The sequence below is a fragment of the Anolis carolinensis genome, chromosome 1 (genome assembly GCF_035594765.1).
Source record: "Anolis carolinensis isolate JA03-04 chromosome 1, rAnoCar3.1.pri, whole genome shotgun sequence".
Lineage (NCBI taxonomy): Eukaryota > Metazoa > Chordata > Lepidosauria > Squamata > Dactyloidae > Anolis > Anolis carolinensis.
The window spans coordinates 210023467-210145362 of NC_085841.1; the positions used below are offsets into that span (position 1 = coordinate 210023467).

At 39.4% G+C, this 121896-nt stretch overlaps 2 protein-coding genes across 5 annotated transcripts; one reads left to right on the top strand and one right to left on the bottom strand.

The window, feature by feature from the left end:
• The first annotated feature begins 33467 nt into the window (after positions 1-33467).
• Positions 33468-90609, top strand: LOC100555294 (neurabin-1). Of its 2 annotated transcripts, XM_062969179.1 has the most exons (19): positions 33468-33626; positions 37083-38980; positions 48050-48182; positions 49514-49634; positions 54007-54111; positions 54245-54365; positions 55064-55207; positions 56394-56447; positions 58100-58329; positions 60426-60522; positions 60608-60779; positions 61271-61422; positions 66349-66670; positions 67858-67939; positions 69028-69099; positions 70293-70488; positions 82251-82370; positions 84816-85004; positions 89364-90609. In XM_062969179.1, exons 2-19 carry the CDS (start codon positions 37352-37354, stop codon positions 89529-89531), a joined length of 4107 nt encoding a protein of 1368 aa, XP_062825249.1. In that variant the 5' UTR covers positions 33468-33626; positions 37083-37351; the 3' UTR covers positions 89532-90609. The 2 variants fall into 2 exon arrangements, with proteins under 2 accessions (XP_062825249.1, XP_062825250.1); XM_062969180.1 differs by lacking the exon at positions 82251-82370 and having other exon boundaries at positions 33471-33626.
• Positions 90610-94223: 3614 nt separating this feature from the next.
• On the bottom strand, positions 94224-117634 carry pdk1 (pyruvate dehydrogenase kinase 1). Of its 3 annotated transcripts, none has more exons than XM_016996674.2 (11): positions 117307-117623; positions 111012-111153; positions 110210-110281; positions 108354-108538; positions 106939-107034; positions 105888-105974; positions 103948-104024; positions 102407-102505; positions 100439-100549; positions 97962-98075; positions 94224-97867 (listed from the first exon to the last, which is right to left on the bottom strand). In XM_016996674.2, the coding sequence occupies exons 1-11, from the start codon at positions 117422-117424 to the stop codon at positions 97727-97729; spliced, it is 1242 nt and encodes a 413-aa protein (XP_016852163.1). In that variant the 5' UTR covers positions 117425-117623; the 3' UTR covers positions 94224-97726. The 3 variants fall into 3 exon arrangements, with proteins under 3 accessions (XP_016852163.1, XP_003226208.1, XP_016852164.1); XM_003226160.4 differs by having other exon boundaries at positions 105897-105974; positions 117307-117616; XM_016996675.2 differs by lacking the exon at positions 100439-100549 and having other exon boundaries at positions 117307-117634.
• Between the last annotated feature and the right edge of the window lie 4262 nt (positions 117635-121896).

The window sequence follows — 121896 nt, forward strand, 5'->3', positions numbered from 1 at the left end:
ATTAGCCCTCTAAACTGGCAGCAATTGGATAAAAAAATTATTGCTCTCCCTCTAATTAGGACTTTATTTTTCTTTTCTTTTTGTTGTATCAACCTTGAGGCGTGGATGATGGGTTGTGTTGTCAAATTTTGAGGTTGGGGGGCCTGTACTTTTGTTGTTTTGTGAATTGCCGTGATGCCATCACTCTTTTATATATATAGATAGACTAGCTCTGCCCGGCCACGCGTTGCTGTGGTTTAGTCTGGTGGTGTTGGTCAGTCTACATTAGGTTGTATTTATGCTGTGACCTCCACCCTTCTTTATACTCACATTAGTAGTAGTATTTGAAGTCTGTTACCTTCTTCAATTTTTGTGTTGATTGATAATTGCTTGAGATGCCTGTTGTCTTTGGTTTGTTGTTAATCGTGATGTCTGATTCTGCTGAGTGCGGTTTATATTTTTATTGTGGTACAATAGTCTTTTTTTTTTTTTGCCTGTGTAGGTGTTTATTATTATTGTTGTTGTTGTAGTGGTCATGAAGGTTGGATAAGTTAGATGCTACTGTATTGTTTTTTGGAGGCCCAGTGTAGCACTGACTGGCCTCTCAGCCTCAGTGCCTGGCTGCTTCTTGCCTGTGATGGTGTTGATTCTTATTGTTGTTGTTGTCATTGTTATTATTGTAATTGGGGTTTTTTTTTTTTGGAGGCCAAGTGTGAATGTAGGGATTGGGGAGGTGGATGAGCACTGAATGGCCTTGTAGCCTCAGTGCATGGCTGATTCTTGCCTGTGTAGGTGCTTATTATTAATGGGTGAGTGGATGGATAGATGAGTGGATTGATAGATAGAGTGGGTGCTCTCCTTGTTTTCTTTATTCCTATGCTGTTCCCTTTCTCTGTTCCAATCCTGAGCTCGCTGATAAGAACACACTGATCAGAAAGGAGGGTAAATATAACCGGATCAATGGTCTTTCTCTCCCTTTTGCTCTTGGCCTTCCGGGCAGAGAGGGAGGGCTCTTGTCCTTGGTGTTCCTTCACTTCCCTCCCTCCTTCTCTTCGTCCCAGCCTTTCCTGCCTGCGGAGCCATGGAACTGGGTCAGTGGGTTGGATGGCAGGGAAAGGGAGAAGGAAGAGGCCTCTAATTGAAATGCATGGACTCATGTCATGGGGTGCTGGAATTTGTAGTTTGCATCCAGTCCAACCCCTTTCTTTCTTTTTGTCATGGAGGAAGAACCCACCCAAACATCTCAGACAGATGGCCATCTGGTTTAGTTGTGTTATTATAGTCACAATGCGTTGATGTGAGTTTTATGGGTCCGGATTGTGGTTTTGTGGTGTGGTTGTGTTGTTACAACCGGGAGGGAAGGCTTTTGTGTTGTGTTGCAAAGTTTCGTATTTCTGGGGCGTTTAGTTGTGTTGTTATAGTCACGATGCGTTGTGAGTTTTGTGGTACAGTGTTACAACTGAAATAAATTAATAATATAATAATAAATTTTATTGGGTGACTTTTCCTCCTATACCATACATCTGGGTTTGTGTTTCTATGTGCAACAGTGATGTAAAAGAAAACTGGTGAGACTTCTGACAACTGCACTAAAATCAGTGAGTGAACTGGCTAGTTCCTACGGAAACCATGAAACCACAACTATGGAAACCACAAACCACATGTGTAACGTAGGCATAAAAAGCTGTTAGTACATTTGTTTTCTTCTGAGTGGAATTGTGTAATATAAAGATGTGGTTCTGACTTACATATTAGTCTAGAAACACTATTTGTATAGTGGTGTGTATAAAATGTAGAACAGAGGCACTTCCTACCTGTGGCTGAGCTTTTAAAACAGGCCAGAACTGCAAAATGATGACATGCACAAATGGGAAGGAAAAGCTGCACGTCTGAAGATTCAGGTGCTAGAAAGCAACTGCCATCAGGACTGCTTTCTGGAAGAAAGCAAGAGATTTCTGAGTTTAAAAAAGAGGTATCTGTATTTTTCTGTATAGAAGGCAGGCCCAGCAACATCACTGGCCTCTTGAGGTTGATATGACCTATCGCGGATGTCTTTGTTTTTATTCATTTTTTTCACACCAGGGCTCCCTATTCACTGGAAAACTACTGTAGAGGAGCATCTATACTATAGAATTAATGCAGCTTGACACCATTTTAACTGCCATTGCTCAATGCTATGTTATCCTGAGAATTGTAGTTTGTTTGTTTTTTAAATAGTGTCAGAAGTGAATTGAGGCATGTTGCTTCTGGTGTGAGAGAATCAATCGTCTTCAAAGTCGTTGCCCAGGGGATGCCTGGATATGTTACCATCCTGTTATCATGTCCCCGCATGAGCTAGCGCTGACAGATGGGAGCTCACCCCATCTTGCGGATTTGAACCGCCAGCCTTCAAGTCAGCAGTTCAGCAGGCACAAGGGTTTAACCCATTGTGTCACCGTATTCAAAGAGGCAACAGCACTCTTTGGCAGAGAAGGCTCAAAGCCTTGTAAAAACTACAACTCCTATCAGTCCATAGCATTGAGCCATGGCCATCAAAGTGGTCCAAACTGCATTAATTTTGCTCTATAGATGCACCTTGAGTTTAGCTGGTCTTTAAAGAGAAGTTTGTGAGAAATGTAAATGGCAAGTATGTCCAGGGTTTGCTCCAAGTCTAGACTTCACCTAGACATATGTTGATCATGGTGACAGGTGAGTGAGAAAGAGATCCTCCTAGCCTTAGATTATCATGTTCTCTTCCAGATGGCCTACCAATTACTTTCATATGGCAAGGCTGATCAGTTTGAGAGACAGCCACATTTTGTTACTGCACGCTTTACATTTTTTTATTCAGCATGAATATTGATAAAATGCTGGAAAAAGGTATAGTTCATTTCAGATTCAATACTTTCAGAACACATTAGCTACAAGTTGAACCATCTATAATGGTTATGGTTATCCTACTCTCTCTCTTCCTAACTTTGTGTGTCATCAAGGAGCTCCATAAACAGAGAAATAAATCACTGTTCCTTACTGTTACTTTGTCAAGAGTGCTCTGCTGCTCTCTCTGTACTTAAGCAACCAAGTATGACCTAACCGATGAATAATCTTTCCTGTTATAGGCTGAAACAATACTGACTGCTAGATCCATTCATTATAGGCTTCCAGTACTGTAATGGTTCTTGGTTATTTTCAGTAGAGCCTGGGAAATATATAGCTGAAAGGAACTTTAAAAGCAGCAGAAAATGTTGCACTGTTTACAACTTGCAGCTGTTTCCCTGCAGCCTGTCTTTTTAAGTATTAGTTCTAGCCTTGCTATTTTCAGCATACAGTAGGCGTCCTGGCCATTGCGGGGGGGGGGGGGGGTGTCTCCCTCAGGGATATTCCCCGAGATTAAAATCTTGAGGTTATTCCACAGCATAGTGTCTATATAGGCCTGGTATAGGTACTGGGGATTTTTTGGCATGAATAGCAGTTTTGCCTCACCAAATAAAAAAGGATCTCAGAGGATGATATTGTGTAGAAAGGATTTCATTCACCCAGCCTTCATGACACCTATCCAAGCAGCTGTCCCCCCCCCCCCCCCCCAATGCATTCACACATTTAGTGCACTCAGTTAGATGCAGACAGATGTCAAGCTTCCTGGATCTACTTTGCTGTTTTTTAATTAGACCACTGAGTTCCACCAACAAGAGCCAGATGCAGAGAACCCACAGTTAACTAGAGGCTAGAAATTTGTTTCAGTGCCCTTCTATACATGGCTAAAAATCTGGAAGTAACCGGGTAGTAGACTGCTCCAGCGAACATGCACATTTTAAAAGCCCAAAACAGCTGATCAGCTAATTGAGCTGTCAAGATGTGGAATCACAGACACACAGCTGGCTCAAGGGAAGCAAAATGGGAAAGCAATTAGAACTCTCTGAAACTATTTTACACTTTAGAATATTAAAGAGAGCTTGAATAAACTATTGGATAAAGAGAGAGATCTGACTAAAGTTTTTTTAAAAAATTTACTCCATTATGCTCTGGACCTCATATGTACACATGCAAATCCGCTTGTGTTTACATTAAGATATTTGCATGTCAGCATATGAGGTCCAGAGCATAACGGAGTGATTTTTTTTTTAAAAAAAAAAACCTCCACCGGATGTCCCTCATGCACCCTCCATCTTGATTCACTACAAAGGAAGACTGTGAGGACAACAAGGGACTACAGTAGAGTCTCGCTTATCCAATGTAAATGGGCCAGCAGAACGTTGGATAAGCGAATATGTTGGATAATAAGGAGAGATTATGGAAAAGCCTATTAAACATCAAATGAGGTTATGATTTTACAAATTAAGCACCAAAACATCATGTTATAAAACATATTTGACAGAAAAAGTAGTTCAATACACAGTAATGCTATGTAGTAATTACTGTATTTATAAATTTAGCACCAAAATATCACGATGTATTGAAAACATTGACTACAAGAATGCATTGGATAATCCAGAACATTGGATAAGCGGGTGTTGGAAAAGTGAGACTCTACTGTATTTCCCAGGACTGACAGATCTGTGTGTGGACCTACTGTCAGGTCCCAAGATTTTTACCTCAGTTATAAAACACGGATTTTGGCACTGTCTGGAAGCATCCTTTGTCTCAAGACTGAACTAAGCCTACAGTCCTTTAATACAGCCCTTTAATATCCTCAGGGAGTTTTCTGTTGGTGTGGCAGCATTCACCAGTATGTGGCAACTTCTCTCCAAAAGCAAAGTAGAAAATGGGAAAGAGGAACATTTGAGTGACATGGCATGAAAGGAAAGTGTTAATAGCTTATACACCAAGCTATACATCACTCAGCCTAACCAAAAAAAGTTATTGGTGTCCTGGTTTTTAGGCTTGTTCCTGGGGTTACCTGGGAAGCTGATTCAGAAAATTGCATTGGATAGATCACATCAGCTCTAGTTTCTTAGGTAAGGTTATCATGGTTTTCTATGGGTGAGCAGATGGGGACTGCTAGATGGCATATGTTCTGTATTTCAAAAACTAGAGCTGAGAGGGGAAAACTGGTGTCGCTTTTGAAATCAGTAGGTCAAATATACCCAGAAACAGGGCTAACATTTGAAGCATCAAAATGTATCTTGGTCAGCGTTACCATCTGCTTTTTTGTATCAGTGAATCATGCAATGTGTAGTTGAGCGTTAACCCAGATGCCAGCTATCACTACATTACTTATCAATTTACCTATAACTTGTCATATTCATACACTGCCAAGATTGAACTCTTTTGTAAAAAGAAAAATAAATCAAGCAGACAAGCAATCACACAAAGTAATATTCCTTTTTGAGAAAAGATGTCACGTTTCCCATTTTAATCTGCTCAATATACATTCTGATAAGATTTGTTGTGATTTCCATATATATGTACGAAAATATCAGTGTAGTACATAGTCATATGCATTGTAGTACATACTCATATACAATCCCAACATTAAAGGATGAACAAACCTTCTTCCCTAGCATGTAGAAACCTATTCAATGTCATCCTCGAGTTTTCCATATAGATGAGGAACTGTTCAGTGAGCAGTTCCTCATCTATTTGCTTGTAAGTAAATTCCATGGATTTCAGTGGCATTTGCTTTCAGATAAGTAGTCTTAGTTTGAGAGCAGTAATCTCACTTCTCTGCATCATAATTGGCGGGGTGAAGTTATTGAAACTGTCATATAACATCAACATTGTCACCACAGAACATTTTGCAATGGGCAAAACTAATTCTCATCCTTCACACTCTTACCTTTTGAAAAAGACATGCTTCTTTCAAGCATTCACTCTTCTTTGCTGGTAATTAATATTTGCATAATTTTAACTACTGAGTACATTCAGTGCCTATATTTAATAAATACGATTATTATTATTATTATTATTATTATTATTATTTATATCCCACTTTTTCATCTTCATAAGGAGACTCAAAGCAGCTAACATTAAAAGCATTGCAATACAATTAAAAATATACAAATATTTAAACACTATTAACCATCATTAGTATTAAAAACTATTCAGATTAAATCTATTAAAACATATAATAGCTGTTAAAGGTGTGGGGAAATGTTTGCCTTTTCAATTGAATTTAGAATGGAAACTGAAACAATATATGAGATTGCTTTCACAGAGAGAAGATAGAAGGTAAACATTATGCATTGCTAGATTGGTGATGCAATTATCACCTCCTAAGCTAATAAATGCCACATCTGTAAAGTAGCAATGATACTAGTTAACAAAAATCCTTTGTAATATTTTAGGAATACCAGACATAAAGATTTGGTTAAATGTGCCATTATTTTTTCAAGCAGTAATGTTTCTTATATATTATAGTACGAAAGATTATTTAATGTTCTTTTAAAATACCAATCCATTTCACCATCAAAAGAGCACACTTAAATGTGAGTGCTTGCTTTTAAGGCTCCACATTGGTGAAAACTTCAAAGAATACGTTGTGTACAGAAGAGAGACCAAGATTTTCTGAAGCTATCCTCCAGGTGCTTCCAATAATTTCAGGTGAGCCACATGAAAGAGAAGGCATGCTTCTTTCAGGTGACAAACAGATATGGCTCCTGCATACTTCTGGTTTTGGGTGTCACAAAAGGCAAGCAACCTGATATCTATTATTGACACATTTTGTTGCCACAGAGGGAGATAAATATTATGAATGAGCAGGAAGAATGTACTCGTATCAAGATATCTGGGACATTGCCTGCTATTATGGCATGCACTTTACTATTTATTTCAGCTGTTACCTTGTTTTACACTACTTTGGACTTTTAATGCTGCACGATATTTGGGACTTTAGTTGTTTTATTATTTCATTGAAAAAGGCTTCATTTTGGAAATATGTTGTTTTAGTTTATTCTTGTTCTATGAAAATTGTTTGTAAACTCCCCTTGAAAAACACTGAAGGACAAGATATAAATGTATGTATGAATGAAAGTACAGTAGCATACAGACATTAAAAAGTCCAAAGTAGTGTAAAACAAGTAGTGTAAAAAAATCCCTCTGCTATGTGTTGAACCTCATATGCGCCCATGCAAATCTGCTTGTGTTTATATTAAAATATTCTGATGTGCATATATACGGTCCAGTACATTTTTTTTTTTCAAAACAAAATTCCGCTAGATGTCCTTTGTCTGGCCGCTATCTTGATCCACTATAGAGGAAGTCTGTGAGGACAGTGGGACCCCAATCCTGAGACTTACAGGTCTGTGGGTGGACCTACTGTCAGGTCCTGGGATTATTATTTTTTTACACAGTTCTAAAATGCGGATTTTGGCACTATCTGGAAGTATCCTAGGAATCCCTACATCTTCCAGTGCAATCTACAAATGGCTAGCAAAGTGTTAGGAATCTTTAGGTCTTCTAGTGCAACTGTATGGTAAACGTCAGGTCACAAAATCACATCAAAAGACCTAGAGATTCCTAGACAGATCATATTGATCAAATCCACAAATCATCAAATCCACAGAAGTGAAACCCTATAAAATATATCCCTACTCTGTTTTTCCACTGGAGGTTGGAAGAGGTGCTTGAAAGGTGTTCTTTGTGTGTCAAAAGCTCTTTGCTAGGTTTGAATATTGTCCCTTGTTGTAGTCTTCACAACAGGGCATCATGGAACAGCACAAGGCACTACTATAAGCTACAACTTGAGCTACCTACACCACAAACAAATAAATAAGCCATTCCTTATCAAATTACAATCATAATATAATGTCTTGGAGTTGTGGATAACTAGTTGTTTGTAACTAGTTGCTTCCAGGTGCTGGCTGAAGCACATCCCAAATGCCTTACTTAAAAAAGGATACTGCTGCACTTAAATGGAAGGTCCTTCTTTCATCTATCCCTTTCCCTCAACCCCACAACACTTTACTCGGCTGAATGTCAGGACTGTCACAATAAGCCTAATTTGTTACTACAAACCGGGGACATATCAAAATATTGTATTTCATCATTTATATATAACCTAGATTTGGCATACATTGACTGCAATCCAGCCCACAGTTATGCACTCCAAGATCCTGCTGATTTTAATTGGCCTTAAGCATCCATTTACTGTGGACTGAATTACAATCGTGTGGGGAAATCAGTTATAATTTAAACAGAAAGTGATTATAACTTTAAATAAAATTTAAATTAGATTGCCATCTGAATCTATTAAGATCTCATAAGCATGACTGAGAACATTTTCAGAGTACAGAGTATTAATTTGTAAGAAAACTATAAAATTAAAACTTATTTTCTTCAAGACAGGGAAGATTTTAAGAAGAAACTTTATTGAAAAATTACACAGTATCACTGCTCATATACTTTGCAACTTTGGTGCTTTTAAAATCAAAACTACATTAGTGAAAAAATCCTTAACTGTTCTTCTAGTATTGTAGAATTCTAAAACATATTCCTTGTTGAAGTCATCATAAGTCAATATATTTTACCACATGTTGGAAAAGTGGCCTTCCCAGTCAATTTTAAACTTTAATTTTTAAACTGACATTTTAATACTTTGGTTTTAAAGTGTGTTTTAATCTATGTGTTTTAAATGGTTTTATGTTTTTAGCTATATTAGAACCCATCTTGGGGCTCAGGAGAATGTGGTAAGAAATAAAATTTATTATTATTTTATTATATTATTATAGCATAGTTTTTCAGCTGAACTGGACACACCAAAATAAATGAAACAGTTAACACATGGCATTGTGATTATTTAATATTATTGTCCGGACATATTAATGAAAAAATATGTATGATAAAAATAAAGTCTAAGCATTTTTTAAAATAATGGAATGAGATAGAATAAGAAAAGGTATGGGGAAAGGTTATACTGTAAGACAATTTATCTCAAAAGGGAGTTCTGGCACAGGAGGCAATGAGACAGAAAATCCAGTCTCATGAGAGTACAAAAGCAAAGTTTATTTTCACATAGCTATGAGAAGGCAAAACAGCCGTACACACCCCAAAAGGTTTGTACTTGCAAATGACTGCCGTGAAGCGTGGTGTAGTAAACAAAGAATATATATCTTGGCTTATCTAAACTTGACCAATTACTGAGGGTCTTCTTCACCTCCACACCTCTTTGGCACGAAGTGGTGTCTGTGATCTCACTTGTTTACTCGAACTAGCTTCTGTTCTTGGAATTTTCTGGAGAAAGGTACCAGCTCAAGAGAAAGGGAGGGGCACAGGTTCTTTCTTACTTTGGCTCATACAAAGAGCTTATTGTCTATATAAAAGCTAGTACGATATAAGCAGAGGCAAAGCTATATATGCAAACGTCTATTAATTTCTGGCCCATGGTCCCTTCAATACTAAATACCATGTTAAAGGGTGCTTGTGAAAATATTAATAGACACTATTTTGTCATCTCTTAGATATATGATGTAACAAATATAATTTCTTGCCAGATAAAAATGTAATTAATCAGTCTTGAAAAAATACTGTAAGTTTGGACTTTTTTAACCACAGCTTGAAAACATGGGCTACAACTGCCATATTGGCTAAAGGATTCTGAGAGCTGTAATCTATAACAACTTTTTTCAAATTAAATTTAACCTCACAGTGGTAGTTCAATCAGAACATTTGAAATTACTTAGCAGCACAGATGCCACTTGTTTCATATGTGCATTTTAATACACATATAAACAAAGAAGTTTGATGCTAAATCTGTTTTTTCTGCATGAACATTTAGTTTGCACACAGAATATCTCAGGTTCTGTGCCTGATGCCTTCCAATTTGTCTGTGAAAGATGGTTGGGAAGCTGCCTACAGACATAGAGAGGGACCAGTCTGACCTTGCATAAAGTATCTTACTCTGGTTTCTGGCTTACGTCTCCCCAGAATCTAAAGCTCAGACGTATCATATCTTTGAATTTCAACTCCCAAGCCCCTCGGCCAACTTGATGCTACCTGAAGAATTTGAGAGTTCTAGTCTAAAATAGGCACCTTTTCTTAGCTTTACTTTGATCCACACAAGTAGTTCATCTGTCCAACTCACTCGCTGTTGCATCTGTTTCCCTTTTTCAGGATATGTTGTGGACAAATGTTGGTAACTTTGTTTAAACAAAAACAAACTCTATTGCTGATAGGATTTCTCCTGGTTGTCCCCTGATTTTTTCCTTGCAATAGTCTGTTGTTATGCATTTCATTCTATATTATTCTATTAAAAATCCATGTGACTACATTTTTAGGTTTTATTTCCATGCTGACATTAAACCACCATGACAGGATTTGGTGTAACTTGAACTATATAGTTTTAAATTATAACCTTCAGACTTCAGTAGAGTGTAGTCTATAATTAGTGATCCAGTTTAAGCAGAGGAAATCTGTGGTCTAATTCAACAGTGAAGAGAAGCTCTTTTGCCTTTCAGTTTACTAAGCCCATCTACAATAAAACATGGTAGTACTTCAAGCAGTACACTTTTCCGAAACTGAAAACACCTTCTTTAGTTATGTATGACTAAATAGTACATGAATTATGCCTTATACATGTTTGTACACATTTGAAAAAGTTCAACACTTGAGGAAAATCTATTTCCTATGCCTACCCCTTCGCCATTTCTGGCTCTTTCTCTTATGCTTCCAGATTTTTTTCAATACTTAATTCAAAAGTTTGTATGAACAACAGAACTAATATAGAAGTCTTTAAGTGCACCGAATATCAAGAAAACAGTTTTCTATAACTCCTCACTATGTTTCACAAGGGTTTCAGATCTGCTCCTTGATGACCAGTGCTACCCCATCCAGGATAGGCCCTTTACCCAGTTCCAGACCTGAGAACCAGCATTCAACAGGGCCTCCATCTTATGCAGGATTCAGCTTCAATTTATTTCACCCCATCCAGGTTACTGCAGCATATGGGCACTGATTTAGTCCCTGCTGGCATTAATGATGAGAAATAGAAATGAGCAGCAACTGAGTATTAGTGGGACCCAGTGCCAGAACTCTTGTCTCACCCAGTGGCTTCTCTATACATATTGAAAAGCTTACCCCCAATGCTATTAAGCAGTCCTCTAGATAAGAACAGAACTATTATAAGACAGTGCCCCCTACTCCGATTTCATGCTGGTCCAGTAAGATACCGTGATCAATGGTATTTATTACATTTATTTATTACAATATTTATATCCTGCCCTTCTTCAGGGCAGCTCAAGGTATCAAAAGCCCTTGAAGAGATCCAGAAAGATCAGCAGAGTAGCACTCCCTTTCTTTTTTCTAAAGCAGGCCCATGTGTCAAAGTAACTGTTTCGGTGTCATACCTTGGCCTGAAACCAGACCAAAATGGGTCCAAATAACCTTTTTCCTCCAAGACTTACTTAAATTTTGCCATTACATGACTGTTCCCTTTCTGATTAGCATAGTCTCAGTGATCTGTGATACAATTACATTATTACTGTAGGTTATCAAGATCAATGTGTCTAGTGCACAACCTCTGGAGCTGAGCACTCCCAGATATTATCTGGGATTTCAACATTCACTAAGTTATAGTTCAGCTGTGTGTTGCCAACTTAAACAGAGTCAAAACTTAAGGCTTCAAGACATTGACTACATGTCATTTATTTGGATCTGATTGATGCCAGTATGCCAGTATGGATGACATGCTTGGCAGTGTAACCTATAAGCTGGATCCATTTCTACTCCTGCTAGCAAAAAACAATTGAAAAATCGGATAGGATATTTATAAATTCATTTAAGAGGGCAGGGTGCCAGATGGCTTCAGCACTGTGGCTGTTCAGCCTCTGTTCAAAACAAAATAAAATATGCTGCTTGCTATTTAATTTCCCAGCCAAGTATTGCTCTGTTTGGAGAACATTGTTGAATAAGTGTTGGTTGTCTATCAGCTTCAGGGAGACTTGTAAACTGTAATCTCCTTGGAACACTGCCAGCTTGGCGCCCACCCGAATACAGCTTTAAGAGTGTTCATGTGTACTCAGACGATTTCTGTCCAGATATCAATATGGATAATATCACTGAGTTGATTGTGTTAAACCTTTTGAAGTAATCAAAAATCAAAAATGTGTAGTCCACGCACTGCCTTCCCAGAGAAAGAAGCTATGTGCCACTAGGTGAACAATAAAGCATAAGTAATTTATTCGCCTTAAATCCAAAACACCATATATACAATGCTTTTTTAATATATATATATATATTTATATTTTTAACGTGTACATATAAAAAAAGAAAGAGCATATTTGGGGAAATAGATAGGAAAAGAAAAAAAAAGAAAATTACAATGAAGATATATATATATAATAAAGAAGAAAAAACAAAAAAAAACCCCTATATCCACTTCCAGCTCCTCTGCATTACTTTATAAATCATCCTTTAAACATTTGATATTTTTCAGCAAGCCACCATATATAACCTGAAGTCTAAGAATTCCTGTAAGTGAAAATCATAAAAGTTCTATATTGCTTCTTAACAAATATTGTCTCAGTTTGTTCCAATCGGTCCATTGTCTTGGCGAAATACTCTGTGATACTTTTTGTGTTAATAAATCCATGTTTTTGATATCGATTAGCTTCAGCATCCATTTTCTGTTGTGGGAATTTCTTGTGTTTTCCATACTTTGGCAATACATATCCTGGCCGCTGTTACCATGTATATAAAGAGTTTTTCCATGTTGGAGTCCATTTGAAAGTCAACCATACCTAATAAGAAGTATTCTGGTTTTGTATTAAATTTGATTTGCAGTATTTTCTGCATTTCTCTGTTTATTTCCTGCCAAAACGTTTTTATTTTTCTGCATCCCCACCACATATGCATGAAGTCTCCATTATGTTTCTGGCATTTCCAACATTTCCCATCTCCTTTACCTTTGCTAAACTTCGCAAGCCTTTCCGGAGTAAGGTACCATCTGTAAAAGACATTAAACCAGTTCTCCCTTAATTCTATATACAATGTGATCAGTTGCATCAACTCACATAATGTCCTTTCATGAGAGAATTAAAGTGTTCTTTCCTTTGTCCATGTGGATAAATTCCTTCAGCAGTCCATGAAGCAAGACCACACTTCAAACTCTGTGTATCTCTCTCTCTCTGTTTCTCTCTTCAAACTCTCTCTGTGCACCTGCTTAGCTCAAGCCTGAACAAAAATGCAACAATATCAAAACTCCCAGGTTTAACCAGCTCTCCAGACATGGCTCAACCAATCAGCTTCATGCATCTGATTTTGCAGTTGACACACAGACAAATTTACTGATTTCTTACATATCATAACAAACCCTGCTGTACCTTTTGATACTGTTGATCGTGAAGCAGTTGTGATCAAAGACAACAAATGGTTGCTTATTCATTTGTTATGTGTAACCAAACTGGTAGTGTCCTGGTTTCTTCCCTTTTCAATCTTTACAAGACTATTTGGAGATATGTTGCTAGCAATTGACAGATTAGCATAGGTAACTTCTTTCAGCCTGAGGGTCAAATTCAGTTTCGGTTCTGAAAATTCCAGGGGAGGGTGGGGCAACAGGACAGGATTTAAACTATCAAAACACATTTTACATACAACTCTTACCTGCCAATATCTTAGGAGAAGCATTTCAATCATTTAGAATTATGGGGTGGGTCATACAAAACCTGGGAATTTTAAAATGATAACATCATGCAGAAAGAAGTATATCCCATATGGGGACCCCTATAAAGGTTGGATTGGGACCCTGGAATTGCCACGTTATGCCTTACCTCAATGAATAACATTCTTGTAACCAACTCAAGTCTCAACCAACCAGATTAAGACATTACATTAATTTCCACCAAAACCTTTTTATGAGCTACTAAAATAACAATGCCTCATTAGCAGTAATTATGTGATGGTGGCAAGGCAATTTTGCAGAGCTGCTTTAATTTATAAGACATATTTTCCTGCTAATTTCCTAAAGGTTAAAAGTTATTTTAATGACATGTGGTTCTTTGATCAGTACCTGGGAAGATCTAAAACTAAATCCCATCAGTCCAAGTATCCCTACTGGAATAGATGTTTACAAGGATGCAAATAACACCTATTTTTAAAAAGTATATTACACTAGCTGTGCCTGGCCACGCGTTGCTATGGCGAAGTATGGTGGTATGGGAGGAATTGGTGGTAGTTAAGGTAAAGGGTAAAGGTTTTCCCCTGACATTAAGTTGAGTCGTGTCTGACTTTGGGGGTTGGTGGTCATCTCCATTTCTAAGCCGAAGAGGTGGCGTTGTCCGTAGACTCCTCCAAGGTCATGTGGCATGGCTGCATGGAGCGCCATTACCTTCCCGCCGAAGGAGTACCTATTCATCTACTCTCATTTGCATGTTTTTGAACTGTAGGGTTGGCAGAAGCTGGGGCTAACAGTGGGGGCTCTGTCCGCTCCCCCAATTCAAACCTGAATGAATGTTGTAATTAGGGAAAATGATTACCATGTAATGGCCTTGCAGCTTTAAAGCCTGGCTGTTTCCTCCCTGAGTTAATTTTTTGTTGGGAGGTGTTAGCTGGCCCTGATTGTTTCATGTCTGGAATTCCCTTGTTTTCAGAGTGGTGGTGTTTGCAATATTTTATGTGTTTCTACTGTCTGTGGCCCTCAGAAAACAGAGGATTTGCCAGACTTTGGTGATGGGAAGACTTTGTTGGGAGGTGTTAGCTAGCCCTGATTGTTTCCTGTGTGAAATTCCCCTGCTTTCAGAGTGTTGTTCTTTATTTAGTGTTCTGATTTTAGAGATTGTATTGTTCTGTTTTATTATACCACAGTAATTTTTATATATTCTGATTTTAGTGTTTTTGAATACTTGGAGGCAGATTGTATTCATTTTCACGGTTCACAGCAACACAATAATAATAATAATAATAATAATAATAATAATGACTTTGGTAATTCACACTGCTTCACTCCATTGTCAGCTTCCTTTCTGGAAGAATCCTTCCTTGGGAGATGTTAGCTGGCCCTGATTGTTTCCTTTGTGGAATTTCCAATTTTCCTGCTTTCAGAGTGTTGCTCTTTATTTACTGTCCTGGTTTTAGAGATTATATTGTTCTGTATTATTCTATCACAGTAATTATTTCATATTACAGTAGAATCTCACTTATCCAACATTCACTTATCCAATGTTCTGGATTATCCAACGCAGTCTGCCTTTTAATAGTCAATGTTTTTGTAGTCAGTGTTTTAAATTCATTGTGAAATTTGTAAATACAGTAATTTCTACATAGCATTACTGCACATGGAACTACTTTTTCTGTCAAATTTGTTGTAAAACATGTTTTGCTGCTTAATTTGTATGATTACCTAATTTGATGTTTAATAGGCTTTTCCTGAATCCCTTCTTATTATCCAACGTATTCACTTATACAACGTTCTGCCAGCCTGTTTATGTTGGATAAGTGAGACTGTACTGTATATTTATAATCTTATATTATCTGCTTAGAACTGGATTATATGAGGCCCCTTCTACCCAGCTGGATAAAATGCAAACTGAAGTGGATTATATGGCAGTGTGGAGTCAATATAATCCCGTTCAAAGTAGATAATATAAGATTATAAATGGGTTATATAGCTCTGTGGAAGGGCTTTGAGTCTACACTGCCATATAATAAAATCTGATAATCTGTATTTTATAGGCAGTGTGGAAGAGGCCTAACTCTGCCTGTCCCCTGGGCTGAGTAGGTTGCTAGGAGACCAAGTGAGCAGAGCTTAGCCTTTTAAATGGCAGCAATTGGATAAAAACAATTATTCCTATCCCTCTAATTAGGACTTTATTTTTCTTTTTTGTTGTATCAACGTAGAGGCGTGGATGATGGGTTGTGTTGTCAAATTTCGAGGTTGGGGGGCCTGTAGTTTTGTTGTTTTGTCGGTCGCCAGGATTCCATCACTCTTTTATATAGATAGATTTCTGCTGGTGGTCATATACTTTGACCCTTACTTTGTTTCTTTAATACATCTGCTTTACTATGGTAAATATTTCAAGATTTCTTATCTTCATGGGCTCTTTGAAAAGCCTACCTGCTTGCTTGTAGCAATACACTGAGTTAAAAAACAAACTATTGTTATGGAAGAAATAGCTTTTAGACAGAGAAAGTAATTCATAATGGTACATGGAGTTACACCTTTCATTCTGTCTCAAAGGTAGACTAGTCTTTAACTATGCTCCCCTTCTGCCTTCATTTTTGTACACTTATCAAGTATTGTGTTGCAACACAACAAAACTTGTACTATAGCAGTTACTCCTGTTCTTTCACATTGCTCAGTTTCATGAAATGGCTTCATCCACATCCAGATGCATGCCAGAGTTTTACTGCCTGCAAGTCACATCCAGATACTATGCAACAGCTTTCCTACCAGCAAAACACCACTGAATTTCATTATGATTATACTACTAATATTACTGGAAGGGGCAGTAGTATTTGTTGATTGGTTTTCAGCCTGACAGTGCTCCTGAGGCAATGCACAGCAACTAAACATGTTAAAGGAAATTAAAAAAAAAGTTTTGACAAGATCTAAACAGTTGCCATAGCCAGCCTTAGCTTTAAGGCTATATGAAACATTGCTGCCTTGACTATTTACCAGTACAACAGTAGAGATGGAACCAGTTTAACTTCTCTTGAAAAGAAGTCCTATAACTATGGTACTACTACAGAGAAAGTCATATCTTGCCTACTCACCTACCCAGTCACTTGGATGATGGGACATGAAACAGCCTTTTGCTGAGGACTGCATGTTCCTCCAGGCCTAGATGAAAGGAAGAGCTGGTATTTTAGGTATCCTAGCTTCAAGACTTTTGGGATTTCGTAGGTCAAAGTTAGCACCTTCAACTAGCGTCAAAAGCAAATTGGAAGCCTGCTAACTTTGTTCCATGGCTTCATGTAGATGTTTTTAAAAGGCCAGTACTAATTTTTGTAGAAAGTCACAGTCTAAAGATCATGAAACTGTTACCATCATCTGCTGGGAATGTCCACCCTCTGGAAAAGAACAGGAATCATCATACAAAGATGCCTCCCAGTCTCATACAGTTCACTATGATGTCAAACAGCACAAAATGATGTCATTTGTGGTATCAAATGCTGTCAAGGGATCCAGAAGAACCAACGGAGATGTACTCCCGCCATCTACTTGTTAGTGTAGGTCTTTCAGTAAGCAGCCAACATGGTTTCTGTCCCCAAACCAGACCTGAAAGAAAAATTGAATGGGTCAAAGAATCAGTTTACTTCAGGTACTGCTCAATCTAAGACTTCCTCTAAAAATGTAATATTAGAAACTGGTCAATTGAGTTATATGGGACCATAGATTTAAACAGGAATTATATAGGTGCTTCTTTTACAGGAACTAGAACACAACTCTATTTCAATAAAAAACTTTTACCACTCAATTAGCCAGCCATCCTCAGATGGCAGCTATCATCAGTTAGAATTGACAAGGGTCTGATGAACAGGTACTTCTCCAAGAAAAAGGTCCATATCATCAAGTTGAACAAATTCTGTATTCTTGTTCCGTCCCCCAGAAGTTTGGTTTGCATTTTTCATAGTTTTTTCATAGAAAATAGCACCTGTTTGCATTTGCTCCAGGGTTGCTGCAGATTCTGCAGCAGTCTTGATAGTTAGGATATTAGCAGAGTTTATAGCCAGTTTGCAAAGCCTTGCTGCTATAGGCTTGAAATGTATCATTTTGTTCTGGAGACCGCCCCTTTTCCTGGGGATAGAAGGCTCCATTTTGAGAAGCCTATTCTGCCTTCTAGACTGAAGGAGAAACATCATAGATGTGCTTGTGTGGCCAAGCCAGGCCAACTCTGAAAAGGCCATCGTAAGTACTAACAATTGACCTGCCTTTAAAACCAGTGCCAAGCATAGATAGGAGAAAGACCAGTTCTTTCTAATAGCTTTGGCACTGGGACAGAGAACATCTTCGGATTTCTTTGCCACTGGAGGAAGCTCTACCAACTTCGCCTCAAAAACTAGCTTTGAGCTAAGATAGTTATAGATCTTTTGATAGCAGCTCAGAGCTAGGATGAAGAGGATCTTAGGACCTCTTTGCCTTTGGTGGAAGTTAACCTAGCAACTGAAAGGGAGAAAGCAAGCAAGCAAGGAACATCTGCAAGGTTTTATAAATGGACTGTTTTTATTTGCAACTTTAATTACATGTGCCAAGTCTTTCAAGGACTTTGTAAAAATAAAATTTTGTTGGATTGTTCTACTTGAAGTGCCTTTGGTTACTGGGATTTCCAGAGCTTCTAAGTAAGGCCCCCGCAGTTCATCTGGGCAAAGGAAGAAGCACATCCTAAAGCTTAAAAAGGTGCCTGGATGTGACGGCATAATTCTATTTATTGGAGGTGCTCCCTCTCTGCATTACAGAAATTATCTTCCATACATAGCCTAGGAGAAGAAATGGAGAGAAACAGGGGGAAAAGGCGATTTAGGAAGCCATCATTGCTTTTATAAACAAAATGAACAAATCTGACTACCCTCTCTCTCCATTTTAGCAAATCGAACAAGAATTCAGAAGATTAAGTTTTCCTTTTTAATCTTAAAGAGTAGTTTGGAACCTGTACATACAGTATGGGCATTCTCATCTGATGATTTGCTTTAAGGTCCAATACAACACATTGCATTTTAATTACATTTTAGTAATTAAGTCATAATTTGTTTTTATATGTTGTCAATTTTTGTTATTATGGGTGTATTATTGTTGTATTTGGGTATGGAGGATGGGGGTTTTAAAAAATATAAAACGGAGAGGATTTTAAAAATTGCCAGAATTGCAAGGGCTTTTATTTCTGCTGCCACCAAAATGTAGAGGATTCAAACTCGTTATCTCTACGAATACTGCCACCAATGCTTTATTCAGGAGCCTCTTCTAGGTTAGGATATTGAGAGAGAGAGAGACATGATACTTTATGTGAAGAGAAACAAGAAATGGTTGTTTATTTGTAGTTTGAACATTAAATATACATGATTGTTTCATTAATATTGAACAGTAAAAATGCTTAACGGTTTCATTAAAGGCTTATGCTTTTCTCTTCAAAGGATGTTCATATAACTTGGTTTCTGTGTAAATATGTTTCTTCACCAAGGAAACACAAACAGGACAATTTACTTTTAAATCCACTTCTCCTGGGATTTAAATAGCAACTCTTTAGACTGTGTGAGTGTGTGTTCATTCACTCAGTCGTCTCTGGCTCTTCATGACCTCATGGACCAGTCCACGCCAGCAGAACCGGCCCGAGGTAATTTAAAGTGTTAAGCAAAAAAAAAAAATTGCACCTCCCAAGCACCGCGGGAGGCATGGCCATGCACCGCGAGAGGCGGGGCGTGGCCACACCTGGCCCCGCCTCCCGCGCCCTGGCCCCACCTCCGTGTCATGCGCCCTGCCCCTGCCTCCCGCGCAGTGTGGGAGCCGGGGCGTGGCCGTGCGACACAGGAGGTGGGGCCCTGCCCAGACGGGGCCCCGCCTCCCACCCCCGTGCCCTGGCCCAGCCACGGCCTGGAAGGACTCCCACTGCAGCCTGGTGGCTGGGCAAGGCCAGCCAGGCCAGGGCGAGCGGCGCAGGAGGCAGGGCCAACCCTGGCCCCGCCTCCCGTGCAGCGTGCCCTGACCCCGCCTCTTGCGCAGTGTGGGAGGCGGAGCCAGGGTGCGTGGCATGACCGTACGATGTGGGGCACCGCCCAGACGTGGCCCCGCCTCCCGCGCCGCTTGCCCTGGCCCGGCTGGCCTTGCCCAGCCGGCCAGGCTGCAGCGGGAGAGCTCGCTGGATACAGTGTTCTCTGAATATGGGAGAACTATAATTCTCTGGTGCCAAAGTAAATCACCACAAGTTGGCATTGTTGGGTCTGTGTTCCAAGTTTGGTCCAGATCAGTCATTGATGGGATTCAGAGGACTCATGGAATACTGGTGAAGTATAATTCCCAGAGATAAAGGTCAATCACCTCCAAAATCCATCAATAATCCCAGTTGACCATGTTAAATTTGTGTGCCAAGTTTGGTCCAGATCCGTCCTCAGATGAGTTCACTGTTCTCTGAATATATGTGAACTATAACTCCTGGATGTAAAGGTCAATCACCCCAAACCCATCCAATATGAAAATATGGCCATGTTGGGTCTGTGTGCCAAGTGAGTTCCAGGTCCATCGTTGATGGGGTTCAGAGTGCTCTTAGATTGCAGGTGAACCATACACCCAAGTCCCTACAACTCCTATAAATAATGGTGAATTCTCCCCGAACCTCTCCAGTATATTCAGTTGCTCATAAATTCCTCTGTTTCCTGTGTGCCATAGGAAAGGGTAGGAAAGGATAAAGGGAGAGGCAGTGGGTGGGGTCATGTAAATGGAGAGAGAAAGGAATACTGGGATGTGCTCATGCAACCTGCAATGTCCTGGGAGAGAGTGACTCGGTGGCTCCTTAGTACTGGGAACTATAGCCTGTTTGTGGAGGCCAAAGGCTGTCTATGTGAATAGACACCTATGCCACATACACACATACAGATTTGCACTTTGTATGTATAGATGATTTTATTATTATTATTATTGACACAACGACGTTGTATGACACAGCAAACAAGATAGTCATGCTGGATTTCGTTTCACAAAACCACAAGTCGAACACTTCCCAAGTGTCTAGGACTGTGTGATGTATTTTCGGATGATGCGTGCAGATCCCAGCAGGGTGGTCTTTTGCAGTTGGCAGATCGTAATTTTGTCAATGTCTATTGTTTCCAAATGCCAGCTGAGATCTTTTGGCACGGCACCCAGTGTGCCCATCACCACCGGGACCACCTGCACTGGTTTCTGCCAGAGTCTTTGAAGTTCAATCTTGAGGTCCTGATAGCGGCTGAGTTTTTCCTGTTGTTTTTCATCAATGCGACTGTCACCTGGGATGGCAACATCAATTATCCAAACCTTGTTCTTTTCCACAACTGTGATGTCTGGTGTGTTGTGTTCCAGAACTTTGTCAGTCTGGATTCGGAAGTCCCACAGTATCTTTGCGTGTTCATTTTCCACAACCTTTGCTGGTTTGTGATCCCACCAGTTCTTTGCTGCTGGCAGGTGGTACTTGAGGCATAAGTTCCAATGGATCATTTGGGCCACACAGTTGTGCCTCTGTTTGTAGTCTGTCTGTGCAATTTTCTTGCAGCAGCTGAGGATATGATCAATGGTTTCGTCAGCTTCCTTGCACAGTCTGCATTTTGGATCATCAGCTGATTTTTCGATCTTGGCCTTAATTGCATTTGTTCTGATGGCTTGCTCCTGGGCTGCAAGGATCAGGCCTTCTGTCTCCTTCTTCAGGGTCCCATTCGTGAGCCAGAGCCAGGTCTTCTCCTTATCAGCTTTTCCTTCAATTTTGTCAAGGAACTTTCCATGCAGTGTTTTGTTGTGCCAGCTGTCAGCTCTAGTTTGTAGTGTATCTTTCTTGTACTGGTTTTTTGTCAGCTGTGCTTTGAGGAGTTTCTGATTTTTGACTTCAATCAAAGCTGGTTCTTCACTTTGCTTGACATATTCTGCCAGGGCATGTTCTTCTTTGACTGCTTGTTTGACTTGCAAGAGTCCTCTGCCCCCTGATCTTCTAGGCAGATAGAGCCGGTCAACATCACTGCGAGGGTGCAGTGAATGATGAATGGTCATGAGTTTTCTTTTTTTCTGTCCAAGTTGTCCAGTTCCATCTGTGTCCAATTTATAATGCCAGCAGTATATCTTATGACAGGTATGGCCCAGGTGTTTATGGCCTTGATGGTGTTGCCTCCATTGAGCTTGCTTTTGAGAATTTTTCTGACCCTTTGTGTGTATTCTTTACTGACCAGTCTTCACATGTTCATGCTTGATGTTGTCCAGCTGTAATATGCCCAGATATTTATAGGCCTCTGGCTGGTGACACTTTATTGTTTGGCCATTGGGCATATTGATGCCCTCACTTTCAATGATTTTTCCCTTCTTCAATGCCACTGTCGAACATTTGTCCAAACCAAACTCCATGTTGATATCAGTGCTAAAAATTCGGACAGTGTTGGTCAGAGATTGGATTTCAGTTTCTGTTTTCCCATATAGCTTCAGGTCATCCATGTACATCAAATGTGAAATTTTGTGAGAATTCTTAGATGTTTGGTAGCTGAGATTTGTTTTTTGTAAGATTGTTGACAGATGGATCATGGCAATAATGAAAAGCAGAGGCGACAATGAAATATTATTATTATTATTATTATTATTATTATTATATTCTGTGTGTCAAGTTTTATGTCAGGTACATTCATGTCAGGAAATATTTTCTTTCTGCAGAGCTCAAGGCTTCTACCACTTTTACTCTAAGATGCTTTTCCCATTAAGCATATAACCTACTGTAAATGTTGCAAGGCATCCTAGTAGAACTTATACGTTTCAAGCTCTAAATGTTTCAATTCATTGTGCTATACTTTTTATATAATTTTATACTGCAGTATATTTTATTGTCTAATTTTCTGGGCTTCCTTGAGCCTTGAAAATACAGAACACAAATTTTAAAAAGTAAGTAGAAAATATTCTAGCAATTAATCCAATATAGAAGTGAAGGCTGAGTCTTGAGAAATCTCTGCTCATATCTTTAAACTAGACTGTTGTGTAACACAATCTCTAACTGTTGTTGCTACATCAGCAGACCACACAGAAACACACACATAACTATGTCTCTACAGTTGTTTATGTAGTGTTGCATGAGAAAACCACCCCCGGGTCCTTGGGATATGTAGTTTACCTGGGCCAGGTCCCCACTCACTGAAGTCTCCTTTTCTCTCTTTTTTTTCTTCCTCCTTCACCCTCCTTTCTTTCCTTCCTTTCTTCCTCCTTCCCTTCCTTTCTTTCTCTTTTCCTTCTTTTTTCCTTCCCTTTCCCTTTTTCTTCCTTCCTCACTTTTTTTGCCTTTCCTCCTTTTCTTCTACTCTGCCTGTCTTCCTTCCCCTTTTTCCTCTGGGAAGCCTGGCTTGTTAGAAGTACTTTGGAAAAATATATCTCAAGTGTATATAAATTGCCCTAAACGCACCATGTTTTTTTCCTATGTGTTCCTATTTTGCCTATATGTTGTGTTAACCTAATGTTTTATGCTCCTGAAATCCCCATTCCTTCCCTTTGGGGGAAACCTTGTTCCTGAACCCAAAGATGTCTTGCATCCCACACAATTACATAGCCTGGGGGAAAGAAACCAAGCTGGGAATTTCCTCATCAATTTCCAGCCTCATCCATCTCTTGGACTTTACCTAGACATTGCAACACAATACTTCTATTCAGGCAGGGGAGATCACCTCTCCCCTCTGGGGAAGAACCAATTTCACCACACTGCATCTTTGATGAACGGGACCTCTCACATCGGAAAGAAATCTGCATGTCTACAGCCAAACCCTCTGTCATTTTTGCATGATTGTATTAATATAGGATGTTTTGTTTCTCTGGGGTCTGGAACCACTAGGCCAGCCCATGTTCAACTCATAAGACAATAGCATTCCTGGGTAGGGCCAGAAAATGCCCTCAATCACTTTGTTATTTTTCCTGTTCAGTAAAAGAAACCCCATTCATCGACACGTAATCATCCTTTGTTCCCAGCCCACCCTGGCCAGTGGCTGTGACTGGTCAGAATTAGAGGCTTGGCTGCAGCCTATGTATAAAAAGGGCTATGAAACTGTATTCTGTATACTATCTACTTTGTGAATGTATCACTAGCTAGCATCTTATCTGCAGATAATAAAATCTTCCTTGGCTGAAAATCACCTTCTCTCCTTGCTTGCTGACTAATTTAAATTAGGCCTAATCTGAATGCTCACCATAGCAGGGACTCACATAAAATGGGCAGCTCAGGTAAATCACTTGCCTGGGTTTCTGCCAATAGGCATCGTCCTGATCTCACTGCCAGGGGTTGCCTCCTAAAATGGGGGCAACATTTCAATACAGAGTTTTAGAAAACAGAAAAATATGCAGAGGTCTAATTGTTTCTTTGAAATTCTTGCTCTTTTGACATAAATTTAAAACATTAACAAAAGCCAAGTTAAAATATAAATTTGAGCAGAACATTCTATATGTAGCCTTATAGAATAAAGGCTTCATTGATTGAATATGGACTTTCTTCTGAGCAAACATGCATTTGTTTGTGGATTGTATCAGATAAAATTAATGGCTTTATAGCAGTACATATTCAGTGAATTTATTGTCAGTACTGCTAAAATGATGATACATTAAACAAGTGTGGGCTCTTAATGAAAAACAATAGATTTTTGCACTGTATTATTGTTTCCTATTCTGCAGCTTTCTTTTATTTCATCTATACATGTATTTATTTATTTATTTATTACATTGATAACATGGCTTTCCTCTAATGAGGTACTGTATATGACTTCTTCTTCTAACTTGTAATTTTACTGTGAGACAAGTTACGCTGAGAGAGAGAAAAGCTCATCCAAAGAGGCTAAGGATCTCATCACATTGATGAGGGGCAGTGGTATAATCCACCAGCCTCCATGGCGAATCTGCAGGGCAATCCAGGCATCCCGCACCTCATCTCTCCCATCGCGATGCTTCCCCAACACATGTGGGGAAATGTCCCCACACAGCTTCCGTCTGCACTGGCCCCATTGTTCCTATGGAATACGGGGTGCCTTCCATGTTCTAGGCTAAGTATTATAGGACATTTGTGCCACAGTTAATCAACAGAGCCCTACCAGAAGTTAATGTGCATCATGTGATGGGCAGCATGGGGCTCCATCAATCAACTAAGCATCCTACAACGCTTGCAGAAACCTATGTAATGAAGTCGTAGGAGTTTCATAGCTCAGAATACACTAGAAGCTGGATCCCCCAAGTATTAAATCATCACTACTTTGTTTTGTTTTTTTACTAAATCATAAAACAATAAGAAATAAGGGATCTCTCTCCAAAATAATTGCTCCCTTTAGTTATTTCAACATACATTTAAAATATGGCTTTATTTATTTAATGACAGATTGCTCATCAAACAGAGGTCTCATTTGTATTCTTATAGTGAGTTCCCTCTCTTTTCTACACTGGTTGAATTTTTTCTAACATACTTTTTCATATTTATTGCCACAAATCCAGCAGCACAGTGATATAGAAAATTATGGAAGACATCATAATGTGCAGCCATCTTTTGAAAAATAAGCTTTAAAATTATAATTATTCAAAAACTCTTCTGCCCACCCCTTAAAAATAGATTTAGCATTATGTTCCTGGATTTAAGACTAAAACTAAAGTAAAAATCACATCTGTATTTGATAAATTTCTCAATTCAAAATGAGCCCCAACATGCAAAACTTTTGATTAAACTGTCTGAGTCTCATGTAACTTGAAGTCCAAAGCTTCTAGAAGATACTAAGTGCCATTTCACATCTAAAGATGAGTGGCAATCAGCACTGGGTCAATGATAGCCAATGCCAAATGGTATGAGTTTTATTGAAATATGATCACATATGGCCTTCAATACAGACCCCCTCCCCATTCTTTGCATTTGCATGTCCAATATGTGCTGAAAAAGACAGTAGTACTACTTTCATCTGCTATTCTGCTGGCTATTTAGTGGAAGGGAGACAGCTAACAAGACAGAGCTACATTGTGCTTTAAGTATTATATGCAGGTTGTAAGCCTGAGGGCAAATAACATTTTGTAAGCTACTCAGAGTGCCTTTGTAGCTGAAGAGTAGGGCAAAAACTCTCTAAATAAAATAAATAATACAGAAGACTAGCTAGATTGCCCCGCTCATCTCTACTTTTGTCTAGAGTGGAGAAAGCACAGACGAGTTTCATGCAGTGCTCCAGAGATGTTGTGGTTAATTGCCATCAAGTTGGCTTTGATTTATGAACATTTTCTGCTGCGATGTATGTGTAGTCTTTGTCTTCTTGTCAGAGAACCTTCCTGATGACATTTGGTGGCTGTCTTGGAAGACAAGGTCAATGCACTGCAACTAGCTGTTGAGTCTTTAAAACATCAGAGAACACAAGAACTTCTAAAACAGAACAAAGTGGGAATTGATCATACAGATCCATCAGAAAAAATCTGCTAATGATAATGAAGAGGAATGTCAAACTGAGGGATCACCCTGAAAGACAATCACTATCAATAACATACTATGCACAATGGATTCAGAGTCTTTTGTATAAAGAATGTAAAGAAGTACAAATCACCAAAGAAGAATACAGATATATGGCCCTAATTTGGAGGAGGAGGTGTGTAAAGGAAACTGAAGTTTAAAATTAGTTGAAATTGACAAGGCAAGCAAGGAGCAACATAAAGGGTCGCCCCCTCCTCCAATATGTTCAAAACAAGAGAATGACAAGAGAATCATGGGGACCACTATTCAGCAAGAATGGTAAAATGCTAACAGATCGTAATGAAAAGATTCACTTGCTGCCGCCCCCCACAAAGGTTCTTTGCTCCTGTGCATCAGCAGAGATCCTGATAAGAAAACTGGGTTGCAAATTGAGATTGATAAGGCGTTAGTCAGGAAATACCTAGTTAAAATAAATGAGTTCATATCTGCAAGGTGAGCTGAACTACATCCCAGAGTACTGAAAGAACTTGGTAACATACTCACAGAACCACTTGCTATCATTTTTTAGAAATGTGGGGAAATGGATGAATTGTCACTTACACTATCCTAACAACAGATAATTTTGATTGAACGTTAGAAAGAAAGACTTCAGGTGGCCCTAAGTCACAACAGCAAAGCACATAACCCCAGCAATCCTAATTAACTTGACTAACCCATCAGACAAAAGCCAACCCACACTTCCCACTGAAATACTGGTAAGTTTATGTTGGTTAAAACTGTTCTTCACTTTAAATATTGTATTGTTGTTCTGTGTTTTTTTGCACTACAAATAGGAATTCGTTTGTGTTTTTTTCAAACTATAATCCGGCCTCCCAACAGTTTGAGGGACCGCGAACTGGCCTTCTGTTTTAAAAGTTTGAGGACCCCTGCTCTAGTCGGAGATTGTGTACTGAGAAGAGCCATAGATCTTAGGGTTCCTTTCAATCTATGCTTCTATGAAAGACCTCCAAGATATCCTCCCACTAACAGGCCTGTCCAGTCTACTGAAAAAATAGGGCTGTGGCTTCCTTGATTGAGTCTATGCACTTGTAACACAGCCTTTCTCTTTCCTACTGCCTCCCAATTTATCAAGCATTTTTTATAGTGAGTCCTGTTATCTCATATGTTCAAAGTATGATAAACTTCAGTCTGGTAATTTTAGCTTCTAGGGAGAATTCTTGCTCTTGGGCACATGAGGCATTTTGACAATGTATGGCATCTGTACAACTTTTCTTCAGTACCACATTTCAAGGTTCTCTTTGTATCAGCTTTCTTCACTTCCCAGTTTTCACCAACATATAAAGAAACCAGAAATATAATGACATACTTAATACTGACTTTGGGATTCAATTGTTTAACTTTATATGTGAGGATCTCATCTAGCTCCTTCATAACTGCTCTTGCAAGTCCTGTTTTTGTTCCATTTTTATTTATGACTCAGCCAAGGTATATGGGAAGTCTTTGACTATTTTGATTCCTCAGTGTCTATTTTAAAACTTTGTGAATCATCTGTAATGATCACTTATTGCTTTCTTAATATTCTACAGTAACCCTGTTTTTGTACTTCCTTGACTTTCCTCAATAGTTGTTCCAACTCTCAGCTATTTTTGCTATTAATAGTGCATCATCTACATATCTTGTTGATGTTCCTTTCAGTCTTTCACACTTCACCGTATCTAATCAAGGTTCTCCAAGAATAGCAATTCACTTTTTATATACAGTTGCCCATCCATATCTGTAGATTCTGCATCCACAGATTCAACTGTCTAAGGCCTGAAAATATATTTTAATTTTATACAATTTTGCTGTGCCCCTGTATATAATGACACTTGAGCACTCACAGATTTGTGTGGGAGGGTGTCTTAGAATCAAACCCCTGGTGGTTACCAGGGGCCCACTATAGGTTACATGCACACAAACACATACATAGGAGCCAGTATGATGAAGTGACCAACTATGGAGACCAGCGTTCAAATCTCCGCTTGGCTATAGAAACCCACTGGAGCAGATACTTTGGGCACTGTAGCATTAACATAGTTTGAAATCACTTTAGCTGCCATGGCTCAATGTTATGAGATCATGAGATTTGTAATTTTACAAGGTTTTTAGCGTTCTCTGCCAAACCATAAACCCCAAGATTCTATAGCATTGAGCCATAGCACTTAAAGTGGGTCAAACTGCATTAATTCTGTAGAACAGATGCACCTACCATCTCAGAGAAAGGAAATAGGCAAACCTGCTCTGAACAAATCTTTCCAAAGAAACCTCATAATAGGTTCACTATGTGCTGGGCAGATGCAGACTGCAGCCAGGAAATCAGAAGACGTTTACTTCTTGGGAGGAGAGCAATGGCCAACCTTGATAAAATAGTGAAGAGCAAATACATCACACTAGCAACGAAGGTCCGCATAGTGAAAGCAATGGTATTCCCCATAGTAACCTATGGTTGCGAGAGCTGGACCATAAGGAAGGCTAAGCGAAGGAAGATAGATGCTTTTGAACTTTGGTGCTGGAGGAAAATCCTGAGAGTCCCTTGGACCGCAAGAAGATCCAACCAGCCCATCCTCCAGGAAATAATGCCCAACTGCTCACTGGATGGAAGGATAGAGGCAAAGATGAAGTATTATGGCCACATCATGAGAAGACAGGAAAGCTTGGATCACGATGCTGGGGAAAATGGAAGGGGAAGGAAGAGAGGCCGACCAAGGGCAAGATGGATGGACAGTATTCTTGAACTGGCTTGACTTTGAAAGAACTGGGGGCGGCAACGGCCGACAGGGAGCTCTGGCGTGGACTGGTCCATGAGGTCACGAAGAGTCGGAAACAACTATGTGATTGAGCAGCAGCATGTGCTGGGCATGATTTGAAGGCACACAATGACAACAAAACTATACAGGCAGTTCCCAAGTTACAAACAAGATAGGTTCTGTAGGTTTGTTCATAAGCTGAATTTGAATGTATGTCAGAACAGGTACATTTTCTAAGTGTTAACTCCACTTAGAAAAGGTGATATATATATATGTGTGTGTGTGTGTGTGAGATATAGATAGATAGATAGATAGATAGATAGATAGATAGATAGATAGATAGATAGATAGATAGACAGACAGACAGACAGACAGACAGATAGATAACACATTTGGATAGCATGGGGAAGGGTTAACATCCCTATGGTGCTTGTTTTGCTGTCTGTGCTCCTGTTCGGATTTCACCCTCACTTTCTGTTCCTGGGATCAATGGATTTTGAACATTTTGAGTCATTGTGGAAACAAGGATCAGTGACAAAGCTTCAGTGGAGACACATTTTCCCCATGATAACTCTTTCAGGGTGCGTTTCCCTTCCTAAGAGAAGGTTTCTCTTCTTGTTGTCTCACTCCCGTTCTTAACTATGGATGTTTGTAACTTGGGGACTGCCTGTATGCACAAACACAGGGCTTCTGTTTGTTTGGTTTTTGCATTTTGACAGTCCTTGTGTCCCCTGCAGTGTCCTGGGGCAGTCAATTGCCCCTTAGGCCTGATGACTACTATAATAAGGAACTTTAGGTGCTCATTTAGTGTCTAGCTGTAGGGACATTTGCCTGCCTTCTCCCTAGCCCAAACCTATAAAACACTTTTGCTATCACAACAACAGAGGATTTTGATAAGGAATAGGATACAAAAAAGTTTGCCCCAAGCCAAGCCATGATCTTACATATTTAAACACCTCACAAAACTAGTTCCCCAGGTTCATTGCAGCAGCAGTCAGTAATCGCCAATTTAGCAGCCATATTCTACAGGTCTAAAAGGAGTAAACTCCATTGTGTCTCAGCTGGCCTTTACAGTCATAGATGTCATGCACAATTTGGACTTCCACATTTGTTTTCCAATGTCAAGTACATAAAGGTATTCAGTTGAATCACTGTCACTGTTCTCTGAGACATCAGTAGCATAACCAATGATATTTTTGGCTGTGTATTATTGTTAAATATATATTAACTTGTCCATATAAAACCCTTTAAAAGGTGTACAGGTAGAGCATTCCTTATCCAGAATTTTGTAATCCAAAATCCTCCAAAATTGTCCACAGGGGTAGTTGAGATTGACGTCTTTGCTTTTCGTAATTCAATATATACAATCTTTGCTTCATGCACAAAAATATTGAAAACAATTGTGTATAAAATTACCTTCAAGTTGCTTCAAGTATTGTAGCGCAGCAGTAGTAGTATGAAAAGCAATGGAGCGCAGAATGAAGCGACACTTCAAGACATCAGTAAAAGCCATATACAAAGCTTTATTGAATGAAGCAGTAAACAGCACAAACAGACTCTTGCAGACAACAAACAAACACAGGACTGATCTGTTTTCCAACAGATCTCAAACTTGACTCGAACTCAAGACAGACTGAACTGATGCAATAGATATGCACATACTCTTGTGTCTGGATCCTCCCTAGGTCCAGCCACACACCAAGGTCATCATAGGTTATTAGTGATTAACTCTTTACACACTATTACACACTCTGGATGATGCAATCTGACTGCAATACAAGCATGGCAGAAATTACATTTAAACACTCTCATTACACAAATCTCACATTGACATATATGAAGCACTTTTGCTTTCAAAACAACAGAGGAGTGCCGTGGATATAGCTTACCTGGATTTCAGTAAGGCCTTCGACAAAGTCCCCCACGACCTTCTGGCAAACAAACTAGTAAAATGTGGGCTAGACAAAACTACAGTTAGGTGGATCTGTAATTGGCTAAGCGAACAACCCCAAAGGGTGTTCACTAATGTGTCGTCTTCATCTTGAAAAGAAGTGACGAGTGGAGTGCTGCAGGGTTCCGTCCTGGGCCCGGTTCTGTTCAACATCTTTATTAATGACTTAGATGAAGGGTTAGAAGGCACGATCATCAAGTCTGGAAGCAACACCAAACTGGGAAGGATAGCTAATACTCCAGAAAACAGGAGCAGAATTCAAAACAATCTTAACAGATTAGAGAGATGGGCCGAAACTAACAAAATGAAGTTCAACAGGGACAAATGCAAGATATTCCACCTAGGCAGAAAAAAATGAAATGCAAAGATACAGAATGGGGGACGCCTGGTTCGACAGCATTACGGGTGAAAAAGATATTGGAGTCCTCGCGGACAACAAGTTAAACATGAGCCAACAATGTGATGCGGCAGCTGAAAAAGCCAATGAGATTTTGGCCTGCATACCCCTCTATTCTGCCTTGGTCAAACCATACCTGGAATGTTGTGTCCAATTCTGGGCAATGCAATTTAAGGGAGATGTTGACAAGCTGCAATGTGTCCAGAGGACGGTGACTAAAAGGTTCAAGGGCCTGGAGAACAAGCCCTATGAGGAGTGGCTTAAAGAGCTGGGCATATTTAGCCTGCAGCAGAGAAGGCTGAGAGGAGACCTGATGAGAGCCGTGTATAAATATGTGAGGGGAAGTCATAGGGAGGAGGAAGCAAGCTTATTTTCTGCTGTCCTGGAGACTAGGACGCGGAACAACGGCTTTAAACTACAGGAAAGGAGATTCCACCTGAACATTAGGAAGAACTTCCTGTGAGAGCTGTTCAGCAGTGGAACTCTCTGCCTCAGAGTGTGGTGGAGGCTCCTTCTTTGGAGGCTTTTAAGCAGAGGCAGGACAACCATCTGTCGGGGGTGCTTTGACTGCAATTTTCCTGCTTCTTGGCAAGGGATTGGACTGGATGGCCCACAAGGTCCCTTCCAACTCTAGGGTTCTATGAAGCATTAAATGAATGTTGTGTTTAGACTCAGGTCCCATGGCCAAGGATGCATCTACATTGCAGAATCAATGCAGTTTGACACCACTTTGGCCCCTTCCACACAGCTGTATAAAATCCACATTGAACTGCATTATATGGCCATGTGGACTCAGATAACCCAGTTAAAAACAAATATTATAGACATCTGCCTTGATATACTGGGTTACATGGCTGTGTATAAGGGCCCTGAGTCAAGAGGAACCAACCTTCTTTATTACTTGAGTCTTAAGCCATTGGGCCATTGACGGGGAATGTTGAAACAGGGACCATGCTGGCAAAGTGCAATGCTATGGAATCCTGGAACGTATAGCTTGGTGAGACACCAGTCCTCCAAAGACCTTGTAAAATTCCATCTCCCATATATCCATAGCATTGAGTCATGCCAAAGTGGTATAGAACTGCATTAACTCTACAGTGTAGATCAGGCGTGGGCAAACTTCGGCCCTCAAGATGTTTTGGACTTCAGCTCCCACAATTCCTAACAGTTGGAACTTGGTAGGCTGTTAGGAATTGTGGGAATTGAAGTCCAAAACACCCGGAGGGCCAAAGTTTGCCTATGCCTGGTGTAGATACACCCTAAGAGCTCTCAATAAGTCTTCTTTACTTGTTGAGTTGTTTTCGACTCTTCGTGACCAGTCCACGCCAGAGCTCCCTGTGGGCTGTCGCTGCCCCTCTCAATAAGTACATACAGTAGAGTCTCACTTATCCAACATAAACAGGCCGGCAGAATGTTGGATAAGCAAATATGTTGGATAATAAGGAGGCATTAAGGAAAAGCCTATTAAACATCAAAGTAGGTTATGATTTTACAAATGAAGCACCAAAACATCATGTTAGACAACAAATTTGGCAGAAAAAGTAGTTCAATATGCAGTAATGCTATGTAGTAATTACTGTATTTATGAATTTAGCACCAAAATATCATGATATATTGAAAACATTGACTACAAAAATGCATTGGATAATCCAGAACGTTGGATAAGCGAGTGTTGGATAAGTGAGACTCTACTGTATATATAAATACAAGTCTGATAAGGGACACTCAATCTTGTATTTTATGTTGGGGAACATCAAGTAAATCAGTAGCACTCTCGCGGCTTATTTGAGGGTTGGAAGCCCTTTTCCCTCTGTTTGTGTGAGGCGCCTAGGACATGGAAATGTGGGGGCAAAGACAAGCCTCGGGGGCCTATTGGCTTTTGGGGAGAAGTAGAGGGACTTCCCGACGCCACCGCCGGCAGGGAGGCCACCACGAAAGAAAACTCGTTTTCCTGGAACTTTCTGCTCTATGGTATGGTCCGAAACCCCTCTTTGTGCCCACTCTATGGAAGATCCCAACGGATGCAGGCGTTTCCTTTCAGAAAGAACTTCGGCCGGCTGACTGGCTGGCTCGCGTTCACAATTGCCCCGCCCCTTTTGGGTCCCTCACCTCTGATCCCGCCCCCGCCTCCTCGCTCGGCGAAAAAAAAAAAAAAGAAGTGGGAAGCTCGCGCCTTAACGAGGAGTTGATTCCCTTTGTGTCAGGAAGGGGGCGGGGCCAGAGCGCGAGGATGCCTGGCCGCGCGGCCCCGGAGAGTAGAAGAGAGAGGTGGAGAAAAAAGAACTGTACAAAAGTGGCGGGCGCGCGCGCGGAACAAATAAGTAGTGCTGGATAGAGCGCGCGGGTGAGCGAATAGTTTGTGTGAGGGGGAGGAGCGAGTAAAGAAGAAAAGGAGGAAGGAGGAGGAGCTGACAGCGTCGTTGCCTGGGGGCAGCTGTCGAGGGGAGGGCGTGCTGGGGGAAATTGGACAACCCGTTGGGGAAGCGGGGGAGGAGGGGAAGAAGCAGAAGCAAAAGAAGCCGCCGCCTTATGTGTCTGCCTACTCCGTTCAGGTAGGGAATGTACGGTTCCTTCCAAGGGACCGGTTGGGAAAGTTTGCGTTTTAGTGAGGGGAGGGAGAAAGCGCAGAGTGAGTCAGGAGTGGGGAAGGAGAGAAGAAAGGCTGAGGAGGGAGCCAGTTGGCGGGTGGCCCCTTTGTGAACTGACGCCAGCGCTGGCTCTTATTACTTCGCCTTTGCATTCAGAGGGAGGGAGAGAGCGAGAGAGAGCGAGATTGGGCCCAAATCAGGACTTCTTGTGTGTGTGTGTGTGGGGGGGGGGGGGGGGATCCGCGCAAGTAGAGAGGAGTGTGGCCCTGAGGTTTTCGGGTGAAGGAAGAGGCGGCGGGGCAGTTGGTGAAGGAAGGGGGGCCCTCGCGACGGGAACGGTCCACGTATCCCATTCTTCTCTCTCCCTCCCTCCCTCCCTCCCTCAGGAATTAGAAGCGGAGAGGATAGGCCTGAAGTAGAAGGAAGCATAACAGAGTGGCCACACACACACACGTATATGTACCAGGCCTGGACAAACTTCAACCCTCCAGGTGTTTTGGACTTCCAACTCCGACAATTCCTAACAGCCGATAACTCAACTAGAGAAGTATGCCATAGCAGAGCACTTGATGAATCAACCTAGACACAGCATGTTATTTGAGAACACAGAAATGCTGGACCACTCTAACAACCACCATGTCAGACTACACAGAAAGAGAAGCCACTGAAATCCGCAAGCGTTTCAACAGAAAGGAGGAAACCAGAAAATGAACAAAATCTGACTACTAGTATTTTTTTTAAAAAATCCATAATCAGGATAGTAAATAAAGAACAGTACTCTAAAAACAGAGGAATTCCAGACATAAAATCAATAAGGGTCAGCTAACACCTCCCAACAAAGGATTCCCCCAGGCAGGAAGCTGCCAGACCTTGAAGCTGAATGGTTATTCAGTGCTAATCAAGGTGACCAATTGCAACATTTACACCTGCCTCAAACAGACAAGAGTTCTTTCTCCCACCCTGAACATTCCACAGATATATAAACCTTAATTGCCTAGTTTCCAACAGACCTCACAACCGCTAAGGATAATTGCCACAGATGCAGGCGAAACGCCAGGAAAGAATGCTTCTGGATCATGACCTTACAGCCCGAAAAACTCACAGCAACCCATTGTTAAGAATTGTGGGAGGTGAAGTCCTAAACACCTGGAGGGCTGAAGTTTGCCCAGGCCTGGTATATAGACACATATGCATATACACACACACACACACATATATCTATATATATAAAAGGGTAATGAAATTTCGGCCTAGGACAAAACAACAAAACTATACATCCCAGAAACACTAAACTTGGCAGCACAACCCCTCATCCATGCTTCTACGTTCATACAACAAAAAGAAAAAAAAGTAAAGTCCTAATTCGAGGGAGAGGAATAATTGTTTTTATCCCATTGCTGCCAGTTAGAAGGCTAAGCTCCACCCACTTGGTCTCCTAGAAAACCCACTCAGCCCAGGTTACAGGCAGAGTTTGGCCTCACTTAGGCCTCTTCCACACTGCCTATAAGATACAGATTATCTGATTTTAACTGGATTATATGGCAGTGTAGACTCAAGGCCCTTCCACACAGCTATATAACCCATTTATAATCATAGAATCATAGAATAGTAGAGTTGGAAGAGACCTCATGGGCCATCCAGTCCAACCCCCTGCTAAGAAGCAGGAAATCGCATTCAAAGCACCCCGACAGATGGCCATCCAGCCTCTGCTTAAAAGCCTCCAAAGAAGGAGCCTCCACCACGGCCCGGGGGAGAGAGTTCCACTGTCGAACAGCTCTCACAGTGAGGAAGTTCTTCCTGATGTTCAGGTGGAATCTCCTTTCCTGTAGTTTGAAGCCATTGTTCCGTGTCCTAGTCTGCAGGGCAGCAGAAAACTTAATGTCAGGGGGAAACCTTTACTCTTTACCTTAACTACCACCAATTCCTCAATGTTTTATTTCCCATACCACCATACTTCGCCACAGCAACGCGTGGCCGGACACAGCTAGTATACATATATTTTGCCCACATACAGATAGTCCCCAGGTTGCAAAGAGATAAGTTCTGTAGGTTTGATCTTAAGTTGAATTTTTATGTAAGTCAAAACAGGTACATTCTTAAGTGTAACTTCAGATACACACACATATACACACATATATTGTTTGGGTCGCATAGGGAAGGGTTAACACCCCCCCCCCCCCCCGTGGTATTTGTGTTGCTGTCTGTGCCCCTGTTCAGAAGGTTTCACCTCACTTTCTGTCCCTGTAATAACTGAATTTTTATAATGCCAAATTTTTAACTTTGTTTGTGATTTTTATACATTATAACTGTATGCCCAGTTTGCTTCTGATAATTTATAGAAATAAATAAATCAAATTTTGGAAAAAAAATGGCTTGTAGTGGAAACCTGGATTGGTGCTAAAGCTTCAGTGTAGACACTCTTTCCCCATGATAACTATTTCAGGAGTTAATTTCCCACCCGGGGAGCAGATGTCTCTCACTTCCTGTTGTCTCACCCCAGTTCTTAACTATGAGTTGTTTATAAGTTGGATGTTTGAAACTCGGGGGCTGCCTGTATACATGCACACATATATGCATATACACACATACCCTGGAGGTGGTGCAATTTTTTTTCCAAACAACTACATATATACACCCTTAACAGGATTAAATATTTCCATCGTAGAGAAGTGTTGTGAAATTACAAGAGAAACTTTTAAGGAAGGTTTGCAGTGCTGTGCTCCCACCATGGCAGCAGTGCATTACTCTGCTGGGATGACACTTTGAACATCTTAGATTGTAGTTTAGGATGGAATTTGTAATTTATATACTGTATAACCACACTTTTAGCCTTCTAAAATCATAATTAGCTGTTACATTTTGGGAGGTAGGCCTTCTATTTTGAGTGCCCAGTTTTGTGAAGATTAGGGAGAGAGTAGTACAGAAGGAAGCAAAAGCCAGTTTTTTAAGAAGAAAGAAAATGGTTTTTCCCCTATTACCTAGTGAAAAAATGCACAGGAAGTTGCATTGTCTGTCCTGGAAGTCTTTGCTGTTAAGACCCAATAAGCAAGAGTGACTCCAGTTACTCAGTGGCAAAAGAGCATGGGTAACTTATTCAGAGCCTATGTAAAGATATTTTTTTTTGCCGCACATCTCCCTTTTAAAAATTATTTCATGTGCTAAGCTTTGATATAGAAAACTTGTGTGGCAAAGAGTTTGTGTGCTTTGGCTGATGTTCAGTCCTACAGTTCAGAGATTGTTTTTTGTCTTCATCATTTTTTTTGGTTGACAGAACAGTATTGAGATTCTTGTTGTTCCTCAGCGTATGGAATTCTATTACATCCAACGCTGAGATACTTAGCAGAAATGAATGAGGTTTTCAGCTTTCTGTTGTTATTATTATTGCTATTATTATTATTATTATTTATTATTATTTTGCAGATGACTTCTCAATAGGAGTGGGACAACTGTGGTAATTAGTACCCCACTTTTCCAGATACATTCCTGGAGTTCTTGTCTTTTCTGCATATTCCTCTCTTCCCACAACTTCAATGCCTGCACGGAAGCAAAAATGGCTCAGCAGCATCTTCCAGTCACATTTTCTTTCTAGACTGGAATAGGCTTGTATCCAGGCACAGTGGGAAGTAGCTGCTGTTGGTTTTCGTCCTCCTACCCACCTACAGAAGAGTAAAGACCATCTCCATCTGACAATGATGAAGACTGAAGGCAAAGGAGAGAGGACTTTAAGAAGTGCTTCTCCACACAGAAATGCCTATAAAGCAGATTTTCATTCTATTAAGTGCAGTTTTGATTCTGTAAATGCTGATAATACAGGAAACAAATCAGGTCCTCAGCAAAAGTTGGCCAGCTCATCCAATGGAGGAGGTAATGATCCACATGTTCGTGGCAGAGCTGTAACCTATGGCAACAGAGTACACAAGATCAAGAATATGTTCATGCAAATGGGTGGCTCTTCCACTCCGTCATGTTGTGAGAACAACCCATTATCTGAGCCCAAAGCCATTACAAAAACAGCAACTGACCCTGCACCTCCATCTCCAAGTAGCCCATCTTTTCTCTCTGTTCAGAAAAACAATCTCCTCAACATTGGCCCTGTTCCCTTCAGTGGTCCTCTGGATTCTTTACCTTCTGCTTCTTTCAATGACAAAATTATTTGCAGCAATGATGAAGGAAATCTAGATAAAGCTGCCCTAGCAGAGAAATTTTCTGAAGCAAGGAAATTATTTGAAAGGAACATTAAAAAACCAAGCTTACTGGATAAAAATCCTTCCATCAAAACAGAAAAGGCTGAGGAAAAGAGAAGACATGGTTCTGCCTCTTCATCTGATGGTAGTAATGTAGCAGATTACTTTAATTTCAGCACTGATACAAGTTCTCAGGATACCATAGAAAAAACAGAAAGTGAAGGAATAAGTGAACACAAGCTACAGCAATCTACTGGTAGCTGTAGATCCTCCTCACTGAATGCTGGGCCTATTTCTAGAAGACTCGAGAGTTTCTTGGCTGATAGTGACAGTGAGGAATGCAAAGATGCTCTGAAAAATGAGAGCACATCAATTCCTGACCAGACAGTCTTTTGCAGCTGGGAATCACCAGAGGCCAGAGAAGAAGTATTCTTGAATCAGTGTGTTGAAGAACCTGCCCTTTTCAGCAGCAAAAGGGATGAGCAAAGTAAGGCCAACAAAAGGCATGAAGAAACTTCAGAAAGAGACCTGCAATTTGCAGCTACCTTATCTAATAAAGTGGATAGAGCCCCCATAAAAATCTCCCAAGTAGAAGTAGTTAGAGCTGAATTAATTATGGTTCAGAACAAAACATTGGGGACTGACAATGAAATTGTGGAAGAAGTTAATATCTGCCAGAAGGAGAAACAACTGCAATTTCCAAATTGGGAAGAAGAAGGAAAGAACCTCACAGTAGAAGTAATGGAGGAATTTAATATGTGCAAAGAGGAGCTTCCTGTGTGTACTGATGCCAGTCAGACAGAAGTAAAAGAGGTAGTATATTGGGAAGAAGAACATACAGTAGAACAGGACCGTAAAGAACAAATAGGTAATAGTGAAGATGAAGATGAGAATCAGGAGGTAGAACCGAAAGATAATTTTAGTGATTTTAGTTCCAGTGTTTTTGGAATTGAGAATGCAGCTTTTGATGACGAGAGAGAAACAGAGTCATATGCTCAGGGCCCTGAAGGCAAGGAAACTTTGGCAGAGGAGGAATGTAACTACGATAGTGACTATGAGGAATTTCCTGGACTTTCTGAGGAAGAAGAGACAAATCCAGAGAGGAAAGTAAAGTTTTCCACTGCTCCAATCAAGGTAAAGCATTGTGAATAAACTTTCTTTTTCTCTTTATGTTTTTGGTGGTGGACTTTTGGGAGATTTGCATGGTATATGGTATAATTGTTACTGTTTTGAGTACAGTGGTAGTAATTCTAAATATAAATATCAGATCCCATTTTATCAATCACGTGCCTAGAAGGTTACAGAAACAAGTGCATGGAAATAATTTCAAATACATTCTAGGATTTTAAAAATGCTTTTTAGAAAAACCAATGTGGTGTTTTGCCAAGGTGTAACTTGGTTTTAGGTTTGAGGTGGGCATCCTAATCATAATGGATAAGTCCTAAAGAAATTACTGAAATGCTTTTAAATGTACATATTTACGTATTCTGGCTATAAAACAGTCATGTCAGGTCTAGTGATACTTTGAATGGCAGCTGCCAGAAGTCCTGGCCACTGGCCAAACTGGTCTGTAGCTGATGGAGATTTCAATTCAAACTATCTGGAGGAGTAGCAAGTTGGGGAATGTGGCCATACTTTTCCACTAGTTAGGGAGTAACATGTCACAAATTGCCTTTGAGTGTTAATAAATTTTGTTGTAGTGCTGTTTTATATAACATATACCGTAGAGTTCCGGTTATCCAACTTAAATGGGCAGGCCAAATGTCGGATAACCAGATCTTTTGGATAATAGGGAGGCCCGGATTACAGAAACCCGGACGTGTTGCTGTTTAGCAACGTGCTCCTTGTTTCCCCAAAGTCCCAGAGAGAGGAAACTCTTCCCTCCGGTAAAGGCCCAGCTTAGGGAAACCCGGAGCGCGTTGCTGTTTAGCAATGTGCTCTGCATTTCCCCAAAGTCACGGGCCTTTACCGGAGGGAAGAATTTCCTCCTTCCGGCAAAGGCCCGTCTTAGGGAAACCTGGAGCGCGTTGCTGTTTAGCAGCACACTCCGGGTTTCTCCAAAGGCCCGAGCCCTTACCTTCCATGGCTGCCTCTGCCGCTGCATCTGCGTCTGCCTCCCCTCTTCTGCCGCCTCCTCTACATCCTCCTGGGGCAGCCTGAGGAAGAGGGAGAGAAAAGTCCTCCTCCCTGTCTGGAGCTTCGGCTCAGCAGTGCTCCCTTTCTCGGGCTGCTCCAGGAGGAGCGGAGGAGGGGGAGGCAGATGTAGCGGCAGAAGCAGCCATGAGCGTGGCGGTGATAGATAATACGGAGTGTCGGATAAACGGAAGTCAGATAAGCGGAACTCTACTGTAGTTAGAATGCACATCCTGTTTATACAGCTTTGTTAATGTTACTAGCCTTTATTAGGAAAGAATCCAGTAATTCAGCTGTATGTTCTACTGATAACAGTTCCAAAAGGATTTTATCTCGGTCTCCTTCTATACTACCATAAAAAATCCAGTTTATCTGTTTTTGAACTGTATATTTATATAATCCAGTTCAAAGCAGATAATGTGGATTATCTGCATTGATAATCTAGATTATATGGTAGTATAGAAGGGGCCTCAGTCTTACAAGGAAATAAAATGTAACAATCACACATTTTATTTTTTTTACGTAGTTCAGAGAACTGTCATTTCACATCCTCTGAGCCTCATTTGTCTTTTGAAAATTTATGAAACGTGTGGCGAAGGAACTGCTTTGGATCACAGCCAGTTGTTTTGCTTTTTGGATTCAAAACCTCATTAATTGCCCATGGGCAAACTTGAGGTAAACTGGTTGAAAGAAATGATCATCGTGTGAGATAATTCATTTAATTGACTCTTTAAAAAGAATCAGCTGACATCTTTAATGTCACTGTTTGTCATTTCTTACCTTAGGCCAAAATGTTGTTTTATAAAGATAATGTTCGTCTCTTGTTCATATCATATTCAACTATAATCTTTATTTTAATCAAAAGATTTCTTCCACTGTGTACATGACACATAGTCATATGTAACATAGTAGATGGGGAGCAATAATGATAATGATAATAATACTTTATTTCTATCCCACTCCATCTACCCGAGATGACTCAGGGTGGTTGGATGGTAGGCCCACTACCTCCTTCCCTTCATAGGACTGTTCCCTCTCTTTGTCAGCTCTACATCTCCATTAGTGCTAATCATGGTTATTTAAAATAATTACTTTTTAACTGGTGCTTGCATACCTGTCCTACATTCTTATTAATGTGGAATCCTGATTAATGGCACTTGTAGTTACTGTGAGTGAAGGTGCAATGCCTGAAATGTGATTGAGTGGGACAAGGAAAGCTTTCAGCCACATCTGTTAGGGTTCTACCTGTATTGATTCTGTGTAGAATGTTGCTATTAAAGTTTTTTCCAGTGACAACAAATGGCAATTGAGTTGACACTGAATGTGTAGTGTAATCAGTCTTAACTGCTCAAGTAGTTTGTATGCTGGATCAGGCTAAGGCGAAAGATTTATACAATCTGAAGAGAAACCAGAGTATTTGTATCTTTACATGGTTTTATTGTATGTATGCGTAAGTGTGTACGTATTGTATGTTTTACATGTTTTGATATGGTCAAAAGTGACTAATCAATAAAGAATTGTTGTTGTTGTTGGATCAGGCTAATATTCTTTGTACAATACAAAACTGTTTTTATTCAAAACTTACAAGTTATAGGCTAGGCTAACTGGATACACAGAATATGCCGTATATACTCTGATATAACTTTAAAATGTTTTGGCAAAAAATCAAAAGCTCGGTTATTTATACAAATGTAAGTACTGGGCAAAACCCTATTGAAATGGCTTCCACACTCTCTTGGCCTTCTTAAAAATGGCTGCCACTGCTCCATTGCCCCTCAAATGGTCCCCACACATTTGCTGATGTACTCTGCTTGGGCCCAAAACGAAGGTGAGGAAGGAGGAAAGATAAGGATGCTAGATGGAAGTATTCCTCATATGAAAATGATTTAAACATTAAAAATGTGTATTGCCTTTCTTTCCCTGGTTTGGGCAAGGGGCATTGAGATGGGAGCACTTCTAACCTATGCCTTCTTTTTGGGCCTTTAATAGAGAGAGGTTGCTTTCCTTGCTCCCCCCCCCTTCCAGCTGCATTCTCATTCTTTTTTTTCCCCTTATTTATATTCTCTATTGGTATTTGTAAAGATTTAGATATTTTAAGCTCAGCAATGTAATTCTTCCCAACCCCTCAAATAAACAGATGTTCTCTTTATCTTTAACTCTTCCTAAGTATGTCCCTTTCATACATTTTAAGTGGAGAAGAAAATATTTGTTTGTTGCATGCCCCTAAGATTTACCCTCAACTTAAATTCCTACTTTGATAGATGCAACTACAGTAGAGTCTCACTTATCCAACACTCGCTTATCCAACATTCTGGATTATCCAACGCATTTTTGTAGTCAATGTTTTCAATACATCTTGATATTTTGGTGCTAAATTCATAAATACAGTAATTACTATGTAGCATTACTGCGTATTGAACTACTTTTCTGTCAAATTTGTTGTATAACATGATGTTTTGGTGTTTAATTTGTAAAATCATAACCTAATTTGGTGTTTAATAGGCTTCTCATTAATCTCTCCTTATTATCCAACATATTCGCTTATCCAACATTCTGCCGGCCCGTTTATGTTGGATAAGTGAGACTCTACTGTATCTTTCAATTGCTTAGGTCAACAACAAGCAGAGGCTATTTTTTATTATTTTAATGGTCGGGTGCTCAACACGGGCTGACCTCAAACTCATGACCTTTGGTCATAGTGATTTATTGCAGCTGGCTACTTAACCAGTTGCGCCACAGCCCAGCTACAATATCAATTCTTTGTTACTGTTTTTTCTATCATAGACTATATTGCGTATTGCTTGGTAATGTGAATGTCAGGATATCAGTTTTCGTCATCACAAGTGATAATACGCAAGCAAATTGTTTTTTCCCGCTCCCTTTTATACATTATCATAGAATTTGAAATCTTGTTTATATTTTGTACACACCTGGCATCTTATTTGGCAAATGAATTTGCTCTAAGCTTGGCAATTGTTATCAGTTCTGAGTTTATGTATTGCTTGTGTGTGTGTATATGTGTATATGTGTGTGTATATATATATATATATATATATATATATATATGGAAAATATATCAATGTTTTCTAAGCAACATGATTGAGGTGTGTAGAATAGCTTGCATTAAAGTTCTTGTTGGTTGTGTCCAGTCCTTAAGATATTGCATAAGGATACTAGATGGATGTAGTCTTCATATGAAAAATATGGAAAAAATAATCAAAATTTGTATTGCCATAAACAAATATTTTGGTGGGCATGTAAATATTTTTATTTTAAAACAGTCATTGCAAATTGGTGTTCGATATTTCATTTATATCAGTAGTTCTCAACCTAGAGTCCCCAGATATGTTTGGCCTTTAACTTCCAGAATCCTAACTGCTGGTAAACTGGCTGGGATTTCTGGGAGTTGTAGGCCAAAAACATCTGGAGACCCCATGTTGAGAACTACTGACTTTTTATCTTAAAAGGTTGACACTGTTTCACTTGACCATTTTCAGTTTCTAAAGCTTTTTTGATGGAAACCCACCCAAAATAGATTTGTCTGGAACATATACTCTGTTATGTAATTATTTTCCCATATTTGAAGGAGAATCATAAGGAATTTGTCTGTTTGGTAATGGAACAATCTCAATACTTAGCAGGAACTTTGTGTTATCTAAGGCAGGCATGGGCAAAGCAAAGACTGCGGGCCAGATACGAACCTCTGGGCACTTATGCCCAGCTGTCCAAAATTTTCCCCATCCTCTGGGCATAAGGACGTGGCTGCTCACCACGTCCTTACGCCAAAAGAGTGAGAGAGGAAGGCATGCGGCAGCTGGGAGCCTTCTGGAGTGCTCTCAGCTCACTGTGTGCCTTCCTCAGGCTCTCCTCCCAGCATTAGGATGGGGTGAGTGGCCCTGTCCTCATGCTGGGAGAAGCACAGCCCAGGGAAGGAGACAGGTTGGTGGGGACCTCCAAAGCCCTTTCGCTTGCCACTCAATCCTTACGCTGGGAGGAAAGCCAGATGGGGATCTGGCCCCTTGCCTCTCCAGCCCCCTGCCCCACCCCCACCCCCTCCTGGACTCGCCCCATCCCTGCCCCGCTCCCTGCTGGGCCAGCCTGGCCCCCAACCCTGCCTCCTGGGCCTGCTCCACTTTCCATCCCAGCACGGCCCTCCTGTGGCCCCAGGGCAAAAAAGTTTGCCCATGCCTTGTATAGGGGGAAGCAAGACTATAGAATCATAGAGTTGGAAGAGAGTACAAGGGCCATCCAGTCCAACTCGCTGATATGCAGGGAAATAGTTTAATCCTTTAAAAATGTGCCCTTGTTTGTTTGTTTTTTGAACTTATGGATGGTATCTTTTGCACTCCAAAAATTAGATTCCATAAATTCCCCTTTCCTGAATTAAAATCCCTCTAAAGCCTACTCCAAGAGTCATGGGAAACTCGTTGCAGCATATTTTCAGCACTCGAGAGAACCAAAACGGACAAAAAATCCGAACTTTTCTGCATGTGGGGTTTAAACACATTCAGGTGTCTGGAACAATGAAAGCAGGCAGTATTCACTATCTATTAATGATATTTTCACAAGAGCCCATTTTTTTTTAGTAGAAGTTCAGCCTGCATCCACTGAGAGGATGCTGAAAGAGGGCTGGAGAAAGACCTTTCAAGTTGGTTTCCAACAGCATGTCAGCAGTAAACACTTCAGTAAAGCTTGAGCTGTGAAAGAATGGGATTAGGAGATCTTGCTATACACATGTGTGCTTATATACAACTACTTCTTCATTCACGCAGTCGTTTCCGACTCTTCGTGACCTCATGGAGCACTCTACGCCAGAGCTTCCTGTCGGCCATCACCGCCCCCAGTTCCTTCAAGGTCAAACCAGTCACTTCAAGGATACCATCCATCCATTTTGCCCTTGGTTGGCCTCTCTTCCTTTTTCCTTCCATTTTCCCCAGCATCCAAGCTTTCCAAGCTTTCCTGTCTTCTCATGATGTGGCCAAAATACTTCATCTTTGCCTCTAATATTGTTCCCTCTAGTGAGCAGCCGGGCATTATTTCCTGGAGGATGGACTGGTGGTTGGATCTTCTTGCAGTCCAAGGCACTCTCAGGATTTTTCTCCAGCACCAAATTTTAAAAGCATCTATCTTCCTTACAACAGGAAAGATAAATACAGTGTGGGGGGGGGAGTATTTAGTCAGATACCAATGGTACAAGTTCACCCACTTAAAAAGATGAGAGAGGCCTGTAATTGACATCATAGGTAGACCTCAACTATGAGAGACAACATGAGAAAACACATCTAGAATATCACATTGTCTGATTTTTCATGAATTTATTTGCAAATTATGGTGGAAAATAAGTATTTGGTCACCTACAAATAAGCAAGATTTCTGGGGCTCATAGACCTGTAACTTCTTTAAGAGGCTCCTCTTTCCTCCACTCATTATCTGTAGTAATGGCACCTATTTGAACTTGTTATCAGTATAAAAGACACCTGTCCAGAACCTCACACTCCAAACTCCACTATGGTGGAGACCAAAGAGCTGTCGAAGGACACCAGAAACAAAATTCTAGCCCTACACCAGACTGGGAAGACTGAATCTGCAATAGGCAGGCAGCTTGGTGTGAAGAAATCAACTGTGGGAGCAATAATGAGAAAACTGAAGAGATACAAAACCACTGACAATCTCCTTCGATCTGAGGCTCCATGCAAGATCTCACCCCATGGGGTCAAAATGATCACAAGAACTGAGCAAAAATCACAAAACCACACGGGGGAACCTAATGAATGACCCACAGAGAGCTGGGACCAACGTAACAGGCTACCATCAGTAACACACTACACTGCCAGGAACTCAGATCCTACAGTTCCAGACGTGTCCTCCTGCTTTAACGAGTACATGTCCGGGCCCAACTGAATTTTGCTAGGGAGCATTTGGATGATCCAGAAGAGTATTGGGAGAATGTCCTATGGCCAGATGAAACCAAAGTAGAACTGTTTGGCAGAAACACAACTGGTTGTGTTTGGAGGAGAAAGAATGCTGAGTCGCAGCCAAAGAACACCATACCTACTGTAAAGCATGGGGGTGGCAACATCATGTTTTGGCGCTGTTTCTCTGCAAAAGGTCCAGGGCGACTGATCTATACACATGAAAGAATGAATGGGGCCATGTATCATGAGTTTTTGAGTGCAAACCTCCTTCCATCAGCACTGAAGATGAAACATGGCTGGGGCTTTCAGCATGACAATGATCCCAAGCACACCATGAGGGCAACCAAGGAGTGGCTTCGTAAGAAGCATTTCAAGTTCCTGGAGTGGCCTAGCCAGTCTCCAGATCTCAACCCTATAGAAAACCTTTGGAGGGAGTTGAAAGTCCGTGTTGCCCAGCTACAACCCCAAAACATCACGGCTCTTGAGGAGATCTGCATGGAGGAATAGGCCAACATACCAGCAACAGTGTGTGCCAACCTTGTGAGGACTTACAGAAAACATTTGACCTCTGTCATTGCCAATAAAAGATATATAACAAAGTATTGAGATGAACTTTTGTTATGGACCAAATACAGTAGCGTCTCACTTATCCAAGCTAAACGGGCCAGCAGAAGCTTGGATAAGCGAATATCTTGGATAACAAGGAGGGATTAAGGAAAAGCCTATTACACATCAAATTAGGTTATGATTTTACAAATTAAGCACCAAAACATCATGTTATACAACAAATTTGACAGAAAAAGTAGTTCAATACGCAGTAATGTTATGTTGTAATTACTGTATTTACGAATTTAGCATCAAAATATGATATTTTGAAAACATTGACTACAAAAATGGCTTGGATAATCCAAAAGCTTGGATAAGCGAGGCTTGGATAAGTGAGACTCTACTATTTTCCACCATAATTTGCAAATAAATTCATGAAAAATCAGACAATGTGATTTTCTGGATGTGTTTTCTCATGTTGTCTCTCATAGTTGAGGTCTACCTATGATGTCAATTACAGGCCACTCTCATCTTTTTAAGTGGGAGAACTTGTACAATTGGTATTTAACTAAATACCCCCCCCCCCTCCACTATAGCTGACTCTGGACTCGCTAATGAGCATGTGTGAAGAATAAAACATAGGAAAGCAGAAAGATTAGCTTGTCTCACCACCTGTCTTGCCATGTTGAAAACCCATAGATCTATAGGTTTCACCAGTAATTTAAAACTTTGAAGACTAATTGGCAGTCAAGAATAAAACTTCATTGTTCTTCAAAGCTTTCTCTTTTTTACTTGCACCTACTGTTGCTCTTTGTCCCAGCATTAGTAGCCTCCTCATACCAGTCTTCATAATCTTCATTTCCTTGGAGTTTTTGTGTGTGCGGGGGCAGGGATGAGAGTCAATAATATAAATAAAGGCAAAATTGTAAAAGAAACTAAAAATTGCTACTTCAGTATGCTCAAGTTATTTCTGGCCTATAGCGATCCTAAGGCGATCCTATCACAGTGTTTACTTATTTATGTCTTAATTTTCTGCTCTTAAAAATAAATTTTGAATTTTTGCATGGGAATTTTATTTCAGCAGAAAGTTGAGACTATTGGTACAGAATACTTGGACACAATTATTGGTTAGCAAGATTGCGAGGGACATGAAAACCAAGTGTTCTAAAGTGTTTTACCTATCGTTTTTTCATTTTGCTCCACCATCTTAACTTGAGGAGAGTTGAGAAAAGGCATTTTTAATAAGTGCACCCAGACTGGATATTGTTTTCAAAGGAAATTAATTGTGTCTGTGGTACATCTGCCCTTTTGTTAAGGCAGACTTTTGGCAGCTGAGTAGCTGTTAAGGAATGGGCTTGTGACAACTCTTGCAGTGCATTTTTTCCCTCTGATGTGCATGTAGTTATTGCTTTATTTTGGTGGTGGTTTTCACAAGATTGTCTGTTTAATTTTGTTTCAATGTAACATATGTTTTTAGCTTTACATGCTCTTTAACCATGTTCTGAAGCATTGGGAGAAAGACAATATAAAGCAGATTAATACAAATAAGAAGCATTTGTATCTTATCAACCTGCATGAGTGAAAGGTTATTGATCTTTTATTTTCTCAGGTGTTCACTACTTATTCAAATGAAGACTATGATAGACGTAATGAAGAGGTTGACCCTGTGGCAGCATCAGCAGAATATGAACTTGAGAAAAGGGTAGAAAAAATGGAGGTTTTTCCTGTAGAAATTGAAAAAGGTGCACATTTTTTAAAAGCTTGTTGGGTTAAAGTAATTCTTTTCATGATCTAATACTCAAAATAAGTTTGTTTATTAGACTTGAATGTAAAATGTTTGTTCTTAGGGGATATTACTTAATTTGCAAAGCTATTCTCATGTTACCCTGGGTGTAAAATCTGTTCCATCCGTTCTTCACTTTATTTTAAACATGCCTTTGTCCCAAGCTGGGAATCAAGGTGGCTTACAAAAAAAAAAAGTAGAACACATGTAGTTAAAACATACAATATCAAGATTAAAACAGTAAAATGAAAACTAAAGTCTTACTTCAAAGTAGATGAAAAACAGTACAGGGATGTATCCAGGAGTATGCTAAAGCTCCAGACATGAATAAAGCACAGACTGAATCACTATATCCTGGTTGTCTTCAATTGACCAGAAGAATCTCTGTTTTATCTGCATTAAGCTTCAACTTGTTTGCATTCATCCAATCTATTATAACTGCCAGGCACCAACTTAGCACAGAAACGCCTTCCTTGAAATTAGGTGGAAAAGAGTAATAGAAATAGTTATTATCAGCATTCTGATAACACTGACTCCAATGCTCAGGATAACCTCTGTTGAGATTGGTAAGATTCTTCTGAATAGAAGTGTATAGGGATTCAATGTGAGGATCATCATAGTCAGTTTTGGATAAGATTGTTTCCTAAATATTTGCAGACTACAAAACCTAAATCTGTTTTCAAGTACTTATATTTGAATAGCTAAGATAATAAGTTTTTAAATTAAATAGAACATTGTACAGTACGTAAAAGTACAGAAACAATTAGAAGCTCAGTGAGTTACCATAATGTGCAATTTTAATAGGGAATGTGTATATAACACTTCTTTTTTCAAATTATCATCATTTAATTACTTATTAATCGCCCTCCATCCAAGATGCTCTAGGCGATTTACAAGATAAAATTGTAAAGGATAAAAATACATACATATAAATATTGATAAAATTAACATAGATTAAAAGCTGTAGTAAAGAGCCAGGTCTTGAGTGCTAGGGTAAAAGGCCCTAACTCACGCATGGCTCTCATATGGGGCGGCAAGGCATTCCATAAGGCAGGGGCAGAAATAGAAAAAGCTCTGCGTCTGGTCCTTTCCAAATGCACTTTTCTAGGACCCGGTATGTAAAGTAAGTCGCGTTGAGATGGTCGTTGCGACCTCCGATGATGGGAGAAGTTGTATGTGCTTATTGTCCATTATTGCAAAGCTATGTCAAAATAGTTTGCAGCATTTTGTACAGGCAACAACAAATCATTAAATAAAAAATCATGGCCTTCTGTTTTCTTGTAACTATAGGTGACAGTGGCTTAGGTATCAGTATAATTGGAATGGGAGTTGGTGCAGACCAGGGACTGGAAAAGCTGGGAATTTTTGTAAAAACAATAACTGAAGGAGGAGCTGCTCAGAAAGATGGTCGGTAAGTTTACACTTGTTGGGTTTTCACTTGTAAGATATGTCTTGTTTTTGCAAGATCATTCAGGCTAAATGGCAGAAATATGCATCATGTTTTACCATTCCCTATTATAAGGACATTTTACTGGCTTGCCTCTAACATAAGTGGCTGCAATAACCTCCTTCTATAAGATTGTTGGGCATATTTGCTTTTTACACTTCCTCCTCTCTTGTTGAAAAAAAGCTTTCACATTTGTATTAATCACACTTCCCTACAATATTTGCTCTTGGGAAATTATGATTAAAATCAGAATCCTAAATTAGGTAGGCTGCTTAATAATTTTACATAATTTAAATCTCATTATTGTAAAGGATCTTTAATATAGCTGAAAATGTTAAAGATTACAAAGTGTAACTTAAAGAACAGTTTGTTTAAAATAAATCTTTTTATACCACTTGTTTTGTTTTATGTAATATTTATTCTTGAACCTAGCATCTTATGGGAGAGAGAGGCTGAAAGAGGACTGCTGGGAATGATCATGTCTTAATAAGCAGAGAAGGATGAAAATGTTGTCCACTTCTGGAGACCTTTTTTCTGATTTCTTCCAGAATTCTGAACTGATAGCAATGAAACAAGACTATAGGCAGTCCCCAGGTTACAAACAAGATAGATTCTATAGGTTTTTTCTTTAATTGAATTTGTTTATAAGTCGGAACAGGTACATTTTTAAAGTGTAGCTCTAGTCATATATATATATACATGTATATATGTATGTATATAAGCTTTGGATAGCATAGGGAAAGGTTAACACCCCTGTGGTGTTTGTTTTGCTGTCTCTGCCTTTGTTCAGAAGATTTCACCTTACTTTCTGGCCCTGTGATGACTGAATTTTGAAAAAATTGGATTGTGAGAAAAAAGGATTGGTGAGAAAGCCTCAGTGGAGACACCCTTTTCCCATGATAACTCTTTCAGGAGTGAGTTTCCTGTGGAAATGCATTGTCATTCATGCGAACTTTGGGTATTTCTGATTTCATCTGATTTCTCCGCACTAACAACTCTGTCAAATGTATTTGAAAAGGCTTCCCAGGAACTGTGGGTAAAGTAAAAGTAAGGTAAAGGTTTCCCCTGACGTTAAGCCCAGTCGATTCTGACTCTGGGGGTTGGTGCTCATCTCCATTTCTAAGCCGAAGAGCCAGTGTTGTCCATAGACACCTCCAAGGTCATGTGGCCGGCATGACTGCATGGAGTGCCGTTACCTTCCCGCCGGAGTGGTACCTATTGATCTACTCCGATTTGCATGTTTTCGAGCTGCTAGGTTGGCAGAAGCTGGAGGTAACAGTGGGCGCTCACTCCACTCCCCGGATTCAAACGTGCGACCTTTTGGTCTGCAAGTTCAGCAGCTCAGCGCTTTAACCCATGGCGTCACTAGGGGCTCCCTAGGGACTATACTAAACTGAAAATAGAGGAGGCATAAAAATCCCATTCTTTAAGCATCCTATAGTGCTAGTTTTACAGTTGCCCTATCCTGGATATTTCTTCTGGCAAGCATCTTTAAACTATGAGATTAGAGACAGTAGGCTAGTATGCTGTTCCGCATCCAGCATCCAAAACCTGGAGTATCTCAGAGTGATGATCTCTATCTGCACAGCGTAGAATGGATCGAACCATCTATACTGGCTAATGGCTATGCAAATCATACGAAGAACACTGGAATAAATCCATCAGGCAGCTCATAGGAGGCATAGATAATATAAAGATGTAGTGAAAATAGTAAGTGAACAACTTGTACATAAATGCATGAACCACATTAGAAATAGCTTTAATCCAAGATTGGAATCATTTAGCTCTTTAGATGTTGCTAGACTAGTGTTCCCAACATAGCCTATTGTCAATAATGCTGTGAGGGCTGTAGCAGAATCTGGAGGGCCGCCTCATTCCCATCAGTGCTACTACTGCTTATGACACTGAGTGCTTAATTGTACTCCCATTTCTATAAAAGTAAGCCCATTAATTTCAGTGGGCTTTAATTGTGTTTTATCCTGATAGACAGCAGATCTATTACAGTCAGACTGTTTTGGTCCCATTGATTTCAGTGGGATTTTGATGTCTTGAATATGTGCAGGATTCCTAGCTAAGTAATGTCTATATAAATAAAGAAGTAATGTCCGTCAGTGAGGGTTCTCATATCTCCCAAACTACTCAACCGATTGCTATGAAATTTGGACACAACATAGCATTTGAACTGCTGTGGGTTTTAAGCCTACTCTTACAAACCTGACATACTTGAGAAAGGTAAAATCAACCCCCTAAACAACGGCCAATCAGTCTTCTCCTCCCTTAGCTACCATCCTAACAGACTGCTCCTGCCCTTACCAATGGCACAAGCAACAGCCATGCAGTCTTCACCCTTTAGCAACTGGTGTGGGACGGCTAGGCCCGTCTCCTTGCCACTCATAAGGAGTTACGTGAGGTCGAGGCTCTGAGGCCTAGCCACGGAAATGGTGTCAGGATGTTAACTAGGGGACACCCAGATGTTTTACTGTGAGGGTTGAATGGAAAGTAATGCCTCCACCTTCGTTACGTGTGTTGGGATGGGAATATTTTAATAAATCAAACGCAGAAATAATCCTTAGAATGTGCTCTTTCACATTTCCACATAATCACCAGACAATTGGATACATTTCTGCCAACAATGAACATGTTTTCTGAAGCCGTCACGGAAGAAGTCAACACTCTTTCCGCAACCAGCGTCTCACAGTTCTCTCAACGTCTTCATCAGAAGCGTAATGATGTCCCCACAGATCTTCTTTCATTATCAGGAACAGATGGAAGTCAGACGGTGCTAAATCTGGACTGTATGGAGGATGTTGTATGGTGGTGAAATCCAGTCTCTGAAGTTCTGCTTTGGTGGCATATGAAGTGTGTGGTCTGGCATTGTCATGCTGCAAGAAGGCATTTTCCTTTTCCTTTCGGACCCTTGTTAGCCATTGTTTCAAAGTTCGCAGCATTGTGATGTAACGTTCTGAATTTATTATTGTTCCACATTCAAGAAAATCAACATGGATAACACCATCCGCATCCCAGAACACTGTTGCCATGATTTTTCCAGCTGAGGGCTATGTCTTGAATTTTTTTTTTCTGGGACGAGTTTTTGTGTCGATATTTCATAGACTGACGCTTCGTCTCCGGGTCGTAATGGTGTACCCACGTTTCGTCTCCTGTCACAATTGAATGGTGAAAGGCGTCACTTCATTCCCGTAAGGCGAGAGGAGTTCCTGGCAAATTTCAAGTCTGTGCACTTTCATTTCAAGCGTCAGCATCCTGGGTACCCATCGTGCACAGATCTTTCGATAGCCAAGCAAAGCAATAATGTGACCCACACGTTCTTGTGAAATGCCGATTATGTTTGAAATTTCTCTCTGAGTGATACGACCATTGTCCTGAATCAATCTGTCAACCTTTTGCTTGTGAAACTCGGTGGTTGCTGTCACAGGACGTCCAACTCTTTGTTTGTCACACAAGTCAGGTGTTCCCACCTCAACATCTTTAAACTTATTTGCCCAACAACGCACAGTATTCACATCAACACAATCACCATAAACAGCTTGCATTATCTGATGAATCTCCTTTGGGGTGACACCTTCTGCTGTCAAGAATTCAATGACTGCACGTTGCTTAAATCGCATTGACCGACCGTCTGCGCAGGGTTCCATACTTCGCACTTTAACAGCCATTCAATGCTAAGGCTTCCTGCCAAATGGAACTGTAGAGGAGAGTCTACTGAACAAGCCAGTACCTGCCGCATACCAGTGCTGCCATCAGTTGCGGAAGCATTACTTTTCATTCAACTCTCTTATATCTGTGGAAGGTCCAGGGTGGGAGAAAGAACTCTTTTCTGCTACAGATGTGTGAATGTTGCAATTGGCCAACTCGATTAGCATTACATAGCCTTGCTGCTTCAAAGTCTGGCTACTTCCTGCCTGGGGGAATTCTTTGTTGGGAGGTGTTAGCAGGCCCTGGTTGTTTCATGTCTGGTATTCCACTGTTTTCTGAGTAGTGTTGTTTATTTACTGCAAGAAATGTTGCAATTGGCCGACGAGATTACCATTGAATAGCATTGCTGCTTCTGGTGTGTGAGAACTGGCTGTCAGCAAGGATGTTGCCTGGGGGACACCTGCATGTTTTACCATCCTGTGGGAGGCTTCTCTTATATATCTGTGGAAGGTCCAGGGTAGGAGAAAGAACTCTTTTCTGAGTTTTTTTCCATTAAACCAGACTGGGCCACATCAACACGTGGGCAGGTACAGCTAGTTTAAAATATAAATTGAAATAACACTTTCTTTTTCTGGTATTTTTCTCTGTTGAGCTTAAGTTCATTGTGTTTTTTGCCTTGCAGAATCCAAGTAAATGATCAGATTGTTGAGGTTGATGACATAAGTCTTGTAGGAGTTACCCAATTTTTTGCTGCAACTGTACTAAAAAATACAAAAGGCACAGTGAGGTATGTGCATCTTTATAAAGTAACTATACAGTCCTGAAGGAAAAAATAATTAAATTATTTCCTGTTGGAGATCCTCTTGGAGAACAGGAAACTTTTTTGTACAAAATTACTGACAGGCGATTGTTTTCTTTAGGTTTCTGATTGGCAGAGAAAAACCAGGAACTCAAAGTGAAGTTGCTCGTCTTATCAGTGAAACACTGGAACAAGAAAGATGTCTATATGAGCAGCAATTTTCCCAAGATGATACAGGACAGGTATAAATTAAAATGTAACACTGCATTTATATTGTACGTATTTTGGACCTTTTACAAAACTTTTATGGGCATTTATGCTTCTAGCAAGATGTTTCTCTTTTAATAGCCCAGCTAGCCAGGTTTTTTCCAGGCTACTTTAAAATGTGAAGTGCAGAATTAATATCACCATAATGTCTAAGCCAAGTTTAACAAACCTAATTCCATGAGGAGCATGTTAGTGCACTTATCCCAAAGTCTTGTAATCTAAAATTGGTTTATGAATGTTGTCTTATTCATAATCTTTGATTTAGATGCAGTGGATATCTTGACTTAATTGCAGTTCCCTGATCTGTTCACTCATTAATGTGAAAGGAGAAACAAAGTGGGAGCAGTTAGGTTGGATGTACCAGAATACTCTTCTTACATATGATTTATTAATCAAAGATTGAACATATTATCACAATGAGATAAACTAGCCAAGGACTTCAGTAAAATATGATGATTGCATTTTTGTCCTTCGTTTTTCCCAGTAAAAGTGCTGAATGAAAAAACTAAAAAAAATAAAGATTAAAAATTGAAGCTAAATATTCATAAAATGTATAAAATGTAGCATGCATACATAGAGTAATGTTATTTTGTTTTCTGTATTCTGATAGACATTTTCATCAGTTGTAAAAGGTAGTATTTAACTTCATTAAAATCGTGTTTTTCCTTTAAAGGATGATGATTATGATGATGACGAAGATTCATTTGAATCACATTTACATGGAAAATCTGTGGAAGTCTTTTACCTTCCTGAAAATGAAGACATTAGTTTACCATTAGATATGGATTCCACAAACTTTATGCTAAAATTTAAAGAGGTACAGTCCAATTTCTTGTATTTGATAAAATGAAAAATAGGATGTGTTGTTGAAGGCTTTCATGGCCGGGATCACAGGGCTGTTGTATGCTTTCTGGGCTGTATGGCCATGTTCCAGAAGTATTCTCTCCTGATGTTTCGCCAACATCTATGGCAGGCATCCTCAGAGGAACATGGAACATGGCCATACAGCCCGGAAAACATACAACAACCCTGAAAAATAGGATATTGCTTATGTTGGACTCTGTACATATCTTTTTTTGAACTGGTTATTCTATGGTAGCAGTAATTGTGTTGTTGATAGATTAATAATAAGTTTGTGCTTACATCTCATGTCGTTCCTTTCTGAGAAGCAGTCTGAGCAAAACATTCCTGAAATGAATGTTAACATAGGTTTTAGTTGTTTCTTCTACCTGCAGATTTCTTCCCATATGCCAAAGTGGTGTGATGGTTGAGCATTGGACTAGGATACTTGGAGGCCAGAGTTCGAATCCCCACCAACCATGGAAACCCATTAGGTGACTGTGGGCAAGTCAAATTCTTTGAGCCCCAGAGGAAGACAAAAGCAAACCTCTGAACAAAAGCTGTCCAGAAAATACTGTATTAGAGTCACCTTAGGGTTGCCATGAGTCAAAAATGATTTGAAAGCACACAACATTAACATTCATTACAAGCATCTTCATTCAGTTGCCATCTGGGATATCAGTTAAACAAGTACAAACAGATTTGGGTTGGAATAAAAACAATGCTAAGCCATATGAGTGTTTCTGTATACATTACATTTCATGTTGGTTTTGTTTTGTGTCTACCTGCATTGGAACAGCACTCAAACTATGAAATTTTTGGGAACAATTATTGGTGTGTCATTGGCTTCAAAATAATTACAAATAAAAATAAGTGTTGACCTTTTCATAGCAATTTACATCCTGGTGTTTATGAAAACTGAAACAGATATTTGTATGCAGAAGAACTTTGTATTTGCTTTACCGTGCTTTATCGCTAAAACTTCAATATAGGCCTCTTGAATGTAAGGAATATCTTCAATGTACAAGCTCACATTATTTTATATGTGTCCTTGCTGTACAAATAAGTGTTAGAAAGGGTTTTAAAAGACAAAATGACAAGTCTCAAAATGTTCCAAGTGCCTACCATTTTACCCCATTCAACAACATTTTGTATCTTTTTAGCTTCAATTAAAACATGCAGTTACAACTGCTGAAGTTAACCAACTTAAAGAGAAGGTAGGTTTCTAAGAATTTAATATTTTTGCTTCATATCAATGCTTGATTTTACATATATTCTCCAAAAGTTGGCATAAAGTGTTCTTTTTGTTATTTTTATTTGGTATTTTGTTACTAATATGGGCTGGAGTTCTGTTAGGCCCATAAATAAGCGTCCCTAAGTCATTTTCTAGTGCTGTGGGAATTTGTATTCATTTCCTCCATAGCACCCAAAGCCTTCACCCCAAAGTTCCTGTAAAGTCCCTGAAGGTGTCAGTCAGTTCTTCGAGAGCAGGCAGCATCAGAGAAACATCTAGTTACATTCCCATAATCAAAACCACAGTGGCCATCCAGTGCTGTAAAATACTGTTTCTATGTTAACTATTGGGAGATAGCCAAACGTTTCTGTAATGCTGCCTGCTTGGCAAGACGCATAAAATGGCTTTGTCTTCAGGAATCTCATAATAAATTGTGAGGAGGGTAAATGGTTTGGTATACCAAAGGTTTGCATGCAGATATATATGACAAGCTGAAAGGATGTTGCATTGAGGCCATGATGTGTTTGTAGAATTGTTTTAAATAGTAAAAGTCTGAAACCCAGACAAGCCAGTTCAGTCAGACATATCCAAGTGAATAAGATAAATGGGTTAGATAAATGGAGGTAGTATTTCGTTTTCCTCATGTCCCTTCAACACATTGATGTCTGCTCCTATTTATCATTTTGTAAGAAAGACAATGAGTTGTTTGTGGAAGGAGCACTTTCTGTCCTTTGTCAATTATTCCTGGGACAGAACTGTGTGATGCCTTCTGATTTCTTATCTCTAGTTAAAGAAGGCCTTTCTGCAGAAAGTCCTGCTCTGCCTCTGCATTGAAAGCAGGTTTTCTATTGCAATATGAGAGGAACTTTGAGTACACTCTGTTTGGCAGAGAAGGAAATGGAGGTGCCATTCCTCACTATGATTCTCTTCTACACCTCATTCAGGAAGTCTGGATCTCTGCCTTTGTGCTACTAAAGGATAGCACAGAAATAGAATTGCTTGATACAGGCCACAAAAGGGTTTCTTTGTCTTAAACTTTGCAGTAAATGAATTATTTTATCTGAGGTATTGTTTCCCACAATACTTGTAAAAAAATAAGTACCTAGTATTCAGAATTTACAGAGGTTACCAATATTTTGCCAAATGTCTAATATAATGTTTTGCATATTTTAAATGTTTTTAAGAGTTATTCAGACATAGGATATAGAAATTTTCTAGAATTCTGTTGCCTCTTTATGTAAATATGAGCTAAGTATAAATGCAGTTTCTATGTCATGAATATAATCCTTAAAATTATGTTAAAAATTATTTTTAAAAGTCTGAATTTTATAAGATTAGTTATCAGGTTCTTTTGAATCTAGCTGGAGATGAAAACTGAAGTGAGATTTCTTACAAAATAAGTTATCCTACACAGCTTTTATTCAGATGGTTTTCCAGAAATGTATACAGTTACTATTCCATTGCTGAAATTAACATTTGTACATTGAGAGAATATCAACTAAGTTATATTTACTGGATATGTTTTTAAGTTTTGCTCTATATTGGGAAAAAGTTGAGGTTGACTTTAAGAGTAATGTTTATGAATTGATGTGAGCAACAATTGTAGCATATTTAATTTTCTGATTTTTTTTAAAGTTAAAAGCTTCTGAAGCTGAAAAGAATGAATGGGAATTAAGTAAATCACAGCTCCAGGAAACATTAGATGAGAACAAAGAAAAAATTAAGAAGTTGGAAACCTATTGGTTAGAAGCGCAAAGCTTATGTAAAACAGTAAACGAGCATCTGAAAGAAACTCAGGAACAGTATGATGCCCTGGAGAAAAAATACAACAAAGCCAAAAAATTGCTCAAAGAATATCAGCAGAAGTGAGTTAATTATCATTTTCTTTCAGAATATCGTGCAAATCTGTGTATACAGTATACTGTATCCATACTATGCATATATGTTGGATCCTAGTGCCTTGATGTGTGGCCATAGTAACAAAAGTGATCAGTACATAATTTTGCATGATGTAGTGACCTGGAAAATATAAAACACATGAAATCTATCAAGTAAGAAGATGAAAAGAGGGGAAAGCAAATTTTAAACAAGTGGTGGTATCAGAAAATATCCTCAGCAGCATCTCACTTGAAATCTTGCATTCCAGTGGATATCGAATTAGTACTAGACAGATTCCCTCAAATGCACATTGTTATAATAGGCTATTAATTTTCAAGACACAACAAAAAGTTTAATTCATCATTTATTACCTAGATTATGACAGCTGAAGCAGATGGTGTCTTTCATTTTAAGCACCAGGGAGAAACTGATTAAGGAAAGAGGGAATTAAACTTTTTAGTTCAATATTATTGAAACAGTAAAAACTAGTAATAATAGACAAGGTCATTGAGGAGTCTTCAGAGAGAAACAGAAGGGGGAAAGAACGATAATCAGAAAAAAGTAAGGTGACGAGTATTTTAAGTCTGTAGAAAGACAACATCTGCTAACAGCAGCTCTTTCCAATTATGATTCTGATGGGACTTTAAAGGAAAACCCTCTCAGTTACCACAGTCTTTGGAAATGTCTAGTACTCTATCTGGTCAAAAGTTTTTGAAATAGTTACGGTTGCTTGAGGCCTCATGATACAGACGAGATTCTCAGTCAGTCTATCTCACCATGTTGACCCAGGTTACTTGGTGAATCCAGGGAGATTGTAAATGCTTCGATATGTCAAAGAGCGATGCTTGTAACTATGAAGGAGTCTTTAGCGTGTCATCTCATGAAAAGGGAGCCTCCTTGTTTCCAGAGCTATATCCCCCTTTTATGGATGTAATGGCTTGGAAGCTTTATATATTCACAGAGAAACAAATTGATCTATTTCTGTCTACTTTGGTAGGATCAGTTTCAGAGAATGTCACTAGAAGACTCTTGTTTAGTTCCATAGCTATATTATATCACAGGCTTCAGTTTTATCCTCTGTGATGCTTAATATTTACACATACTCTTTGGGTGAGGCCATTGACTGCACTTGGTCTTATTTAAGTAGTCTCTAGGGCTGAGAAGGTGTTACACTAGAGCCTTGATGCTTCACTGTTCTGGATGAAGGCCACTAAACTGAAATTGAATCATGATAAGGTGGATTGGTGGTTTCTAGATTTGGCAACTGGGTAAGTGACTATCCTGGATGGATACTTCCCCTGAGGGAACAGATGTGTAGCATGGGAATACCTCTGGATTTATCTCTGTGACTGGAGTCCCAGGTGGACTGTGTGACCTTTGAGTGACAGGGCCACTTTGGTTGGTCTTTGCATTACAGTGTCTTTCCAATTACAGGGAAAATCAAGGGTGCATCTATGCTGTTACGAATTTGTGAGACATTAGCATTTTTTGGCAAAGAAGGCTAAAAACCTTTTAAAACTACAACTCGCATTGTAGATTCCAAGGCACTGAGCCATGGCAGTTAAAGTAGTGTCAAACTACATTAATTCTACAGTGTAGATGTGCTCCTAGTCATAGTAGTTCATGTGCTATAGCTTCCCAGTGAGATTGTGCTCTTTGTAGGTTTTTCTTAAAGCTGACTTAGAAACTCTTATTTAAATAGTTTTACATTTTTAAGAGTTGATTTTAACTCTACACTCTCTTGCCATATAGGGATGAATTCAATTTACATATTTTAATTTAATAAATAATTAAGTATAACCAAAATCCGCAGTAGAGTTTCTCAACAGGTTGATCACTGAAGACTTGCCACCAGCTGTATACACAAGGAAATTAAATGCATGCAGGCATATTTACAACAGGGAATGTATTTAAGGCCTTAATACGAATAGAATGGAAAGTATTATTTAAGCTTACAAGTTGCTGAACTTAATTTAATGTTGGAGAGGTTTCTTTGCCCCAATAAACGTCTTTTTCAAGGTAGAAATGTTAAATATTACAAAATGTTAAATATTACAAAATATGTTTTGTCTCTTCCAAATAGAGAAGCAGAGCTCATGAAAAAAGAAAACGACCATAAAACGATTCTTGAAGAGAGAAACCAAGAACATGTAAATCAGCTCAAAGTAATGCAGGAGAAGGTAAGGTAGATTTTTTAAAAAGATAATGTTTTGTAATGTTGATAAAGTTATTCTCGGGTTTTGAAATTGTATTGTAATATTTCAGATTACAGAACTTGAAGACAAATTAAAAATATATGAGAAACTTCCTTATATGTTTGGAAATAGCACTTTGTTAGAAACTGACACACAAAATCCTGAAAAACTGACAGAATGTTTTGAAGTTAAAGATAATGTTCCAGAAATTGAGTCATCAGTGGAGAAATTAGATTTTTCTGGTAAGTAAAAGTTTTTGAACAACCCCATTATTTCTTAATTGCATATATGTTTTGTTTGCAAATAATTCAATCTTCTTAGCTAGTTTTCATTTAAAAGCTTTAGCTTTAAAGCTAACGAACAAAAAAAATACATGCATTTTTTAATCTGGATAGCAGTGGGGAAATAACTATGCGGAAATGCAATATTTTCTGCAGCATTACAAAGCTGGGATTGGGTAATATGCTGGACTGCGGTCCTCATCATCCTTTGCCATTGGTTTGGTTGATAGAGACTGTTGAGAGTTACAATGTAAATGCATTAAAATATTAGTATAACATTAAAAAGCAATTAAACCCTTTGTCATTACATTCACAAAGTTTTAGTTCAGTTACTTAAAACTAAATTTTAATTCTTGAAAGAACATTAATTTTGATGACAGAGGTTGAAGAATGAGTGAGAAATATTTCACTCCTGGGGTATCCTTTCTAAGATGAATGTGAATTTGTTATAGATTTTGATACCTTTGTTGGAGACACACAGAGGTTAGACACCAGTGCCCATAAAGCAAAAGCTCAGCTCGCCTTGAAAGTAAAACGTCAGCCACCTTCTCGGTCAAAGTTAAAAGAATCTCTTGGAGCTGGACAAAAAGATACACATTCACAGGTACAATGTTCACATTATTTATTTTTTATTCAATAAAATATTGTACAGCTACCATTTGAAACTTTGTCAATGTATTTAATGAGATCTAATACTCTAAATATTTCTGATAGGTATCTCATAAGGTCTAGTATTTCCTTTCTTCTGCCAGTCTTTCAAATAAACAAGTGAATTTTGTTAATTATTAAGCATTATTTGGTTGCATTAACTTTACTCTAAATGCAAATAGATCTGAAGTGCAAGTTCTCGGGAAGACTTTTGACAAGAATTCTTTATTGTTAAGCCCCTTGAATACAAATGAATGTAAAGGGAAATGGGACATCCAAGACTATTATAAGGATAGAATTCAGTAGAACTTAGTTTTATGTACAATAATTATGTGGAAGAACTCTTCTCATTCTTAGAACACAAATAACCTGAATAGGAAAGATGCTTCTTCTGAATGGTCACTCTAGAATCCACACCTGTGGTATCTCCTGCGTCCACGCAGCTTTTTCGGATGATCTCTTGCAAAGCTTTGCTCCATTGAGGACTCCAGCCCCACCCCTCCCCATTAGTAATAAAGCCAGGCTGCGGGGCTTGAGGCCTTAGTTCCTTTCATCCGCGAAAGCAGCATCATCGGATTATATCTCCTTTTGACTTTAGATTTTGGACTTGGCTAAGGACTCCTTTACTATTCCTTGGACTTTCAGACTTAGACTTTCCTCCCTGTTAAGGACAGTATGGCTGCTTCTGCGTGCGGTGTGAGGGGAAGCTACCTCAGGGAGACCCCCATCCCCTCTGTGTTTTGTGTCGCCGAGGCGACCTTCCGGTTCCCTCGTACATTGCCACCGCATCTGTACAGACGTAAGCCACGTTGAGCACAGCCCTTGCAGCTGTAGACTCACCTTCTCCTTCCTGCTTGCTGCTTCGGCGGGGTGGTGGGAGCGGCAAAAAGATCTTCCGCCCCTCTGGCAGAGGCTCAGGAAGCTGGCACCAACTAAGTGTAGAAGGAAGTCAAACCGGCTTCCGGCTTCTAGCGTGCCTATTGCGCAATGCTCCCTTCCCTTGGCAGCGGCAGCGCATCCTTTAGAGCCCCCTTTCGCTGCCTCCTTTGCCTCAGCAGGCAGGGGGAGCGCCTCTCCCTGCCATGCTTCTGCTTCCTCCCGAGGAGAGCAAACTTCTGGCAGCCACGCCGCCCACATGAGTGATGGCTTGCCAGGGCACTGGGGCTCAGCTCCTAGAGGATGACCCCCTTGAGGGTAGCTCTCGTGGCCTCCCACTTCAGACAGTGCCTTATAGCCTCACCCAGCCAGCTGCACTTCAAACTGCATTTCAAGCTGCAGGTATGCCTCCTTTTCAATCTGTTTGGCCAGCCTCTCAGCAAGCTGGCTGGTATTATTTGCCCCAACCTCCAGTCTCAAATTGTTACTATCCTTATAATTTTGGTGCTTCTTTTGTGCAGCCCAATCAGTTTCTAAGATAAAGAATTATTATTCTGATTTTGATTCTGATTCTTCTGTTGATGATGAGGACATTTTAATGCAATGTAGTTCATCTGCAGGCTCTGCTTCTGAGGATCCTTCCTCTTTTTCATTGTTGATTATTCGTTTGGCTCATTCCCTTCAATTACTTACGGTGTCTTCAGCTGATGACCTTGTTGATGATTTATTGTTTTCTCCTGATCAGCAGAAAGAGAAAGTGCCCAGTACTGTACTTCCTGCGCTTCATTATTTGTTGAAACTTGCAAAACCTCAGAGTGGACCTCCCATCTTCTGTGCCTCCTGTGTCTATATGGTAAAGACTGTCTATATGTTTAGACACAACACAACTTCTTCAGCACAATGGTTAACAAAGCCTACAAAACCTAATTCTGTTGTAGTGAAGGTAATGCAACCTGAGAAATCAAAGAAACTACAAGCTACTCCACCAGACAAAGAGGGCAAGAAGATGGATGGCTGTGGGGGAAAAGGTCCACACTGCTGCCAGCTTGGTTACCCGAATGGCCCATTATCAGGCCTATATGGCAGCTTATCAGTCCTATTTACAGAGCACCTTGACACCTTATTTGGACATGATTCCACCTGAACAGCAACAGTTACCAAGAACTCTTCATCAGGAAGGAATCAATTTAGCACTTCATCAGAAGGATTTAGCTAAATATGGGGCTGACACAGCAGGCAAAATGTTTGCAGCAGCAACAGCTATTCGACGCCATGCGTGGCTTAGGTCTTTGACGCTCTCTGCAGAAGGTAGAGCTATGGCGGAAGAACTACCAATGTCTGAAAACAATTTATTTCATCCTGACACAGACGCTGAACTAAAAAAGTACACAGAAGATCAAGAAAGCAGTACAGAAGTTTGGTTTTTCTCAGCAGTCTAACTATCAGCCTAGATTTCGGTGGCCAACCCCCCAACCACTTTACTGCCAGGGGACGTCAGTCCACTAAACCAGGGGACGTCAGTCCACTAAAGGGAAGCAACAGGACCAGGGTCGGTGTCATTTTTGACAACCCTGTGCCTTTTTCTTTGGGTGATGGGAATCCTCCTCTTTCACTGGGTGAACCTTGCACTTCTTCTGTTCAGTCCACTTCCCCCTGTTTTTGGAGACCGGTTAGCTCCATTTGTTGAGGCCTGGCGTGCTATAACGTTAGACGCTTGGGTGCTAGAAATTGTGGAACATGGTTATGCCACTGAATTTTTTGAACAACCCTCTGTGGGAACTGTTCGAGTCACCCCTCATTCTGCGCTTTGGCAAGAAGTTCTTACTTTACTTGAGAAAGGGGCTATAAAACCCTTATCGCCCTCTATGTTTCCTTTTTCTTTTTTCTCTAAATATTTTTTAGTTTCTAAATAATAATAATAATAATAATAATAATAACTTTATTTTTATACCCCGCCCCATCTCCCCGAAGGGACTCGGGGTGGCTTACATGGGGCTTGGCCCGATAAAACAAACAAATAACAGTAACAAAGCAATAAAACAATTATCCCAGTAAAAAACATCAACATCAATAAAAAACAATCATTAAAATCAACAAGCAGGATACAGTATTAAAAACAGGAGACTAAGTTGTAGATCCCAGGCAAAGTGCAGAGTATTACGAAATGGGGAAAGGAAATTTCATAGTTGAATGGACAATAAAGTGCGGTATAAAATGACAAGACAACAACAATGGGACTATTATGGAATGGACAGATAGATCAATCCAGCAACAATTAAACATTGAAGGCCTTTTGGAAGAGCCAGTTTTTAAAGCTCTTCCGGAAGGAGAGGAGGGTAGGGTGGAGGTCTCCGTCCTATTTTGGATCTTAGAGGGCTGAAAGTATACATTATTTATCGTCGTTTTCAGATGGTGACTTTATCAATCATCCTCCCCGTTTTGCCTAGCAATGCTTGGTTTGCGATCTTAAAGATGCTTATTTTCATGTGGCAATTAGATGCCAAGATCATAGATTTTTGTCTTTTATGGCTAATGGCCAAGCTTTTTGTTTTTGCGTTCTCCCCTTTGGCATTTCTACAGCTCCCAGGGTGTTTACCAAGGTGATGGCGGTGTGGCAGCGGTGGCAGCTCACCTTAGAGAGCACGGTGTAGTGGTCTATCCCTATATCTATGATTGGTTACTGGTCGCTAGAACAATATTCAGTTTACTTTGTCATTACAGAAACTGGGCCTTATTATCAACAAGGACACGTCTCATCTTCAACGCTGCCAAACTACTTAATTTATTGGGGCTGTCTTGGACTCCCGTTAGGCAAGAGCATACCTTCCAGAACACAGATTCCAAAATCTTCGTACTCTGGCTCTTCGAGTAATAGCAAAGACATCCGTTTGGGCCAGGGACATTCAGTGCCTACTCGGGCATATGGCTTCTACTACGGGAGTGACTCCATTTGCTTGGCTACATCTTTGACCACTTCAAATGTGGTTCATCAGGACATTTCATCTTTTAAACGACAGCCCCAACAGGCGTTTGCTAATCCCTGCGGCTGTTTGTCACACTCTACAGTGGTGGACTCACCGATCCAACCTGTGCGTTGGGGACTTCCATTTTGTCCCTCCAAGCCTTTGATGCTGCTGTCAACCGATGCAATGGCTACTGCGGAGATGCGTTGCCTTTCCTGGAAAACGGCCTTTTTGGTGGCAATTACATCTGCTCGTCGCGCCAGTGAGCTTACTGCCTTTAGGGTTGATGATCCTTACCTTAAGTTTCATAAAGACAAAGTTGTCCTTCGAACGGACATTTCTTTTTAGCCCAAGGCTGCATCTCAGTTTCACATGTCTCAGGACATTGTGCTACCGACATTGTTTCCAAATCCATCTACACCTCTTGAGCAATCATTGCACCATCTTGATGCGCGTAGAGCTCTATCTTTTTATGTACATTGCACAGCTCCATTGCGGAAGTCACCAAGATTGTTTGTCAAGTACCGTGAGGACACTATTGGCCTTCCAATTTCCACTCAGAGATTGGCAGCTTGGATAGTTTCAACTATCCAGTTAGCTCATGAGATGGAAGGACTGTTGAGGTCTTCAGATTGTGCTTGGTCTGAAACCTTCCCAGCAGCCCTTCCTGGGAGTACATGACTCCGACAGTTACGCCTGCAGGTTCATTGGAATACACAAGGCCCCTCAGCAGGACAAGGTGACAATCCATTGAGGGGATGTACTCTTATCACTCATATATGGAAGAAGTAATTTGGTGTCATGAAGAAAGGGTCATCACAGAGTAAATATTTCTGAAATAGCATTTAACAGCAGGGGTGCTATGACAGAAAAGGATTCATTCCAGTAGATAACTATCTAAGTTCAGTTGAGGACAGCCATGACAGACTTAAGGTGCTAGTGTCATTAAATGGAAAAATGCATACAGGAAAATGTAGCCATTTAGAATCTTGTTATATATACTTTAAAATTGATATTAATTGTTGTTTTTTAACTTTTTTCAGAGTGTGGATGATAAAAATGACGAGATAGAGAAAACTGTTGTAATTGGTTCTTCAGTGGTGACAGAGAAGATCACTTCATCACAGCAGAGTGATGTAGATCAGAGCACTGATAAACATGAGTGTGCTGAAACTACTGAGAGCTTGTTAGAATCAAGTCCTTCCATTTCTGTACACTCTTCTCCTATTTATAAGCCACAGACGGAGAGTAATTCTGGAGTAACTCAACCAGTCACAAATGATGATACTGCTCCAAATTCTCCTTCGGGATACTGTCGAAACGTAAAGACCAGAGAATCAAAAGGAAAAGGGAAAATGAACAAAGGTAACATGAAAAACATCGCTTTAAAGCTTTTAATAATCTTGGCTTACTATTCCAACATTCCTTTCCAAAAAGTTGCATTGTGTGGTACTGGTAGAAAAGCAGCAATGGTTAACGTTCGAAGTTTATTCAGAAAATAATTAGAAGTTGAATTTCCTCCTTAAAATTTTTACATATGTTACAAATGAAGGTACAAGATCCTGAATTGTAAGAAACAGTTGAACTAATTAAATGGAACTTCTATGCCTTTGTCAGTTTTATGAGAAGCACCCTCTCTGAAAAGCAATAAAAGCAGAAGAAACTACCAACATCAATAAAACAAGGAAAATTATTTTGCATATTCCATAGTGCTGAGTTGGCATAAGGCATTCACATCCATAACATGAACTGAGACAAGAAAACAAAAAGCCGAAGTTGCCATGATATATTGTACAATGTGAAGTGTGCATGGTCTTGCATATACATTTTCAAGAAATAATTGGGGTGAGGAGTAAATATATAAACACCTTAAACATATTATTCATCGTTCTAAAAATAATTCCATAGTCCAACTCCCCACGTCTCCCATTTTTACTGGGAAAAAGACCTTCAGGGGAAAATATCTGAGTAAAGGTTTCCCCCCAGGATTTTTGTGTCTTTCCCCTAGGTCTTCACATCTTGAATGCCAATAGGCAGCATGCAGTCACATCCTTGGTATCAATATCAATGGATCAATCCGCAATTGCATTATCATAACAAACAAGTCACACAACTCTGCCTTCTTAGCTATGAATTCTTCTATGTGTGAGTCAGTATAAACATTATTCACACTGAAAACCCCCAATTCATGCATTAAAGGAAGCAAGTATTAGTCTTGCCTTGTGGGATTAAGTTAAAAATAATTGTCTAAGTACCTATACCCACACGTTATTTTTTCAAATGTGAACATTTCACAGTGCATTTTTTCTAATGTACTGTGAAATGTCACATTAAATTTATTGTGATGGAAATAAATTTTTCATCTGTATTTGCCAGGTCAGTGTCCCTTTAGTTATCTTCTGTCAACTCATTGAAACCAAGAAATATATTTTTCAATGTTTGCTAGTTTAATGCAGTTTCTATTCTCTTTACATACATATGATCTTTAAACTTGATATTTTCTTGAAGTGGGAAATGTGTTTGTCTTATATCAATATTGTTATTCAACACAGATGACAAAAAACTCGAAGAAAAGACTGAATTAAGTGAAGGTGCTTTGGTGGCGAAGTCCAAAAGGCGTTTTCCAGATTTTGGGTAGGCGTTTGGTTAGTGTTGTTGTAACTGATCTGCAGTTATGCAATATAACAGAGTGAGCTAAATGATTATCTGAATTATTGGTATTTGAGAATAGTTGTGTATGACCAAATGAAAACTGAAAATACAACTGTGTGCAATAGATCTTTGTAATAAAGTTTCATAATTTGCATTGTGCCACAGGAGACTTTTAGTACACTTGGTATTTCAATCAGTCAAAATTTTATTACAGTCCAAAGACCCAATTGGCCCAGCAGTAAACAGTGCACAACTGCAAACAGATGAATAAACTGATAAACCTAGTTAAATGTAGGATGACATTTAATACAAAATGCATATGAACAAGAGTAAGGACACTGCAAATAGATACAGGACAAGTTTCGGCCTGAGTCTAATACAGATGTTTAATACAGTAGAGTCTCACTTATTCAACATAAACGGGCCGGCAGAATGTTGGATAAGCGAAAATGTTGGATAATAAGGAGGGATTAAGGAAAAAACTATTAAATGTCAAATTACATTATGATTTTACAAACTAAGCACCAAAACATCAAGTTTTACAACAAATTTGCCACTTGTTTGGGAGTGTGGCTGCACTTGTGTTGTTGGGCATGTTGGCCTGCAGCGGGTTGCTGCCTAGAGAAACAGCTGTGGGAGGCAGACTGCGTTGGATAATACAGAATGTTGGATAAGCGGTTAGATAAGGGAGACTTTAATGTACTTGGTATTTGGGTTTTTTAAAACTATAAATGGCAGGTAATAAGAAATCAGCACCTTCTGAACAAACTTAAATTGAGGGAGACAGCTAAGCTAGTGACAGCCAAGAAAGCATCTATCCTTGTAGAATAAATGTGTTTTGTTTACCAGTTATGTAAATACAGAGTTCACATCTGTTTTCTGCAGCATTTACTATATTCTGTTCTACTATCGAATATTTTGCAATGTGAAAAACAAGGTGACTTGTAATTTGACATAGCATGGCAACTACTGTATTAGTTAATGGTGCATTGCAAATGTCTTAAGATAAATCAATTTTGTTTGGTGAAATCTTCACATTAGCTATGTTAAGACTATTTTCTTGATTTTAGGGGCCTACGAAAATCTGGTGGCAAAGGCAAGAAGCAAGAAAAAGAAAATACGAGGGGCTCTCTGGACAGCCGGTATTTATAGATGCAAATTACATTTTTAACTATGCATTCCAAGTCAAAAAATTGATTTGGATGTAAATCATTTTTCTGAATGAATGTAAATGATTTTTGGTTTTCTTGAGCAACAACATTTTAAAAAGTGAGGCATTTCAGGTATAATTCCACTTCCTAAAAAGATTTTAAACTAGACCTTTATCTATTTATTTATTTATTTATCCCGCCATCTCCAACAGATGCTCTGCTGCCAGAGCAAAGAGGGAGCCAGCAAAGACAGTTCCAGCTTGTCTCCTTTGCATCACCTGTGGGCCCCTCCCACCAGTAACATGCTATGCTAATTTTATTTATATATGTGTGTGTCTGTGTGTGTGTGCGTAAAAGATAAAGGTTTCCCCTGACGGTAAGTCTAGTCATGTCTGACTCTGGGGGTTGGTGCTCATCTCCATTTCTAAGACGAAGAGCTGGCGTTATCTGTAGACACCTCCAAGGTCATGTGGCCGGCATGACTGCATGGAGCGCCGTTACCTTCCTGCCGAAGCAGTACCTATTGATCTACTCACATTTGCATGTTTTCGAACTGCTGGGTTGGCAAGAATATATATGTGTATATATGTGTATATGTATATGTACACACATACATATACACATACATATATACATATGTACCTATATACATATATATAATATAATTTACAATAATATATAATATTATAATATATTGTATATGCATATAATATTAATAATATTATTTTGTAATACAATATAATACTAATAATATAATATAATAATGTTAAATATATATTATATATTACATGTAATATTAATAATAATATTACAATATATTGATATAGTACAATATAGTAATTTATTGCCAGTATTGTGCTATGCTAATATTATAATACTATATGTAAATTTTATTTTTTAAGCTGCTCTGAGTCCCCTTCGGGGTGAGAAGGGCGGGATATATATGTATTAAATAAATAAATAAATAATAGTTTGAAAAAATGACCTATATTTTTGAAATACATAAAAGACAATAATCCTACCTTTTGAAGTACTATATATTAAATGCTTTAAATCTTGTACTGAAAAGTGAACATATCAAGATGAACTACTAAATGTGATCAGAAGTAAAATATATTTAATGGTCTACAGTTATGCTGATAAGATTTCTACAGATTATTTATGAAAATGTTACCTTATTTCAGGGGGTCCAGAGAACTACTGGAAGACTCTGCCAACAATTTATCTGCATCAGATTCAGACTCTCCAATTCCTACTTGCATGCCTTTCTCTTGGTTTGGAGATAGTCATAAAGAACACAGTTCTAGTAGTACCCTGAGCTTTTCCCACAGTGGGCACGATGTTGTCTTGGAACAGAGTCAAGAAAAGAACAGAAGCAAAGTACGTGTAGTCTTTTTTCTAAATTTTGAACATTTGGATGTGATGATTGTTGCTCAAGAGTTTAATGCTTTGGGGTCATATGTACAAACTGAAAACAAACCCATTGTGATTTTCTTAGGCACTCTCCCAGAAAATTACTGATTTTAAACTATAATTACTATGAGAGTTTCAAAAACTTATCACATATTTTCCTCAAGATGTGAAGAAAAAAAGCACATAGCAAATGTATTTTGCTTTTATATTAGAACCAAGAGGTCTGATTTTTTTAAGTATGTAGGAATGGATCCAGAATTTGCTTTTGCCAAAAGGCAAGGTTCCTGAATTGGGCACAACATGGTCCAGTCACTGAGAAGGGGGCAGTGTTTGGGTTTTTTTCTTCTAATTCTTCTAACTATGTTTCATGCTGGGCCAAAATATCCCTCAGATCTCCAGCTTTCAGATGCATAACATCCTACAAGTAGAAGGAAGGATAAGTGAAAATTATTATCCTGTATTGCGCCAGTGGAAGCCCTTCGTTGCACCAAAGCTTTCTTTAAAGAAAAGGAACTTTTTTGTGTGGAAAATACTACTTTGTTCTAAGCCTCCACAATTTACAGTCATCTGAGCATACTTGTTTTCAGTACAGTTTCACTTTGATTCTTCTTTCCTACTTCTTTTAAATGAGGACAGTTTCTCTTCTTAAATGCAGGCTATGATTAATAAAACAGCACAGCTGAATCTAATAACTAAATGTGAAAGAGAAATCAGTAAACTGTTTATTCTCTAAAAAAAACCTAGCTTCCCAAAACATACTGATATTGAGGTGCAGGACTTTACTAGGTGGCTGTCAATGTATGAAGAACATAACATAGTAAAAGGTAAAGATTTTCCCCTGACGTTAAGCCTAGTCATGTCCGACTGTGGGGGTTGGTTTTCATCTCCATTTCTAAGCTGAAGAGCCGGCGTTGTCCGTAGACACCTCCAGGGTCATGTGGCCAGTGTGACTTCATGGAGCTCCGTTACATTCCAGCTGGAGCGGTACCTATTGATCTACTCACATTTGCATGTTTTAGAACTGCTAGATTGACAGAAGCTGGGGCTAACAGTCGGACCTAACTCCGCTCCCCAGATTCGACCACCGACCTTTTGGTCAGCAAGTTCAGCAGTTCAGCGGTTTAACCTGCTGCACCACCGGGAAGCTCATATAGGATGTAAAATATATGCATAACATATAGGATGTAAAATCAGTGATTTCATGACAGACCTTTTCTCTTTTTTTCTTAAGAAACAACAAAGTTAACATTTCCCCTTTAAGCTACCCTGTTTAGAAAGAGCAGTGCAATATTTTTTGGAAAGCTAGAGATTTTTTCTTTTTCCAGTAGTTTGAAAAATATACAGCTTTACTTCATGGCAACTATGATATAAGATTCCTTTTTCAAATAACAACAGATTAGATAACAAAGGAGGTTCCCTTGCTGAAAAGTGTATAGTCAAGACTTAAAATACCTTTAATTTTTTTTGTTCTTGAATAAACTTATTCCTGTAATAGATGAGGTTGCCTGCAGTCAAAAATGATGTTTAATGTTGAAGTCATTGTCCTTATCCATCAGTGATACTTTATGTACTTGCATGCCTTGTCTTTTCTATATGACTTTGGTAGATCATACTTAGTTTTTAATTTTTCTATAACTTATTTTCTTTTCCTTTTTTTGATTTCTTGATTGTTTCAGTATCTAAATTAATCTCATGCATACATTGCAAGCTATCTGTACTTTACTTTTTCTTTGGCCCAGAACATGCATCACTTGAAAGATTGTACTATTTGTTAACAGATGCTCAAAATTATATCTTTTTCTATAAATGTACTCAATTGCTTATGACTGTGATAGATAAATATGATTCTATTGAGTAGATATGCATAATTTTAGGATTGTGTAATTTTTGCAAGCAAAATTGGTTGACTCAAGAATGGAATTTTGAGACACCCTCCCTGCTCTCTTCCTCTGGAGTGGAAAACAAAGGTGTCAAATACTAATCCAGTTGCCATGCCATAGTCATGTCCATCTTTAGAACTTCTCAGATTCTGTGTCTCTGGTCTTAGCAGCCCTATCCAGGAGGCTGTTGCAAGCATGCTTTTACCACTACTATCATTATTGTTATTTATATCCCTCCTTTTTCTCAACCATAGGATTCAAGGCAACTTTAAAATGAAAGTGAAAATGAAAATGAAAACAGATAAGGAGAAAACCCTATATAAACATACAAAAAGTATACAAGTAATTTTTACAATAGAAAGAAATTTTAAAACATTATCTATTGAAAAATGAGAAATACATCACATTATTAAAATACCTTCCTAACAACCTGTTTTTAAAAGCCACCCTTTTCTGCAAGAACAACACCACAGAGTGTATCTTTTCTGGTTTGAGAGCAGCCATCAAGAAGGGCATCTCCTATATACCTGCCCAGATGGCCTTTGATAGTGATGGGATATTCTGGACTTCTCAAAATCTAGGCAAACTCATGTGGGAAAATACTCCTTTGGGTAACCGGATATGAATTTTATAGAGCTTTATAAGTCATAGCCAGCCCTTCAGATTGTGCCCAGAAACAGATGTTTATTTAGACACTTTTTATCCTAACTGCCAAAAACTATTGTATGGCTGATGGGAATTCAGTAGTATGGTTAGTCAAAATTAAGCCACCTGTTTTCTTATCTTTCTTGAAGTTAAATGCCTCCAGTTAAGCTGTTAGAAAGATTCCCCAGGTTTTTAAATTTGGAATTACGTCTTAGCTAAGATCCACGTGTATACTTCTGCTGATTAAATTACTATTGTCAGCAGAATTGGGAGGGAGGGAAACACGCAACCAGATTGTCTTAAAGGTCTTTTCTGTCAGGCTGGAAAACCTTTCAGAGCAATTTTTTGGGCAACAAGAAAAGAAAGAAATGTTTGTGGTTAGTGTGACATTAGATTTATGGCCGTATCTGGAATTCACTATGTACCCTATTTTATAAATAATTATGATTGAATACATTAAGAAACCCATTAAGTCTTATTAAGTCCATGTTTATGTTTATTGGGGTGCACCGATTGGTATCGTTTCATCATTACAAATGGTCTTCCACTTTTGGAAATGCTGTTTTCATTTTTGCACATATTTAAAAAATTCCATGCTTTAATTTTGCTTTCAGAAAACATTTAAAATGCTATTTCATAAGTGTTGTGCTTATGCTGGTTGTCTTTTTGTTGCTGGTTTTTGTGCTATTGGATGCAGTTCAGTATTTCTTGTTTACCCCGTGATATGTGCCTAGTAATTGAAGAGCTGCTCTAAGGACATCTGGCTGGTTAGAAGAAAATTTATTTCTTCTAAAGCATGAAAAGTAATTTGTAGAATGGAATACAAGTATTTTAGTTCAGGAAACATTTGAGTATAAGCACTATAAAGACTGCAAATTTATGGCCACTGGGCAGCTCTGTTGCAACAATCCTGAAATAAAACACACACCCCATTTCATTTTAGGTATCTATTGCTTAGTCAACACTGTAGAGCTGTTGTGTTAACATTTTTGGACAGTCTGTGTGTTTAGGTTAGACTAACATTTTAAATTCTACATTCGTATTTATGTTTTTATGAACCCTCTGCAGAAGGCCACTGAAATACATGCACAGGCTAAGATACATTCAACTTTTTCTGAGCACTTGGAGACCTATCTCCCTTTTTCCAGTGGATTCCTTTGGATTTTCTCCAGTATTTCCCCATTCTAATGCAAACATTAAAATCCAAAGAGTTTTAAAAATAAAATTTAGTGGATGGACATTGTGAAATGAATAGAATTACTTCATCTGCATTTTCTCAGTCTGTATTTTTCCTTCCTTGTCCCTTTGAGTATTTAGATTTAGTTTATCCATACTGATAATACCTATTAGTTTAAATATCCATTCTTCTGAAGTAGGGATTTCTTTTGTTCTCCATTTCCTTGCCTACACGATTCTATCTGCTGTCGTCAATTAGCAGAATGACGTCTATCACTATTTTTGTCTATCTCTACCATTCCTAGAAGGAAGTATTCAGGTTTTAATTCCAGGTTCATGTCAAGTATTTTATGTGTTTTTTCTCATATATCCCTCCAACATTTTTAGCGTATATACAATTCTACCATATGAGCTGGCCTTGAAAGGATTATGGGCAAACATTTTATAAATCATTTGATTCTTCAGTCCTAGGTACCGATTCTTTTCTTGCTTTGGGACACACACTTGACCTAGTTTTTATTGCGGACGGTGGTATGGTTGGGGTGGAAGAGCAAAATATTCTTCCATTGTCATGGTCCGACCACCATCTGGTCACTTTAAGACTAACCGCAACCGCTAACCTCCGCAGGGGTGGTGGACCAAAGGCTGGATGGCCATCTGTCGGGGGTGCTTTGAATGCGATTTCCTGCTTCTTAGCGGGGGGTTGGACTAGATGGCCCATGAGGTCTCTTCCAACTCTACTATTCTATGATTCTATGACCGATTAAGATGGTCCGCCCAAGGAAGCTTATGGATCCAGATAGTTTCCTGAGGTCTCTTGGGGATCTTCTTGTCATAGAGGCTGACGATCCTGTCGGCGCCTTGGTTGATAGCTATAACAGCGAGATGACCAGGGCGATAGACACGATTGCCCCTGAACAGCCCCTCTATCTGCCGACTCACTAGGGCTCCCTGGTTCACAGAGGAGCTGGCTGTGATGAAGCGGATGAGAAGGGGTCTAGAGTGCAGAAAACTCGCAGGGTAGCCGACCGAGCACGGGCTAGAGCCACCATTAAGACCTACTCCGCGGCTTTTCTGGCAGCCAGAAAGGCTTTCTCGACTACCTGCATAGCATCTGCAGCTAATAGACCAACGGAGTTGTTTCGGGTTGTTGGGAAGCTCCCCCACCCATCGGGGGGGGGGGGGGGGACCTCTGACAACCTGGCAATCCAGTGCAGCGATTTCGCACACTTTTTTGCAGATAAAGTCGCTCAGATACGCTTTGAGTGTTACTGCAATGCCAGGTGAGGTGCCTGAGGCATCTGTCTGTCCGATTTTGATTGATTCATTTTGGCTTGTGCAACCCAATGACGTGGACAAGATCCTTGGAGCGGTGATAGCAACCACCTGTATTCTTGACCCTTGCCCTTCTTGGTTAATCAAACTGACCAAGGGAGATCTGGTAATTTGGTTTGAGAAAATAATAAATTCCTTATTGGAGCAAGGGATTTTTCCATCTAGCCTAAAACAAGCAATAATTAGGCCCATTTAAAAAAAAGGCATCCCTGGATTCCTCAATTCTTAATAACTATAGGCCGATCTCCGATCTCCCTTTTTTGGGCAAGGTGTTGGAGCGGGTAGTTGCCTCTTAGCTCCAGGGATTCTTGGAAGATACCGATTTTCTAGACCATTCACAGTCTGGCTTCAGACCTGGTCACAGTACTGAGACGGCTCTGGTCGCCTTGGTGGATGACCTCTGCAAAGGGCTAGATAGGGGGAGTGTGTCCCTTCTGGTTCTCTTGGACATCTCAGTGGCTTTCGATACCATTGACCATGGTATCCTTCTGGGACGGCTTTCTGGGATGGGCTTCGGGGGCACTGCGCTCCAGTGGCTCCAGTCCTTGGAGGGCAGTTCCCAGTTGGTGAAGCTGGGGGAGACCTGCTCGGACCCCTGGCAATTGACCTGTGGGGTCCCGCAAGGTTCTATTTTATCCCCCATGCTTTTCAACATCTACATGAAACCACTGGGCGAGGTCATCCAGAGTTTTGGAGTTGGGTGCCATCTCTACGCAGATGACACTCAACTCTACTACTCATTTCCAAGGAAGTCCCTCAGATACTGAACCAGTGGCTGGCTGCTGTAATGGCCTGGATGAGGGCGAACAAGCTGAAACTTAATCCTGACAAGACAGAGGTCCTCGAGGTCAGTCGTAAGTCTGATCGGGGAATAGGGTGGCAACCTGTGCTTGACGGGGTCGCACTCCCGCTGAAGGTTCAGGTCCACAGCTTGGGGGGCCTCCTGGATTCAGCGCTGACACTTGATGCTCAGGTGTCGGCGGTGGCCAGGAGGACCTTTGCACAACTAAAACTTGTGCGCCAGCTGCGACCGTACCTTGTGAAGTCTGACTTGGCCACGGTGGTCCATGCCTTAGTCACCTCTGGACTAGATTATTGCAATGCACTCTACGTGGGGTTGCCCTTGAAGACGGCCCGGAAACTACAATTAGTCCAACGTTCGGCAGCCAGGTTGTTAACAGGAGTGAATTACAGGGAGAGATCTACTCCCATGTTTAAGGAGCTCCAGTGGCTGCCGATTATTTTCCAGTCCCAATTCAAGGTGCAGGTTCTTACCTATAAAACCCTAAACGGTTTGGGACCCGTCTACCTTCATGACCATATTTCCCCCTATGAACCTGCACAATCTCTTCGTTCATCCGGAGAGGCCCTTCTCTCCCTCCCACCACTATTGCTGGCTCGGTTGGTGGGGACGAGGGAGCAGGTCTTCTCAGTAGTTGCTCCCCGGATCTGGAACTCCCTCCCGGGGGAGATCAGGCAGGCCCCCACCCTTGCTTCTTTTTAAAAACAGCTAAAAACTTGGCTTTTTCGCTGCGCATTTGAATAACTGAGTCCCCATGACCAAAAGTCAGATTAATACACCTTCTTTCGCCCAGGTCCCTCTTCTCATAACAAATTGGCCAGCCGTCTCCCACCCCTTCGGTCTAGAAACGTTTACACTTTGTCCTTTGGCCCCAAAGCACTTTAGAACTGTATTAGTTCACTTTAGTTTAAGTGGCCTCTCCATGCCACCCTCTCCACCAACCTGGTGGTCCATTTTATCCTACTTTATTTTTAACTGATTTATATGTTAACTAGCTGTGCCCGGCCACGCGTTGCTGTGGCGTTGTCTGGTGGTGTTGGTGAGAAATTTGAGTTAGTGGTGGTATTGAATGTCTGTTGTATGGTTGTCTTTATGTTTAGTATGTACAGTAGAGTCAGGCCTCTCTGAGTATACAGCTATCTTCTTTCTATGTGAAAAAGATAAGCAAACACTCTAAAGGTTCCAAACATAAAAAGAGATGTGACATGTAAGGGCCACAGAAATAGTCAGGCCTCTCTGAGTATAGAGCTATCTTCTTTCTATGTGAAAAAGATAAGGAAACATTCTAAAGGTTCCAAACATAAAAAGAGATGTGACATGTCAGGGCCACAGAAATAGTCAGGCTTCTTTGAGTATACAGCTATCTTCTTTCTATGTGAAAAAGATAAGCAAACACTCTTAAGGTTCCAAACATAAAAAGAGATGTGACATGTAAGGGCCACAGAAATAGTCAGGCTTCTTTGAGTATACAGCTATCTTCTTTCTATGTGAAAAAGATAAGCAAACACTCTTAAGGTTCCAAACATAAAAAGAGATGTGACATGTAAGGGCCACAGAAATAGTCAGGCCTCTCTTAGTATACAGCTATCTTCTTTCTATGTGAAAAAGATAAGGAAACACTCTAAATGTTCCAAACATAAAAAGAGATGTGAAATGTAAGGGCCACAGAAATAGTCAGCCTCTGCAAACCTTAGGATTGTATGATGATGTTGTTGTTGTTGTTATTATTATTATTATTATTATTATTATTATTATTATTATTATTATTGAGAGGCTGGGTGGCCATCTGTTGGGAGTGCTTGGATTGTGTCCTGCATGGCAGATCGTGGGAGGTGTTCGCTGGCCCTGATTGTTTAGTGTCTGGCATTCCCGTGTTTTAAGAGTGTTGTTTTTTATTTGGTGTTGTGATTTTAAGCTTGTTAAAATATTAGGAGAGAGATTGTGTTGACTGTCATGGTTCATAGCATATATTTAAAATATAGAGTATTAAAATGGGTTGGATATTGTAGAAGGTTGGAGTGGAGATAAATGATTCGGATGATGGGCGGGCGCTAGGACCCAGGAGACAGCTTTTTCCCATTGCCTGCCTTCCCTGTTGCCGGCGGCCATGAGGGCTTCTCTTTTCCCTCCCTGGCATGGCTCCCGATGGTGCGTTGTGGGTTCTCTCCATGTGGAGGTGCGTGAAGTGATTTTGTGTTGTTTCAACCTTAAGGCGTGGATGACGGGTTGTGTTGTCCAATGTCGAGGTTGGGGGGCCCGTAGTTTAGTTGCTTTGCTCGGTGCCGCGATTCCATCACTCTTTTATATATATAGACTGAGTTTTATGGTTTAATGTATTGTTTTGTTTAAAGTAACTGTTTTGTATTAAATGCTGTTTTTACTGTGTTTTTATTGCAATATATTTTAATTGATCTATTTATTCTGTATCTTCGGGCCTGTGTCCCGTGTAGCCGCCCCGAGTCCCTGCTGGGAGATGGAGGCAGGGTAGAAAAATAAAGTTACTTACTTACTTACTTACTTGAGGAGACAGATTTAGCACTGGAAACAAAAACAATCAGTTACCTTTGGGGATGGCTTAGTGAAAAGTTCATACATGGAAGTTCATAAAATGTTCTGGATTTGCCTCATAGTTCAGGGATAGGCGCAGCAAGGAACTCTAACAAGTTTATTGCTGCCAATAATAATAATAATAATAATAATAATAATAATAATAATAATAATAATAATAATTGACAACATCAAGCATGAACATGTGAAAACTGTGGTCAGCAAAGAATACACACAAAGGGTCAGAAAAATTCTCAAAAGCAAGCTCGATGGAGGCAACACCATCAAGGCCATAAATACCTGGGCCATGCCTGTCATAAGATATACTGCTGGCATTATAAATTGGACACAGGCGGAACTGGACAATTTAGATAGAAAAACAAGAAACGCATGACCATTCATCATTCACTGCACCCTTGCAGTGATGTTGACCTGCTATATCTGCCTAGCAGATCAGGGGGCAGAGGACTCTTACAAGTAAAACAAGCAGTCAAAGAAGAAGAACATGCCCTGGCAGAATATGTAAAGCAAAGTGAAGAATCTGCTTTGATTGAAGTCAAAAATCAGAAACTCCTCAAAGCACAGCAGACAAAAAAACTAATACAAGAAAACCGCACTACAAACTAGAGCTGACAGCTGGCATAACAAAACATTTCATGGAAAGTTCCTTGACAAAATTGAAGTAAAAGCTAATAAGGAGAAGACCTGGCTATGGCTCACGAATGGGACACTGAAGAAGGAGACAGAAGGCCTGATCCTTGCAGCCCAGGAGCAAGCCATCAGAACAAATGCAATTAAGACCAAGATCAAAAAATCAGCTGGTGACCCAAAATGCAGACTGTGCAAGGAAACCGACGAAACCATTGATCATATCCTCAGCTGCTGTAAGAAAATCACACAGACAGACTACAAACAGAAGCACAACTATGTGGCCCAAATGATTCATTGGAACTTATGCCTCAAGTACCACCTCCCAGCAGTAAAGAACTGGTGGGATCACAAACTTGCAAAAGTATTGGAAAATGAGCACGCAAAGATACTGTGGGACTTCCGAATCCAGACTGACAAAGTTCTGGAACACAACACACCAGACTTCACAGTTGTGGAAAAGAAAAAGGTTTAGATCATTGATGTTGCCATCCCAGGTGACAGCCGCATTGATGAAAAACAACAGGAAAAACTCAGGACCACAAGATTGAACTTCAGAGACTCCGGCAGAAACCAGTGCAGGTGCAGACCATCCTACTGGGATCTGCATGCATCATCCGAAAATACATCACACAGTCCTAGACACTTGGGACATGTTCGACTTGTGATTTTGTGAAACAAAATCCAGCATATTTATCTTGTTTGCTGTGTCATACAATAATAATAATTTTATTTTTATACCCCGCTCCATCTCCCCGAGGGGACTCAGGGCGGCTTACATGGGGCCAGGGCCAGGCAACAAACAATATAAAACTCAACAGTAGAAAACAAATCAAAAATAGATAAGAGATGTAAGGGTCAGCTTGCCTTCTTAATACATGCAGAAGTATGTGGAAGAAGTCACCTCTTTTCAGAAACTGTACTTCTTAAGGCTAAATTATGGATTTTATTTGTAAGCTTTTAATAATTTTAGGATTGCAGGAGCTCAGTTCACTGTTGTTTTTATAAGTGTATGTTTTATAGTTATTATTATGTATATCATATAGATTATTGTGTGTGCATGATATACCCGTTGGTATATACAATATATGTAGTGTATAAGTCATGTATATGAGAGAGAGAGAAAATAATAGTGTGTTTTAGCCTGCCTAAATATCCTAAATGTGATCCTGCCCCAATTTTGGAAGCTAAGCAAGGCTATTTCAGAGGAAGGAACTGGTAAAACCATCTCAATAATCGCTTATGAAAGCTCTATGAAATTCTTGGGTCTCCATAAGTCACAAAATGACTTGAAGGCACACAAGTGTGTACAAGTGTGTACACACACATATTTTATGGCTTTGTGAGGAAGATAGATATGTAATCATTCTGCTAGTTTTCTATGATTGGGATTTGTTGAATCAAAGACTGATGGATTAAAGGATGCTACCTGTGCCTACTTGAAAGTGGTAGCTTATCCATCCTGTTCAGTTGAGCAATGGAGAAAATGTATTTATTTATTTACATCACTTTTACCCAGCGGCTTACAATAAATAGCCAAAAATTCAGTGCCTAAAAACAATGTAAAAACAACAATCCATATAAAACAGATACCATTGCAAAATAAAATCACATTATATAAAATTTTAAGCATGTCCAAGATTAGAACCCATTCATCCAGAATCCTCAATAAATCTTTGTACAGGTCATGTAAAGTCCATGTTCTCATTCATTAAAAGCTTGTGTGCACAACCATGTCTTTAAGGCTTTCCTGAAGCCTAGGAGAGTTGGTAACACTTGTTTTCGCACTTCTAAGACAGCTGTTTAAGAGCTGCTCTTAGATAAATAGTGGCATTGTGCTTGCATGTATAAGTGTATGCTTATCAGTCATTACATGCACACCAGATCCTCAGCCAGCAGTAGACACACAGACTAGAATGTCTGTACACGGAAGGGGGATTCACACTTCAATGTATAAAGGAAACTTCCTTCTTTTACTATTAGTCTTCACTATTAAATGGCTGCAGATACTTCAGAACAGTTCTGATTGCAAATCTTATGTTAGCCTGTCTCTGCATTGTAGAATTAAGGCAGCTTGACCTCACTTTAACTGCCATAGCTCAATGCTACAGAATCATAGGACTTGTAGTATAGTGAGGCACTAGCACTCTTTGATAGAAAAATCTAAAAATGTTGGAAACTACAATTTTCATGATTCCACAACACAGAGTCATGGCAGTTGAAATGGTGTCAAACTGCATGAATTCCACAGTATAGATGTGTCCATAGATGTAGTTCCACTTTTTGTGCCTTTAAGGTTTTCTCCCTATCAGGATGGCATGTGATACAAGGGGCTGAAATGTGGAGGTCAGCAGTGAAAATTATTTCTTGAATAATTGAGTCCCCAAAATCTGTCATTGTTAGTAGAATGTGGGGTTTTAAATTGTATTCAAACAACCATTTCTAACATACAGCCAAGCTTTTCGAAGACACATGTAGGACTCTGGGGAATAACTTCACCACTGAAAATATAAACTTGTTTGGTAAGAACCAAACCACTTATGAACTGCATCTTCAGTGACAATAGTATGTGATTCTATGATCAATGTAATTAGCTAACTAATTCACCAAACGATTAGACATTTTCAAAAATAATAATATTACGTCTTTTTATTCTAGGGGCTAGTTAACAAAGCATTATTTCTACTTGTTTGCAGAGTAGAGTTGTCATAGATGATTCATACCATAGCAAGTCAAGTTGTGATCTGTCAGGGTTAGTGACAGAACCAAATCTTTCAGGGCGTTCATACACTTTAGCCTTCTTCTCTTCAAATGAGGTGAGTTTCAGTGTGTCTATGTGTATTGTTGGTGTCCCCATCAGACTTCATTCTGCCATTTAAGTTTGTTTAAAATGAAATGGTAGGCTTCTTCTTCAATATTGTTATAACATTTAAAAACATTCCTATAGCAGGTCTAATGGTGAAGTTTGTTTCCAAAAGGTACCAAATCCCCAAAAATGGAAAAATAAGTTGTAGATGACAGCATATTGTTGGCTAGGAGTGGAATATTATGTACAGATAAAAACTATCAAAATGTATCAGATCACTTCAGTACATGGCTGAGAAAATAGCATTTTATAGTAAAAGAAATTCATATATTCATATTTTTCCCAATTTCTGCAAAATTTGTTCAGATAGATTTGGTACCTTTTGGAAGCAAACTCCGTACATGTTAATACTTTATTTGGCCTTTAATAATTCTTAATTTAATGTATGTATTGTTACCTATCTTCACTAAACATAATGCTAACATATTTGTAAATATGTTGTGAAATTTTAAACTGCATCATTCAACACTTCATTAGATACTCTAATTGTGTGTATTTACAATTTTAATTATATATTTAAATGTAGAGATTACTGGAATTGAAATAAAATTAAATATTTAGGCAAATAGTGAAAAAAAACTCTGTGCTTTAGGGTAATTTGTGTGGCCAAAGCTATTGACTTATTGCTTACCATTTCAGTAGTTTTAATTAAATAGATAAACCACTAAAAAGAAAGAAGTTTGCAATTATAAAATAAATCCTTTGGAGAAAATTATGGTTATGTCACTGAAGAAAAAATATTTTTAGTAAAATAAGCTACATTTTAACTGCAAAGGAGGAGAACCTATTAATGGATTTTTGAAAGCCACCATGGGTATGCTGATGATATGTGTGTCATGGCCAGCAGCTTGTCTGGTTTGGCTCTGCTAAGTGCTTGGAAGGGGTTAATCTGACTTGTCTGCTTGAAAGGGGTCAAGATGACCTTCCCTTCTTGATGAATGCTTCTCAGGTTTCAAGGATTATTTGTGAAGGCCTGCTGAAATGAGCAGCAGTTGAGAACCTTTGGATAAAAGGGTTATGGAAGAGATCTTCTTTGGTAGCACTAACGTTGTACTTTGATACTTTTGTCCTGGATCTTGGCTGTTACCCCTAGGCTAGACTTTTGGACCCAGACTTTGCTCCTGTAATCCTGTTTTGGACTCTACAGTATTCTGAAATCCTGCTTTGGATCTCATTATATCTTGAAACCTTGAATCTGAACTTTGAGCTCACTTCCTGGCTTGATTTATGGACTTCAATTTTGATTTGTACCTTTGAACTTCAGACTTAAATTTAACCTTGATTTTCTGGCTTGACTTTGGAACTTTTACTACGGATTGTATCTTTGGAACTTGGGACTTCAATTTGTTTTATCCAGCTGTGTGCTATATTTCTGTTCTGTTAGCCAGACCTCTTGGTAAGAACTCGATGTTTTAGTTCTTCGTTTAAGTAAATCTGGTTTTGGCACATCCTGGGTTTGTTTGGTTAAACTCTATCCTCGTTATCAGGTGGGAGCCCTGGAACACAATAATACATGAATGACATGTGTGACAACAGGATAGAGAAATCTTAGTGCTGATTACTAAATAAAGCAATTCATTCCGTTATTGCTGAAATTATTCCAAATCCTTTATGCAGCCAATCCTTTGGGATAAGGATCTAAAATGCATCTTTCAAAAGCTTGGAAAATTCAATGAGGATTTTTTTTTCTGGTAGCTTTGTTAGGCACCTTAATGATTTATTAACTGATACGTAACTGAAAAGTTAGACAAATACTGTACCTTCAGTCTTTTCCCCTGTGATCTATGAATTGTCCCGTGGCAACCTTTATGCTATAACAACCAATGTAGAAGTTTAATATTTTACATATTTGCTTTTCAAAGTAATTACAAGGTAAATTATTTATATAACTTAAAGGCAATTACAAATTTGTTCATATTCACAATCTCTACCTAGTGTAGGGCATATATATGAACCATGAATTTCCCCAGTCCTTGCCTACGAAGAGCAGCCGCTGCATTAGATGGATGTCCCACCCCTCCTCTTACAAGTGATCTCCAGAGCAAAGGGGAATTATACTAGGAATCTTGCTTCTGGCTGTCACACCACAGATTGTTCATGGCGTGTTGGCCAGCTACTTTCCAATTAGTAGAGAAACAAATCCCTGCTGCTCACATCGGCCACTTCCCGGGAAGTGAGAATAGGGAGGGAGTAGTCAGGCTAGGAGATGGTGCATGCCAACGTAACTACGATGTTTATGTGTTCATAACTGCCATTACAACAATTCTACTGCTTACAAAAATGCTGTCAATCTTTTAGGGTTTTACACATTAACAATACTAGATATTTTTTATTACAATCAGTAAGTTAAATAACTGTTTGTTAAATAGATTTGCTTGCCTTTTTTCTTGATCAGACTTCAGATGATGAGCCATCAACCACAGGAAAACAAAACCAATGGCACAGTAGACCCATTTCTGAATGGACAAACCAGCAAGTATGCCATTGGCTCATGGGAATGAACATGGAGCAGTATATTGCAGAATTCACAGTCAAGAATATTGATGGACAGCAGTTGATGCTGCTTGACAGTGATAAGTTGAAGGTAAGTTCAATTCAGATCAATAGTATTTATTATGGTTGGCAACACAGAATTTTTCTCATGGCACAAGGAAATTCTTTTGACTTTCTGCCCTTCATTGGGTGTAAAACTAATTATCATGGGGAACAATGTCTAATGCACAAGTATCTGTGTCTGGAATTGCCATAAGTTGACAGGCAACCTGAAGTTGTGCACAACATACTCGGCATGAAAGACTGATTAATTGTAATTCATTACTCAAGAAACAACTTAGAGAGTCATGCAAAAACACTCAGCTTACCTCCAGAGGTTTCCAACTGGCTATGCACAGAAAGAAAATATATCTTTCTATCTATCCCCTGGGGGAGAAGAGTGGTATATAAATTAAATTAATATCTATCTATCTATCTATCTATCTATCTATCTATCTATCTATCTATCTATCTATCTATCTACACATACACACGGACATACACATGCATACATATACATGCATACATACACACATAAAGAATCACAGTTGGAAGTGAGTAACCTGTTCATCCCATGGCATGTCAGGTGTGAAAAACCAGTGTAGCACCCAAAAGAACATTGGAAGAATATCCCACCAGTGGAAAATAATTGTGGGTATACATAGTGCGAGAAGAGAGGGGCAGGATGGGTAAGAATCTATATAGTCTGTTTCAGTGGGAGCTTACTTCCTGGTATGTGGATATAGAATTACAGTATTCCCTCACTTATCACTGGGTTTAGGTTCCAGGACCCCCCGTAATAAGTGAAAATCCGCGAAAATAGGGACGCTATATTTATTTTAATATTTATACATTATTTTAGTAGTTATACACTATTTTAAGTCTTTATCAGCCAATCGTGTGTTGATAAATCACCTCCCTCTCCTCCTGCTGCCCTTTGGGCTCCTTTTCTCTCCCTTTGGCTTCTCCATCCTCCCTTCCTTAGGCTGTAAATTATAATTTTTTTATGATTTATAATAGCCTTTTAGAGTTTATTGAAAAACTGCAAAACAGCGAATCCACAAAAAGTGAACCTCACGAAGTAGTGAGGGAACACTGTACAGCCTACTTTTTATTACATAAACCAAATTCTTTAAAAAAGATTTTGTAGTTGATATAAAAATAGGGAGCTTTGAAATGTATGGAATGCTCACATGTTGAAAATAGCTGAAAAATATTTCCAGTCTTATCCTATATTGCCATCTGCTGTTTGAAAACTATACTACACTGTTGTTGTGTGCATTCAAGTTGTTTCCAGCGTATATTAAAGGCATCAAATCCTGTCACTTGTTTAGTACAGTAGAGTCTCACTTATCCAACATAAACGGGCCGGCAGAACGTTGGATAAGCGAATACGTTGGATAACAAGGAGAGATTAAGGAGAAGCCTATTATACACCACATTAGGTTATGATTTTACAAATTAAGCACCAAAACATCATGTTATACAACACATTTGACAGAAAAAGTAGTTCAATGTGCAGCAATGCTACGTAGTAATTACTGTATTTACAAATTTAGCACCAAAATATCACAATGTATTGAAAACATTGACTACAAAAATGCATTGGATAATCCAGAACGTTGGATAAATGAATGTTGGATAAGTGAGACTCTACTGTATTTGAATTGGGAAAATACCAGATACTGTGGGCTTCATTTCAGAGGAAGGCAATGGCAAAACCACCTCTGAAAAGTCCTTGCCTAAGAAAATAGTGTTAATTCTTGGAGTTGCCATAAGATGACAGACAGTTTGAAAGCATACATACACATAACACACTGAGTAGTTTTATCAATGGAATTCGTAACAATTCCTTCCTCTCAAAATATTAGAATGTTATGAGTGAAGTTTGATTTATCCTTTTAAATTATCAGGCGAGGTTGGGTTGTCCTAAAAGGTGGTAGCTGGCTCTAGTACTCAGTGACGTTGATGGTTCAGTAAAAATTTGAATCCAAATCTCTGCAATGCAGATCCAATATTCTCCTACATTGCTAGGGGCCCCTGGTGGCACAGTGTGTTAAAGCGCTGAGCTGCTGAACTTGCGGACCAAAAGGTCCCAGGTTCAAATCCCAGGATGAGTGCCCGCTGTTAGCCCCAGCTCCTGCCAGCCTAGCAGTTCGAAAACATGCAAATGTGAGTAGATCAATAGGTGCTGCTCCGGCAGGAAGGTAACGGCGCTCCATGCAGTCATGCCGGCCACATGACCTGGAGATGTCTATGGACAACGCCGGCTCTTCGACTTAGAAATGGAGATGAGCACCAACCCCCAGAGTCGGTCACGACTGGACTTAACATCAGGCACTTACATTGCTATAGGTGCATCCAAGAGCTTATTTGTGTCTAAAAAGAGCTTTGTTTCTCTTGCTCTTGTGCCACAATGTAAATGCAAGATCCCTCAGAGTTAAGCCTTTGCATGGTAGTAGAAGAGACTGCTGCTCTTAGGAAGTGTAACTCCAAAGTTACAGTTGAGCGCCGATTTGATTCTTTAGATTTTGACTTGAATGTTACAGTAAGAATATTTTAAAATATATTCAGATCACTGGTTCCTATCCATAGAATTTAAATCCCCTTCATTTGTAAGGACAAATGCAAAGGTGTCATTCTTAGATCCTCCAGAAATGATTGGATTTAAGTTTGGATCTGACTCATTGTAATTAGTGGGATTTAGTTTTGGTGTGACCAACTTGTTTGTGGATTTCTACCAATTCAGTATTGAGCTGCTTAAACTGATAATCCTATTTACTACATGTGGAAGGACATTCTATCATTACCATCCACCTGACTATGAAGCAGGCTATATATTGATAATGTTATCTTACAATCCCAGAAATAAGTTCAGGAGTCCATTTAACACTAATCTTTCTTTTAGTATATATATGTATATGTATATGTGTATATAATTATATATATATATATATATATAGAGAGAGAGAGAGAGAGAGAGAGAGAGAGATCCTTTCCATGTGTGAGAAAGGTTGGTGACGTTGCCCAGGTGGGTGGGGCTTGGCGCCTGCAGCGGATAACAGCCCGTGGCATCCCCCACGCTGTGGCTTCCTTCCCTTTCCTGGCCCATTTCCCCCTCAGGCTCGAGCCTTCGCGATGAGAGGAGGTGGGCTGTACTGCTTCTGTATGGGAGTATTTTGAGGGGGGAGAATATCATCATTATTACTATTATTATTGTGTTGCTGTGACCCATGAAAATGGCCCCCAGTATTTAAAAAATTCTAAAATCAAAATAGTATTCCAGACAGGAAAAAAAATCAGGGGCAGCTAACACCTCCCAACAAAAGATTCCCCCAGGGAGGAAGCAGCCAGGCTTTGAAGCTGAAAGGCCATTAAATGCTAGTCATTCTGGTTAATTGCAGCATTCATACTTGCCTCCAACAGACGATAATTCTTTCTCCCACCCTGGACATTATTCCACAGGGATATAAACTCCACTTGCCTGACTGCTTCCTAACTAGGGGAATTCATTGATGGCCAGTATGAATAGCACCGAATAGCCTTGCTTCATCAAAGCTGGCATATCCTCTGTTTTCTGAGGGGCACAGCCTTTCTTTTTGGGTGTGTATGCACAAGCACTGCATATGGATACTTCTTCATCTACACAAATAGAAGAACAGAAAATATTGCAACAATCATGAAACAATCAGGGCCAGCTAACACCTCCCAACAAAGGATTCCCCCAGGGAGGAAGCAGCCAAGCTTTGAAGCTGAAAGGCCATTACATGCTAATCATTCTGGCTAATTGTAGCATTCATACTTGCCTCCAACAGACAAAAAAGGAACAACCAGAAATACTGTATATCCACAAGCTTTAGGAAATAACATACTAATTACCACAATTTCCTCAATACTTTATTTTCCATACCACCAGAATTTGCCTCAGCTACGTGTGACTTGTCACAGCTAGTTTTAAGTAAGAGGTTTAAAGGGGAGTGTATATCTTTTGGGCAACTTCAACTTCAAAGAAACAATCATCCTCTGCTAACCAACTTTTGTAGTGGCATGCCTTTACCCTTGGCAGTCTAAAAGACATGGTTCTTCAGTTTAACAACTGAAGTTACCTGTGTGTCATTACATTAATGCTTGTGAATATAACTTGTTAAAAGAGTGGACTTCTAACAAGGTTATGCTCTTCTTGACTAGTGGTTTTCCAAAGGTGGCCTCCACATATTCATGGAGATTCACATTTACCAAAATACTGAATTCAGTTATGTTCCAATAGCTTATGCAATAAGTAATGTTTTGCAATAGGTTATGGAATGTCCAATAGATTGTTTTGAGGATTCACCTCCAACAGTAAAGGGTGCTTGGTTTTGCTGAAAATATGGTTATTGTTTGTAATTTAATAAAATATATATTTTTAAAGGCTCTGGGAGTTTCCAGTCAAAATGACCGATCAACCATAAAGAAGAAAATTAAAGATATTAAAAAAGCACAGGAAAAGATGGAGAAGCAGAAAGAAAAGTGTCAAAAAAAGGAGAAGGAAGTTCGGAGAACTGGCAGAATAGTAGTCGCTGCAGAATCAAGCTGCTAAAGTGAGTTAATGATATATACAACTATGTACTCAGTGCATTTTCAAGGGCTAAAGTGGAGCAATCCCAGTATAATGCTTCATTGTTTTTATTTTATCTGACCTTACTTCAGCTTCAAGAAGTGTAATAATTGTATATTACTGTATAATTGGGAATGTAGGAAGGGAGGAAACAAGTTTTTCAATATACACTTTTTTTACCTCCAATGTCCTTTCCTCCCTCATTTGTATGATTCATTAAATGAAATATTTTCAATTTTTATATTTAGAGCATTAACTTGTACTAATAGACAGTAAATTAATTTTATCATAAGCAATGTATGTATATATGTGCCTGACTGTTCCAGCTCCCTGAAGTGTCTATTGGGATTGGTATGTTCAGTTTCTGAACATTAGAATCTGACATAAATTACAAGGTAATGTTGGGTGATATCTAGTATAAAGCGAATATCAGATCACTGAGTTCTGTTGGAAATACTTTGCTGCCCTTAGTGTATAGAGAATAATTAAGTTTTTAAAAGAAATAGAAAATTAATTTAATCAAATGTAATGAAGCATTTAAAATACTGTATTTTCCAGAGTTTGTTTTAATTTCAAAATTTATTGTAGTAATATAATTAATGACTTGCATTTTTTATTTTTTAAAATAAGATAACACTATGTTTCTAATCTGCCGAGTATGTTGAAACAGGATTTCAAAGTTTACTGATCCATTTTATACATTTTTATATAGAGGCTTTATAGTTCAAGTGATGAACGAGATCAGACTGTAATAAATGCATTACACGTTCCTACTTGAGATTTCTGAGGACCAAAATCATATTTTTGCTCATTTTAAAACGCTGTTGGTCTTCCAGGCTTAAAATAATACCACAAATAGACATGGTTTGAGAAAACTTTAATGAAGCACTGAGTTTCTGCATTGTACATTATTCTATAGATTATAAAAGTCTTCCTTTTCATGAGTACCATTTGTTTTTTAAAAATAGTGTTAAACATTGCCAACTATTCTTGGAGCAACATCACTACATTAAAATGACGTTTCTGAAAAATGAAATAAATTTTGTTCAAACAAGAGAAACTTTGGAGTTTTTAATGTACTTGCTATATATAATATGAGTTAGTGGCATGCACTTTTGACAATTTTTTAAAAATAAATAATGGGTTGAAAGCAACCAATTGTAAAAAAAAAATAAGAGCATTATATTTCAAGTATTTGCAAATGGAAGATTTAAAGGGTTTATATAACTTGAGTTCAACTAAACATGGGAAATAAAAATGTATTAATGTAATTCAGCCCCTGTAATCATGGGATCAGTACCCACAGTTTCTGTATCTCTGTCTGAAAAAATGTGTTTTCTCTAGGCATTTTCTAAATCCTCCAGTGCAATACTTTGGTATGCTTCCATTTGAAGTTAACAGTAGAGTTGCGTTGAAAGACCTAGAAATGTTCAAGAAGTGGCATTTTCTGGATCCTCCTGTACAGTTAGACCGTCAACTTCCACTGTACGTCATTCGTTTCAGTATGATTTGCCATTTTTGGTTTTGCATTTTTATGGTAAGTCCAGGAATAGTGTTGTGAGGTAGTGTTGTCTCAGAGACTGAATCAAATGTTATACCTGTTTCTGGGTATATTTGACCACTTGATTCAAAAAATGGCACCAGTTTTCACCTCTCAGCTCTAGTTTTTGAGATATAGAACATATGCCATCTTCCGTCCATAGAAAATCATGATATCCATGTCTAAGAAACTAGAGCTGGTGCTATCATTCCAATGCAGTCTTCTGAATCAGCATCTCTAATCACCTCAGGAACAGACTTAAAAACTAAGACACCAATATTTTTGGGGGGCTGTATAATAATAAACAAGGAAGATTACTCCCTTGTTTATTATAGTCAGTGAAATATAAAGATTGAGGAAACTTCTCCATTTGCAGGCACTTTTTCCACACTTCTCTGCTAGGTCAAAAAGTGGGTCTTCCATTATCAAGGTGCTCCTAGCATAGTTCCATGTACTGCTGATAGTAGTGCCCAGTTATGTTATTTTGGAGAAATCTAAAAGATATGTCCCAATTCTGTTTCTGAACACCAAGAAATTCATTTGTGGGGAATTTCACAAAAGTTATAGTTCTACCAATAGTTACAGCATTCCTCCAGATCCACAGGCTCCAGGTCCACAACTTTAACTGGATCATTACACCACATATTGTTTAAATAGCAGTAATATGAAAGCAGATAAGACTGAAGCATGTACCTTCACGTTGCTGCCATTTAATATTAAGGCACGTGATCATCCACATTTTTGTATCTGTGCAGGGTTCTGGAACCAATCTTTATAAGAAGAGTTGGTTAGGTGCCTTTTCTTCAGTTCTTTGTAGTTCAGATGTTAACAATGGTAAAAGTGTCGGGACTACAAGTTAGCAATTACATTAATCAGTGGACAACCCAATCCGGAAGATGTTCAGCAAGCGACCCCCTGCCCCAGATTCTATCTGGCATGTCCATTATATTTTACAAATCATGTGTTACTCCTGGTCTACCCTTCATCAGATTTGGAGGATCTCTTCATCATCAATTCTGAACTTAAGTGGTTATTACAGCATGCAAAATCAAATCCAGTTATCAATGCTGCCTAAACTAAAACCTCTCAAAATGTCCAGCAAATCATGAGGGTAACCATTTGGAAACAATGGAGATGAAATTTTATTTTACCACTGTCATGGTCTTTTGAATTGCTAACTATGGTGTTTGTATGGACACATAGCAGCAACTTTTATGGGTAACTACACAGACTTTTGAAGGAAAACTTTAAGATAATCTTTAGCCTTAACGTGATTTGGCGGGGCAGTCGAAACATGCAGATTGCATGTGAAAGAATTGTGCTTGAAAGATATGTTTGCACTCTTCGGGGCACTCTACTACAGCAAAATTATTGACTGTGGATTTATTTTTGATGGAGCTGTTCTCTTCCATGCAAATCTCAAGTTTAAACTAGAATTGACTAATGAATGGAGAACTACTGCCAAGAAAATTGGTTTCTAGTCCCAGCAACAACCTGTCACATTCCAAGCTATATTAGCAGAGGCACACACCATACTAACATCACTACAGACCATCGGTTTGCCTTCAGCTTCTACATTAAAGACTGTTTCTATTCTGTATAATAAGCAATTTAGAAAGAAATCTTAGGGTCAGACCAAATGATCTGAATTTGACTCGCTATTGCCATCTTACAAGCATTCAGGAGGCCCCAGTGTTGCAATGGGTTAAACCCTTGTGCCAGCAGGATTCATGACAGACAGGTCGGAGGTTCAAATCAGCTCCAGCTCCCCATGCCAGACATGAGAAAAGCCTCCCACAAGGATGCTAAAACATCAAACATCCAGGCATCCCCTGGGCAGTATCCTTGCAGACAGCCAATTCTCTCACACCAGAAGCGACTTGCAGTTTGCAATTTCTCACGCCTAAGCTTCCAATATCTTTTGGAGGGGGTGTGCCACAGAGTTCTAGAAAACTTCTGTTGGGGTTTATCGTGCTACCCCTCCCTCAATCTTGTTGAAATAGGTGGGAGTCCAGCCTGCACAATGGTGCCATTGGACCTCACACTCTTCCATCAGTATCAGGGATTCTTCTCCCTTTGCCTCATCGTGTCCAAGAAAAGCAGAGGATTACACCAGATCTTTTAAGCACCCAAGCATTTTAGAACGGCCACTCTCATTTCCATTCTTCTGCTGATGCAAGGATGCATGTTTTTCCATCATTATCCAACCTCTGCTTTATGAGAAGATGTATCACTTCTGCATCTTGTATTTTGCCCTGTGCACTGTCCCACATGTATTCATTTGTGATGCAGTAGTTGCCTGGCTTTATCAGCTGTCATTCTCTTTCCCTACATAAACCACTACTGGTTGCTTGTGGCAAAAATGGGAGCACTTACTTTCAGGCAGGCACTCTTCTGATTGCTGAATTGTCTAGGACATTGTAAATTATGATAAGTCTTATCTAGAGCTACCTCAGTGTATAATATTCCTCGGCACCATGTTGACTCTTGAGCCCAACCTGCCTTTCTTTCAGACGATACAGTGTTTGTCTGAAAGAAAGACAGTTCGTAAGAATTTGGAATGGATGACTTCAACATGACAGGGAGTTGTTTTCCAGGTGCCGTCCTTCACATCTACAATTTGGGACACTTCTGTTCTATCACCAGAAAGGAGATCCCATATCTTGTGGAATTCTTCTTTGGATTCTCATGTATCCAGGAAACAATGTCTGCACATTAGATTCCTCTAGACTTGCATCCAGCACCACTCACTTGGTAAGCTCATCAAGCAGCCATGGAACATGCCTTCTACTTTTATTCTCCAGATTGTACAGATTGATGGATGTCATCTTTGACAAAAGAATGCTTTAGGGGGTCTTCAGGAAGCAGAAGGCAGTCACTATCCCCTAGGAGACTTTTGGGGCTTGAGTAAGTCTTAGAATGTGTGGATCAAATCAATCCATTTTGGTTATAATTACTGTGAAGGTGCATTCTGGGTTGTCCTGAGGAGGAATCCACTTCTCCCTTTGTAGCTGCCTAACTTTTTTCTCAAGGTACATGGTTTGCATATTTTTCTTCCTGCTGTCTTACAGCATTTGTATAACACTGCATAATGATTACAGCATAAGGTAATCTCACAATAAATTAGAAATATGTTTTGCTTTTTAAAAATGCTTACTTTATTTTTACAAAAATCACTATAATCCATATTGCAAACCAAAATTATTTTCACAGAAGATTAAAATTTACAAAACGTCTGCTTTAAGTTTCCGTTGTACTCTTCCAGCCATAAGCAAATTTTGAAATTTAGTCTTAGTACTAGCAGCAAGTGAATACATATAAAGGTGCATTATGAGTTATATTTTCTGAAATACTGTATTATTTGGATCAAACTTCAAAATAACAGCAAATAAATGCCCGGAATTATTAAATCTATGACTTACAGTATAATTTCCAGTAATTATTGTTGATATCTTGATCTAGCTAGAACAATGTATATCTAAATATCAATGCAAATGTTGCAGGGTTCATTTTGAGACTGTCCATATTATTTTCAAACTTAAGATAACACTGCATTCAATAGAGGAGGGTTAGAAACTTAATTATAAATGCTGAAACTGTACTTTTCATTCTGGATGGCAAATCCATCTCCTTCACTTCATCTCAAAATGATTAAATTATTGAGCATATCAAAAAATTGATCTTGGAATAAAGGGAAACTCATTCTGCAAAACATATTTGAGGCAGAATTTTGTCAATGCACAACACCACAATTACAGCAGTGTATAAAGTAGTGGCAGAAGGAAAAAGAATGCAAGTACAGTAATGGTGAAGGAAGCAATGAGTTGGAGAAACAGGGAGCTTTAAGCAGGCCTTCCCTTACCACTGCTACATGAGGAAACAATGCAAACATCAATGCTGTGCAGCAAGAGGTTTCCAACCTCTATTACTAAACCCATTCTCCTTTTTATTTATGTAGGTGGATCTCAAACAATGTAATGGATCCCAAAGCATAAGAAACTGTTCTGCAGTTCTGTCTCCCCTGTCCATTTTCACAGACCTAAACACGTCATTTGGCACTACTGTCTCTCTCCAATGGGTTGTTTCACATAAATAAAATGTTTTCAAGAACATGGCCTAAGACACTACTCTGAATATACCTTTGTGGCCTACTGAAGTAGACCCATCAATCTCGGAAACGTTGCCTTCCAAGTTCCTACTGATTCAGTGTAGCTACTCCGTTAGTGCAAACTAGGTAAAATTACATTCTTTATTTCTTTAAGGACATGCCAGCAATCAGTGATAAAGTCAATCACTTCAATTGTGGAGATGAATTAAAGCTAGTTAAACGTCATTTGTGAGCAGCAAGAGGGCCTGGGAGAAAAGAAGAGGAAGAGTCGTAGGGTTCTTCTCCATCTTGATTATCACATTGCTGGACAGAAGTACTGTACCTGAGAAAGATTTGCAGGACCTGAGATTTTATATGTGTCAAGCTGAGAGCGATTATGAATATAATCACTGTACAGCAACATGCCACAACATAATTAGCTTTACAGATTTGTAGCTGGGCTTGTAAATTTTATATACCCCTTGCACTGACTGTCTTGTCAGCAATTACAATTGTTATGTTTTATGCTTAATTTCCATTTTTGCAGTTCTGTAATTAGATTCACTTGACAGATTACAACCTTGTGCACATGCATAAGCCTCACTGCATTCCATGTGTGGTATTGTCTTGGAACACACTTTAGGACTGCCATATGTAGCCTAAAATCCCTTACCCGCCTGGAAGCCCCACTTCTGATTAGACACAGAGGATTGTGCTCTGTCACTATGACAATAATAATAAACTGCCAAATATCAGAATTCTACTGAACTCAATGGAAAGGAGCTGATTTAATATTAGTACTTTAGCTTACCTGGAAGGAGACTGGGAGCGCATAAGCAAAGTGTTTAGTAAGTATGAAAGCAATAAGCTAAAGCAAGATGATTTCTTAAAATAATTTAGAGATGAAATAGCATCCAATTTTAAAGGAAAAATAAGCTGTAACCAGTATTTTAAGAGAAACAGTGTAAATGTACATACAAAGAAACTAACCTATTTCAAGCAGATATCAAAGCATGTTGTCCATAGTGACCAAACTGTCTTAACAACTTAAAACGTGTTGTATTTTGCAAAAATTAGTGCAAGTTTTAGTGTCATTCAATTTAGAGATTGGCAAGGTTTTAATCAGTGTATTCCTGAGTTTTCTGAAAGTGGTAGCAAGCTCAGTAAAAACAGAAGTACTTTAAAAACCTCTATAACAGATAGAGAAAAGTTGTAATTTATAACCAGTTAGGTAGAAATACCACTAAATTTACATGATGATTTCACCGTTCAAGGTGCGATCATCAGTGGTTATAAGTGTTTCTGCATATTCATAGCTGCTGAAGGGAAAGTTTCAACTGGGCAAGCTCTACAGAAGCAAATACTATAAAAAAATAGGTATTTCATGATATTTTATGTAAAGCCACAAATTATAGACATTTTCATCTGGAATTCTTGAGGTGGAAAACAGGACCTGATCAAGCTAAAGTTCACAACTCATAATTTTGGCTGGATTGGGTCCTGTTTTTCAATTCTGGAATTCCAGATGAAAATGTCTATAATTTGTGGCTCTACATAAAATACCATTAATGTGGATTTTAGTGATAGAAATTTAAATCTATAGGTTGAAATCCTATAGGAGTTTAAAATATGTAGTTATGGTGCTATAGTGATTCTCATCCTGATCGCTCTCCCTAAATCAGGCGGCAATCACTACAATCAATGGGGATCTGTTCCTCTTATCACTTGAGAAGCAGCTGATGACATTGTCACCCCCTTCTCATGAGCAATATCTGATATAACAGACAATAAATACAACCAGCTGCTTCCCAATCAATCAAGGAAACAGACTCCCATTGATTGCAATGGCTGCTGAACTGTTCCTGGGGATTTTCAAGGTCCCTAGGGACTATGGAGGAATCATGAATATGAAACAATCAAGAGTATGTAGATCTGCACATTCATGACTGCCCAACAGGGATCTGGCCATATTTAACCTTCCAATTAAAATTAATGAGACTGAACACTCCTAATTTTAGCTGGAACGTATACAGATTTTAAAGCCAAACGAAGTTGTTGGCTAATACTAAAAAGAAGAAACTGATTCCAAGAAATACCTAATGACAAAATGGATGGCAATTATTAAAATCTCTCATTGTAAAGCACTTTTTGAGTTTTTCAGAAGAAAGTGCTGTGCTAGTGCAATTAAATTTCAGAGGTGGTTTACAAAATACTCATTAACGTTTCATTAGAATTTTTGGTAGTTAAATAGTATAATATTTGAAAAACTTATCACTGGTCTTTTTGTATCTAATCTAGATGGTGAGCGCCAGATTCATCTACTGAAGCAATTTAGAAGGGTTGGAATACATGTAGAATATTCAATTTCAAAATGAAACCTGCACTATTTTCTAAAACAAAAATATAGTTTTCTAACTCCTATTGTGTGGAAATCACTGCTTCCCAAAAACTAAATATTACTGATGTAATGGATTAAGCCCTATTCACACAGTACCGCATGAACTGCTGTACTAAAGTTCGTCTTCAGGTTGGCACATCCACCCTATCCTGCTATACGCTGCGGAATGTAGTCATGTCTTTTGGTTCACTGCTGGGGATGCACCAGTCATCGGCTTCATGATTTGCTGTGTAATGTCTCCAGGCTGATTTGTTATAGACAGGTAGTCTTTCAACAGATTCTGTTGATAAAGCCTTTAGAGAGGAAAGAAGAAGGGCAGCGTTACTATAAACTTTAAACTTTCATTGAGTCACTAAGTCTGGTCAAAATAGATGGTGAATGACATGCCTTTATGAAGATAACAGCATCAGTGCCATAACCCTCTAGAGAATAGAGCTTCAGATCTCCTTGGAAGTACTGGGCATACAAACGTGATATAGGTAACCCATAGCCAAATCCAGCCTAAGAAACAGAGCAAAAAAATGAGTTAATTGGAGTACCTCAAGAACAAAACTAAGATAAGCTAGCAGTTTGTAGTTAATCAAATCTGCTGCTTAGATACACATATGAAGAGAAAAGTGAACAGAACAGAGATAACATTAGTACTAAGTATTAGTACAAATTAGCTGGAAAGGTTTCATTACCACTGGAGGATTCAAACAAGGTGCAAGGAGAGAAGAGCACTTAATAGAAGGTGAAAAAAAATCTATTGTAAGGCATGTAGGGGCACACTTCACAATTTTTGCCAAGATTTTTTTTTCCAGCAAAAAAAATGGCACTCTAGTGGGCAGCACAAAAAGCACTGATGACTGAATTTCCACCTTTGCTTTATTACATGCAATCCTCTAATGTTACAGGATACCAAAGGAATGTCCATTAGGTATCTACCAATTTCATCATGGTTACTATAATCACTATTATCAGATGTGTATGAAGATAATACAAGGTAAGGAAGCAGAACACATTGCAGAACTCCAGACAATAGGAAGTGAGGATTGTCACAGAGATGTATCTCACCAATAATGATCAGGCAAGTTGAGCTGCTATGGTAGATGGAAAGCTGCTTATATTAAGTCAGTTCATTGGTCCATCTCAATCAGCAATTCTCTATTGACTGGCAACAACTTCACAAGTGTGTGCACTGAATTTTCCTAGTTTCATGGGATATGAGGTCCTAAACCAATTAAAATGAACTGTTTCCCTAAGCACTAATACTAACAGGTAAGCTGTAACTTTTAGTACTAGCCTGTTCCAGTTGTTTTGCATCTGTTTTGCAGTATTAGATAGTGTTAAATCTCTTACTTTGAAATGTTTCACCTGCTGATGCCTGCACAACAATCTGCTATTGAAATCTCAAGTCAAGCAGTTTTTCCTCGTCAGTGAGCAATTCTAATAAAAGGGTGCTTTTGCCAAGAAGAGCTTCTGCCAAATAAAGGATCCATCTCACAGGACCAACACAAAATGCTGTTTATAGTATGGGCTGCTAATGTGTTTAATGGGGCAGGGGAAAAGCTACAAGATAAACTCCATTTGATGAATCACTTACTTTATCCATAGTGACAACAATAATTTGATCCAGATGAAAATAGGTTGTTTTTTAAAAGTGCAGTACTTCTAAATTTCTCCTTTACAGCTGCTCCAGTAAACTCTCCAGTAAATTCTCACAACAGCTGGTATAAATATTAATGAATTTCGTTAACCACTCTTCACCAAATTATGTCTTAACTTGTGTGAGCAATTATAAATAGAGGCGTTGGGTGAGTGCAGTAATAGCAGCAGTAGTTATGCTCTAACATTACAGCTTCCTGTGCTATAATGGAACTAATATTAAGAGTTAATAGCCATTCCTAGAACAACAATAAGCAGGAAGAACACAGAAGAAATGTATTGTTTCCTGAGCATTGTTCTCAAAATAAATATAAAGAGGGAATTTGGAGGTATTGTTGGCAGAGGACTTACAACTAAACAGAAAGGTCCCATCTTGCATTATTGTCATATCCAACAAAAAGTTATTTTTAAAGTCAAAGATGAAGAGGGGGAGTTCTGAGTCCCATCTTCCAATACTACACTCAAGTTTCACATAACCTGTTTGACTGAAACATTAAATTGTCCTATTAACACTATAACAAAATTTGGAAAAAAAAATCTGTTCCTGATTTGAAAGTGTTATTTCCTGTTTAATTGTGCAGTGCTTACTTTTAAAGTAGTCGTTATACTCCAGAAACGTCATTTTGTGGCTGCCACAAACTATGTTGAATGGTTGAGACTCGATATATTCATTGAAAAACTATAGCAAAATGTGCTGCAGGATGTCACACAAAATCTTTTTTCAGTTTAATAAACTTATTCCATGTGTTTTTATGATAGAACCAATTAGGAAATGACATTTATAACCCAGAATCAAAAATCGTGTTGCATAGTGTAATCAACCAAAATAACACGGGATCATAGAAGCTAAAATGAGCATGCCTAAAAATAGCATTGTTTTTAATATTTGAATAACAAGTTAGAACAGTGAGAAAAGAATAGACAAAGGGGTTGTTCTTGCTCATTTCTGTACATTTAAATCATGGGGAAAAGATTTCTGCAGGTGTAACAGATAATCTGGCTACAGCATGATTGCTTTCAATGAAGTTCCTTACACTAAAATTCTTATTTCTCCATGCAGGAGGTGGTCATCAGAATCCTATCTTTAGTTCATTTGTTGCTAGCCCATATCTATATAAAAGCAGATCGCTGAACATGAAAATTCTGCTAGAAAAAATAAGGACTAAATAATGTATTTTTTCATCTGATAAATGCAAGCGCTCATACAGTCAACAGACCAAAGGTGTTGCCCGTGATGTCTCAACACGAGGGCGTGGAGCAGTTGAATACATGTAGTTAAACAGGCGATCAATTTTTCTTAAAGGAACACCACCACCACGATCACATATCTGGAATATGAAAGAAAAACTAACTGAATTTTTGGATGTACAATAATTCCCTAGTTCAATCTTTATTAAGCATATTGGCTTAATAAAGTTCATATTCTACATGAAAAACATAACTATGTAGCATCTCCTGCGCTGATTCCACCCTCAACCTTTTTTACCTGGTCAGAAATGTACCGAGAAGGAGATCTGATCTGCAAGCAATTGTGGACATAGACAGATCACATTTTCCCCCTCATCACCAGCTGGCAAGACTGCAAAAGGATCCTGCATCTGATAGTCCCAGCCTTACCAGTTGGCAGGAGGGGAGTGGAAATACAGGGTGTTTGAAAAAGAACTCCCTAGTTTTAAGTATAAATACATTAAAACTAGGGCGTTCTTTTTCAAACACCCTTTATAATCCACTCTTGCCAGCAGAATAGACCTCCTCCTCTCCTTGTGGCTGATACCTAGTAAAGTAGGGTTTGGAGAGGCTGTTACTACATGGAGGTCATAAATATGCTTGTTACAAATATGTAACTCCACATTACAGACTACACAGAGAAGCCATTGAAATTCACAAGCATGTGGACAACTTCAACAGAAAGGAGGAAACCATGAAAATGAACAAAATCTGGCTACCAGTATTAAAAAAACTCAAAAATCAAAACAGTAGATGGGAACCAACACTCTGAGGGCTGAGGAGCCCCAAGGACAGCTAATGACTCTGAACAAAGGATGCCCCCCAGGCAAGAGACAAACCTTTCCAATGCTAATTAGGGTGATTAACTGAAACATTAATGCTGGCTTCCCAGTGACAAAGGACTCTTGCCACACCCTGGACTCTCCACAGATACATATTTTTTTCCTTTCCTTGCCTAGTTTATCCATACCTCACAACCTCTGAGGATGCCTGCCATAGATGTGGGCGAAACGTCAGGAGAAAATACTTCTAGAACATGGCCACACAGCCCGAAAGACATGCAACAACCCTCAGAAAGAGTTTTGTTTACTGGTGGAAACAGAAGGGGCCATTAATAAAGCTATTGCCCACCTCCTCATTCACAGTGCCTTCCTGTTTAAGAATAATGAAGGTACAAACAAGAATAGGCAAGCTAGGTTTCTTAGGCCCAGGCTGAGTAAGGCTTTGAAAGGGAAGAGTCTTGCAATACAGACAAGACACAAATTGCATTTAAACACTACCAATACACAAATCCCACATTAACAGGTTCTCCACTTGCAGTGTTACAGTAGTATTTGATTGTCCCTAAATAACAACTTTGGGCAATCCCAAGATTGCAGAGGGAAGACTCAGATCAGGAGACTGCAAGACATTGGGAAGCTGCATTTCCTGCTTCCTCAAAGGAACCTCACATGAAGGAAGAGTAGCCTTACATCAGATAAGAAGCAGCAGCTACAAGGTGCTTCCTTTCCCTCCCTTCTACCGGAAAAGACACTCAGCTCCAGCAGCCTGTTATTCTCCGCCTTCCCTTGACCTAGAGAATACTAAACTGTATATGTTTCTGCATGCATTCAATCTACTGTAAACTACCTTGAGCATCATTTGGTCAAAAGTTAAGAAATAAAGCTTTTAAACATCAACCAAATTAAGCTTCAAAACACTCAAAGTAACCACATGCACTGCAGTGAACCAATCTGTATGCCCCTAATCCATAACTGCTTGTGCCTGTTCAAAAAGGGTGTGCCTAGTAAAAGTCCATCTGAGAAAGCCCACTCACTTAGCCTAACTCTCACTTGGGGTACTCACACCCGAGCACCACTCTAGATTCAGTGTCAGATATGCCCATTAGACAAGGCTAAGAGCACGCTTTTAAATAATGTGCCGAGACTTCGAAAAGAGAGACTAATCAAAGCTATTACCTTCACAGTCAAATCCTCATTGCCTAATGTGACATGCACATGGATTGGAGGGTAAATACCACGATCGGCATGATGTTCCATAGTCGCCCTCATTGCATTCTAAAATTCCCAAAATGTTAAAGACAGATTAATATTGAAGCATTATTTCACTCTTGCATATTGTGCTAGTGTTGAAGATAATATTTGCTCTTTGGCAATTTACACATTTTGGGCTATAGTCTTTGAAAGAAACTTGTTTTACAATGCATGGAATTTGACACTACATGCTGTATGATGGTGTCCTGTCAAGAGACATACTGTATTTACTCAAATATAATACTTACCTTTTTTGGCCAAATTACCTTGCCAAAATTAGGGCGCACATTGCATTTGCATAATATGGTAATCTTAGTGCCAAGTAAAATCATGGGAGGCTGCTTCAGGAGCTTCTATTTGAGGGCTGTCGCCTGTAATTTAATTGTCATAGCTCAATGCTATTTAATCCTGGGATTTATAGTTTGATGAGGCATCTGTACTCTTTGGCAGAAAAAGCACAAGGCCTTGTAAAAGTACAGCCCCCATGATTCCATAGCATTTAAACAAGGCAGTTAAAGTGGATTCATTCTTTTCTATTGCTGAAAGCTTTGGTGTCCCAACACAACTATTTTTAAAGAAGGAATTCTAAGCAGGCAGCAACTGTAACGGCCATATTACAAAGAATCACCTTTTGCTGCTGCGCACTATATTTATCAGCAAATACTTTATTTGGTTTCAGGGTTTTGAAAACTGAGATGCGCATTAGATTCAATGGCACAGTAGACTTGAGTAAATACAGGTACAGGTGTGTAAGTGCGGCTTACACACACTTAAAATTTTGAGGGGTAAGGGTGTGGAGTAACATTCTCTAACCCTTTGTGGTTCATACAAATTTGCCTCTTGGATATTTCAAGCCCTGGGAGAGGTTGCTGCTTACCATAGGAGAGGAGAAGGAGACAAATCATATGAGAAAAAAATAAGGGGAAGGAAAAAGAAGGAGCATTCCATCTGCCTCATCTTCCCCTAGCACCAAGCTGAGACCATTTTTTCATTATCTGAATATTTTCCTACCTTCCTTCTTTCCTCCTCCCCACTTCCTACAAGGAAGCAACACACCCACTGCTTCCAAGGCTTGAGAGCTGCTAGGGCAGGGGGAGGCTGTGTGGGCAACATTACCTTCAATGTAAAATTTCAACCAAGGTGTTCCCAGAGAAACTGCTGCTCACTGGAGGTTTGGAAGATAACAATGACGCTGTGGGAGTGAGTGGGCTTCAAACTATTAGAAATTGCTATCAAAGGGATAGTGTCCCTGCATGAGGGTTAGATGTCGGAATGGAAAATTCAGCAGAATACTTTCTTTTTGAGGATACAGGTTAGAAATATAGGTCATGTGTTCTTTTCAGGCACTTGTCAAAAATGGAAAAAAAACCAAAAGTGATTTTTTTCAATGTGAAGAAAGTGCACATTCCTCTTTCCTGATAATCTCCTCCCTCTGATGAATAGTACATCAAAAACTTTGTACAAACCTTGAAAAGTTCAAATACCATGTAGTAGAGATGTGATGGTACATACACCACCTGCATGGGCTGCCCTGGTGACTTGACTGCAAAGAAGTGGAGATGAAAGGTAAAGCCTCTTAATGATTAAACAGTGCTTGCGTGTTTTCTTATATGACTGTAGGCACAAAAGACAAATCTAATAATGTACTTTTGATGATTGTTAGCAGAAAGCATACCTCAAAACCTATGTTTTAAAATGTTTCTGTTCTTTACTTTTAAAAAATCAACTGAACTCCTTTTCACAGCACTGAAGGCATAACGTGTCCAAAAAAGATTGTTTCTGGACACCAGAAGTTGTGAGTCTCTCACCTATATCCTTACTTTGTCTCAATAGTTGTTCCACTTGTCTTCTAATATTTTTTGAGACTTTGCTCTACTGCTGGAGCCAGCTCATAGAAAAGCATATTTATTTCTTCCCTATAGCTATAACATTTAACAATTAACATATTGCATATTTTCATACTGAAAGCAAACTTTTATTTATGCTTAAAGAATGCCACCTGTGACCCCTAGTGAATGTTATAATGCAAATACAATGAAATGTGGCTTCATGCTAATAGACTGTGTATGCGACTTATAAGTGACAAACATCTGAAACTTTTACAGGCAAATTGGAACTGCAACCAACATTATAAACTTGGTGGTATTCATGGGGACTTTGCAGTTCCTTATGTAAGAATTTTCTGTAAGAACATAAGAACGAAGCTCCCTTTCTGTGCAGTATCATTAAAAACTATTGTTATTTACATATGGTGTAAGCTAAAGGTAGAGCTATTACCTCAATTAAGTATTTTCTGTAACTTTTAGACCATTTATTCATGTTTAAGAAACCACTGTAAGTAGGCTGAAGATGAACCTGGTTTATTGCACCACACGCCCATAAACACTGAACATGTTTACATGTCTTTCTGCTTGTTTGTTTAAAGTATTTTAAATCTTATCTTTCAGTATAAAATACTCAAGATGGCCAAACAACTTCTATGTAATGTAAATATTTAAATGATTAACACAAATCAATCTAAAATACCAGTACCTTTTTATATATCAAGGCAGGAATGCCACTTCATACACATAGTTAACCTGCATAGTACTCTCCATACAGGTCCTTGTGTCATATTTATATTGACCCTATTTACACAATTGCAACACATCTTTTCAGTAGTAACTAACCACTGAGGGTTGCATCAGCTTTTCCTTGCCCACCAAATCTTCTTATGACTTCAATGGCTTTCCCCAATATACTCCAATATAACTATCAAATGAAAGAAAACCCAGATAGCAAAATTGTATGGTTGTGCTATTCATAAAAGAATGTACTCAGACCCAAAAATCTATATACTCTGAGATCATTTCAAGAGAAGAAGCAAGGAGAAGAAAATCTCTTTCCCGTAGTTTAACAGTTAGAGGGAGAATTTATTGCTGTGGCATTTTATGATACATTCTAGAGGAAATATACCTCAGCATTCAAGTATTTTTCTCATATTTCAAATAACTGTGAAGCTAATGATCAGTGTATTTTCACAACAAATCTTGTAATATACAAGTTTACTCATGCATGAAATCGTAATAAAAGAACTGCATCTGGCTCTTCATATCATATTTTATAGTATGAGTGTCTTCAGACACTTCATATTATGGGACATAACCTGAGCACGTTTTAAACATTCTACATCTTTAGCCTGTAAGTGACCCTGGAATTTATCTAACAACTACAAAGGCAATGTGCCAGGATCAATACTTGCCTGGAGAGCAAACATGTCACTGGTGTACAGCTAATGGGCTGATTCACATTACCACATATACAGCCTAAATATGTCCTGTAGTTCTGAACTAAAGTGGCATTACAAATGCTGCAAATCCTACTTAGCCAGCATGTACAATTTCCTTTGGTAAGCCATTCTCCTTACCATGCTTACCATTTTGTTCTTCAAGCACAAGTTCTGGACAGCTCATATAATACAAATCACAGAGTGTCTTGGCATTTTCATAGCCATCTGCAACAAAGCCAGAACAATTCTGTCAAAGTTAGCACTTCCCAACTTACAAAAATTTGCTAGCTGTGGTCTTTAAATTGCTATAGAGGTATTGGGGGGGGGGGTAATTTTTCTGTTTTTACGGTTCAGTATTTTGGGGGTTCTAACTTAGTTCACTATGTACATTTCATTCAATTAAAATAATTACTTTTAACCATTTTTATTATGTTGAGAGTCAAGGCAAATATATCAACCTCTGGAAAATCTGAGCTAGCTAGTTTATTAGCATTTCAAAAGCAAGCATGTAATGGTTGAACAATTAAGCCTGAAAGCATGTGAACAACGCATGGTAAAAAGTTTAAAACCCAGAAACTAGAGAGGTTGGAAATGAAGACTTCCCATGGTTACAATGTAGGACATCAGTGCCCTTTGTAGCTCCCCCAACCATTTAAAAACACAAATCTCTAAACAATGCCACCTTGGCCCTTAAGCACCAGCTTTGCCATAGATCAAATCATTTGCAGGTAAACAAGTGGTTTGGTAGAGGAGGAATAAAGTGTGATACTTCCTCCACACCTTACATCAAAACCACTAGAGGACAGAAGCCCTGTGTTCTCCTCTTCCTCTGCCAATCCAAGTAAATCATTCACCAAAACTTTGGGGGATTATTTACTAAATACAAAAAAAACCCCTGCAGAATCATTTGTTAGCTTGTCTAGGTTTCAGTTCTTTGAGTATGATGGGGCTGAATTCTAGTAAGTGCACTCAGGATGAAAGTCTGTTTCTCTAGTTTAAAACTACAATCTAAGTCCCGTCATTCCAGTTTCATGCACAATTGGGATCAACTTTGGCACCAAGATAGTCATTACTTCAACCAAACTGAAAATCTGCATGCCAGATACAATGAGATTAAGACATAGTGAATAACTACCATCGTCTATTTGACATCAAGTGCATTTTCTTTAGTAGATCTACAAGAACTCACCTTGTATAACTTCAACAACACTGCACTTTGGATCAATGCTTCCAATGTGTTTTGGATGGGCTGGGTTATCTTTTATTTTCCCCCCAAACAACAAAGCTGCCAACAAAAGATAAGAAAAGTGGTTTCACAATTATAAAGAGAGGCTCCTTCAGGCAGGGGGAATCTTTTAATCCCACCGCTGCCACCAATATAATAAGAGTGGAGACACCAAATATAACGAACACCTCTCCACTCCACACACTCTCACACGCAAGCACACGTATGTGAGAGGCGAGGGTATACCGTTTGATTTTAGATTTTCTTTTAAAATGGTAGCTGTCACCAACCTAAAATGTCTTTAGGATTTTTTGTTGTTAAATGTGTCTGAGATAAGTTTTTCCCATTCACTGCCCACACTGCTTCTACCCCTGGCTCCCAAACTGATGTTCACTATAAGGCTTTTCTGTGGTATTTTATTGTTGTATTGCTGGAACTTTTATAAAGGCTTCTCAATGGAAAGATTCATTGTGGAGGCTTTTGAAAGTTGAAAATAGAATAAAAAATTATTTTCTTAAAACAGGCAAAGGATTACTTCAGAGAGGTACATTAGCGTAAACGGTTACAGACGTTCTTCAGCTTAACTTAGTTGTATGTTTCAGATTATTTTACTTAGTTTCAAACAGTTCCAACCAACCAATCTAACTATTGGTCACAAAAACCCTCGCTCTATTTGCTGAGAATAGTCACGAGTTCCCCTGGGTTGTTATTTAACTCTAACCTAGAGTCCGCCTATTTACCCGCCCAGTAGTGAGAGTCAATCCCTTGAGTTATCTTCCTCTCAAGAGATCCAAACTGCCTGACCTAGCCTGTCAGTTTCCACAGCTTTCAGTTCTCTCTCTCACACACCCTCCAAACTCCAAAACCAAACTCCCTGGAGCTTTTTTTCTCTCCACTCTTAAGACTTGGCTCCTCCCATCTGCTTTGGTTAGCCAATCCTAGGAGTCTCTCTCTAAGCTCCTCCATCTTTCTAACCACACTCAAAATGGCTGCCTGGCATTTCCTCTACAAAATGGAGGTCTGCCCCACTCACTGTTACCCAGGCTTCATTCCAGGCCTAATAGGTAAGGTTCACTACAGCTTCCAATGTGTTTTGGATGGGCTGGGTTATCTTTTATTTTTCCCCCAAACAACAAAGCTGCCAACAAAAGATAAGAAAAGTGGTTTCAAAATTTAAAGGCCACGAGAACAGCTGATTTTTATAGTGGGAGGGTGAAGATTAATTTTAAAACATACACACACATACCTGGAAAACCAGTATATATAAAATAGGAATAAGATCAGCAGGTATGTGAGGTGGAGGCTTTTTCCTCCTTTTTGAAATGCGCAATTCTCACCTATGGCATGCGCTATCTCCCAACATATGACATAATACTTACTGTGCTGATTAAGAAGCATTCTGATTGAAATGCGGCTCATAAAGAAACGGTCCAAAAAATACTGTACATTCTGACTGGTCACTGGATCGACACCATAGTGGTCCTTATATTCTATCACACCCTGAGCCATAGTAGGAATAACATCATTGTGACGGTTCCGTATTGTTATCACAGTATCTGTAAAACTGAAAAACCACATGGACTTTCTGTGAAATCAATCTAGACACAAAAAATTGGGCAGAAATTAATACAATGGAATTTAATAGAGAGAAAATTCAGAATTCTACATTTAGGCCACAAAAACCAAATGTACATGTACAGTATGGAAGATACATGGCTCAGCAGGACTGCATGTAAAAGGGATCTAGGTATTACTATCGATAAATTGAGCATGAGCCAGGAATGTGATACTGCAACAAAGAAGGTAAATGCTATTTTAGTCTGCATGGCGCCTCCGGTGGCGCAGTGGGTTAAACCGCTGAGCTCCTGAACTTGCTGATTGAAAGGTTGGTGGTTCGAATCTAGTGAGCGGAGTGAGCTCCCGCTGTTAGCCCTAGATTTTGCCAACCTAGCAGTTGGAAAACATGTAAATGTAAGTAGATCCATAGGTATCACTCTGGCGGGAAGCTAACGGCGCTTCATGCAGTCATGCAGCCACATGACCTTGGACGTATCTACCCACAACACCTCCGGCTCTGACTTAGAAATGGAGATTATCACCAACCTCCAGAGTCTGACATGACTAGACTTAATGTCAGGGGAAAACCTTTACCTTAACAGAAGCATAGTTCTCAAACTGAGGGAAGTAATAGTTTCACTATATTCTGTTCTGGTCAGACCTTGTTTTAAGAAGCTTGTTTTAAGAAGGATATAGACAAGTTGGAACAGCTTCAGCAAAGGGCAACAAAGATTATAAGAGGTATCCCGTGGGCTGAGCTGAGTTGGGTCTTAGTAGTACTTGTATGTGGTCTTTAGCCTAGATTTTAAATTTTGTCAACAATTCAATCTCATAATGGTTTTTTATTATATTGAAGTTTGAAGTATAGAACCCCTCAGGTTTGATATGGATGTACAGGACTGGGTACCTTTGATATAAGCTGGTTGTTGATTGTAATAAAAGTTTACTATTTACTACTAAGAGGTATGGAGAACGAAGTGTATGAAGAGGAAAAGTATAAGGAGCTGGACATGTTCTGCCTGGTGAAGGGAAGACTGAAGAGTGACATAACTGTGTTCTTTCAATATCTAAAGGGCTATCACCAAGCAGAGAGGGCAGCCTGTTCTCTATTTTCCCAGAAAGTAGGACCATGTCCAATGGTTTGAAGTTACAGGAAGATAGATTTATTTATTTATTTATTTATTTACATCACTTTTACCCCGCCTTTCTCTCTGAGGAGACTCAAAGCGGCTTACAGTAAATAGGCAAAAATTCAATGCCTAAAAACAATGTAAAAACAATGTAGATTCTGAGCATTAGAAAGAATTTCTTGACAGTAAAATGACTCTACACTGCTTCCAATTGGCTTCTAATTGGTTTCAGCATATCTTGCAAATTCTGGACAAGAAATACGATTCTATACATTTTGTCAAGAATTATATACAGTTTATCCTATTTTTCCCTGCCTTGTTCCAGGGCCTTCTATCTGCAGACTTCTTAATTATAATTTGCATGAAAAACATCATCTAAATGCCATCAGAACACACTGTACAGCAGCTTAACAAAAGTAATTCTGCATCTGTGCTCTTTAAGTAATCAAGAAACAAAGAAAATACCAATCTAATCTAAGTTTAGATTAGAAAGATCTTTGAAAATCATATCTATAGCACATTAAAATAACATGGCAAAATATGCTTACCAAGAAACAGCTTCTGAATCTTCAGCACTTTTGTCTTTAAAATCAAGAATTTCCTGAAGACTTTGAACATACCTAAAAACACAATTTTCACATGACTGGCTTTTCCATACATGTTGACTCTCCAGTAATTAAGACATTCCTTCTAATGTTTTCTGTTTAATCCCACTGAATTATAAGCTTCTGAACAATAGATCCTGCGGAACACATCATCCTCATCAAGTGTCTGCTTTCCTTTGGTTACCCTTTTGGAAAGCAAGTAAAGGGATACCGTTATTCCATCCCTCCCATTCTAATATGACTGAGAAGAATTTGGAAGATTCGTGAAAGGCTTGCTGTGTTGTCCAGCCCTGGAATAGTAGCTAACATTCAGTACAATTAGTTTAAATAGGTCTCTTCAAATTATGATTTAAAGTTAAATTGCCCCCCCCCCCCCCCTTGAGCTGACATGTAGCTTGAGTGTGAATTGCCCTGGGTCTCCCAGTGGGTTTTCCAAGAAGAGCAAGGATTTAAACTCTAGTCTCTTGAGTTCTACTCCAATACTCAAATCACGACACCAGCGATCAAAGGACACCAAGAACTGTCTTAAAGGTTCAAAATGCAGCCTTATGGAACCATCCTCCCCATCCCTTGCTTATAGGCATGGCATATGAGTATGCCCAATATGACTTGTTTCTTATATTGTTCAGCAGACCCACTTATTTGAAAATGTTTTACATAAGGTAGGTTTTAGTGGCCTATATAATGATATGCACTTGTGGTTTCAGTTTAGTCTTACATTTTATTTTTTAAAATAGATTCTTACCAACTTTGAACAAGTTGAACTGAAGGTGTTTTCAGAAGGTTATCTGGAAGCAAACTTATTTCTTTCATAATGTTTGCCAATCTTACAGGCAACTCTTGTCGCAGAAACATAAAAGAAGTCTTCTCACAAGCATTATCAGATCCTGGGGGGAAATACCAATGTGACAGGAGAAAATGGCTTGAAGTCGCATACAGCTAAATGAATGTATGCAAAATAGTGGTAAACAGATTAGGATAGTGATAAACAAATGCCAACCACTTCTCTTCTCTTAATAGATACTGGGATATATTTTTATCTTTTGTACAGTTATAGCATTGTGCAAATTGTTGGAGAAAGAAACATGTGTTCAGAAAAATACCTGTGATAAGAATGTTAGGAGATGCTCTTGTGCGCATATAAGCTAAAATCTAATTCAATTGTTAATAATAAGCGTTTTGTTATGGACTGATAGGTGATTATTCGTAGCCTGGAGACACCATTATTTTAAAGAACCTATCAAGAATGGCAACATTCTGCAGAAGGGAAATTATCACATTTTGCCAGTACTGGAGAGTAAAGTTGCACTGACCTCTGAAGAAAACACCTGGTACATGGTTTAACACAGCAGTAAGAAAGACTAGGAAAGTAGGTTACCAGGTCATGAGAAATCTTCCTCTGCTGAGTATCACTATTCCAAATGCCTTCAGACAAACACTGTCTCAAATAGGATAACTCTTCTCAGGTAGCACTTAACAGAGTGAGACAAACTTTGCAGGGATTGGATTGGCAAGACGAGAATACTTCTTCAGCCTCCTATGAGTCTTTTGGGCCATTTACGAGACAGACTAATACAACTTCAGCAAACCACACTATTTGCACAAAATAGTTCAATATAACATCAATAGAAAGGAGCTTAATATCAATAGACCTCAAAGAGGTAAATACTGTATATGTTTTGCCACCTATTTCACATAAAATACAGATGCAAACATTTTAAATGAGGAAAAACAGCTGTTATTATGTGCCTTAAGTTAAGTTTTTGATTTACAGAAACTCTAAGGTGAACCTATCACAGGGTTTCCTTGGCAAGATTTGTTCAGATCAACTTTGCCTTCCTCTGAGGCCGACAGAATGTGACTTGTAAAGATCACCAGTGGATTTCCAGGGCTAAGTAGGGATTTAAACCCTGGTCTCCAGAGTCATAATTTTACATTTTAAAACACGACACTATGCTTGCTATAGAACAATTCCTATTAAACATGATGACTGAGAAAATATTAAATGGTGTATTTTTGCTGAGACAGAAATCTGTGTGCTTCAAAAGCAACTGTAATAAGTCCACTAGCCTGAAATACAGTTCTCCTTCCAAATTTGTATGTGTACTGTGGTTACCCCAACAGCAATTGCTACTCACAACTGCTCCAAAGCATTCCACACCAATAGCATCAATACAATTTAGAGGTTATACTGCAAGGTGCATTAAATTTAGGATAGATTCTCCAACCTCACCTGCATCACACATATTCACTTCATGTCTCCTAATATTGAAGAGACCGATTTTATTTCACAATGTAATGACATGCATGTAGACAGCACAATAGCTGCATGGAATCCAAATAAATCCTGAGAAATCTTCCAGATCTATTTTTAGGAGGCTATTAGCTACTATTCCAGCTCTATTGGTGGTGTTGCAACAGCACTATATTGAATTAGAGTTGTGTCAGCACAATTTCAGAGGCTAGCCAGAAGAGACAAGGAACTATTTTTGAACAAGCAATGCATGGAAGTAGAAGAAGACAGCTAGGAAGGACAAGAGACCTCTTCCAGAAAATCAGAAACATCGGAGGCAAATTTCAGGCAAAAATGGGCAAGAGATGCATACTTTCACCCTCCCTATTCAACTTGTACGCAGAACACATCATGCGACATGCGGGGCTTGAGGAATCCAAGGCCGGAGTTAATATTGCTGGAAGAAACATTAACAACCTTAGGTATGCAGATGATACCACTCTGATGGCCGAAAGTGAAGAAGAGCTGAGGAGCCTTATCACCAAGGTGAAAGAAGAAAGTGCAAAAGCTGGGTTGCAGTTAAACGTCAAGAAAACCAAGGTCATGGCAACTGCACCTATTGATAACTGGCAAATAGAGGGAGAAAACGTGGAGGCAGTGACAGACTTTATATTTCTAGGCACGAAGATCACTGCAGATGCAGACTGCAGCCAGGAAAACAAAAGACGTTTACTTCTTGGGAGGAGAGCAATGGCCAACCTTAACAAAATAGTGTGAGCAGAAACATCACACTGGCAACAAAGGTCGGCATAGTCAAAGCAATGGTATTCTCCATAGTAACCTATGGATGTGAGAGCTGGACCTTAAGGAAGGCTGAGCGAAGGAAGATAGACGCTTTTGAACTCTGGTGCTGGAGGAAAATCCTGAGAGTGCCTTGGACCGCAAGAACATCCAACCAGTCCATCCTCCAGGAAATAATGCCCGGCTGCTCACTGGAGGGAAGGATATTAGTGGCAAAGCTGAAGTATTTTGGCTACATCATGAGGAGACAGGAAAGCTTGGGAAAGATCACGATGCTGGGGAAAATGGAAGGAAAAAGGAAGAGAGGCCAACCAAGGGCAAGATGGATGGATGGGATCCTTGAAGTGACCTTAAAGGAACTGGGGGCGTGGACGGCCGACAGGGAGCTCTGGCATGGACTGATCCATGAGGTCACAAAGAGTCGGAGACGACTAAACGACTGAGCAGCAGTTGTGTCAGCATGCGTTCCAGTATACAGTAGAGTCTCACTTATCCAAGCCTCGCTTATCCAAGTTTCTGGATTATCCAAGCCATTTTTGCAGTCAATGTTTTCAATATATCATGATATTTTCGTGCTAAATTCGTAAATACAGTAATTAAAACATAACATTACTGCATATTGAACTACTTTTTCTGTCAAATTTATTGTATAACATGATGTTTTGGTGCTTAATTTGTAAAATCATACCCTAATTTGATGTTTAATAGGCTTTTCCTTAATCCTTCATTATCCAAGATATTCGCTTATCCAAGCTTCTGCCGGCCCGTTTCGCTTGGATAAGTGAGACTCTATTGTATTAACTTCTGGTTTTTAAAAAGTTGATATGTATGCATGTTACCAAATCAGATATTGTTATTGTTATCATGCCTAGGCGGACTGTCACTGCTACTGTAATTTGAAAGAGCTAGTTTATAGTATTCTATAAATAAGAATAGTATAGAATAAGAATCTTTATACTGTATGCATTTTACAGCTACAGTACAATGCTCTAACCTGAAACCTAACTGATACACATTCAGGCTGCATGTGTAAAGACATACACTCCAAAGCTGAAAAGATAAATTTGAACCATTAGTAACTGGACAAGCAGACTTACTATATCAACTTTTTACAAAGTACAAACACCAGCTTTAAGCGGATCCGGGGGTGGGGAGCAGAGCGAGGATGATCAGGTTTTATTAATGTGCGTATCTCCAGTCCATTATTATGAAGACTCTGGTGTTTTTTCCTATTTTTAATTACTCTAACTCTTCATCTTCTCTGTTTTTTAAAAAACAACATTCAATGAAACATTTTTAAGACTATTAAAACAAGTTTGCAATCTGACATTGTTTATCTGTAGATAAAAACCCATTAGCTGTATCTGAGAGTAAACACCATTAAACTCAAGGAGGATTTATTTCTAAACAAATACACAGAGAACTGCAGTGCAACCAGATGCTTGCAGATTAACAACATGGCATAGTACTGCTTTTCCAGCGATAACAAGTACCCAATTTAACTGGAGCAGTATGCATGTTTACATGAAACTTTCAGCGTTGTGTGAAACAGAGAAATGATTAACAAGTTTATACATGACATCACTTTATATATATAGTCATCCTGCCATATCTATTGATTCTGCATTCATAGCCTGAAAATATTAAATAGTTTTAAAACTCCAAAAGGAAAACCTTGATGTTGCTATTTTATATAAGTAACGCCATTATATAAAATACATTATCTATTGTATATCATGGGACCTGAGCATCCATGGATTTTGGCATACAATTTGGGGGTGGGGGATGTCCTGGGTCTAATTTCCCGTAATGTAGTTTTACATATCCAGCTTCCCAGGTTATGAACCTTTAAGGGAAAACTGGGTTTTTTTAAGTAAATGTTGGAATGCTTGAGCCAATGACTGATAACAACAATTGTCTGAAAGAAGGCCTATTCAAGGCAGATTTTAAAAAATATCAAAATTAGAAACAGCCTTTAAAAATCAGACTATTCCCTGAAACAGATAAGGCTGACTAGAGGTTAAAAGCCATTTCATTGAATAAATCAAATTAATTATATTGTGATACCACGCTTCTCTGTTCAAACAACTTTCGGAAATCACTTTGCCTGTTGTTTTTCTGGAACAGATGCTGTTGCCGTTTCCTTCGCTAGAAACAGCTGCTTACAACCTAATGGTTAGGAGTAGCTTTGGGCTCCTGCATGAACAAATCAGTAATGAAAAAGATATATTTTTGATACTGTACTTGTTTTTAGTCTACGTGCAAAAATCACAGTAAAAATATCATGCAATACACAGTTATTTCACAAATTTGATTTTTTTAAAACTGGTTCATTTGTTAGTTTTCATTAAGTGCAGATGCTGATGTTCCAGCACAATTTCTTCTGGAACTTTTAAACCTATTTTGTGTTTAATATCAGTGAACTGAAGTGTTTTGAAAGTCGGTTAGAAAAGTTTAGCCCTGTTCTTACTGTTTACTCCCCAAAGAAATCTTAAGCCACATTTTGCAAATTGCCAAAACAAGCTGTGGTGGTGGTGGGGGGGGGGGGGGTTGTACTTGGTGGAAGAAATCTGGTTATTTTTGGATTTTCAACATTAAATTTCTAGAAAACCAGCATACTTTTTTGTGGACCTTCAGTTTGTCCCAGTGAGATTCAAGTTCCAATTCTATGTTTATTCAGCAGATAGGAGCCAGCCTGGCAGAGAGGTCTGAGCACTGAACCTTGAAGACCAGTCTCAGAAACCCACTCTGTGTCTTTAGGGGAAAAAAAGTCACTCTCTCTCAGCCTCTAAGGAAAGCAAGGGCAACCAACTCTGAACAAATATTGACAGGATAACCCCATGATAGGTCTACTTTGGGAGCCACATAGGTCAGAAACAACATGAAAGCACGCCGTAAGTGGCTAGGTAATAAAGTATAGCATTTCTGTCAAGCAGTATAGCATTTGTGCATCATAGGGCCCTTTCACACAGTCATATAACCCAGAATATCAAGGCAGAAAATCCCACAATATCTGTTTGGAACTGGGTTATCTAAGTTCACACTGTCATTTATTCCAGTTCAAAGCAGATAATGTTGGATTTTATTCAGCTGCCCTGGATGGGTGCTATGGGACTCTAGGGTGTGTAGTTTGGTGAGGCACCAGCAGTCTTTAGCAGAGGCTAAAGGTAAAAGTTTCCCCTTGACATTAAGTCTAGTTGAGTCCGACTCTGGTGGATGGTGCTCATCTCAATTTCTAGGCCGAAGAGCCGGCGTTGTCCATAGACACCTCCTAGCCATGTGGCTGGCATGACTGCATGGAGCGCTGTACCTATTGATCTACTCACATTTGCATGTTTTCGAACTGCTAGGTTGGCAGATGCTGGGGCTAGCAACAGGAGCTCACCCTCCTGCAGATTCGAAATGCAGACCTTCCGGTCAGCAAGTTTTGCAGCTCAGTGATTTAACCTGCTGCCTCACTGCAGCCCCGCTAGCAGAGGCTAGAGAACAGGAAAAACTACAACTTCCATGATTCTATTGTATTAATTCAGTGGTTCTCAGCCTGTGGGTCCCTGATGTTTTGGCCTTCAACTCCCAGAAATCCCAGCCTGTTTACCAGCTGTTAGGATTTCTGAGAGTTGAAGGCCAAAACATGTGGGGACCCACAGTTTGAGTACCAATACATTAAGCCATGGCAGTTAAAGTGGTGCCAACGTGCCTTGTAGAGATGCACCCTTTAGGCGCATTGTTTACTCTCCTTGTTTGCTCTCCAGAGCAGGCCTGCACAAGCAGTGGCCCTGGGCCTCCAACTCCCGGAAGGCCTTGCCAGCTGCCCCAATGGCCAGGCACTCTGGGAGCTGAAGTCCAAAACACCTGGAGGGCCCCAGGTTGTGTGCAGGCCTGCTAGGGAGGGGAAAAGAAAATGGTGGGGCGAGAACAAGAAAGAAGGAAGGAGGCGGGATTCCCCCTGCCTGCCTGCCTGCTTCGCTCGCTCGCTCGCTCGCTGCTCCTTTACTGACTCACTCACCGAAATCGAGGAACTGCTTCATGGAAAGCGGCGACGGGGAGAAGCGGCAGTAGAAGTCCACCTGCTGAGGGATGGTGGCTGGAGAGACGCTCCGCAGCAGCGCCCTCAGGAGTCTCATGGCCGGCCCTGAAGGAAAAGGCAGGAGGAGGCCTCAGAAGCGCGCAGGCCTGGTGCCTCTGGGTGCTGTTTTTGCCCGTCTCCTTTTCCCTCAGCTCGTCCCAGCCGCCATTTCTCTGTCTCTCTCTCAGGCTCCGAAGGACGAGGGGCCGGGTCTCGGGAGGAGCCGGCCCTTCCCTCCGCCCCCTCAGACAGAGAGCGCATCTATATTGTACACTTCACGCAGATTAACTGCCCTGTGGCATCCGAAGAGTGAGGCACAGACGCTCTTCGTTAGAGGAGGCCCAAAACCTTGCCAGACTGCCCTGACTCACAACCACTGAGGATGCCTGCCATAGATGTAGGCGAAACGTCAGGGGAGAATACTTCTGGAACATGGCCATACAGTCCGAAAAACATACAACATACAAACATACAACATACAAAACATCCCTGACTCCATACATAACACTGAGCCTTGGCAGATAAAACGGTGTCACTCTTTAGCAGAGAATAATGATGATGATGATTTATTGTGTTTATTATTATGTTTATTTATACCCCAAGGTAATACATGTCTGTTTCTCATTGCTTTTATCATAAAAACATGGGGAAAGTTAATTACATGGCAAAACCTTTGTGTGTCAAAAACTTCTTTAAACGTGAAGGATGAAGTTTCTCTTGCCAGGATAAAGTTTTCGCCCTCTAGTCAACTGTTGCCATGTTTTTAGGATACAATCAATCAGGAACTGACATTGGGCTCGGGCTTTGACGCAGGCTGGAGAGCAGCTGCAATGAATCACTGCAATGAATCACTCTGACCAGGAGGTCATGAGTTCGAGGCCCGCTCGGAGCCTATGGTTGTCTTGTCTTTGTTCTATGTTAAAAGGCATTGAATGTTTGCCTATATGTGTAATGTGATCCGCCCTGAGTCCCCTTCGGGGTGAGAAGGGCTGAATATAAATTCTGTAAATAAATAAATAACCCAGGAACAAATAAACATAAAAATCCCGTATTTTCTGAGTGTAGGGACATACAGAGATTTGAATATCCACATTTTCCAGCCAGAACCAGGATATTCCCGCAACTGAAAATATTGTGTTTTTAGCGCTTTGTAGCGATTCCTCACGTGTTTTCAGGGGACATCGCTAAGTTGGGCACCCTCCATTTTGAACTGAGAGCTCCTGGGATAAAGGTACTGTGTGGCTAGACGCCCAGCCACAGGGGTTTTGAAGAGAATTCCCTTTGGCTAATATTATCAAGATTTGGAGAAAGCTCATTTGAGTATTGACCAAGAATTTAAAACAAAATTCAGCATATAAATGTATTCGGACAAACATAATTATTTATAGGGCTCGGATGGCCTGGGTCTAGGCAGGGGAAGGCTAGAGTAACTGGTGCAACCCTGGTAGGACTAAGCAAAACGACAGCTGTTTAACTCGATCATTTTGAAGCTAGAATTTTATAAAACAACATTCAGCAATATGCAGTACAATTGAATGGCTGGTTTTTAAACAACATCTTCTTAGTAATATTTAAATTCATCTTTATATAAGTAATGCACATCAAGTCAGTTAATCTTGACATTAAACCTATATATAGATAAATGTTCTGGACTTTTTACCTAGAAGTAGGCAACGAAACTACACGACCCAGAACCACGAAACTTGACAACACAACCCACAATCCTTGCCCCTAGGTTTCGACAACATAACCAAACATCAGGGACAGAACCATGGGCTGACAAACTCTGGCGCTTCCGAAACTCTGAGGGGAGGGGAGGGAGCAAAGGAGGCGGACGGCTATATGACAGCCAAGAAAATGGCGTTGGGCGCAAAATGGCGCCCACAGACGCAGCACAAGATTAAGGTGGCCTCCAAATGGCAGGTCTGAAAATCCTCGGGGGGGGGGGGGAGAGAAAGGGGCCAGGAGAGCAAGGTGGGCAGACAAACTAACGCTTCCAAAACTTTGAGGGAGAGAAGGGAGCAAAGGAGACGGACGGCTGTATGACAGCCAAGAAAATGGTGTAGGGTGCAAAATGGCGCTGACAGATGCAGCGCCCGAGCCTCAAAATGGGCCACCATCATCGCGACCATCCCCCTCACCAAACATAGCTCCGACAGACCCCTTGCTTCGCCCCTCCCACTGTTCACAAAACACCAATATCCTTCTCCCCGACTCCTGCCTCTATAATCCAGAGAAGTTGGAGGGATGAAAGCATTGCCTGCTCAACAAAGTGGACAGATACCCTGCAATACTATTTTTTTAAAAAAAACAACATATGAACACCATCCTCCAATGCTATAAAATAACAATTACTATATATATATCAAGACTAGTCCTACAAACCACCAATCATCAAGCACGCATTTGTAAAACTACAGAAGCTACACAGCAGTACCATTCATCTTCACCCATCCAGCTTCACCATAATAATAATAATAACACTCATAACATCCTAGAATCCAAAACTGACAATATACTACAAACTATTAACCACAAAAACTTTCACGCCAACAAAATCCAAACCCTGCTGACAAATGACCATTCAGTGAAACCAAAATAATGACAATAACACTAATAAAACCATAGAATTCTACAGTTTGCAAAGACCCCAAGTGGGCATCCAGTCCAACCCTTCTACCATGCAGCATCCAAACAAACCACTCTTTACAGATGGCCATCCAACCTCGACATAATCATAATCATCATTATTATACACAAAGACCCCCTCTAGCCTCACCACTTTCAACCACACGCAACACAAAACGACACAAAACAAACAGAATTCTGAAAGCTTCCTATTCTCTTCTAGGGCTATTCGTGAAAAGGACCCAGTCCTAGCTATGCCACGAAGAAAAACGAATATAGGCCACCATACACGAGAAAGGCGGGCACAACGACAAGCTATTTCACAACAAACCGAAACTGAAAATGGAACAACCAAAAATATTGTATATCCACAAGCTTTAGGACATAATGTATACTAACGACCACCACTTCCAAAATACTTCAATTCAAACAAAAGACCAGACTATCCAACCACAGGAAAAGATAAACCATACTCACCACAGTCGGACATCAAGTTTAACCACAGACCAAAGACAACACTGATCCCAAGCAATCTTCACTCAAGACGAAACTTGAGGAAGATAACAGACTTCAAGTACTACTACTGATGTAAGTATAAAGGAGGGAGGTCACAGCATACAAACAACCTAATGCATACTGACCAACACCATCAGACTATGCCACAGCAACGCGTGGCCCGGCACAGTAGTGTAATTTAAAACACTAGCTGTGCCCAGCAACACATTGCTATGGCTTGTGCTTCCTCCTTGGGGGAATCCTTTGTTGAGAGGTGTTAGCTGGCTCTGGTTGTTTTCTTTCTTGAATTTCCATTTTCAGAGTGTTGCTTTTTATTTACTGTCCTGATTTTAGAGATTATATTGTTCTATATTATTATACCACAGTAATTATTATATATTATATTTATAACCTTACATTATCTGCTTAGAACTGGATTATATGAGGCCCCTTCTACACAGCTGTATAAAATCCACACTCAAGATAATCCAGTTCAAAGCAGATACTGTGGATTATGTACCTTGGCATTCTGGGTTATATAGCTGTGTGGAAGGGCCTTGAATCTACACTGCCATATAATCCAGTTCAAATCAGATAATCTGAATTTTATAGGCAGTGTGGAAGAGGCCTAAGTGAACTCTGCCTGTCAGGCGCCATTGTGGCTGAGAGGGTTGCTATGACATGAAGGAGGCGGGGCCTAAAGGGGGCAGGGACTACCTCTTTGACTGGCAGATGGGGGGAGGAAGTAGGTAAGCCCCTCCCAAGAAGAACAGCCCTGGCAGCTGGCTCTCTCATCAGCTGTAAACACAGTCGCCCCCCTCAGGGCAAGTGCAGAGAGTGAAGGGAAAAGAGGAGAGCATACCATTCTGGCTGAAAAGGGAGGGGGAAGTAAAAACTAGATATAGGACAATCATTGGGGGGGGGGGGGGGGGGTGAGTGAAGGACGTACCTTGGATGTGTTGGTGTATTGTGGCCAAATTTGGTGGCATTTGGTCCAGTGGTTTTGTTGTTAACTCAGTCCTAGTTATGTACATTACATTTTTATATATAGATAATAAGACTAATTTTATAGTTTGCTCTACCTTGTTTTGTGTACAGTCTTTTGGTTTTTTTTGTGATTCTGTAAGTTTTGATTATGAACTAAATTGTGTCTCAAGGGGAAGTTAACTAGCATCTTTTATAATATTCTAAGCATTCCTGAATCTTCTACTTCATCAAAATTGGATAGTTCCCACTTGCTATACAGCCTTAGAAGCATAGTTCTAAGCTGATCAATGTATTTGATATGTTTTTTAAAAAATGTGGTCTGACTATAGAACTATTTTGCTATACAGGGTTACAACCAAGATAGGTTCTATAGCAGTGGTTTTCAATTGATGGGTCTCCAGATATTTTGGCCTTCAACTT

Bases quoted from the DNA above. Each gene is read 5' to 3' on its own strand.
- LOC100555294 (XM_062969179.1), top strand. From the start codon at position 37,352: ATGATGAAGACTGAAGGCAAAGGAGAGAGGACTTTAAGAAGTGCTTCT. The intron at 67,940-69,027 runs GTAGGCGTTTGG...TCTTGATTTTAG, and splicing joins AGGCGTTTTCCAGATTTTGG to GGGCCTACGAAAATCTGGTG. The intron at 85,005-89,363 runs GTAAGTTCAATT...ATATTTTTAAAG, and splicing joins TTGACAGTGATAAGTTGAAG to GCTCTGGGAGTTTCCAGTCA.
- pdk1 (XM_016996674.2), bottom strand. From the start codon at position 117,424: ATGAGACTCCTGAGGGCGCTGCTGCGGAGCGTCTCTCCAGCCACCATC. The intron at 110,282-111,011 runs GTAAGAATCTAT...TTGTGTTTTTAG, and splicing joins GTTCAACTTGTTCAAAGTTG to GTATGTTCAAAGTCTTCAGG. The intron at 104,025-105,887 runs GTAAGGAGAATG...ACTTCTTTGCAG, and splicing joins AGAACAAAATGGTAAGCATG to TCAAGTCACCAGGGCAGCCC.